Source organism: Pteronotus mesoamericanus, unplaced genomic scaffold, assembly GCF_021234165.1.
Source record: "Pteronotus mesoamericanus isolate MK-2021 breed Mesoamerican mustached bat unplaced genomic scaffold, CSHL_Meso_final scaffold_507, whole genome shotgun sequence".
Lineage (NCBI taxonomy): Eukaryota > Metazoa > Chordata > Mammalia > Chiroptera > Mormoopidae > Pteronotus > Pteronotus mesoamericanus.
Genome location: NW_026555319.1, coordinates 6,156,726 through 6,296,195, shown reverse-complemented (window position 1 = coordinate 6,296,195; position 139,470 = coordinate 6,156,726). Strand labels below are relative to the sequence as shown.

Here is a 139,470-nt window from a genome sequence, read left to right as displayed (position 1 = left end):
CTCAAAATGCTGGAGATGCAAGGATGAGTCAGATCCCCAGGAGCTCAGGGGTGACAGAATATAAAGAAATACAGGAACACAAATGCAGAGAAAGTCAGACCCATGCCCTCTGAAGTCCCCCTCACATTCCCAGTCCCTTTGGTGGTTGTTCTTGTGGAGAAGTCAGCATAACATGGAATCTTAGGCCATTGGGTCCTTAGAGAGGAAAGGTCAAGAACTTGGGCTCTGGAGTCAGACGTCACCGAGTTCAAATCCTGGCTCCTGCGTTTATCATTTGGGTGAATTCAGAAAAATGATCTTATCTCTTTGAGTCTTGGTTCCTCTTCTGTAGAATGGGGGTAATAACAGTTCCTACCGTCCCTGCCATGGAGTAGCAAGGAGATAAAATGAGGTCAAGTGAAAAGAACTCAGCACAGCACTTGGCATCTACTAAGCACTCATTGAGTGCCGACGTCCACTCCACCATCTCGTTCGGCAGATGGGGAGGGGGACGTGTCATGGGTCACACCGATCTGTGACTAGATCTGGTCTCCTGGCTCCCAAGCCATCCTTTTCTTCAGATTTCCCAGGTCCAGGCCACCTCTGGCAGTTGGAAAACCTACGGAATTTCAGGAAGGGGAGCCACGCAGTCTTCTCAGACCCTCTCTGCTAGTACTCAGTCTGGACCACAGTTGCTGGATTAGACCAAGGCAGCCCTTTCATCCTTTCTGGCAAAGTCGGTGTTGCCTGATTCCTGCTTGGCAGAAGGGTACTCTTTCCTCTGGCACCTCCAGGCCTCCTTCCTTCCAGGCAAAACTTCAGGTGCCTTGGGTCATCCAGACTGGCTGTCACTACCCACAGAAACAACGGCCATCAGAGCACAAAGGGTTTCCTTCCCTTCCCCCAAAACACCTCTCAAACATGGGTCTCTTTCATGAGGTAGCTCTCTCAGTACTGATGTGGGCAGATAATGGAAAACAAATCAAGGGAAAAATGGGAGAAAACCACCTACTCCACTTAGCCTAATCCCACTTTAAAAAATATTCACGTAGCCTTGATGGTGTGGCTCAGTGGATTAAGCATCAGCCCATGAACTAAGAGGTTGCCAGTTCGATTCCTGGTCAGGGAATGTGGCTGGGCTGGGGGCCAGGTCCCCCATTGGGGGCATAAGAGAGGTAACCGATTGATGTTTCCCTCGCACATTGATGTTTCCTTCCCTCCCCCCTCTCTAAAAATAAATTAATAAAATCTGTTTAAAAAATACATACACCTAAAAGTGAAAAAAGCTGCAGGATATTAACCAAAAGCATTCCTGTTGGTATGTCTGAGGATGGGATTACGGTGAATGTTCTATATTACATGTTGCCATGGACTTCTCATTTAGGCATCACTTTTTAAATTGGGACTAATAGAGCATTTGCAAGGGGTAAGGGGTTCTTTGGGTCTTGGCCAGAATGGGAGGTCAAAAGGGCAGGGAGAGTTTTAGAAAAGTTCTTTCTGGGGCCAGAGAGACCACCTGCCCGGGCTGGGGAAATCCACACTTTGATCAAGGGCCATGTCCTCCGGAAGCAGGAAGAAAGACTGGGTGATGCTACAGACACCCCTGCATTATCTCTGTCCTTACAAGTGCACGTCTGTTTCTGAATTCCTAATCTGATGCTGTCTCTAGAAACGTCCACAGGAACAGGTGCTACCTTTTCTCTCCAGGAAGGGGAGCCAGGTGGCTGGGGATGGTGAGAACTGAGGTGGCAGCTTCACCTTATACCTTTTTCAGTACCTTTGGAGTTATAAACCATATGAATGCATTACCTACTCAAAAAAAAGAAGAAAACCACAAATAAAACTTAAACGTTAAAATGAAGTCCTTTCCAAATAGCGCTGTTCAATCAGTGTACAATATATTGAATGTGTATTCAGATGGGTGGACAAACACAGCCATTTGAAAACAATGAATTCATCTTAATATGCTCCTTAAGAAGCATTTGGAAAACACAAAAAAAGAGGAAAAATAAATATATTTTACCTAGAGTCCCACCACTCAAAGACAACCACTATTAATACTATAGCTTATTTCTTTTTCTTTGCCATGCAGGTTTTATTTTGTTTTGCAGTGTTGTGGTTTGGACCGCTCTGTGTTAGAGTTTTAGAAATTGCTTTTTAAAGATCTAAACCTGGATAAATGCTTAAAATGGAGAGCACCGTGGTATAACTTTGAGCCAAGCATCCTGCCTCGTGGTGCAAAGCCCTGAGAACTCTCAGAAGCAAATTCTGTCCCCTCCTCCCCTCTGCAGCCAGGGGCGTGTGGCTTGTGGGGAGGGGTGTCAGGTGAGGAGAGGGGCTGTTTGTGTGGCTTCTGGGCTATTAACTGAGCTCTAAGCGCGTCCTGTAATCATCTCCAATCTCGGTTCTCCAAACGCCTCCCTCCCTATCAGGGAGGCTGCCTGGTGAATGCAGCTTGAGGGAGGCTGTTGGCTTTGATGGAGGTGGGGGAGGGCGGGGGGGGGCAGTGGAGGCCGAGCTGGGCAGCTCCCTGCTCTCCGGAGCAAGAGCAATGGAGGTGCAGGACTGGAGGAGGGAGCGGAAAAGAGGAAATGATGGATGGGAAGGAAGACAGCGGGAGACAGGAAAACTGTCAAGAACGGGTGGGGGGGGAATGCAGAGGGCCGTGCGCGCCTGCTCCCTCCTCCACCCCCAGGGAGGGTGCCTTTCTTGGGGAGAACCCACAGAGGAGCAAGAAGGAGCCAGAGCAACCCTTCCTCAAACCATTCCTGAAGACCTACTGTGTGCTGTGCCCCAGGCTCAGAGCTGGCCCAGAGGAAACTTCACTGTGCCCAAAGGGAGGCAGGGAGGCTCGCAGGGCAGGAGCTGGGTGTGCATCATGTCTGTTGGCGTTTGCGGCGCACGGGTGTGTGAGGAGCGGTGCTGGGCGGGGTGAGGCTGGAGAGCCACAGCCTCTAGTGGGGGGACACCTGTGTCGTATGGGGGAGGAAGAGGCATAAAGTGACTGTAAGGCATGGAGTGAGAGAGAGACAGACTGAGAGCCAGAAAATGGGCAAAGGCCGGGTCAGGGGGACAAAACAGACAAGAAGAGGCAGAAACCAAGGAAGGTGGGGGAGAGACTGAGAACCAGAGGGACAGGCAGATACAGACAGACACTGAAGAGAGAGATCACTGAGCAGGGACAGCAGAGCCGGGAGAAGAAGGGGGAGCAGGAGCGAGCTGGGGGAGGGGGCACCCGCCTGTCCGGTGGGGGAGGAGCCATGCACTGCCTGGCACCCAGAGGGAAGGCGACAGATTTAAAAAGGTAGACGGGCGAAATGGCACTTGAAATGAACAGGGGTATAGGGAGTGACGGGGACAGGGACACAGGGCGAGGGAGGACGGTGACAGTGGGCACAGAGGACTGACAGGGGTGCGGGGCAAGCGAGGGACAGTGACACGGCCCATGTGAAACCCCCAGCCCCACCGGGTGCCCCTGGTAACTGGGAGCCACCCTGGACGTGCCAAGGTCTACAGCTACGCGCTTCGGTAGGGCGGCCACCGGTCACAGGTGGTGCCTGAGACCTGCAAATGCGGCCCGTCTGATCGAGGGAGCGGTGAGCGTACGACACACACGAGGTTTGAAAGTCAGCATGAAAAAGAAAACGTACAATATCTCACGGGTAGTTTTAAGTGTTACTCTCTGTAGAAATAGTACTTTGGATACATGGGGTTAAATAAAGTAGACAAATACATTCAACCTCACCTATTCCTTTTTGCGTTTCAAAAAAGGGAGCTATTGGAAGATGTACAATGGCGTCTGTGGCTTGTGCTGCCTTTCTAGCCATGGGTTCCGGGCTAGGGCGCTGGGGGAAGAGGCCATCCGAGAAGCACTCGTCAGGGAGGCGGGGGGTGGTCGCTCCATGAGGCCGTCAACCGACAGCTCCTGGACGTGAGTTCAAGGTGAACCCCAGGCCCTGACCCCATGGAGCCTGCGGCTTAGAATGGAGCAACTGGGTGATTGAGGGGCGCTTGCAAGCGGGGAGAAGGGCTGTCAGGAGGAAGCAGAGGGCAATGACGAGCCAGACCTGCGGTGACGGTATAGACGCCTCCCCAAACAGCTGCAGGCCGACGTGGTCGAGAATGAGGCTGCTCATGTTGGCGGGCGCGGCGTCTGGCTGAGTGTGGGCTCCGTGCTGCCTCACTGACTCATCACCAGGGCAGCCCCACGGGTGGGGACTGACTAATATTAGCCCATCTTAGAGCTGAGGGGGCGGCTCAGAGAGGTGCAGTGGCTCTCTTGAGCTTGCACAGCCCGAGAGTGGCCCCTTGGGGATTTGAACTCAGAGCCCATGTGCTTAGCCATGGGGAGATCCCACTCTTCGTTGCTGGAGAAATGTGCGGCTGCTTAGTGGCATGCAGATTAATGGGTTCTGCGTTCTTTCTTCCTTGCCAGGGTGAACGTGGGCTGCCCAGTTCCTGCCTCCCCCAGACAACCTGGCTGGTGTCCTTAGGAAATTTGATTCTACCCAGCTCCAGCCCAAATTCCACTCCCATAGTCCCTTGGGGATGTTGGTCGGCTCTTGGAGTGGGGGTGGGGCTGCCAGCACCAGGGGACTTGCCCCTGTGGTCAGAGCGAAGTTGGAGCCTGAATCACCTCCACGCCTCTCTCCGCCTCTCCCCTCTTCCCTCCCTGCCACCCCCCTCCCCCGCAGTGGCCCCCGAGCCCCCTCAGCTTCAGCGCAATTTAATGTCTCACCGAGCTGTCCCCATTTGACAAACAGGTGATTTTGCTAATGAGGAATAAATGAGATCCACGGGATGAGAGAGTGTGTGCAGCAGCTGGCGTGAGGGCAAGATGTGCCGAGTTTATTAAAATAATATCTGGCCACATGCTCGGGGCTGAGGGTCCAGGCTGGAGGAACGTCTCGCTTCTGTCTCCACCACCTCCTGCTCCTCTGAGCCGCCGTCTTGTCCCTGTCCCCTTCCGACTTCCGGGAGGTGCCTGTTCCCAATCCAGGCTGGCAGTGCCCGTGCAGACCCTGGCACAGGTGCCCGCTCCCCTAGGAGGCGGGGGTGCGGGGGCCAGAAGGCTTTTAATTGGAAGATGATGTGGCTGATGGATGATCAGAGTGGGGAGTGGAAGCCGGCGCACGTGAACGTGACTGTGTGCGAATGCGTGTGTGGGATCGGAGTGGGAGAGGCACATTTCACCGAAAAGAGAGCAGGAGAGAGCGGGTGGAAGAGGTGGGGTTTGATGAGGAGTGTGGGGACGGGAGCGGGGGAGAGGGAGGGGGGAGGGGAAGAGGGGGAGGCAGAGTAGAAATTCACCGGGAGACAGTGAAACACACAAACATGGAGAAAGAGAGGAGACGCAACAAGAGACAAAGGCCACACGGAGAGCCGACCAGATTGGGACAGGGACAGAGCGTATCCAAAATACCATTTCCACATATAATAAAATATAAAACTGCTGGGGAGATATTTTACATTTTCTTTCTCATGCTGACTTGGAAAGCTAGCCCATGTCTTAGGCTTCCCACTTCCTCCGTCAGACGGGCCATAGTCGCAGCTCTCAGTCCCCCCCTGTGACCGGTGGCCCGCCTTCTGAAGCGCATGGCCTTAGACCTTGGCTGGTCGAGGTGAGTGCCGCCCTGGGGAGTCTCTTGGCACTGCAGAGTCTCATAAGTTAGCCCGGGCCTCCTAAAGCAAAGTCCGCCTTTCCCGCCCTCGTCATCCCGAGACGTGTGTGCATCCACGGGCAGTTGTAAGAGATCGTGCCGACGGGTCCCATGGACCTCCCCGCAGGTCGCCCCATGGTAGCACCTTGCCCGGCGCTAGATCAGCTCGCAGGCATGAAGCTGACCTACTCATCTCATTGGGATTTCACGGGCCTTACATCTCCACTTGGGGTTTTCCACGCGTGGTCTGTGTCTTTAGTGCTACGCGATTTTAGCATCACCACAGTCGAGGCGCAGAACATTCATCTCAAGGACCGCTTGTGCCACCCTGTCACAGCCTCAGCCGCCTCCTGGCCCCCTCGCCTCACGACCCCTAGAGGGTCGGCTTTTCACGCCAGTTCCCAGGTGACTCACGCGCACGTTCAAACCAAACTCTGGCAGAGTGAGTATCGCATCCATTTGCTTTCCATCCCTTGACTCACGTGAGAGAGAAAATAGTTTAAACCAACCATTTCTTTCTTCTCCTATGATGTAAGTTGCAGGTCTGCTGCAGGATAATTTGACATCTGCGCACACTGCACAGCGGTCCCCTCCAGAAGCCTGTCCCTCACCGTGCACGTGCCGCCCTTCACCGCTTTTGCTCACCCTCCCCCAACTCTCTTCCCCGCGGGGATATGTTTTCTGTCTCTAGGCATTTGCCTTCATTTTATTTTGTTTATTGTTTGGGGTTTTGTTTTGTTTTTTTTTGAGATTCTACATGAGTGCAATCATACGGTTTTCATTTTTCTCCTTTGGGCCTATTTCACTTCGCGTTATACCATCAAGCTCCACCCTTGTTACAAATGGCAAGATGTCGTTCTTTTTTATGGCTGAGTAGTACTCCATTGTATATATGCACATCTTCTTTATCCAGTCATCTATCAGTGGACACTTCGGCTGTTTCTATACCTTAGCTATTTTGTAAATAACACTGCAATGAATGTAGGGGTGCAAATATCTTTTCAAATTAGTGTATTTGTATCCTTCAGACAAATATCCAGAAGTAGGATCACACGGTGGTAGAACTAATATTTCTCTAACCCTTGTTAATTCCTTGAGGGCCTCTTGGTGGGAACTATAATGATATCTACCCACAGAGTTGCTAAGATGAGATGAGGCTATGACATGTTCTTACAGGGCTGAGCAAAACTGTAGCTGTCTGCCCGCCCCCGCCCCCACCCCCACCCCCAGCCCCCCTTCAGAAGGCCTGGCTTCACTGCAGCATTGCATGTTATTGGGAAGTCGGGGGGGAAACTTGACTTCCAACCAGAGAAAATGGTGTGATTCACGAGAGCACATCCGTGCAATGGAGCGTCCCGCTGTATGTAAAAATTCCTGTTCTGTGTCTATTAACCATCCACGAAGGGTCTTTGGGTCATTTTATTAGTTTTCACCATTAAAAAGAAATACATGGTTGATGTAAAAATTCAAACAGTTCAGAAGTGGGTACTATAAAGTTTCCGATCCCCTACTCCCACGGCTCCAATCTCAGAGGCAAACCCTGATCACCGCGCGGTTTGTGCCCTTCTGGACAGTTCCGATGCAGATACAAATATACCCCTGTGTGTTTGTGTGTGTCTGCATATGCCTGTGTGTGGGGTGTGTGTGTGTGTGTACACAAAGGGTGTCATGCTAGACATACCAATCAGCAGCTTGCTTTTCTCACCCAGCCATATATGTGCTAGGCTGTTAAGTGAGAAAAGCAAGTTTCATAAATGGCATGTTCAGTTGGATCCCAGTTTTGTAAATATCTGCATAGAAAAAGACCTGGAATGCCATATCTGAACAACATAAGTAACAAATCCTAGAAAGTGATTGGGTGGCAGAGGAGGCTGAGGGGGGGCGTGCTGACACCTGGTGTTCACCTTCCCCTGCCTCAGTTTCCACATCTGTAAAGCAGGATTTAATCAGTGGGTCTCAACCCGGAACAATGTCCTCTCTTCTGCAGGGGACACTGAGCAAGCTCTCTAGACAGTTTGTCCTACCGGGGTGGGGTTTAGTGCTGCCGTTTGGTGAGCAGAGGTCAGGGGCACTGCTAAACATGCTACAGTACACAGGACAGCCCCCACCACACGGAGTGATCCGATTAGAAATGTCAGTCATGCCCAGGATGGAGAACCCTGAATGTCCTAAGCCCCGTCCACGGCCCAGAGCCGCTGTGAGATTTAGGAGACGCTGGCTAACAGGAAGCTGTTATCACCATCACCATCATTATTATCCTTGCGGTGGTTATTCCAGTCACAACGAGGGGGACGAGCTGAATAGTTTTTAAACCTGGAAGATGCAGTCAGTTGTCCGAGCCCGAGCTCAGGGAAGCCACTGGGCTGATTCGGCTCCAGGTGAGCACACGACCGTCACAGCATTTGCTCCAGGAACCAAGCCACAGGGTGGTTTGCCTTCCTGTTCCTTGCCTGAAGCCAGAGGCAGCGGGGCGAGGTGGGTGCGTGGGCTGGCTGGCCGGCCGGCCGGGGCATCCACAAGCCTGGCATAAAGCCCCGGCCGGCGGCTGACCAGCTGGCCGAGCCCCCGAGTGGGGGCCCAGCTGCCCAGCCTGGGCCCGGGCCCCTCTCCTCTCTCCCTTCCCAGGGAGCAGGAATTAACACGAAGGCGTCCTTTGCACCTCCCGAGCTCATTAGCTCCCGGGCTCATTCTCCGCTGAAAGCTGGAGTTCTGCTTGTAGCATCACGCTCTACTGCTGGGCCTGTGATTGTGGCCGGCCGGCCTCCCGCGATCCCACCGGGGGCCACTCCTTCCCATCTGCCTCCCCGCTCCCGAGCCTTCCCCCTTTGTCTTCCCTCCACCACCGCCCGCTGCCCCTCTTGACTCCGTGTCCTCGCTGGTGCCTCCTCAGCTTTCTTCTCCGTGCGGCTTTCCTGGCAGCGGCTCTTGAATCAGGCCCTGAACCCGGAGCCCCACCTCCCCCTTCCCTAGAAAGAGAAGCCTCAAAAGAAGATTCACAGACCTGAAAACCTGACATTGGTCATGGTCGTTCTACAGTTATGGAAACTGAGGCCCAGAGACCTGAGGTTGAAGAGGGAGCCAGTCATCTGTGCATTCGTTTGCTAAGTATTTATGGAGTCGTCTTTGCAGGGTGAGACACTGTTGGAGACCTTGGGGACACAGGAGTGAGCAAGACACCAGAGAGGGGCACCGCAGAAGGCATGCAGCCCAGGGCCTGGGCTGGGCAAAGAGCTGCCTGCTGGCAAGGGTGGGGCTCACTTCCCAGGCTCCCCCTATGGCCCCCAGCCTGCTCCAGCACCCCGCTGCCCCCTTCCCCCCCAATCCAAGTCTCAAGCACTGTTCCTACCCTGGTGGGACCTAGGAGCTGACAAACTTCTCTGCAAATGGCCCCAGAGTAAATATGTCTGGCCTTGCAGACCACACTGTCTCTGTTGCAACTACTCTGCCAGTTGTTAGGTGAGGACAATACAAATGGACATCACTGTGTTCCAATAAACCTTTATTTACCAAAACAGGCCATGGGCTGAATTTGGCCCATGGGCATTGAACCCCTGGTCTAGGGGTTTCTTGCTTCTTAGGTTTCTCCTGGCTGGCAGCCCCACTGATTTCCTTTTGCTTAATTATGTGGGATTGTCTTTAGAAGACAAAGGGAATTTCTACCTTCACATTCCCCCACCCAAGGAATGGCCGGGGCCAGGGTTGACCAGAAGGCCCACCCCTGGGAGGCCAGGAGATAGAGGCCAGCTTTAAACAGGTAGGTGTGTTTGATCAGGGGGCCAGCCTGGGCACCCCCAGCCTGCGTCTGCCAGTGAGTCCTGGCTATGGGTCCTCATTCAGTGTGTTGCCTGCAGAGCAGGTCTCCCTTTCAGACTGGGCTTTTCCAGCTCTGCTGCACAGCCTCCTCCAGTCCTGGGGCCCAGGAAGGTGGCCTCAGGCTGGGATCCAGGGGCAAGCTGGACTCTCGGACTTGGTGCCTCCGTTTCCCCAATATGAACCCTGGAGGTCCTTGTCTGCCTCAAGAGTAGGAGCCAGGTGCATCGAGAAACGTCCTCCCAAATCATTCATCCCAGGGGAGGTGGGAGATCTTGCCTCTCCCACCGGCACAGCACCCATCACCTACTCTGGGGTGAGAGAGGACAGCGCAGTGGGTGGGAGGTGGACTCTGAAGCCCAGCCGTGCCCCTTCAGAGCTGAGAGACCTCGGGCAAATCGCTGCCCCTCGCTGAGCCTCTGTCCCCCTCTGCAAGAGAGGAGCCCCCGCAGCTCCCAGCTCCCAGTTGGGATGAGGACAAGAAGAGCTCTCTGTGTCACTGGTGGCTGCGTGGGGAGTCCTTAGGGGCCCCTGGCGTGTAGCGCACAGCGCACGTGCTGCGCCAGCCGCCATCATGTTACCATCATGTCATTTGATCGCAATACTCTGGGAAGAACAAACAACTCTTGTTCTCATGCTGCAGGTGAAGAGACAGAGGAGAGCCGTTTGCCCCGGGGAACGGATGCTGGGGATGCCGTCCAGACCCCCAGACGGAGCCTTGGGCCCCAGGTGCTGGCTGTGGGTCCCAGCTGCCAGCCCCCCCGAGGCCTGCCCCGGGCTGCAGGACCTGCCCTGGGTACCCAAGCCGGGCCCCTGCCCTCCCGGAGCAGCTCATATGCCACGCCCGCTGTGATGCAGCGAGTACAAAGGCCAGCCGCCTTTGGTTCCACTTGGGGCACCTCTGAAAGGCCACCCCAGCTCCCAAGCTCCCCTGGCATGGGCGGAGGTCACCATTGCCATATCACAGCCTGACTTGTCCTCTTACTTGTCCTGCTGGCCTCCCTTCCTCACAGGTGATCAGACAAGGGCCCCGTAAACCACCAACCGGCATGCCCACCCCCGTCTCCAGGGCTCTGTCCAGGACCACCTGCCCTGAGCCCCCTTGTTAGTGAGTGGCGGAGCCCAGCCCAGACCCCGAGCCCGCCCTGCCTTTCCTTCGGAGAGAACAGAAATATGAGCCGGTGGCTCTGCTGTCCTAGTTGGCCGTGAGCTTCTGTGGCTGGAGAGAAACAACATGAGGGAGTAATAATAACAATGGGAGTGATGCTTCAGCACTTCTGGGCTAGCGTGGTGCCTGCGTGCACCCAGATCACCTGGAGTGGGCCCGGTTGCTGAAACAGGGGACTGGGCCCCGCCCCCAACATTTAGGAGAGCTGAGAACTTGCATTTCTAACAGGTTTCCGGGGGAGGCTGATACACTTTGAGAACCACTGGCTGAGTGGATAAAGGTCCAGATTTGAAGAGTCCTGCACCGGAGTCCTGACACCACCATTTGCATGCTGTGTGACCTTGGTCAAGGTACCTAACCTCTCTGAATCTCCATTTTTTTGTGCAAGAAATGGACATGGAGGGACCCACTCGGCAGGGTCAACTGGAAAATCCCAAAGATCATGAACATAAAAACGTCCAGCAAAAAGCAAGTGCCCAGAACGTGAAATCCGTCATTGTTACGCCGAGCACTACGCTAGCCCCTGCAATGCGTTAGCTTATCATTGTCACCGCGGTAGCCATTGGCCCATTACCTTCGACTCCCAAGGCCGCCGCCTCCTGCCTGCCTCCCTCTCTTTGCCGGGGGCCTCTTCCCACTTCTGAGAAGAGCAAACTGAGGCGGTGGCCTGCTGAGGGTCAGAGGCCCAGCTGGGACTCACTGGCTTGCGCTGTCTCCTCACCTCTGTCCCCTTCCCCGGGCCCGGCTGGGCTCCTCGGCCGCGAAGTCTTCCCAAACAAGGAGAGAATAAAGAGCTTTCTGTCCACACCAGAAGAAAAACAAACCCCCACCGCCCTCCATTCCCCGCTAAGGAAATGATGGATTTCTGTTATTGTTGTTGTTGAAATCACTACCAGGAGAAATAGATCAAGGGACATTTTGCCGGCGAGAGAGCTCGCTGCATCACAGAGGAAAAGAATACACGGCTCGGCCGCCCTGCCTCGCCTTTCTTTTTACACGCTCCTTTTCTTCTCCCCAGACTTGGGGTGGGGGCAGGACTGGATTTGGAGGGGCCAGCGGCTGGGGCCCTGGATGGAGGAGAGCAGATGAGGCCATGGCTAGGGGTTGGGGGACAGTCTTTAACCGTGTCCCTCCTTCCTCCTCCTCTGCACCCCTATTTCTCTCCCTCCCAGATGTATGTATGGGAGGGAAGCGGTAAACCAGTTGAACTTCCGAGCTGGGCTTTCGCCCTTGCGTGTGTGATGATGGAGAGGGAATGAATGGTTATCACATGTGAGGGGATGCAGAAAGTATTGTGTACAGCGGCGGTCCCCAACGTTTTTGGTACCAGGGACCGGTTTCTCCCTGGATGGAGGGGAGGGGCAGGGGGTCAGGAGGCAGAGCTGGCAGGGGCGGGGGCGGGGCATCAGGAGAGCAGCTCACCTCCCGCTGTGGACTGGGGTGGGGGGGAAGCAGGGGGAGGAGGGCGGGGGTTCAGGGACAGGTGGCAGAGCTCAGGCGAGCTTCCCTGTGGCCCAGTTCCTAACAGGCCATGGACAAGTAGGGGTCCACGACCCGGGGGGTTGGGGGCCCCTGGTGTACAGAGGAAAATTCCTCTGTGTACCAGGGACCCCTCCTCCCATGAGATGCTCTGAAGTAGAGAAAACAGATCCTGTGGTCCAATCACGTGGGAAATACCAGATACTCCTTTCGCGATACCCAGGACAGGGCGTAGTAAAGGCTCTGGTGAGCCCTGCAGGAGAGAAGTAGGTTTCACTTTGTTTAACTCAGGGTTTGTCCCACACAGTTATCCTCCAAGGCCCAAATCCTGTGCAGCAAGACTGGAGAGCCAGGTCCCTAGCACCTGAGCCCTTCTGAGCTGGAGCAGGATCACGCGCAGCTCTGTGCACTCGGACCCTCTGCGGCCATGGGCTCTTCTGTCCCCCGGCCATCCAATGCGGCAGCCGCACGGGGCTCTTGAGGACTTGGGATGTGGCTCCTGTGGCAGAGGAAAAGATTATTTTTAATTTAAATTACTTTGACCTTAAGCCACCATGCGTAGCTAGTAGCTACCTCATCAGACAGCATAACTTCAGTGTCTAATTTTTGTCCGATGCTTGGGTTTCCGGATGGGACTGGACCAGCTGGGCATGGTGACTGGCACGGAGTGAACTCTCCGTAAATCACAGTCTCCTCCCGTCTATTGAGCACCTACTGTATGCCAGGCACCACACCAAAAGCTTGACTTAATCCTCCAACGACCCAGGGAGGTGGGCGCTCTCTCCCTCAAACCCACTTTCCACAGGAAAAAACAGACCAGAGGGCATCGAGCGACTTCTTCAAGCTCCCACGACTAAAAAGTGACAGAGCCAGGATTTGGGCCTGGCTCTGCCTGACTCTTGATTCTTTAACAGGTGTTCTTAAGTCGGACTGGCTTCTAGAACAACCTCAGAACCAGTCCCAGGATGGGGCAGGGGGACGCTTGCGCCGCTCCTTCCGCCAAGAGACCCGGCTAGGCCAAGCAGGTATTCGCTCCTCCGCTAAATGCCTGCTGACCGCGCGCTGAGCATCAGGCTGGAACCTAAGGAGCCGGGGAGGCAGGGAGCTCACCTAATGGGGGGCAGCAGGCGAGGAGGCTGTGAGATAAGAGCCCAGAGGAGAACAACCTCCTCACCCCCTCCCGTGCCCAGCCCCCAGCCTCACAAAGCCGCCCGGGGGCCCCGCCCGGCCCTCGCCCCCACCCACACCAGTGTGCTGTGCCCAGCAAGCCAGGGCACATGATCTCATACCTTTCATCCCTTGCCGAGTTCAGATAAATCTCCCCCCTCCTCTCCCTCTACAGCTGAAAGTCGTCAGGTCTAGCTAGGGTTTCTCCCACTTATGCGGCTCATGAATATTTAACAGCATCTGCCGTGGAGGCGATAAAGCCCTACCAATCCTTGACAAATATGGCCTAATCTTTTCAATTTCGGGGTGCAAATATGCCTTCTGAGTCCTGTTTGTCACCTAGATTAATGGCCCAGGGTCCCATAATCCTTTGGTGCTAATTCAAGTGGTGGCTGGCCGGCGTGTGCCTGCCAGGGGGATGCTGGGATAGACACACGCGCACACGCGCACACACACGCACACGCCAAGGAGTGATTAGTCATGTGAGGATTACTTGTAACGTGTGCGTGTGTGTGAATGTGGCTGTTATGTGTGCGGCTCCTGTTTATATATGTCTGTGCAGCCTGTGCCTTTGTGTCAATGAAATGAGGTCAACTGACCGAAGTACCATGGCCAGTGGGGGGTGCTGCCAGGATCTGACCCCAGGAAGTCTGACTGTGGCTAATAATCTAACCACTAGGATGCACAGCCGCCGGGCCAGGCGTGAGTGGCCGCTCTCTGAGCACCACCCTGAGGATGTTTCACACCAAGAGCTGTCTTCTGGCCACATGTCACCTAATGTCTGGTGGCTCCTCTTGGGTTACATGTGTATCTGGAACACTTTTCCAGGACAGTCAACTCCTGCCCCAACCCCGCAACACACAGTAAGTGCTCAGAAACTTTAGGTTAGGTTGACTTGTAAGGCGATTCACACGTCCCCGCTCCCGTTCCTGCCGGTTGCCCCCTTTGGTCATCACCAAAACTCAAAGGGGCGGCAGGACAAGCAGAAAAGCCCTCACCAAGCTGATGAGGAACATCAGCCGGGATCACAGAACGAGCGAATGGCCAAAAGGATGCACACGGGCGGCCCCAACAAAGGGAAGACAGGTGACTGGGCGCGCAGTCTGTGCGCAGGGTGCAGCCCACAGTCTCTCAATCTTGGCATATTGGGGGCCAGCCCACTCTTGTTGTGGGAGGTTGTCTCGTGAGTTGTAGGGTGTTTTGCAGCACCCCTGGGCTCTGTCCCCTAGATTTCAGAGGTACCATGCCTCCCCATTTTGGAGACAACCAAAAATATCTCCAGATCTTGTCAAATGTACCCTGGGACCAAAATTATCCCCAGCTGGGGACCCTAGTGCAGCCTTCTTAAGTATCAAAGAAAGGCAAATGAAAAGTCAGAGATGCTGTTTGCAAATCCTACACTCTTTAAAAAACTGCAACAGCCAGTGCTCACGATACTGCTGATAAATGGCGTGAGCAAGCCTCACTTACAGCAGGACCCGTTGGTACAGGGCTGTGGGAACCCACTCACAGAAGTGACCGTGGACACGCTAATGTCACCCGGTGTGGTAGATCCATGTATCAGCCCAGACCTTAGAAACAGAGTTCAACTCCAGATGGTTCAAAGAAAAAGATTTTAACGAGAGGACTGCCTACGGAGGGTTAGGAGATCCCACAGGGAAGGGACCCCAAGACCTGCAGGAGTGGGGCGCTGTCCCCCGCTCCAGTGCTGAAGGGGAGGCACCAGGGCTGAAAAGCACCGTGAGGGTTTGAGGAGGGATCACAGAAGCTGTCGTCCAGCAGGACAACCAGGGCCCAAGACACAACACAAAAGCAGGGAGGAGGCCAGGACGAAGCACCCCAGCCTTTCTCTCCTCCAGCTCCCAGCCTCCTGCTGGAGCCTCCCGTTGGCTGAGCCCTCAGAGGCCAGAAAGCAAGGAAGCCCAGGGCATCTTCAGTAGGGATCAGCCTCCCAGCGCCCAGAGTCCGGCAGAGGAAGTTGGAGGATAAATGAGTCAATAGGGAATAGCCAGCACCTGCTCAATGCATTAAACCCTCCGTTGTAAATTATCCTAAGAGAAGCAATTCCTCAGAAGCCAAAGGAAAGATTCACAAAGATGTTTATGCAGTGTTATCTATAATGGAAACAAAACCCTAATCCAGTGCTCTTTCTGGAGCCACACAGAAGCTCCCCCTGCCCCCAGCGTGCCTCGGCTCCAGAAAGAGGCTCCATCCTTGTCCCGCTGGCCCCTGGGATTCCTGAGACCTGGGAGGAAAGGGGACACCTTTTCATTCTGATCCCTAAGCTTTGTCTCTGGGATGTTTTCCCAAGACTGGTGCATAGAGACCAAGGCTACCCATGCTTCCCAAGGGCTGGGAAACTTCCCGAGGAATAATCTCCTGTTGAACGGTTGCCAGCACCCAGCAAGGAGGAGAAGAGGACCAAAGCCAGGGCCCCGGGTCCCCTTCAGCCTCTCCAGGACACCCATCGAGTGGGGACAAAGCAGACAAATTGCCTCAGCTTCATGGTGCCAAATCTGCCTTAGCTTTGGGACGAGGGGAGTCGTCTCTTCCTCCTGCAGAATGCCGCGCCCCGGGCTACAAAACAGTGGCCACGCCCCCAGCAGTTCCTGAGCTGATCCTGTGCGCCTACCGCCTGTGCGCTGCCTCCTTAAGCCTCACCCCAGCCGTGCAAGGCCTGTCCTTACACCTGCTTTAGGGATGAGGGAATGAGGCTCAGAGAGGTTAAGTAACATCCCAAGGACACACAGCTAGAGAGTGGGAGAGCTGGGGCCCTGCGCGTCTAACCTCTGAGGCCTCCAGGCCCCGCTCGGACCTTCCTCACCCTTCCCTGCCCCACTGACCACTGGCCTGCCCCACCCATCCAGGCTTGGGCTGGCAGAGAGAAGGAACTAATTACTCAGTGTGCCCCAACTCCATGGCAAACACTGGCATCGATCCCCAAATCGCCCCGTTGACCCTGTGACCTGTGGTCACCTCCCAAACCTCAATCTCCCTTACGGCAGATAGTCTCTCCCATAAAAAGCAGGGAATAGCCAAAACCTTCACTGCTCCCCTTTATATCCTTAATGATTCTATAAATATAAGAACAGCATTGTTTATAAAGCTGTTTGCTTCTTGCTACAGATTATTCCGTTGGGAAATATTTATGGAGCACCCTCTGTGTATGAGGCTCTGTGGAAACTAAGACAAAGTCTCTAATGTCATGAGTGGACGGTAAGTCAGGGTCGGGGGCAAATCGGCAATAAATACATCATGATGAAATACACCCTGCCGGCAGGAGCGGAACAGGTGCTTTAATTGATAATAATAGAAGAGGCTTAGTTAGAGAGAGTGGTCAGGGGGACTCGCTGAGAAGCTGACATTTTAGAATTAATCAGCTTTTTTCAAGAGCCACAGGAAGAGATTCAGAGGCAAGGAAACAGGAAGTGCAAAGGCCCTGAGGCAGGAAACAGCTTCACAGGCCTAAAAGAATTGAGAGAAGGCCAAGGTGGCTGGAGTGGTCAAGCTTAGACCCTTTTCCTTTTGCACCTTCCTTGTCCTTCTGGATTATCCTAATCAGAGGGCCCCATCTCTTCCCTCTTGGGACCCTATTGGGACCCTGCTGGGACACATGTACACGCTCCAGTTTGCCTCAGTTCCCACCACTCCCTATTGCCCTGAGGGGACCCGACCAGCCCCCTACATGCACGGAATGTGTTACCTGCCTGGTCGCTGTGTTCAGTCAGCGTGCGGCTCCTCAACTCTCTAAGCACTAAATCCTGAGACCCACAGGGACTCCTGCCCAACTGACGAAGCCAGAAGAGACTCCTGAATGAGGGGAGACTGGGGAATGGGCGGGATTGGCAAAGAAGAAGATGGCGGTCGCCCCCGATGAAGGTGTAGACCTCCCCTCCCAGGGTCGATGCCCGCATAGGGCCCGACCAGCTCGACCCAGACCAGCAGGGGCTGAGGGGTGGCCCTGACTGCGCCCCTCCTCCGTGTGCCAGGGCCGCCTCTGGGGCTGGGCAAGGAGCAGGGCTCGGTCCGGGAGGCGGGGCTGCTGGGAGCCCGCTGCTGCCTCCACCCCGCCCCTGCCACCACCGCTCCCTGTAGCACTTGCACAGGTCCACCAAGTGGGGGGCCCTGATTGGGAAAACAAATAAACAGAGAGGCTGGCGGCTCCCCAAGGCCCCTCCTCCCCTCCCCCTGCCTGGCGCCCCTCCCTCAAAGCTCACTCCAGGCCGCCTTCGCTAACAGAATTCTCTCCGGACACTTCTTAGGTTTTCTTGCATCTGCCTGGTCTCTCTCCCTCTCCCTTCCTTGTCCCGTCTCTGCTTCCCCCCCCCCGCACCCCCCCCCACGGCCTCCTTCTGCACACTTCTGTCTCCTCTCTTACTCACCCCTGCCTCCTCATCACACCCACCTCCCTCCACCACTCTCATTCTCTCTCACCTTCTTCAGCAATCTCTCCCTGGGGCCTTTCATCCCCTCTTTCTTCTCTCGCCTCTTTTCTCCCCTCTTCCTCGCCACCCTCCTCCTCCTCCTCCTCTGTTCCCTCCTCCCATCCGGCCTCTCAGCCCCCACCCCATCCATCTTCCCCTCTTCCTCCCCCCCCCCCCCCCCCCCCCAGCCGGGCCGCCCTCGCTTCCTGACAGGAAGCGGTTGGAGAAAGATGGATGGAAATGACACGCCGGCTCTGGCGTGACTGCCACCCGGTGATGCATTGGGAGCCGTGGCTGGCTTTCTGCGGGAGCCATACAGATGAGAGGGTGACCCCAGACTGTGCAGGGTCAAGGACACTGGAAGGGCAGAGGGCTGGGGCCTGGGGACAGAGGCTGGGCTTTCTCCTCCTTCTGGGCCTCTTCTTCCCGGGTCCTGGCAGCAAGTAAAGGACCCAGGAAGCCCCCCTCTGTGTCCCTAGAAGGAATACAATACTACAGAGGAAAAGCCAGGAGCACACTGTGGGCCCAGCCTTAGACCCGAGTGATCAAAACACTCTGTGCCTCAGTTTCCCCAGGTGCACAGTGGGAACCGTAGCTCCCAGCCTATTGGGTTGTTGGAAGGGGCCAATGAATTGATTCATGCACGGAGCTCAGCCCCCGATGCCCGGCACAGGGCGAGGGCTTGGTAGCGTGTGTCAGCATTTTCAGGAACAGTATTGCTGTCACCGAAGGTTGTCTGCAAAAGGACCGCCCACGGCTCCTAAAGGGGCCACACGTGTTACCCGAGAAATGCACGGCTCAGTGCCAGGACAGAGGGACGAGAAGAAGCACTAACATAGCCTGGTGCTAGCACCCGCTGGGTGTGTTCCAAGTGCCCCCTGAGCACCAGCCCACGCGATCCCCTTCCCTAATGACCCCATGATGTGACGACTCTCTTCCCCATTGTCCAGAGAAGGACAGTGAGGCCCAGAGTGGTTAATATTATTATGAGCTAATGAGGGATAAAATGTGACGTCCTGTTCACCAGACATCAATTGACACCAACTCTTCGTGCAAAAGCAGTGTCCTGAGATGGTTACTTGCGTGAGTCACGTGTGGGCCCCGGTAGAGCACCGTTCCGTCGAACGGCCAGGGTCTGGGCTGCTCCGGTCTCCTGAGTGTCCTGCCTCACGACGCGGCCACGCCTCCTGGGGCCCGGCAGAGGGCCCGGGATGAAGAGCTCAACCCCTTGCCTGTCGGATGCTCCTGCAGAGGGACCCGAGTACACACAGCTCAGCTCTCTCTAGGGGCGAGCAGAGCAAGGAGGAAGACCCCAGCCAAGGGCACCGCCCCAACTCTGGGCCCCCAACCCCTAACCGCCTTCCCAGGAAAAGAGGCTGACAGCCTGCAAAGTAGACTCAGCCACAAAACAAGCAAGTGCAGAAATTCTCGGAAAGAAATCGTGTGGGCTTGTGAAGGGGTGTTTTTCTCTCGCCTTCTGCCTGCTGTTTACATGCTGCTTATAAAAGTAGAGGCTGTCTGGAGTTGGAGAAAAACCTGGGGCTTGGACATCTGATGACCTGCCATTGACCGGCCACGGACCTTGCTCAGGCACAGACCTCTCTGAGCCTCAGTTTCCTTATCTGCAAAATGGGGATAATCATAGTACCCACCTGCTGGGCTGGGTGAGAATTTAGTTTACTCACTCATTTCTTCAATCATTCAACAAATATTTATTGAACATCTACTATATACTAGGCACTGTTCAAGGTACTGGGGATACTGCAATGAAAATGTTAGGAATCCCTGCCCTTCTCAAGCTTATGAGCTAGTGGGAGGAGAGGGACAATAAGAACACGTAGGCACACACGCTGCCAGGTCACGTGGTCTCCTCTCCAGCCTCTGGCCCAGACTGTCCTAAGCCACCCCAGATAGAGTCATATAAGTTCCCAAAACTTCCCAGAGGGGAGGAAGCCCACACCCCAACAGGCCCCCATCACCCATCCTGGACTCTCCTCACGTGCTCACTGCTCCTTATTAAGCACCTATTGTGTGTGGAGCACGGCACTACGTAAAACAGCTAATTGATGCGGAAGAGGGCTGGCTCCTGCCCCCTGAGCTTGCAAGTCATTTCCCTGCCCTGCCTCCTCCTGAATTTAACATGCGTCCTTTCTTCTTTCTTCTCCCCAAGACCTAAAGCTGGCCTCTTCCACGATTCCCTCTGAGACCACCTCCTCTAGCTCCTGCACCTTTCAGAATCAAACAGGGTGATGCTCGCCTTCTTGAGGTCTCCTCTGATATTTTCTTGTCATTGTCAATGGTCTCTCTCCATCCAGGCTGCAGGCCAGTGGGCGGTTGTGGCCGATTGCTTCACTGGCCCCACTTCTTCCTCTTTCTCCACTCTATCCACGCCCTTTGTCACTTGACTTAGCAGTTTCTCTTACCAAGATGGAGCAGCCACATGACTCATTGTGGCTAACAGAACACAGCAGAAATGATGGTGGTCAGGTCTAAGCATAAGGCTTGAATGTTTCCACTTGCTCTCTTGCACATTTGTCACCACCATGAGAAGGACATGACCACTGGCTAAGGGGCCCCAGTCAAACTCAGCCTCGTGGGATCCTTTCAACCCTCAGCAGCACGAGCAAACACAGCCGGGATGAGCTAAATTCCAGCCAACCCACTGAGAAGTGAAATTGAATACTTGATTTGGGGAAGTTTGTTATGCAGCGTTAGCTGACTGATACAGTGGTCCTGGAAAGGGCATTAGACTCTAACTGAAGCCCTGCCACAGACTCACTATGTGAACCTAGGCAAATTACTTAACCTCCCTGGGCTTCATTGTTCTCTGTAAAGTGGGTATGACAGTGCCTGCCTCACAGAGTTGTCATGAGGACTGCATGAAGAGAAAGCTCCTGAATCTGAGTAAGCATCCACGGGATGGTGGCTGTTATGATGATCAGTAGAGCTGTTAGCGAGGGCTAAAACAGGACTTGCTCTTCTCTCTGGATAAGAAGGGGCTTTGCTTCTCCGTGTTTCATAAATATTCACTGGTCTGTTCAGGGAAGTTGCCCCCACGTCTGTGACCGTGAGACCTCTGACACCCGGGTCGGAGACACAGTGGAAAGGGAATTGGGTCAAGTTAGAAATCTGGTCTCAAATCTCAACTTTGCCACTTCAATGCCAGTCTCTTCCAAAAATCCCGGGGTGTGAACCAGGCAAGAGACAACTTCTAAGAGCTTCAGATTCTCCTGTGAATCTGAACCTATGAAATGGGAGTCATTGGATCCGTTGGGACCCCTGGTGTCCTCTTGCTGACCGTAATGAGTGGACTTCCTGGTGTGGCGTCAGCCCCACGGCACCTGCTTGTGGAAGGTTCATTCTTCCTCTCTCCCCAGGAACAGCCGCCATCTTCAGGGCTGAAGTCCCTTTGGTAACCCTCCCCCTGCTTTGGGGGAGCTGGTTTCTCTCCCCCTGGGCTCTGGAGTCAGACTTAGCCCACGGATCCTCCCTGGGCATCTGTGCAAACAACGTTTAACACTCTGAACCTCCGTTTTGTGTCTGTAAAATGGGGAGTATAAAATGAATCTATAGGGTTTTTGTGAGGGCTTATATTAATGTGCCACACACACACACACACACACACACAAATATGCTCAATAGGATTGAGAGTGAAAGAGAGCAGAAGGGAGGGAAAGACAGAGAGAAAAGAAGGAAGACCACATGCCCCGGGGCCCGCGGAATCCTTGTGCTGAAACCCCTACCCTTTGAATGACTCACTCCTTCTCATAGGTCAGCGCGTTGCCCCGTGTCACCTCCGAGGGGCTGTCCCTGAGTCTCCGTGTCCGAAGCAGCCCCTCAGCCACCCTTTCCCAACCCCTGTTTTATATTCTTCAGAGAAGGCCTAACAATGGAAACCTGACTTGTTCATTCATTCGATTGTTTACTGAGTGTCCCTCCCACAAGAATCGAGGCCCCGCGGGACACAGACGGTGTCTGTCTCAGGCCTTGGTGCGTCCACAGCACCCGGCTCCGTGCGTGGCACATAGTACGTGCTCAGTAAGTTATTTGCTGCCTGAATGAATGGAAATAACAGACAAAGGCTGGGATGCCTGCGCCCCGTGGCCCCCCACACACGGTCGTCCATCTCAGCCTTCATCCCCACGTGCCTCCCTCTCCAGGCAACGCCGCCAAGTCCCGTTCCCTCTCAGAAGGGTCTCTGGCTGCCTTGTTTCCTAATCAGTCACCTCATCTCCCCTCCACACCGGTGTCACACTTGTTAGAAAGGCTACGAGTCCCCACAGCGTGTTTACCGCCGATTTGAAATTATCTATCACTCAGCCTGCCTCCTTCGTCTGCCCATCAATCTTATCACCTGTGGAAGGAGCCGGCCTGGGGGCCAGCCTCCCGCTCTCCTTTGTCTCCTGCAGGCATCAATTTTCCTCACTCCTGGCTCGCAAAGCCCCTCCTGGATCGAGCTGCCTGGCCCCTTCTTCTGCATTGATGGATGTTTCTGGATGGATGGGCCCCGCACCCCCGCCTCCCACCTTCCTTGCATCCCTCCAGCAGCGCCCCCATCGCCCACCCCCACCCCAGCTGGATCCAACTCAGGGATAGGCTGTGGCCAGTTCCGGGCCCAAGGGCCTCAGCACAAGCAACCTCTCCCACTTCCTGCCTCCCGTCTGCAGGAGATGCCGTTGCCCTAAAAAAGAAGAGGAAGCCACACATTCTGGGTCCAAAGCTCTTTAAATGCACGATCTGATTTCGGTGCTGCCACAGGCACTGTTCCAATTACTCTCGCCTTCCTGCGGAGAAGGCCGGCGCTCAGAGAGTCCACAGCCGGGCCTGGCGCCACCCAGCAAGACGGCGGCAGAGCCCGGCCGGGACTGCTGGTGCGCTGACTCCGAGGCCCACATGGTCGCCGCCCTCGCAACGTGGTGACATTTCAGGCCAAAACCGCAGTGCTTCTTGCTGAGTTCACGTGCTCCTTTCTGTTAGTTCTGAGCAAAACTAAAAGGACTCTTAAAAAATCGTCTGGATGGAGGGAGACTTGACAAGGGTGGTACACACACAATACAACACACAGAAGATGTATTTCAGATGATGCTATACAGGTGCTGTATCTGAGGAACCTATATGATTCTGTTCACCCACGGAACCCCAAGAAATTCAACAAAATAGCAAAAAATTCAATAAAATAGCAAAAAAAAAAAAAAAATCGTCTACAGCCGTCATTCCCAAGCAGGAGTGATTTTTGTCTCCCCCTGCCCCAAGGGGACAGTGGGCACTGTCTGCAGACATTTTGGTTGTCACCCCTGGGGAGGGGTGCTACCGGCACCCAGCGGGCAGAGGCTGGGACGCTGCTCCCCTGACAAAGGATTATCCAATCTGAGACATCGACAGTGTCAAGGCCAAGAACCTCGCCCCTGACCAGCGATGTCAATGAACTCTCTGTGGCTGTGGGAACATCCTGCGCCCGCCCCGTCCGGCAGAACGGCCCCCAGCCACGCGTGACTGCAGAGCACCCGAAAAGTGGCTAATGCGACTAAGGAACGGAACTTTGAATTTCACTTGATTTGAATGAGCTTAAGATTCAACAGCCACGTGTGGCTGGGGGCTATCGAGGTGGACAGAGCTGCTTTAGGCCATTTTTAGCTAGATTGACCTTTTATGTTCTCTCTTTTTTTTTTTTTTAAGATTTTATTTATTTTCAGAGAGACGGAAAGGAAAGGAGAAAGAAGGAGAGAAACATCCACGTGGGAGAGAAACATCGATTGGTTGCCTCTTGCATGTAAACCCGCAAACCAGGCACGTGCCCTGACCGGGAATCCAACTTGCGACCTTGCGCTTTGCAGGACGACACCCAACCCACTGAACCGCACTGGTCAGGGCAATGTTTTACGTTCTTAAAGACAGTTTTTAAGAACTGGATTGAGGCGGGAAAATAAAGAGAACGTGGAACATGAGCTCTTTGAAAGCGCCGATAATGGCTGTTTTGACTTGCACACCTGAGAGAGGAAGAGACAGAGGACAGGAAGGAAGACAGGGCCGTGACGTTAACCGACAGGCACACAGCGGTGGCCGGGCATCAGGCCTCGCCCACACTCCTGGCCTCTCTGAGCCTCGGTTTGCCAGGCGGCAAGCCGGGATGGCTGTACGTACCCCCCAGCCGTTCTGTGCTTTGTGGAAGCTGTGCCCACAGCTGGCAGCCTCTGAGAGGACAGGCAAGTACCCCAAGGCACAGAGAGAGAGGCAGCGGTGCCCAGGCTTTGCCCTTCCTTCCAACACCTTCCGTTGGCCAAACCCAATGGAAGGAGGGCCTGGGTTAGGCCATCTGTGGGAGTGTCACAGAAGACAGGGGGCAGGGAGGGCAGCTGAGGGCCAGGGGCCCAGGACAGGCAGGATGAACCCCGTTATGCAGAACGGGACACTGTGCCGCAGAAAGATTGAGCAACTTGCCTGAGGTCACATGGCTGCTCTTCACGCACTTGGAGTGTCCGCTCGTTGCCCCTACACCATGCTGCCTCTCCCACGACGGGGCGATGGTCGCCTTTATCAGTGCCAGCAGGGTGACGCCAAAGTGACTTCTGAGCCTGACCTCTGAGGGACAGGATCAGGATCGGGCCCGCAGGGAGGACATCAGGCCGGAGAGGGAGAGCAGGCTGCAGCCCCGAAGGTGGCGGAAGGGCTGGGGTTTGCCCTGGGGGAGGACTCTGCCCGGGAGAGGAGACAGCCACCTTCTCCAGAACCTGCGAGAGCAGCGCTTTCCTGAGGTGACGGGGACAGGACTCGCCCGCGCTGGTGTCGCCCATTTGTAATCGCAAAGCAAGCATTTTTCCACCCCTTAATGGGGGACCCAACCAATCCGTGAGACACCCTATTTCTCTTTGTCTTTCCCCTGCCAAGTCAGCAGGCTGACTGATCTCCCCCGGGTGATTAATTTTCCCCTTGACACCCTGGGGAATGAGACGTTTGTCCCAAGGGTAGAGAGACAAAGAGGCAGGACTGAAGTGCACGCGAGCAGTGGGGCATCGCAGGCCTGGCCCTCCGTGCAGAGCACCTGCGCCCGGGAGGCCTGGGCAAGGGCGCGGGCTCAGGGCGGGGTTTGCAGGGTCCCAGGGAGGGTTTGCAAAAGGGTAGAGTGGAAGGGCCGGGAGAGCTGATCCGCGGATGCCAAAGCCCCGCAAGGCGAGGAAGGGGATTCTTGCTGGACTCAGCTCAGACCTGGTTTTCACAGCATCCGGGGCATTTTTACGCCCTGGGGCACTAAGATTCTGGAGCAAACTAACTAGAGGAATAGCCCCCGTGGGGTCATGAGGCAGGGAGCATGTTGAACATTCACCATCTCTGGGTGTCCCTTGTTCCTCTTCTGGGGTGACAGTCTAGTGGCTGCATGCAGGACCTAAGAGCCAAACTCCACGGGTTCAAGTCCTGCCCTGGCCACCTGCTAGCTGTAAAGTTTGGAGCAACGTGCTTTGCCTCTCCGAGCCTCAATTTCCTCATCTGCTAAGTGGGCTAATGATTTTTATATACCCCATAGAGTTATTGGGGGGGCCTCCGTTTTAGATAGCGAAAACCTTAGAAATGTGCCCAGCCTATAGTGGGTGTCTATAAATTAGTTCTTACTGTTTACATTTAGGGGCTGGAGACAGGGACAGTCTCTTGAACGGGAGTCCTTTTTGAATGCCCGAAGCGTGATTCCTGCCAGATGTGCGTAGTGCTCCTCACATGATTTACTGGACATGTTTATTTAAATCAATTCTGTTTTTACTTAAATTTATTTTCGAAGAAAACTTTTCATCCTGACCTTAAAAGGGAAATTGCTGAAATATCGTAAGATAAGCAGAAAAACAAATACCATAGAAAGAAAATATGATTATTAAATTCCAGCTAGTCCCTGCTCTCTGTGAAGGGAGCCCGGCGTGGGCCTGCACTCTCTTGTTAAAATGGAGATTGGCTGGACAGTGTTACAGACCAAGCATTTCAACAGCAGCAAGCGGCTTTCCCCTGGATGGAACAGAAAGGATGGAAAGGTGGCGGGGAGGGAGAAACTCTTTCACCATGAGGTCCTGCACACACAGCAATGAACACCCTCACTGGAAGTCCCAGGGTTCACATCCCACGCCGCGGGTCATTTCATGTCACGTCACGTCATGGCATTCTGGGGACGCTCTAGCCCTGACTCTGGCCGGTTGGGACCGCAGGGTCTTGGGGTGAGTGAGCCCAGCCCACTGCCAAGGTTGACAAGCAGCCGTGGTTTTCCCAGATTCATGAAATGTGAATATTCAGCCAAGAATTAACCAGGGCTTGTGTTCAGCTCCGAGCTTCCTTTCTGCTTCCGTCTTGGTTTCCTGTCCTTTTCTACCCATCAAACCAGATGGTCTTGTGGCCACTGAAATTGAGAGTCCAGTGCATTGCCTTTAATCAGCTCATGTTTGCGGGGGGCGACTGGTTGGGTCACCAATTGGTTAAGACCCCACCAGAATAATAAGGAAGAAGCCGAGTTGCTAGCTTGTTGGGGCCTCCGGATCTGAGGGAGAGAAGGGAAGCAGTGAGGCAGCAGGGCACATGCAGCGGGAGCTAACACCGATTTATTTATGTTCTCTTTCTCACCTCTACCAGCTCCCCACTCCTCCAGCCAAGCGTCTTGCAGGGGATCATGCCATCTCCACTTGAACACCTCAGGAAACCTGCGTGTGGTTGTCAGGAATGTTCAACAGGGGCTTTGGAACTCCCATGTGAAATCTCATGTGAAAGACACGGACGTTTATTGAGCACCTACTATACGCCTTGTTGACCTCGTCTTTGAACTCTCCCTCTCCTCCTAGCACAGAGCCTGGCATGCAGACAGCTGGATGTTTGTTAAAGGAATCGATAAATGGCCAAAGGAAATGACTTGTTTTGGTGGATGGGTGGATGGGTGGATGGGAAGGGTGAGGGATTCAGGAAGGGGAAGAAAGGAAGATCACAAAAGGCTGGTAGAAGATCTACGGATGGAAGAGGAAGAAAGGAAGGAAGGGAGAATGGAAGGAAGGAGAGTGGATTGATAAATAGATGAATAGGTATTTGGATGCATGATTAATAAAGAAAAAAGAGGGTGGATGGATAGAAGGATGGACATATGGAAGGAAGGAGGAAGGAAGGAAGGAAGGAAGGGAGGGAGGGAGGGAGGAAGGAAGGGAGGGAGGGAGGGAAGGGGGGAGGGAGGTGAGAGGGTGCTGAGGAGCAAACCCGCCACCAGGAGGTTCAAATACCAAAGCAGATGCTGGTCGCTGAGGGGTCGTCTGGGAAGGACACCATGAGAAGGACACAAGCCAGCTCACAGAATCAGGGCCACCTTTATTTTCGGTTTCCCCTGGCAATGACCCTCCACTCCAGGGGACTTACCTCCCTCTGTCCCGGCATACACCGCGACTTTCCCGCCACTGTGTTCACGTGGTTCCCCTCACCTGCTCTCTGCTCCCTCTTCATCCAAATCCTGCCCATCTTCTGGCCTGGTTCAAGGCCACCTCACCCAGGTGACACCAGGCTCCCTCCTTGTTCTGACCGGAGGGTTGCAGGGAATACAGCGTGAGCTTATTTGTGTTCTAAAGGGGAGAGCGTACTTGCAAACTGAAAGTACTCCTCAAGGGCCAGTTTAGGAGATGGTGGCAGGGGTAGGGGGTGTTACTGTTACTGTTACTGTGGCTAACGATGACATCAAAGTTCGCCGAGTCTCACGATGTGCCGGGCGCTGTGCTAAGCTCCTCCAAACGCTATGCGCGAGTGAGTCATCACAACAGCCCCCAGCTTACCGATGAAAAGAGAAAGCTCAGAGAAGTTCAGTAACTTGCTTGGGGTTGAACAGCTGCCGAGTAACAGGGCTGGGACTGGAACGCAGTTCAAGCGTCTCTCTAACACTTGTGAAATTGACAACTCACAGGGCTGGCTGGCTCCAACCTTTCTGTGCCGGGCCAGCCCTGACTCCCTCCCTCATGAGGCCTGGGCAGGCAGGAAGTGGGAGCCACATTCTCTGTGGGTCCTGCTCCCAGGCCAACGCCCCTCCTCCGTGAGCCATCAAAGCAAATCGCTCATGGTTCCTAAGAAAGTTTCCATCCGCTTGAATGCTCTGCTTCTTCCAGGTACACGTTGGAGATCTCTCCCCTGTGCAACGCACGGCTTTGGGCCACACCCCGCAAACCTCAAACACACAGTCAGTGATCCTACCCCTGATGCACAGTTGTCTCTGCATCTACCATTCCCTTCCCCCCGAATGTTGCACCCCGCCCCGTCTCTGTTGCATAAGTGACTCATACATGTGGGTAAGAAGTAACGTTTATAAAACACGTTTGCAACAAAAGCATAAAGAAGAAATTAGTCCCCTATTTTATGGATGAGTTTCTGGGGTGTAGGGGCTGCCTCGAGTTCACAAGCAATGGCGGCTGCAAATGTGAAGTCTTTCCCAGCCTCTGGGCAGTGGAAAGAGCCGGAAACCAGGGCTCGGCGATGCACAAGCCTTTCTAATCCAAAGCAAACAAATAAAGCCAGGGAAGAGAGACCAGGTAGCAGGCCCGCCCACACGCCAATGCCCACCACCAGTTCAGGGGCTTCCAATCACCTTAGGAACCACCTGGTGTCCATTTAGCAGCAAACTGCCCCCTTTGCTTGGCGCAGTGGTGGGGGGAGGGGGGCCGCAAAGGGACGTCAGGTGCTTCTTGGCTGGGAGCAGAGAGGAGCCTGGGACTTGTGTCTGCAGCCAGCCTGGGCTCCCGCCACCATGGGGTGGACCAAGCGGGCCAGACAGGAGGCTCCTTTCCCGCTGGATAGACGGGGGTTCGCTCGCCACATTGATGGGGTTTTGTTTTCTTCCTCCTGCTCCTGGCAGGAGAGGCTGGCAGAGTTGGCTGCAGGCCCTCTCCCCGGAATTTGCCATCTCAATTAGGACCCAGGATGAGTGAAACGCCTGACAGGGAGAGGAGGGGAGACCCTCTGCGCAGCGCCTCGGGGAAGCAGAGACCCAGAGAAGGGGGAAGCAGAGGGAACCCTGAACGCTGCAGCCTCGTCGGCCTGGGGCAGAGGAGGGAAAGGGAGGGGCGGCCCAAGGAGATGCAGCCGCGGGCCTGGACCGCTTTCTCTCTCTCCGCAGCATTACTAGTAACCCTCCAGTGAACACCTACTATGTGCCAGGTTGGGTGCTATTTTATGTACGCTATTTACATCTTCCTGGCAACCCCTGCAAGATACACATTCATTCGTTCATTCCTACAGTGTTTCTTCAACACATACATCTTGAGGATTTAGGGATGATCTTTCTGGAGAGACACAGAAAGAGGGCTCCTCTGCCCTCATGGAGCTTGCAGTCTAGTTTGGGGAGAGAGGCAACAAGAGAATAACTCAATTACGTAGTATTGTGGAAGGCAACCAGGAAGTCTTCTGGGGAGGCAGGTGGTCTTTGAGTAGGAACTTGAATGAAATGAGGGCGGAGGTCATGCGGAGGAGGAGGACCAATTCCAGGTGGCAGCAAGAGCAGGTGCAAAGGCCCCGGGGTGGGAATGAGCCTGTGGGTTTGAGTGGCAGCCCAAGGCCCAGTATGGCTGACACAGACTGAGCAAGCAGGGTGTGACGAGAGGTAAGGCAGGAAAGCTCGGTGAGTCCGAGGAGGGGCCTGGGAAGCCATGGGAAGAAAGGAGCCTGTGGAGGGCTTGATGTGTTGATAATTTATGAAGATCCCTCTGTAGGTAGCCAAATAGGCATGGCTGGGTGCCAATAAAACTTTATTTACAAAAACAGGCTCTTGACCTACAATGACCCAGGAAGACTTTCAGAAAAAAATGGGTAGCAACGAACCATTTAAAGCAGCAAAAATAACCTTATTAACTGATTTAGGTTAATGGGACAGAACTTCAGCGCCTTGGGAAAATAAAAATGCCCACAGCAAAGAAACATTTGACTTGAGCTAGAAAACTTCCAACTCCACTAAGGAGCCCTGCCTTATGCCTCAAGCTTGGTAGGGGGAGGGTAGAGCAGGAGTCCCCGCCATCAGCTGGAGGTATCTGTCCAGCTGATGACAAGACCTGAAGAGATGGGGGATTGCAACCGTCCCCAAGCCATCGACGTGGCAGATGTGTGGGCTGGCAACACCTCCAGACCATTGGCACTCTGCAACGGTCCCAGGAGAGAAAGGACACAGATGCTATTCCTGAGCATGAAATGGGTTGGAGGAAATGGAGACATCGCCGGGGGACAGAAAACACCCCTCGGGGTCCCCGTCAACTGTATGAAGAAAGAGCTGGCACCGTCAGCAAAGCAGCGGTTGCTGTCTTGTTTGCGTTTCCACACGTGTCTGTTTGGAGGGTGTGAATTGTTCCTTCACGTTTGTTATTTGGTTTCACAAAGGCATGTCAGCCATACCTGCTTTGTGCTGGGCCCATCACTTGGCGGGAGGCTTTCATTGAAACATCGGGGCCGTCTGAGCCTCAGCTCCCTTCTCTGTGGGTCAGGAAATAACCCAGCGCGCAGGGCGTCTCTCTGGGTTCGTGCAGCAGCTCAGCCTTGACGGGGCATCAGAGTCGCCGGGGGAACTGTGGAATCGCCCCGATGCCCAGGGGTCCTCCCCTGCGACGCCGGCCGACTCATGGGTCCAGGGGGCAGCTTGGCCATCATCGGTTTAGACGTTGCCCTTTTGGGGTGATTCTTGGGTGCAGCCAGGATTGAGACTCACTAGGCTACACGTATATCAGGAAGTGGTTCTCAAATTGCATGACGCTTTGGCCCGCAGGGGACACTTGACAGTTATGGAGCTATTTGGGACTGTCACAGCTGGGGGGGCGGGTGATGGTGGCACCCCTAGTGGGTGGAGGCCAGAGATGCTGCTACACATTTCACCCTGCACAGGACTGCATGCCCGCCCCCCGGCAAACAAAGAAGCGCCCGCAGACGGAGCGCCAGGGGTGAGCTGGGCGGAGCTCAGGGTGGCGCCAAACAGGACACCTTGACGGCAAGGGCTCCGCGGGCTCCTCTGTGACGCCAGCCCGGGTTCCTGCCAGGGCGGGGGCTGCCCCTCCCCAGGCTCCCACGGCTCCGGGCATGTCCGCGGACTCCAGCGGGGACTCGGAAGCCGCCTGAGGTATTCACATCAGGGGAAACCATGCCAGGAATTGGGGGCATCCTCAAAGAGGCGCTGCGATGAAGCACTTCCTCATCCGGAGCCATTGGGACAAACCTAAAACTCTCCACAGAGGGAAATTGGGATCTGGTCCCTATCCCTCTCCTTGCATCCTAGGGTGCCCCCCTGCAAAAGTGAGAATCACTGAGTCATAAAAGACAGGAGATGCTCAGAGCACTCAGAAAATGCCACTAAGCCTTAGATTATATGACAAATAATGAAAAATACAGATAATGTTTATTGAGCACTCGTGTGTGCCAGGCACTGAACCAAGAGTGTTACACATATTAATCCACTCAACAATGATAATTAACCAATTATAATGTATGCTATACAATATATACTATTGTTAAATATTAGATATAATAGCTGTCGTATTACATAACTATAACAACCTACAGGGCAGGACCTCAGTTTTACCATGAGAAGCCTGAGGCACAGAGAGGTTAAGTAACTGGCCTGTAGTAACACAGCACGTTAAGTGGTACAGCTGGGATTTGAATCCTTGTAGCCCAGCTCCCATGCCAGCAATTTTAACTTCTCTGTGATGTTGCTCAGGTGCTTCTCCTTTGCTTTGCAAATATAAAATTACATCATGCTATTAAATAGGCTTTTTCAAACCACACCCTCCCCACCCACTTCCCCCCGCCGAGACTCAGATCCAACTCCTATTGATTTATGCAGTGGAGTTGCGTTGAACACCTACTATGTGGAAGGTTCCTTACTGGGCACTCGGGGTGGCCGCCAGCCCCATGCCCTGGCAGAGGGAAGTGGAGAGGGAGCTCTGGGGAGGAGAGGGACTGGGGCAGAAGTCTGGGGTGTGAATGGCAACAGGGACAGGCCAGAGGGGTGGGAGGTGGGGGGCGCAGTCAGAAGGGGCACTGGGAAGGACTTGGAAGCCAGGCAGTGTTTGGGCGTCTCACCGCCTCACCCACGGCCCCGCCCCCGAGCAGCCAAGAGCACGTGGGCAGAGCATGTAAAAGCCCTTCTCGGATTCTGTCCCAAGGCCTTGGTTCAATGCCACCCACTCTCTCCAAGTTACTCCTTCATTCAACAAAACTGCGCTGAGCGCTACTACGAACTCGACGGACAGACCCCCACCGTATGGGAGACAAGTGTCAGAGGGTCGTGTAAATCAAGCAAATGAGCCGGGGATCACAAAGAGATGCGGAGAGGAGGCTGAACAGGCCCAGAGACAATACAAGGTGACCTGCCCCAACCCCACGGGAGGAGGTGGCCTTTGGGCGTAGAATCGGTGAGCTCGGCCCTTCTCAGCCCTCCCAGGTTAAAAATCACCTGGGGAGATTTTTAAAAGATGCCTCCCGGGAGCCGCCCCGAGAGAATCTGCTTCGATTGGCCTGCAGCGGGGCTCAGGGCTGGTGGGCTCTAGGAGGCAGCCTGGGAATTCTGACATGAGGCAAAGCTGGGGAGCATGGGATGGACAAAGAAGGAAAAGAACTTTCCCAGCAGGGAGATCAGCTCGAGCAACGGCCTGGGAGCCGGAGAAAGCCAGCCGCTCCGAGGACCGGACCGGAGGGAGGGAGAGTGACAGGCAGGCCCCGCAGGGCCACCGGCGGGCAGAAGACCTGTCCTCTGGGCCATGAAGGGAACTGGATTTTCAGCAGAAAAGGGAAATGTTCCAGTGTGTGTGTTTTCAAGACATTTTGTCTCATCCCCTTGGAAGAGAAAACGAAGAAGTTAGTTCCTCCACTTGGCTGCAAATTTCCTTTCCCAAAGGCAAAGAGCTTTCTAGAATCTGAGCGTTGGACAGACCTTCTTTCCTTCAAATGCCTTTTCTCTCCGATGAGTGTCACGCCCCAGCTTCAAGTCCCAGCGCTGTCCCTCCACCATCTGCGCCGCTCTGCCACATCTCTGAGCCTCAGTTTTCCCGTCTGTCCAATGGGGCAAAGTTTTTCCGATTCCCACTAGGGGTGCTTGCCAACTCGCCTTCCTTGGGTGCCTACTCCGAGCCAGACACTGTGCTGGGCATGGGGGACACGGCCATGAACAATCCACTGTCACGGCCCTCAAACGCTAGTGGAGAAAATGAAGGTGACAGAAATTCTGTCACCGGAGAGGAGGCCAGGGCCAGGCTGGTGCTGCGGCAGGGTCCTCCCTGGGATGCCTCCTCCAGCGGGACCGTGGGCCATCAGAGGTCAGGGTGGGGCGGGCAGGTGTGGGGTGGACAGCGAGGCCCAGGGGATGGGGACCGGGGCCGGGGCGGGTGCCAGGGGGACGGGCCCCTTGCTTTTGGGATCCTGGAGGAGGCCGGCCCAGAAGGAAGTCAACCGCACAAAGAAAGCCAGGAGACAGCCGGTGGGGGGCGGGGGGGGGGTCTAATGCAACCTTTTAAAAAACAATAAATAATAGAGCTTGTGATAAGTACCTCCCCCCATCTGAATGGCGGCTGGAGAACTGGCCCCTTCTTTCTAATCACTTAATGACCCCCAAGAGGGCGGAGGGGTCTCACTCAGGGCCCCCCTCCTCCTTCCCTTCTCTGCGCAGAGGTCTATAAAGAGAAACTCGCTCCTTTAAAGAGGGTCATTTACAAACTCTCCTTAATGGAGGGCAGCAGAGCTCCCGGGTGACACCCTTCTGGTCCTGGACAAGGGTCATGAAAAAGGAATTGGCTTCGGAGGCCCCGACACATGAGCTCGCCCGGCCCCGAGCGGCCCCCTCGCCGGCCCCCACGCCTCTCTAGCCAGGAGCCCCGCGGCTGGCACGCTCCGATGTATGTATTATTTTCCCCCCATTGTCTGGGCCGCCCCCTCCCCGGCCGCCCCTCTGGTCCGCCCTCCGCCTGCACCCGGCCTCTCTCATAATAGCATCCTTTTCACCGAGACAAATTGTCTGGCCTCAGGATGCACCTGAGGACTTTCGCCCCTTAACAAATGGTCTTTTAATTTTCTACCAGAAGGGCAGAGGGAAGGGGGGCCGAATCAATCCCACATCCATCTTCATCATTGCTGCACAGGGACTCTTTTTGCTGGCTGGCTGCCCCTGGGGATGATGGGGTGAAAAAGAGGAAGGGGGGCGCCATGGGGGAGGGGCAGCTGCCAGGAAGCCACTCGGAGAAGCCCCTCTCCGCCTCTCCGAGGGAGATGCCCCACCGGGCACACCTCACCTTTCCAGTCTGACTTGGGCGGAACCAGTACTACCCGGGGAACCAGGGGCTGCTGTTTTGGCAAATGGGGAAACTGAGGCCCGCACCGCCGGTGGTCTCACGGAAAGCAGCACATGACTCTTTGCCGCTTCTGGCAAAGTCTTTGGCGTCAGGTAGACTGGCTTTCCAATTCTTTAAGAGAAACTCTCTCCTCAAAGAGGGTCGCCTACTAACTGCATTCTGGTGGAGGTACCGTTCAGTACACGCCTCCAGCTTTTCATCTGTAAATGGTGTAATACCAGCGCCTGCCTTCTGAGGGTGTTACGGGGACTAAGTGAGATAACCCACAGGGAAGGCTTAGCCAGAGTGAGCACTGGGCCCCTCACAGCGGTGTCCCTGGGGGTTCCCAGTCCAGGTTGCAAGCGGCCCCCACATTACACCATCCTTTAAAAAAAAAAGTGGTGCCTCTTCTTCGAAATTTAGTATCCCTAGAACCTGGGAAGCTGGCCTCTACTCTCAGGCTTGGTGTGTTCCTGCCTCAGGGCCTTTGCGTGGGCTGCTCCTTCTGCCTGCTTCCCTTATATCACCCTCCGCCTCCTCTGTCTTCTGAGTGAGTCCTTCCTTCAACATCCCACATAATATCAGAACTCTTCCCCCAGTCTCTTACTCTTCAGGACAGTTATCACTATCTAACGCACTACTTGCATTTCTCATTTATCTAACACATACTTGTATAGCATTATCCATGGGCCAGGCACTGTTCTAAGCATATTTCAGATCCTGGCTCATCTAATCGTCATACAATCTAGGAGGTAGGGACAACTGTACCCCGTTCAACAGATGGAGAAACTGAAGCACCAGCTGGGTGTGCTCAAAGAGCATGCATGCAACAGCAGCCCAGGAGCAGTGAGCACCCTGGAGCCCAGATCATGACTTCTACATACCATCCATTCTCCACTAAAAGGAACCTCGGCTCCTGGAGGAAGGGCTGATTCCAGGTCTGAAGCATGGGATGTACAAAGTGGGTCTGAAATATCTGCCAGTGCAACGCAGTAAGGAAGTGTTTAAAGAATGAGGAGGACACATCCAAAGGGCACAGGAGCCAGCTGGAAGGGCTCCCATTGGCCAAATCTAGAGCACCAAAATAAATAGTGATTGCAAAGGATTCTTGCCCATTGAGCAAAATAAGAATCCAGAAGCCCATGCTGACCTAGTGAATGAATGAATGAATGAAGAATTCTCTCCTTTTTTTTTTTAAAGAATTTTTTATTTACTTATTTATTTTTAGAGAGAGGGGAAGGAAGGGAGAAAGAGAGGGAGAGAAACATCGATGTGTGGTTGCCTCTCATGTGCCCCTCACTAGGGACTGGGCCTGCAACCCAGACATGTGCCCTGACTGGGAATCGAACCGGCGACCCTTTGGTTTGCAGGCCAGTGCTCAGTCCACTGAGCCACACCAGCCAGGGAGGTATTCTCTTCTTTATAGTAAAAAGCCAACTAATAAATGTAAAGGGAAGACTGGAGTTAGAAAATCTCATTGAGAAATAGCCTCATCACAGTTGATTTAGGCAAAAATCATCACACAATGCTCAAGCTAGTCAGTCAAAGCCTGAGGAATAACCCAATACTTACCTCATCTCAAAGAATCTCCCCACAATGACTTCCTTGTTACAGAGGGAAAATAGTGTTCGGTGGGGAGACCTGGCAGGCGCACTGGAAACAAGCGGTCAAAGTCAACACCACCAGTAACGGGGCAAATCAACATCCTGTGCCTCCTGGCACGAGGTGCTGGGAAGAGCACAGCACCATCCAAATAGAATTCTTGCCAAAATGTGCAACCTGAATCAAATCCTGAAGAAACACGAGGTGCACTCACACTGAAGGACATCTTACAGGGTTTATGAGTGGATCGTACGTCTGGATGCTTCAAGAACATCCTGCCTTGAACCTGAAGACTAGGGAACTGATTCTAGATTTAAGGAGGCTAAAAGAGACAAGACACTGAGTGCAACAGCGTGGTCTCAGAACTCCTTGTGCTACAAAGGATGCTATCAGAACAAATGGGGAGCTCTAAGTAAGGTCTTCGATTAGATGATAGTATTGTATTAATGTTAATTTCCTGATTTTGATCGTTGTTCTGGGGTTCTATAAAAGAACATCTCTTTCTAGGAACACTTAGGGGTAAAGGGTACCATGACTGACCCTTACCCTCAAAAAGTTTCAGAAAAGCATAAAGACAGAGAGAGAGAGAGACAGAGAGAAAAGTAAACCAGCAGAAGTTAACATTTAAGGTTAGTCTTGTACTGTTTTCTCAGAGTTTATATTCAGATCTTCAAAGAAAAGAAAAAGAAGGGAAACTGAGCACAGAGAGACTGCCAAACTTGAACAGGGCCACACAGCTAGCAAGCGGAAGCACTGAGGCTGGACCCTGGCGGTTTGTGCGGTCAGGCTCGATGTCACCGCCCGCTTCCTTCCACCTGCCTTCCTGCCAGCCATCACCCTCCGAGCCCCAGGAAGTCAGAATTTTTCTTTTTTTTTAATCTGTTTTGTTCTCTACTGTGTTCCCATCACCTAGAACAATGCCTGTACACAGTAAGACCTCAGTCACTATTTGTTGAGTGAATGGATGAGGTGTAGACAGGTGATGTAAGTGCCCAGGGTCACACAGGGGGGGGGGGGCGGGGGTACAGTTTGGGCTTGGGCGGGCGGGTGGGGGGGCGTAGTAGCTCCAAACATGCAGCTCGTTCACCTGCTGCATCTGAGGACTCCTGGCTCTGTGCCCAGGGGACGCAAAGGTCTGGGGGCTCTCACGGGGAGCAGGCTTTGCAACGGGCCCTGCCCCCACCAAAGAGGAAAACAAAACAAAACCAAAAACCTCAAACTCTCCGTTTCCCCTGATTGGAGGGCCCCACCCCCCACCCTGGTGAGTAAGGTGGCCCTGCCTGGTGTGCCGGGCCTATTAAAAAGGAATGCAGATCTCAGATCCGCCCAAGGCGCTGAGACACTAACTCTGCTGGAGGTTTAGCTCAGCCTCTACCCTGAGGGGAGCTGGTAAAAAAAAAAAAAAAAGAAAAAGAAAAGAAAAGAAAATGCCTGGCTCCCTCTCCCTCCCTCCCCGCCTCCCCTCCTCTCCCCTTCCCCCAAATCCATCCCTGGAGGAAAGGCTGGGAGCCCAGGGAAGGCTGCCTCCCTCTCAGAGGGGGGAACCCAGGGAGAAGGTTAATTAGATGTTTGCATCCAATTTACGTCTTGTTTGTGAAAGCACCCGTTCAGCTGCAGCCCAGGCGGCCCGTGCCCTCCATCCGTCTCACAGTCCCTTCCCAGCTCTGAACTGGTTAGCCCGGGTCAAAATGCATCCATTATCACTCTATCACTGCCTCTTCCTCTGTAATTAGGCAGCTCTGCTTCCCCGATCCACGTTCCTGCTGTCTCAGTCCCCTCTCTCCCTCCCGCAGGGTCCCCTCTTTGGGAGAGGTGGGCCTTAGGAAGGTCCGTGGGAGTCCATACCCACCTTCCTCACACCCACCTTCCTGGACTAGGCTCTGAGCTAAGCACCCTGGGGAGATGCCCAAGGGCATGGGGCACCCCTCAGCTAGAAGGCTCCCACACCAGCTGGCTGCCTGGCCGGGAATTAGAGGCTCCGTGCAAACTCAGATGCCAGGTAGGTAAAGCAGGAGAACCACGTCAGGGTTGCGGAGAGTGTGGAACAATAGGGAATGGGGGAGACTGAGGCCAATGAGAACACAGCCTGGCCTACAGGGGCCCCATTCCTCCGCTCAGGCCAATGGATAACTTCATTGGCAGGTTGACCAATCTCGTCTTTTGCGGGCAGGGACAGTATGTGTGGACAGGAAGACAAGATGATCCAGGATAAACAAACAGCCCAACACTGGGAACTACCCCAAAACCCAGCAGCAATAGAACAGAGAAATCAAACATGGCTCATTCAGACAATGGAGTGTCACCCAGCAGTGAGGGAAACCCACAACAGCTACACAGGACCCTAGTAGATCCCACAGTCTTAATGCTGAGCAAAAGAATCCACAAAAGAACACACGTCGCACCTCTGGGGAGTCACTAGAATGTCAGCCTTTTCATTTCTCCTGTCCCAGATGAGTTCCCAGGGCTTCATCCAACACCCAGCACATAGCAGATGCTCAATACGTGTTTATTGAATGAATGAATTTGTGAATAAATGAATGAATAAATGAATGAGAAGGAGGCCTGGAAGAGTGTGTTCCAAGACTCAGTTCTAAAAGTACATTTCCAGAGCCCCTCCCCTGCAGTGTGGCCATACTGCAGCCTTTGACCTGCTCAAGCCGCCTCTCTCCACCGCCAGCTCCACCCGATAGCCAGCCTCCTCTGATGCGGGGTCCCTGGCCAGACCTGCTGTGACCGGTCCATCTCCGTTCTGCAGGCCAGCCCCACGGGAGCCCCCCAAACTGGGCAGCCCCCCGGAGGAGGCGGCCTCAGAGGAGAAGTGGCCAGTGGGTTTGTTAATCCCTTCACTCCTGACAAGCTCCATCCGGGGAGGGGTGGGCTTTGGGACGCAAAATCAAGGAAGGCCAAGGATGGCTGGCCAGCCCCGGAAGCCGGAAGAGCCGAGGAAGGTTTCTGCCCCACAGGTTTCAGAGAAAGCAGGGCCCTGCCAACACCTTGACTTTGGACTGCCAGCCTCCGGAAGTGTGAGGCAACACATTTCCATTGTTCTAAGCCGCCCGGGGTTGGGGTGCTTTGCTAGAGCAGTCCCAGGAGGCTAGCACGACAACCGTCCCTGATCCCAGGGGGACACAAGGGCCCGGGCCAGGCTCCAGAGCAAGGATGCCCGCATGCAGCCCCTTCCTAACTGGATCGCCTCGGGCAAAAGGCGGCATCACCTCTCCAAGCCTCAGTTTCCTCATCTGTGACCTGGGGCGATGCCCACAGCACTTCTCCCCTAAGGTTATTGGGAAGCCAGAAATGACAGAGACCACGATAGGGACGAGGAATCGTGCACGTGCTGAGAAGCTGGCCCCAGACTGGGGGTTTCCGGAAACCCACCCAGAATGGACCGGGCAGGGTAAACGCAGGAGGGAGGGGGGATGGAGGGAGGAGAAGAGCTCTTGCTGCCATCAACCGAGGGGCATGAGGTTGCAATGGCGAAACACACACACCGCTTGGGTTCAAATCCCAGCTCCTCCCCTGACGGGCGGTGTGCCCTCGGGCGAGTTACCTCACCTTCCTGGGCCTCCATCTCTGCATCGGGAAATGAGACCGGATTGCTCGAAACTTATAATGCTGGGAAAATGAAATAAGTTAATACATGGACAGCACTTAACACACAGTGCCTGGCACCAAGGGAGTGTGAAATAAGTGCACCCAGCATCCCTGGTAGCCTCTGCCGGCAGCCCCTCCCCCGCTGAGGCCTGATGGCAGCCGGCCTCCCGAGCAGAAGCTGCCCGCTCCCCCGGGCCATGAGCACAGTGACACCAGAACCGGCTTGAGTCGTGCTGTCAGAAGGACGGTCTCCGCACACTCAGGTGAGGGCACATTCCACCACCCTCGGGAAACGGAGCCACGGAGAGCTTTTGCTTGGAGGAACCGGGGTTTAGAGCTTCACCGGCCTGGCACCCTGCTGCTGACCTCCCCAAGCCAAGGGACAGATGGTGACAAAAGATCTGGCGAAGTTATCGGGGCCCTGACACAAAGTGCTTTCAGAAAGTAACAGGTTGGAGGTCAATGGGGAGGGGGAGGGGAGTTGTTTAAAAATAGCTTCATGGGGAAGGGATGAAGTGGGGCAGCAGCGAGGTCTGGGCCAAAGGGAAGCCCTCCGGCCCGGGGGTTAGGAGGCGGCTCGCAGGCCCCGTGCAGGCCCTGGTCGGGCTGCGAGGCGCCTGTGTCCATGGGCTGTAACGCGCTGACCCTATTGTGGGTGATAAAAATGCAGCCGTGAACAAGCCATTCAAAGGCCTGCTCTCCCAGGGCTCCTGTTCCAGGGAGGGCAACGGGCAACGAACAAGTGAACAGCCTTGAGTAAAATCACGGACAGGAATGACCTGGATGAGGCACGGGGCTATTGACACAGGGCGGCCGGGGAAGGCCGGGCAGGGCCACCTGAGCAGACACCGGAAGCGGGAGAGGGGGCGCACGTCGGGTGGGCCGCCCCAGGAACAGCAAACGGGAGAGGGAACAGCAGGAGCAAACACTCCACGCCTGGGGAGTTTGAGGGACAGCAGCAAGGCTGTGGCTTGAGAAGACAGAGGTGCAGCGTGAGGACAGAGAGCGCTGGGGGCCACAGCTGGGATGGGGGGTGGCCCGCAGGTCTGTGACAGAGGGGTCATGAGACCTCACTTATGCTCCAAAACTGCTCTGGCTGTTGGGTGCCGAATGAACCAAGTGCCAAGGGCAGAAGCAGGGAGACCAGGGAGCAACCTGCCGCAATGATCAGCCAGGAGGTGATGGGGCCCAGGACCGGGGTCGGCCGTGGAGCGGGTGGGAGGCGGTCGGATCCCGGATAAATGTTGAAGGTCGCGCTGACAGGATTGTCTGACGGGTGCCACCTGACCCAGGCCTGGCTTTCCGTCACCTCCGCAGCAGCCCCCACCCACCCCACGGCAGGGAAAACAGCTGTCAAGACTTCTTTCTTTCAGAGAATGAAAAAAAAAAAAGCCAACAATCTATTAACTCATCGATACAGAACCCCGCCAATCTGTCCATCACCCGGGCTCCCGTCGATAACTTCATCTCAGGGCTGACAAGGCAGGCGAGGAGAGGGGAAAATGAAATATTTATAATTTCTTAAGGGATGGAGCCCTTCCCCAAGGTGATGTTCTCAGGTTCAAGCACATTACGGTTTCCATCACAGAGCAGCCTCCCTGACTCTGGCCGCTGTCCCGGGAGGGCAGAGACGCCCAATAGAAGGGAACAAACTAAGAGACCTCGAGAAGCAAAGTTCTTTCATTTTGGACCTAGGCTCTGGGGCCAGACTCACAGATTTCCATCACCTGTTAGCTGCATGGCCAAGGGCAAATGACTTAGCCTCCCTGGCCTCACATCTGCAGAATGGGGACCTCAGTAGCTCCTACCTCATAAGGTTCTCAGGAAGAGAAAATGAGATGATATATGGGAGGCACTGGGCACAGTGTATGGAAAGGAGGAAGGTCCTATCGCAAACATTTCCTGAGTACCTGTTTGGTCTGAGGCTTGAAGGGTAAATAGGATTCAGCCACGTATCAGGCAGGAGGAAGTGCCTGGCAAAGGCTCTGCTGAGAAGTGGAGGTGCCCTGCAGATAGAGAGGGAGTTTGTGAATGGATGGGTCGGTTTCTTCTTAACCTCGGGTGTTGAAATTAAAGGGAATATTCTCGACTCCCAGAGTATGTTACCGCCATTTGTTCAGCCAAGGCTTCCCTTTGGGTTTTTATATTTACTTTTCCCTTTATGCATGTGTTAGTCAGCTAATACTTCCATAATGCTGCGTAACAACCTCATAACCTCAGAGGGTTACAACAACAAAGTTACCATTTTCTTTCACACGTGTGGGTACCCAGGTTGGCTGGGGTTTGTTCGATCTGGGCTGGGCCCAGCCGAGTCAGGTCAGCTCCAGGCTTCCTCAAAACGCAGGTTTGCTCCACGGGACCCAGACAGAAAGGGCAGCCGCTGCCCAGGGCATGAGCTCATCACGGCAGATCATAAAGGGGCAAAAGAGGAGGGCAAACCCCTTTTGCACATTTAAAGGCTTTGCTTGTGTCACATCCTTTCACGTCCCATAGCCCAAGTCACATAACCAAGTTCAAAGTGAAGGCCAGAGAAGTTTACTCCACCATGCTGAAGACGTGGCCGAGGCGGAGGGAGTGAGGAATTGGGAGCAATGATCCAATCTACCACAATTCCCCATTCACAATTACCATGAAAATTTTGACACATTCTCTCTTTGATTTTACGTGTTATTATTTACAATACAATACTGTTTTAAATAAACTTTATTGTGGGTAATTTGCATTCAATAAAAGCATGGGCCTGTCTTAAATGTCTAGTCTGACAAATTTTGATCGGTGTATACATTCACGTAACCTCCACGATCAAGACGCGGCACGTTTCCATCACTGCAGGAAGAGTCCCCTTGAATCCCTTCAGAGTCAACTCCTCCACCCCTGCCCCCAACTTTGTACCCCCATAGGTTATATTTACCTGTTCTCCACGTTCACATAAATGGATTCCTCTACGCATACCCTTTTGTGCGTGGCCTCTTTCCCTGAGCAGGAGGCTTTTGAGATTCACACGTGTTGTGGCCTGAGTCAGCAGCCCATCCCTTCTCCTTGCTGAGTGGTTCTCCACTGCATACATGCACCACTGTTTATTAATCCATTCAACTAGCGAGAGACCATAGTATCGTTTCCAATATGATTCTACACTTCTTACTCTGTTTCTTACGTTTTCACGTAATATGTTATCATGGGCATCGTTTTGCTCTGTGTAACTCTGTTTGCTTTCCTGGCTGCTGTGTGACCTTCGATGCCTTCCTGCACCTCCTTCTCTCTGTCCATGCACCGCAGGAGGGACGGTCGGTGTGCGCCCATCGGCCGTCGCTCACGGAGCCGCCGTGGGCAGCGCCGTGGACGTTTCCTTATGTATCTGAGGAAGGGGTTCTCTGGGGCTTATACCAAGAACCAGATTTCTGGGGCATGACATGCACATATTTAACATCATAAAATATTGACAAACTGCTCCTCAAACCTGCTGCCCACCAGTGGGCCTTAGGGCTTTCTTTCCTTTGCCTACATGCTCGCTGGCTCTTACGGTCCTGACTTTCTGGTCTTTACTAATGAGATGGGAATATGCTTCCTATCATTGAAAGTTCAGCATGCATTTCTGAGGTCACTGCTGGTCCTTTGCCAGCTCTCCCATCCAGCCTTGCTGTCAAGGCTGTGAGTCAGGCAGCCTTCCTTCCTTCTTTCTTTAGTTTCTTTGTTTTTTCCCTGGAACAACTCATATAATACAAGAATTACCTGCTTTTTTTATTTGCTTTTTTTTTTTTTTTTTAAGGCAGAAGCCAGGCACCAGGGAGACACGTGGGGGCCCCTCGAAGGCCTCTGGGCTCCAAAGGCTCCTGGTCGTGCTTGGGGTGGGGAGCCTTTCAAAGAGACACCGCCCCGCCCAGCCTGGGGGCCGAGCAGCCTGCAGAGGTGGGTCAGGTGTGGCCCATCTTCTCGACGCGTTTCACCTGCTCACCCAGGACGCGGCTCTGCAGGAAGTCCCAGAGCTGAGGGTCTGTGCGGGCTGAACCCAGGGCAGGCAGGTCCGAACGGGCCTGGGTCAGGTTCTTCTCCAGGACCGTGGCGGCTTCCGCGTGTCCTGAGTGTCACCCCGCTCATCCTGGGAAGGCTTCGGCACCTCCTGGAGGAGAACGCGCACCGCACTGGTTTTGCGTCTTTAAGAGGCGCTCGGCGCCCACGGCGTCTCCTCAGCCCCCTCGGGGAACAGGGGCCCACGGCCTGCAGAGCCACGTGGTCACGGTCGAGACAGAAGCCCACAGAGAGGTAGGCGTGGGAGGCCTGCAGATGCTGGGTGGCCGGGCAGTCGGCGGCTGCCCCCGCCGAGGTGGAGTTATTCTGACGAATTTGGGGCCTTGCAGTTGTTCAGCAGAGGAGCTAAGGTCAAAAACCCGGGCTGGCTGGTCTCAGAGGCTGAGGATGGCTGAGGCGGTTCCGAAGGTGGAGACTGGAAAAGAGGTTGGCAGGTGGTTGGAGGCTGGAAGAAGGGGCGTTGTTGGGCCTGTTCCGTCCAAACACTGTTGAAGCAGGAGACACGCCCCAGGGACCGCCGGGGGCGCTATCTGCTTCTCGTATTTACAGAACTCACCTGTAAGCCTACCTGGGTGCAGTAACTTATTTCTTATGGCCGGGAGAGGCGTAAACACCTTGGTCTCATATTTTGCTCTTTCTGGGACGCCTGGGTGTCTTTGATGCAGCCTGTCAGATACACATAGGCCAGAAGAAAGGCTGTTGCAACCAGGATGAGGAAGGGACAAGGGAAGGGGGAAACCAGGGCTGGGACAGTCACCGCGCCTGGGATGCAGAGATGCAACAGCGGTGTGACAGACAGGACGCAGGCTTTGTTCAGGTTAGAAGTGACAAGGGAGAGAAAGGGACGGGACTCCGAAGGCGCGTGCTCTCCGCGGCCTGCACGTCTGCGTGGGTTGTGTGTGCACCTGGTGACTCTCGGCGCACCTGGTCCCACATTGTGTGTCTACCCATGTGCATTACCCCCAGTGTCTACTTGCAGAGACCTCACACATGGCACACATATGTTTCCATGTGTGTGCATACTTGTCCTTTCCCCCAGGGCCTATTTGTATAAGCTCTGTGATGTGTGTGTGCGCATTTCACAGTTGATTATTTGTCATTTGTGTAACTGAATATCACTAAGTTCAGTGCATTTGTATTTACATGTTATTGGTGAAGACTGCACCAGATATAGGTGTGTGTGTGTGTGTGTGTGTGTGCGCGCGCGAGATGGGAGGCTATTACACAGAATGCGCATTATCACATAGCCTGAGAATCTCATTATATGGGTTTATTTGTTAAACAAAACCCATGCGTCGATTTTGTTTGTGCCCACACACACATGTGTGTAGGAGGGTGTTACTCCTGTGTCTCTTTCCACAGACCACACACTGCATTTGCATGTTGGTGTCTGTCTGTTGCACCCACGCAGCCTCCCCTGCCCCCTCCCCACGCCTGTTTGTAAAGACACCCAGCAGAATGTGGATGCGTCTGTGAATGTGTGTGTGTGTTTGCCTTTTATTTTGTTCACTGTTCTGTGACAACAGAATGCTTCCCCCCGCTTACCTCCTCTTCCACATTGCAATCCTTTGGGGGATATCAAGGGCAAGCCAGAGAAGGGTTACCTGGAGAAAAGGGTTGCTAAGCAACCAAACACCCACCACCCCCGAGCACCACCAACCCAAAACTCCGCTCCAGGCCTGCAACCAGATTAGCATATTAATGAGGCTGTAATTTCCCCCGAATTGTCTGCTCGCACACACTCAACTCACAGCACACTGGCCCAGGAGTTTGCTATGCAAATAAACTGGTTTTACAGACTGCGACTTAATTAACTCATCAAGTTCATCCTCCTAACAGAAAAGGCAGACGAACTACAGATTAATGAACCTGTGTTTGCTCGCCCCTCGCGCCTGCCGCGGCAAGCCGCCTTTCTCTCTTTATGGCCTGTTTCTTTTCCGTCTCTTCCTGAACCTGGCAGCTCCCCCCGACACCCACCTGGGGTTTTTCTCCACCGCCCTCTCACGTTTCCCACCCCAGTCCTGGTGTCCCCCGCCCCTTGAGTCCTTTTCCTTTTTCATCCCTTCCTGGAGCCCCCAGAACCCACACCCAGCTCCAGGGATCAGAGAACTGAAAATAGGGACGCTGTTCCTTTAACGAGAGGAGAGCGCAGGCTTTATTTTTGACACACAATTCATAGTTTCGCCCCAGCCCTGATATTCAATCAGCTGAATACAGACTCTGGAAGAAGAGGCATTCTCCCTGCCTGCGTGTTAATTAGAAATGCCACTCCTGGCTACCACCCGCACTAATCAACTTTCTCCACGTCTTGATGGAAGACGCATACCCAGAAGGGGTCTCGGGAACTCTTGGCGGAGAAGTTCTCAGTGCCCTGGATGCAGGAAGCCCCCTAGGAGGAGGCAACTTTGAACACTGGACTACTCCTTACATCTTCTTTTCTCCCTGGGATTACCTCTCACTGAGGTCTGGGGGAAGCATCACCTCCTCCAGGAAGCCTTCCCTGGTTTGGTGAAATTCATTGGATAGATCTAAACCTGGAAGAGGGTCCTGTGTTGGAAAATCAAGGCACCTGCCCCTCCTCCCCACCGAACTCTATATAAGGAAGGACCTTCCGCAACTTCTCCAGAGCCATGGATGAGCTATGTAATGACTTTCTGCCCCCTCCCCAGACTTTCCAGTTCAAGTTCAGGCCTTATTATTTCTCACAAGGATTATTGCACCCTTGTGCTGTGTCCGTTCTCCCTGCCTGCTGTCTTATTTCCTTCCGCCCAGCCTTCACTGTGACACCGGGGAAATGAACCAAGTCCCTCCCTCGCTCACACACCCTTGATGGCTCCCTAGGACCCACAGAACAAAGTTCGGATGTCAGGTAACATTCAAGGCCACCCGTGAGCTGGTACTACCTAACCTCCCCCAGGTTTTCTCAGGACCCCAAATGTCTATAACTTTGAAATATAAGTGATTATAAGAATTACCTGACGCCTTTGTCAAAAATATAGGTTCCTGGGCCCCCTCCCTTCGAGATTCTGCCCCTGTAGGTCTGGGGTGGGCCCAGACAGCTGCGTGTTTAACCTGTATCCCAGATGACGAGGAGAAGCGCCATCCTTGGACCACCCTGTGAGAGGGAAGACCCTTTGCTCCTCACCCTGTGAGTCGGAATTCCCTCCCAGCCGCTCCCACGTAGCCTCAGCTCTCGCTCAGGGCTGACTTCTCCTGCCAGCGCTCCTCCCAGCGTCCCCTGTTCAGAGAACCGCCCGGACAGTAGTAAGTGCAGGCTCTTCCCCAAGACGCCCCGGCCCCCCGGTCCCCTCACTTGTCCTGGCCGTAAGCAGCGGGCAAGTGTGCAGCCCTTGGGGTCCCAACCCCCCGGGCCATGGGCCGGTACCCATCGGGCCTGTTAGGAGGCGGGCCACACAGCAGGAGGCGAGCTTGAGTGTAATGCGCTTAAATTGCCCCAAAACTATTCCCCCCACCCTTCTACCCCCAGTCCATGGGAAAATTGTCTTTCACGAAACCAGCCCCTGGTGCCAAAAACGTTGGGGATCACTGACTTAATAGGCTGGTTCAAGGGTATTTTCTTTAACTGTCCTTCAAAACCCAGAGACATTTGGAAATTTGGAATAAAACAAATTCTACCAAATGGTTGCTCTTATTGTCAATCAATAAAAATCTCGAGTGAGGCGGTGGGAGAGGGAATGGTGGGGGGCGGTCAGTGGTGATGGTAAGAGACTTGACTTGGGGTGGTGAACACACAACACAACATACAGATGATGTATTATAGCATGGTACACCTGAAACCTATATTATTTTATTAACCAATGTCACCCCAATAAATTCAGTTTGAAAAAATCTTGAGTGAGAATAAAAAAGGAACGTGAAGTTCTGAAGTCCTGGGTTTGACCACCCCTCGTCTCACCACCCGCTTGCTGTGTGACCTTGGGCAGGTGACCGTCCCTCTCTGGGCCCCCGCTTCCTCCCTCTGTGCCTCAGCTTTCCCATAGGCGAAGTGGGAAGGGCTATCACCCAGGTCGCAGGAGTGGAAGCGTAACTTTAAAACATCCACAGGAAGGATCTGAGGCGCCCAGTCGGTGGTCAGTTACGCGGCCGCTGTGGTAACGATTCATCATTCACCTGCCGGTCAGAATCCAGGGGTGCTGCCAGTTCTCTGCCAACCAGGTGGTTTGGTTTGGGTTTGGGTTTTATTCTGAGATGACCCCCTGCCTCGAGTACAACTTCTGACACACAGTAGGTGCTCAGCCAGTGAGTGTTTCATTAAAATGGAAAGCGAGCAGCTCAGGGACGCAGAGACACCTCCTCCCTGCCTCCAGGCTACTCCTACCCTCACGCACGCACAGGCAGACAGACGCCCAGAGACAGACGTGCTCAGACATGCACAGATATAGATGAGCACTCACACACAGAGACACACAGACACACAAAGAAGACAGGCACAGGCAAACACATAGACACGCACATGCACACGCAGATGAACCCACACACTCTCTCCCAGGCACACACACACACAATGCCAGTCCATTTTGTTCCCGTGTGCCCGCATCAGAGGCAGCAGCGCGGCAGCAGCTGCCTCCCCAGCTCTGTAACAAGCCTGCGTTTGTGTGGAGAGTGTCGGGAGGTCATTCCTCACTAAATAGTGTCATTCCCATCCTTTGTGTCTCCACCCAGGACCCATCCCGCCACCCATTCATCGCGCCCGTGCCTCCAGCCGCAGGGCCTCCCACGGCCCCGCTGCGGGCCCCTCGTGCACAGAGGGCCCGCCACAGCCACACTGCGCAGTGGTGACTGCCCAGGCGCAGATGAGAAGGCGGAGGTGCAGAGAGGGGACCTGCTTTGGTGCGTTCGTTCATTTGCGTTCAGGCTAAGCCACGTGGAATTGCCATTTGTGAGAGGTTAACAATGGTCAAATATCAGGGGATCCAGGGACTGACCTGAGGCTGGCAGCCTAGCGGGTGAGACAGAGACTATACACGGAAAGGAACACATAAGCGACAGACTTGTAGGTGACAGCGAGCACTGAGAACAGGGCGAAGGGGGCATGTCCTGGCAGTGGGGAGGGTGCTGTTCCAGGAAGGGGTGGCGGGGAGGACCTCTCCGGCAAGGGACACGTGAGCCAAGGACTGAGTGAAGCCAGGGGCTAAGCCCCTTGGGTGTCTGGGGCCAAAGCGTTTGCAAACGGAGGGAAGGACCAGTGCAAAGGCCCAGTGTGGGGAGCACGCGGCGTGTGAAGGGCGCGGGGAGGCCCGGCCGGCAGGAGCTGAGGCGTAGGGGACAAGGGTGGCGTGTCATGCGGGCAGCTTAGGTTTATTCGTATGTGATGGGAGCCACCAGCACTGGCCACCGCAAGCTCGCAGGAGGGAAGCAGTGAGACAGGATTATGATTTTAAAAAATCACTCCTTGCTGGGTATGGGCACGGAAGAATTGAACACAGAGACTCAGACCCTCGACTGTGAATGTGCATTGCAGTCAGAAGGTGGAAGCAACCTCGATGTCCGTCGGCGCTCAGATAAACAGGTGGGGTCGACCCAGGCAGCAGAACAGTGTGCAGCCACGCAAAGGCAAGAAGGACTGACACATGCTATGCCAGGGACGAACCTCTGAGACGTGATGCTCAGTGAAAGACACAAAAGGACAAACATCATCTGGTCCCATGGACATGAAATCTCTGGAATGGCCCCAACCACAGAGACAGATAGTACACTAGAGGTCGCCAGGAGCTGAGGGGGCAGGACGGAATGGTGAGTTATTGTCAAGAGAATCAGAGCTCCTGTTTGAAGCGATGAAGAAGTTTCAGAAATAGTAGTGAACATTTGCACAACGTTGTGAATGTATCTAATGACATTGAACTGTACGTTGGAAAGTGGTTAGCGTGGCAAGTTTTGGTGTTTTTTTTTTAAGATTTTATTTATTTTTAGAGAGGCAGAAAGGGAGGGAGAGAAACATCATTATGTGGTTGCCTCTTGCTCCACACTGGGGACCTGGCCTGCAACCCAGGCCTGTGCCCGGACCGGGAATCGAACTGGCTGCCCTTTGGTTCGCAGGCCGACACTCAGGCCACTGAGCCACACCGGCCGAGGGTAACGTGGCAAGTTTTAATAATGACACCACCACCACCACCACCAAACCACCGCTGAACAGAGAATGGAGGGGCAAGGACAGCAGCTGCGGGGTCAGTGCAAAGGCCACGCGAGAAACCCAGGGAGTCTCAGTGACACTGTCAGAACCGACCTTGGTTCGGTGACCTAACCTGCCTGGGTCTCGTCTCGTCTGCTGAGTGGGAAGCATTACACAGCTGCCCCGGTGCCTGGGAGCAGGACGCCACGAATGCCGCTCAGCCGCGCTCCCTGCTCAGCCCCGGCACCCCTCCTCCCTCCTCCCCTCCGCTCCACCTCTCTCTGGCCCCCTTCCCTTCTTCTTTTCCCATTTTCTCCTCCTCCTCTTTCCCTCTCCAGGACGACTTCCCAGACACGCAACCTGTGACGTCCCACAGGTTTCAGGCTCTGCTGTTGCCATTGTGAACTTCTCAGTAATCGTTGGGCAAGGGGCCCTTTGTTTTTATCCTGTACCAGCCAGTCCTGCCGCCCTCCCTCCCCCCCCCCTCCCGTCCAGACAAAGAAAACCACTTTGCCCATTTCTGGTTTGTAGGGAAGTATTTCTAGAACTCCCAGCCAGAAGGAGCCGGACCCAGCAAGTCGCCACAAGCCCTGTGCATTTCTAACTTTGTGACCCATCCCCTATTTTAAAAATCTTCCCTGGAAAAATAGCAAAGGCGAACAGAGGGGATGAGAAGATGACAAGGACAAAGCTGCAGAGGCCTTCCGCTTGGCCCAGGGACCGTGAGATGCTGTGGGGTACAGGGCTGGCGAGGAAGAGAAAGGCAGCCTGCCTCTGGTCTGCAGACTCTGAGCGGCCACGGATCCGTCGCCAGCAAGCAGGTTGGAAAAGTGGGTTCTCTGCTTCCTCCCCACCCTCCTGGGGTTTCTGATGACTCCATTGCAGGTAGAGAAAGTCCAGCCTCCCCACAGGAGCCCTCCCCTTCCCGACCTCGGGTGCTCCCTAACGCACCAGCCGTCAACCCCCACTGACCGGAGCGCGCCAGCTCTGCCGTCTCTTCCATCAGGAACTCCCCCTCCCTGGCTCTCCCCGTGGCTGGCTCCTTGGTCTCAGCTTAAATGTCACCTCATGAGGCCTAAATCTAAAGCAGGTCCCCAGCCCCTGTTGCTGTCCATCAATCACCTGGGTTGGTTAATTTTGAAGCGGTGATCCCAGCATAACTCATTTATGTCTTATTACCTGTCCCCAACTAGAACGTGAGCTACGGGAGAGCCTGGACCTCATCTGTCCCGCCACCACGGTGACCTCACTGTTGAGCCCAGGGCCTGGCATATAGTAAGTACTCAATAAACACCAACTACGTATGTGATTCAATTGTGTTTCAGCAAGTGCCCCGGTGACATCGATGCATCCGGTCCAAGGTGTGTGGGAACCAGTGGTCTATCTGCTTGGCTCCCTGTTGGAACACCCTGTACGTCCCATCTACCTTTTCTTGAACACCCTCTGTGACGGGAGCCTCATCCGTTTTGCAATAGCCCTAATAGTTGGCAAGATGGACCATCTACGGACGCTCAATCTGCCTCCCCACAGCTTCTCCCTGCTGGCCCTTATTCCGCATTCAAGACCCCACTGAACAGCCTTAATTCCTCCATCAAACGGCAGCGTCTCAAAAACCTTCAGGCCTTTCAGGCCCCAGCTCCCCGGGCCCCTCCACAATCCCTTTTCCTAAACTCCACTTCTCCTCAGGGAGAATGAGTCTGTCACTGAAGCAAGCCTGTTCTGGATTAGACACCTCCCATTCATTATTCGTTGACATCTGGTTTGTCTCCAAAATGTTCCACCACGAACTTGGAATTCTTCCATAATCAGAGGGAAGAGTATTTAAGAAGCAACCCTCTTTAGCCATTTCTGGGAGATCTGCCTCCTCCTACATCCCACCCTCACCCCCAAACAAAGGAAAACAAGTTTCTTTATGGTCTAGAAACATATTAAGTAATGAGGACTGAAAGTCACAGAAAATGCAGAAATGAAAGGACGGTTCTTCAAGATGCTAATAGTCTGGTTCCAAAGAAAAGCAAATCTACGTCCTGGCTCGCGGGGTCGACCTGGGGGTCCCCGGCCCTGAGGGACTGCCTTTGTAACACAGTTCAGACTGGCCTGACTAATCGCACGTGTAGTTCTGTAAAAGGCAAGCGAGAGATAGTTGCTTTCCATTCGGGATTTTTCGGCACCACGTCCTGGCTGTGTTGTTGGAAGAAGCGTATCGATCGAAACAGTAGTGGGTATCAACTGGAATTTGTTCCTGTGGGCGGGGCTAGAACCTCGGCCCCCCAAAACTCTGAAGACCCGGTTCCTCCGCAGGAGGGCCTTGGGGTAAGTCAGGCCCCTTTGCGGAGGTCACACAAAGGTCTCCTGGGAGGCCACGAGTGTCCAGTGTCACCTGAGGAGACTCCCAGAATGCTCACAGGCAAGGACTCCAGAAAACAGCCTGTCTCTACCCCAGGCCATTTGCGGGTGCATTTCACCCAGTCTTTAAGAGAAGAGAATCAGCTTTGGTCAATACACCCAGAGAAGCTCCTAGCATGGTGGCTTGTCAGGAAGTAGAGAGGGTCACTTGCAGGAGCTCCAGGGAGGGGACCAGAGGAGGAGCTACCTGGCCTCCCTCTGACCTCCCACCAGGCATCCCAATGGCCAAACCCAACCGGAAGTCAGCGGGCAGGGAGTCTCCTGCATGCAGTCCCTGTCCCTGTATAACAGGTGAGCTTCTGGAACGTGGAGTGCAGAGGAGGGTGGAGGGTGAATCCAGGGCAGCCGCAAGACCCCCCGCCCCACATTCTAGCCCTACTCTTAGCCCAGTGCCTAGCACACAGTTGGAGCTCAACGAACATTTGATGAATGAATGAGGGAGAGACCCTCAATCCAGCTTGGCCTGGTGACATTTTTCTGCCTTCGAATTTTTCCCTCTGCTGGCCTCCTCTCCCTAGAATACTCTCTAAATCACACCCCGCCCTTCCTGGCACAGCTCAAAGCCAAACCCCTGCTTTATGCTGAATGTAAGGAGACCCACCCAAAAGAAGGTACACGGTATGATTCCATTTATAGAAAGTTGTAGAAAACACAGATGTGTCCACAGTGGCCAACAGCAGATCCATGGTTTCCTAGGGATTGGATGTGTTCACTGTCTTGATTGTAATGATGGTTTCACAGGTGTATACATCCATCAAAATTCACCAATGGTACACTTTAAATACATGCAGTTTATTTCACATCAATTATATTTAAATAAATCTTGGCCAAAAAAAACCCTAATTCTGCACAAAATCTTCGGATTCCCCACCTCCTACAAATGCGTGATCAGTGCTGTCAGCGACCCTGTGATCGTTCATTCAGTGACTCTTTTTCAGCATCGACGGTGAGCAGCACCCCGGGCTGAGTGCTGGGGACAAGCCCCAGCCTGTGATCATCTCTGAGCCCATGGGGAAGTAGACCAGGGACTGGGGGTGTGTGGGAGGTTTCCTGAAGGAAACGTGTCTAGGAGGAGACCTGAATGAAGGTCAAGGTGGGCAGGTGCAGGTGGGGGAGAAAGAACAGTCCAGATAAAAGGCTCAGAAGGGAGAGAGCATGTTGGCAAATGCAGTCACAGCTCAGGGTAGTTGGACTGTGAGGAAGTAAGAGATGAAGTAAGAGAGGGAGACAGGGGACTGGAAACCAACTAAGAGGCTCAGGTGTTGCCCTGTCCCAGTGGGGAGCACCCGGGAGATTTTAAGCATGAGAGTAACCTAGTCACTGTTGTTCTATAACAAAATTGCTCTGGCTGGGACATGGACTATGAATGGGGGCAAGGATGAGAGTGTCCTGGCGATCGATGGCTCTGGCCTGAACTAACACTTGGCCAAGGGCAGGTGACAGACTTGAAAGGGAGAGTCAACAGGATTTGGGGGGATTCGAGTGGAGAGGGAGAGGAGGGATCCATGTGGCTGCTGGCGCCAACGGCTGGGCGAATGGAGGCGCCGGAGCAGCAGCCGGCGGAGGAGGAAGAGGAAGGGGGATGATGTCGCACTGATCAGGCTGAGTTTGAGGGGTCTCTAGGCCCCCTGGGAATCTGTTCGGTGAGGAGCTGTGCGGTGGAGCCAACTCTCAGATGCCAGGTCTTGGGGTCCTCTCCTTAAGCCGCAAGATCCTGGACGATCTTTGCATCCACAGCAAACTGCGCTCAAGGCCTGACACACATCTTTCTCCCAATAGAAGTTTGCTGATTGACTCATGGCTGAGCTCTGCCCCCAGGCTTGTACACAGAAGCTCAGGGGACATCTGTGTGTTTGTTGGCGAGGTTCTCATATCTCCTTGGTCCAAGCCCCGGGTGAAGGCAGCGGCAGAGCACGCTCTGCAAGCCCCGTGGGTCAGCTCCACCAAGCCCCCCCCCATGGCCCGACCTGAGCCCCCCATCCCTGGGGAAGAGCAGGTCTCTGATTGGCTTCCCCGCTTCCTGATCAGTTTGCCTTCAGAAGGGCTGAAGTCTCTGTCTGCCCAATATTAACCATTACACCCCAGATAGTCCCAACATAATTCTCCATGAAGCTCTGGCCGATGTAAATGAGGCCAGGGACTCTCACTTCCCAATTCAAAGGCTGAGGGATGCAACAGAAAGGTTCAGTAACCTTCCCAAGGCCACACAGCAAATCCAGATGCAGCACCAGGGCTCCCGCGGCCAAGTGCGGCTTGTTCCCAGCACCAGCCAGTCTTCCCTCTGCCCACACTCTCCAAAGTTTGTTTGATGGCCCTGAGGGTCTCCGATTAGCAAACCCATGAAGGATGCAGAAGGGTAAAGCTAGGGAGAGGGCAGGGTGTTCTTCCACTGGAGTGGGCACCGGAAATCCCCCTCTTCCCCCACTTCTCGATTCTCCAGGGAACATGTACAATCAGCAGCCACTCTATTTATCTACACCGATGAGCCTGGTCACCGCACACACTTTTTTCCCGGGGCGTTTCGTATCTGTTCCTGGTTTCCTGTTTAATCTTCTCCATGGAACTCCTGGGCAAGAACGGGGTCTGATTCATCTTCCTGTTCCCCGGCCCCTCCCCAAGCGCCTCAATCACAGAGGTAGCTCAATAAACGTCTGCTGATTCATTTTGATCCTTCCATGAGGTGGAAAAGAGAAATCGCCGGGGGAGGGGAGCAGCAAGCCATTGGCTGAATAATGCCCATGGCCCTGGCTCGCCCTTCGGGAATCTGGGCTTCTGTTCCTGCCCTCTCTGCCACCACGTGGGAAATACCAAGGCTGCCATCTGCTCCGGGCCCCAGATGTCTGTAAGATGGACGTAACGATAGGAGAAAGGGCTTGAGATTTAGGCAATCAGAATTCACATGAAAAGAATCACGCTTGTCAAGTAAGAGGGGGTGGGGCATGAGGCTGCTTTCTCCTCTCTCCTCTCTGAACGTTGTTGAGATCAGAGCCAGAAAGGGCTGCCTCTGTCTTCAGTGCAGAATGATCGCTTCACAGAAACACACCCCGGTCAGGTCTATTCGGGGGCAGGGTAGCCGATCCGCCAGCTCCACTTCACACACTCATGCTCAGAGAGGTAGAGTGACTTCCCCAAGCTCACACAGCAAGAGAGCGGCAGAGTTAGGCCACTTGAGGTTAGTCAGATGAAAGCATCCCTGTTGGAAAAATGTGCCGGTGAGGCAGCTTGGGACAGCTCCAGAGTGCAACGCGGCTTTGCAAGTTACAGCTTGGAAAACCCCGCAGCGGTCCAACACCTGCTTACCAGCTGTAAAAAACGAAGGAGGGCACTTCGCAGGTGAGTTCTGTATGAACACCACCCCCAGCCCCAGCACAGGCCCTGTCCCACAGTAGGTCTCCACGTTCTAGTGCTTTGTTCACGGCAGACCTGTCGCTAGGTCCGTGGTTCTCAAGCAGGGATGATTTTGGATCCCGGGGGCCGCTTGGCAACAACTAGAGATATTTTGGGTTGTCACAGCTGGGGTGAGGGCTTTGCTACTGGCTTAGCGGGTAGAGGCTGGGGATGTGGCTAAACATCCAGAGGCTGCTCTAGAGCCCTGGCTAGTATGTGGCTCAGTGGATTGAGTGCTGGCCTGCAAACCAAAAGGTCGCCGGTTCAATTCCCAGTCAGGGCATGTGCCTGGGTTGTGGGCTGAGTCCCCAGTTGGGGCTGTGCAATCAATGTTCCTCTCCCTGTCTTTCTTCCTCCCTTCCCCTCTCTCTAAAAATAAGTAAGGTCTTTAAAAAACAAAAACACATCCCCCTAACACTGGACAGTTCTCCCCACAAACAATTACCCAGCCCAAAACGTCAATAGTGCCAAAGTGGAAACACCCTACAATAGATGAGTTACAATCAAGGGCTGTTATAGCTGCCCGGTGACAAAGTGCTATAGGGTCCCCTGGCTGTTCATTGACTCATTCAAAACACCCGTATCAAAATCTTCTGCTGTAAGAAAATTGCGAGAAGGGCTGGGTAAGGGAGAGACAGAGATAAACTCCGTGTAGCCCCAGCCTGCCAAGCTCACAGGCTCAGTCAGGACAGGCAGCCCCAGGCCACTGGGTGGGGGATGATGCGGGCAGGCCGCCAAGCAGGGGAGAACCCAGGGTCAGAAAAGGGAGACACCTCCCCCCTCCGTTTCTTCACGTAGGGATCTTTTCAGCCTCGTGTCTGTGAGAAGCACCAGGATTGAGGAAAGTGTGGCCCTCAGGGGCTGGGCCCTGTTTGAAGTGTGTGTCTCTGCTCACAACTAACACGTGCGCATCGCCGTACAGAAGGCGTTCAGAGACTGCCCACGCCGTGGCAGCGCCTGTTTACAGTCACAAGGGGAAGTGGACACCAGCATCGTGGTCAGGAATTCAGACCGAGGCCGCAGACCCAGGTTTAAATCTGGACGGGCTCTGACAGTTACCAGCTGTGTGACTTCCTCTCCCTCAGTTTCTTCATCTGTAAAATGGGGCCAATGACAGTAACGAGCGGTGTTTTGCACGATTCATGTCACTGCCTAGCGCAGTGTCGGGCGCCTAAAAAGACTCTGCGGCTTTGTTTAAAAACTCTTATGGATTAGGGGCATGATCATTACCGTCGCAGAAGGGTCTGCCAAGAAAATCACCCCAACGTCACACTTCAGGAGTGCGTTTAACACGTGGTGGCGTTGGCCATGATGGGATGGAGCACTCCTACTGGGCAAAGGATGGTTTCCCCAAGGGGTGACCGTGACCACGGTGCCCCAGAGGAGACCTCTGGGAACCAGTTTTGTCTGAGGTTGGACCAGCCCAGCCCAGAGACTGGCTGTCGGAAGGCTCTTCAATGACACCAATCACGTAGTCATTTACCGCTTTCTCCAGAAGAAAAACCTCCCTTTCCTACTCTGTCTACCCCATGGTCCAACAAAATAGATTCACTCACTTCCACCTGCTTAAAGAGGCACTTCTCTTTGTAAAGAGTGAAGAAAGTACTACCTGCTCCCCACCCCCCAGCCAGGCCCAGTAACGGCAGCTAACAACGGGAAAGCAGGGTGCTTCCTAGTTTCCCAACCACCATCTCCCTGAACGCTCCAGGCAGTCACGCGAGGCAGGCGCAGGTGCTGCCCCATTTTCCAGATAAAGAGACTGATGCTCCGAGAACCCAAGCGTTCGTTCCTCCCTGGTACATCTGAGCTAGGACTCTGAGGCCGGCCCTTGGACTGCAGAGCCCTCTTCCGCCTTGCGGGTAAGAGAAGAGCTCTTGAAGGAGAAAATGAGGTCTTAAAAGGTGAGTCTCATCTTTTTCTCTTTGCGTCCCTGTCCCTTAGCACCCTTGCCTCTCCCACCCACCCCCTATCACACTCTGCTCCCTGTTTCCCTTCCTATACCAAGCTCTGACCCCAATAAAAAAGGCTAAAACAATCCCTCATGGCCACTCTATAGGGCAGGTTTACTGCTTTCACGCCTAGTCCATGGATGAGGAAACTGAGGATCAGAGAGGCTAAGTGACTTGCCCTATATCACACAGCCGGTAAGTCGTGAAACCAGATTCCAGCATGGGGGAACTGGGCTCCAGAGTCTGAACTGACAAAACCTCACTGCATTACGTTCCCTAGAAGTAATACTGGCTAGATTTCTACCCCCCCCCATTGTGATTTAGATGCCTTACTGATTTGCTGTGGTTTTCCATTATCACCCCTTTATTTGGAAGCCTATGAAGGTTTCTGACCCAACAAGAACAATAAAAATGACTCTCCGAGGCATGGACTCACTCATGTCTCCATCCCAGTTTGATTCTGAATCCCGTTTGCAGACCCCACCTAAAGACTGCATCTTCTGGGGGCTCTGAGGCAGACTTTCCTCTCTTCCTTTTACCACACTGGGATCCCACCCTGCCACCTGCTCCATCCACGTGCAGGGCCCGGAAGATAGACAAATAAAGTTCGGTCCCTGCTCAGCCTCGCCATCCATCTCCGTTCACTCCTGCAGCTCTCTCGCCGTCTGTGTTTCATTCATTAGGCATTCAGTCAACAAATATGTATTGCACAGGTATGTTCCAGGTACTGAGCTAGGCACTGGGGACTCAGCAGTGAGCAAGACACACACAGCCTCCACCCTCATGGAACTGATGTTTTCTTAGGGAAGACAGACAATACACACCTATAAACACATAAACCAGGTAATTCTAGATATTGATAAAGGCTCCAGGGAAAATAGAGATGTGGACTCTGGAGTGCCTGGGGTTGGGGTGCTTAGATAAGGTGTCAGGAAAGGCTTCTTTGAGGAGCTGACATTTGAGCTGAGGTCTAAGTGACAAAAGGAAGCCAGTTTTGTAAGGATCTGAAGGCGGAGGGGCAAGCCGAGCACAAAGGTCTTGAGGTGAGAAAAACTAGGAGAGCGTTGCGCCCAGCAGGCAGCCATTGAAGGGGGAGCGTGTGTTACATCCATCTGTGGTCAAGAGCCATCACCGAGGGCCCCACAGCGCAGGGTGAGGAGTATGGATTTTATTCTAAGTGCATTGGGGAGTTGTCGGAGAGTTGACAAGATCTGATTTATGATTCAGAAATATAACTTTAGTCGTGGTGTAGGAAACATTGCAGGGGAGAAGAAGCCAAGACAGCAGTCAGGAGGCTACTGCTATAAAACAGAGGAAGCCATGGTGGCTTAGACCAGCGTGATCACGGAGGAGAGCATGAGGCATAGATGTGTCGGAATATATCTGGGAGGCCGAGCTCAGTCAACTTGCTGATGGGTTGGATACCAGGCGGGAAAGAAAGGGAGGATTAAGGGTGACTCCCAGGCGTGGGTCTAGGACGTGGTCCAGGACCCTTTATACACTGAATTGGTCCCTTTCTGTGAAACACCACCCAGGCCGCATGAAGGGAGGGTTCTCTGCCCTCTCATTCTTGCTTTCAAATGTAGGGCTTAACCCGGCTTCCAAGTCCAGAGAGCCAGCCATGATGGCCTGGAAATGCAAAAGGATTATGCTAAAAACAACCAGCAGCCTACCACCGGAATACCCTCAGGATAACCATCGCTGTGGCCCCCCAGAAAAACATGGGATATTAGAGCAAGCACAGGCTCCAGTACCAATGAGAACTGGATTAGAATCACAAGCTCTTACCATGGAACTATAAGCAACTTCATGAATATCTCTGAAGCTCAATTTCCTCATCTGTAAAACGGAGCCATAATAAATACCTACTACTTTTCCAAATTGCAGTGAAGACCCAGGAATCAAATGCACATAATGGCCACTCAATAAATGGCTTTTTAACACACTTCTCCTTCACCCACCCACAGTCAGGGTTTCTCTCCTGGCACTCTGAGGCGCAAAGGGATGTGACCTAAAAGGATGGCTGTTTTGGCCTTAAGGAAAGATCTCATGGTGTCCTGGTGCAAAGACAACAGGTAGGGTCTGGAGGAACTGGGGTGCCATTACCCCAACCCAAAGATGCAACCCCTCACTACAAAGCACTCTGGTTTGAGAATTCTAATTCCTCTGCCTTTTATAGGCAGATTAGCTCTAGAACGGCCAGGTGGGGTGTGAACTCACAGAGAGCCCTCTCAGGATGCATTGGTAATGCGGACAACTGAGGTTAGCTGACACCCCTGTGGTGGGAAGGTTTGGAGGGCACTGAGAAAACCAAATGAAGAGGCGACCCCAGGACACCTGAGCTCCCTGGGAGGCAATGTATCTATGAGATGCCAGAGAGAATATGTGCAAATCTATGAGCACCAACATGGGTGCGTCCCCCACCCCGGGAAGGAATATGTGATTTTTTTTTCCTCCCCTGCACAAACTTCTTTAGGTAAATCTTGAATACTACATGCAAGTGTGAGCAGAAGACCTGATGCTTGATCATACCCCATGTCAGATGTCTAGATAGCACCATGCCCATTTAGAAAATAAAGCATCAGATTAACCCTTTGCTACCCCAACTTTCAAAAGGAATCACTCCCCTCTTAATAACTCTGAAGGTCATTATCCTTGCAAATCTCCTCCCTGCCTCAAAGGGTTAAGTCAACCTAATGTCCATTGCTTTTACCCTAGCAAGCCATTTATCCACTTGTAGACAAGAGCCTTAGTCTGTTCGCCTTCAGATTTGATACCAATCCTCCCTGGCTTTTATATTTTTTCCACCCAAGGAGTTAAGATGCCAAGAATATGATATTTCTGAAACTAAAATTTCTAAAGCCCTTGCCTGCTCTTCAGAACAAATCAAGGGCAGATGCATGGTGTTCGTTATTGTTTCGTTCTATTGTTTGAAGTGTGGATTTCGACCTCTTTTAGGAGTTAGGGATAGCACTTGTCTGTCTTTCAGAGTATATGGGAAATAAGCCTTTTTTGTATTATTTATTCTATTTGGGAAGAAAGGAGAAGATATCGTTTTTAATCAATCGTTTTGTTCTTTGAGATCTATATACACACACAAACACACATACCTGTGTACGTGACACAGGTTCTAAGGAAAGACAAAAGGAGGAAATAAATGCAGAAGAGGGCGAGAATCACGGAGAGACGATCGAAGGAGAGGGTGTAGGGGGAGAGGGCAGGTTGCCGAGCCCGTTCGCTCCAGCGGCGGCTTGGCGGGTTCAGCACCGCGGACAGCTCCCGTCTTTGTCTGGGTCCAAACTCCGGCGCCCGCGCACTGCCGAGCAGCGACCGCCGGCGCGATGCTGCCTTCTCCGCCAGGCCTGCTTGGAGACCTGCTTCGGAAAGAAAAAGAGGGAGACCAGAGAGGGAAGGCAGAGGTTTCCCCGTCCTCTCCCCGCATTGTCCGAATTCGGCCCTGATCCCATCGCACGGCATCACGGCGGCAGATTTTAACTTGATTTCATGAGGCACCTCGCTTCTGTCCACAGAGCGTTGAAGCCAGGGACTCTCCGAGGCGAGCTCAGACTAGGTTTGGAATTCGTTTCGTGGTCACTGCCCTAGGCCCCAGCCGCCCGGGATCTGTCCCCAGACCACGTCTAGCCTAGCCTTCCAGCAAAGGAAGAGGGAGGAGGGGGTGTCAAACACTTCGCGGGTGCGCGTCCTGGGCTGTGGACACGCAAGGACGCCCAGACTAGCTGAGGTTTGCCCCAAGGCCGGAACATCAAATCCAAGGGAGAGGAAAGCCGAAACTCAGAGAGGAGAGCCAGGAGGATGAGAAAGTGTTTCTTCCGATGCCATAGAGGCCCAGCAAAAAGCAGGGACTCCTTCCTCTTCTCGTCCGCTGCTGTACATCCAGCCGCACAATTTCCGCAGCGTTTTTTTTTTGGTTTTTGTTTTTTCTCCCTTTCGCAAGGAAAATCGTCTGGCTCCGAATTCAACAAGCTTCACCCACAGAAGCTGGTCAAAATGTATTTTCTTCTGGGCCCTTTCGTAGGATCCAGAATAAAAAGAATTTCTTCTCACGTTCTCCTCTGCCTGAAACCTTGCTTCCTCGAGGATGTAAGAAACGCGCGCGTGAAGCTCATTCTCCAGGTCCTACACACACACACACACACACACGCACACACATGCACGCACCCCCCCCCCCAAGGTCAGTAAAGTTATGTGCTTTCACCAAGCTTCAGAGGAGTCGCCAAGCCAAGCTACGATCTGTCCTCACGGAATTCGTTCCCCCAGTGAAGGGTGCGGGTAGACACGGAAAGTGAGTTTAGGAATGAGCCTCCGCGCGGCGAAGCCTCTCCCTCCGGCAGTCTGCGAGTCTGTCGGGAGGAAAGACAGAGGATCCTTGCAGGCCCCCTAAAGCCTGGGGCCCCTGCGCGGCCTCCAGGGCGCAGGCACATTGCCACGAACCAACCAGCCAGGAGACCCGGAGCCCAGCCCAGCCGCCGCAGACTGATGGGTATTCGCCTCCAAAATAAATAAGATACCGGACTACCCCATTCAAAAAAAAAAAAAAATCTCTGGAATTTTTTTCCCGAAACAGCCTTCTGCCCTTCTTCTCCTCCCCCAAGGAACCCGGAGGAGAAAGGCCACCGCGCGCTGTAGGGCGGCTCAGAGGAGTTTTAGAGAAAGCGCGATCCCCGCTGTGGTCCCCGCGGAGCAGAAGGGCGCAGAGCGGGGTAAACATACTCGCCTTGGGTGGAAGGAGCTGGGGGTCGGCTTCCCTGGGCCCCTCCCCCCTCCCGGGTCCGTGGCGGTGGGCGCCTGGGGGAGTGGGCGGGGCCCCAGCCCGCTGGGCGCTTGTTCTGCCAGGCTGCAGTGTAAACCGCCGCTTTCCGACGCAGATTTCCCTTTTAACACCTTCTAAACAAAGGCTAATGAGGCCACTGCATTACTTTATCAACACACAATCATTAGCAGCCGAGAATTACACGCGCAAGCGCGCGCGCGCACACACACACAGGCACACAGAGCGCAGGGAGCGCGCGCAGGCTGCCAAAGTCGGCCGAATTTTCTAAAGGAACACACATTAGCCTAACAAAAAGGAGGTGGGATGTGGAAGGGCAGGGAGAGGAGGTGGAAAGAAATGGAAAGGAAAGGGAGAGACAGAGAGAAATGCCATCGAAACGGGGGGCGGGGGGAACCAAGAGAAAAGAAAGGAAGGAGATGCAAGGTACAGACTCAAACGCAGACTCACTGGTTGGAGACAGTGTAGTCAGAAAGTATGGGGAGGTCCTTAATTCGGAGGTTAGGGTCCCTGGAAAGCTCTCCCTATTTGGGCTTCGGAGATGGAGCCGGCGTGCAGGCCTGTTCTCAGGAACAGTCCCCGGGATGGCCCCCGTCAGATACTCTCCGCGGGGCTGCAGGGGCGCCCCCGCACTGCTGCGCCGCAACTGCGAAGGGCTGCGGCCCGCCTCCGGGCCCAGCCCCCGGGCCGAGGCTGAGGAGCGCCCCAGCGGTTCTCAGCTCTCACCCTCCGCTGGTCCGGCTGCCCGGGATCTGCGCTTCACTGGCCGCTTCGCCCGGCAGCCGTAGCTCTGCCCGCCTGCAGTACGGAGTTTTCCCCTCTCTGAACAAAAGCATCAGCGCTTTCCCTCAGGAGCTGGAGGACCTGCACTTTTGCTTCTGTCCTCCCCGAGCTCCCTGTAGGTCCCAGGGATCAGCCCCGGCCAGCACCCTCCCAGAGACTGGAGCCCGAGTTTAGCCCCAGTCGCAGCACCAAGCGCGGGGGAGTGCAGCCTGCAGGGCCCGCCGGGCACCCTGGCGGGACGGGTGAGGGCTGGAAGGGGCATTGCTGCAGAGGGGCTGGCAGGGACGGGACAGGGCTCCCCACTCTGCCTCCCGCAGGCCACCGCGGGCCAGGGCTCTAAGCCGGCGAGCACTCCCAAGCGCACGCACTCACTTTGGGCCGGATCTCCCCAAACTGTAAAGTGCAGTCCAGTTGCTGCCCTCCCCACCTGCTCCCCCCCAGAGATGACATGCAGGCCCCTGATGGCTCCTAGGGCTGCCCCTCGGTCCCCCACCAGCCCCTGACACCCGGCCTGTGGGAAGCTGACAGCCGCCTTCTGGCCCCGGATCGCCTCCCAAAGCCACCTGACTCAGGGGTCTTGCTGGACCCCTGCCCACCCGTGCCCCACGGACCCCGTAAAGTCCCAGCCCAGACATTAGACTGGAGTTGAGTTCAGACCCAAAGTCCCTCTTCCCACCTCTTGGAGGGGGGAGTTGGGAGGGAGGAAGCTTTGCCATTGTTGAATGGAGGGAGGGAGGGAGGGAGGGAGGGAGGGAGGGAGGAAGGAAGGAAGGAAGGAAGGAAGGAAGGAAGGAAGGAAGGAAGGAAGGAAGTTGGGAGGCAGGGAGGGAAGAAATGGAGGGATTCCCTGCCTTTTTGATTAAACGTTCCAGGTCGGGCCTGCCCAGTTAACAGAGACAGTTAATTAAGCAGTGGGCAATTCAACTGACAGGAAGGCCCTGCGCCCCGCAGAGATGTTCTACAAACCCGGCGGCCCACAGCAGAGCGTGAGCGGACACAGCGTCCTCCTTGCCCCTGCCTCCCAGCACCCAGGGCCAGGGGTTCTGCCTGTGCCCTGGCGCTCCTGGGGACGCCTAAGTCCGGACGCTCTCCGTGCCCAGACTCGGGGCTGCCCCCAACCCCGCCCTCCGCCACCACTTCGGCATCTCTGCGCGGATGCCTAGGCCTGAGCCCCGGGGTCCACCCGAGCCAGCTTGCGCGCGGGGATCTGGAGTCCTCGAGCAAAGCCGAACAGCCTAGGGCAGGGGCTGGGGACCGGGCCTCACGGCTCGGCTCTCGGGGTCCAGGTCATGCCAAAGGAGCCGCTCTTCTCCGGCCTCGGGGCGGCAGCCTCCACGCCCGTTCCTCCTCGGAGCGGATCCTGGCGGCGGCGGGCAGGGCGCGGCAGCGCGGCGGGACGCTGAGTGTGTGTGCGCGGCGCGGCCTATATTTACACCCCAAACAAAATAATTACACTTTTGTCGGAGGGAGAAAGCCAGTGATTAGGCGCGGGCTCTTTGCGGCAAAACAGTTTCTCAGTGGTACACCAGTATAATTTTTCACGGCTGGCTGAAATCAAAGAGGGGAGGTAATGAATCCGGCGAGCAATTTAAATTTACAATTTGTAACGCCGCCGCCGCCGCCGCACAGACCCGGCCGAGAGCGCAGCTCAGAGGCGCTCGCTGCGTTTGTTTAATGTTAAAGCCGCGCTGGCTCTTAGGGGGTGGGGGGAGGGGTTGCAGAGTATGTGTGCTGGGGGGAGGGGGGCGGGCAATAATAATCGAAGTCAGTGTAGGACCTGCTGAGCTGCCCAAGATACCACGGGGAGAAGAGGACGGGGCACGCCTCCCAGTTTCCCCTTCCCACCACCCCCACTTCGATGCGCACCTTCCCTAAGAAAGCAGGCTGCTCAGGGGGTGCCTTCGAGAGGGGACAGGAGAACTATTCTGACCTCCGGAAAAGCCCGCGTTTCTGCTTGGCTTCGGCAGCCCCTGGGCAGGAGCGTTTCCGGGGCGGCGTAGGGAGACGCGACTGAAACGTCCTCTTCAACCGCGAGAAGGTCAGCTCCGAACGCCCGCAAGAGTCCCCACTCTGGCCTCTGCCCAGTGCCCCGAGAAATCTCGAGAAAGGCGCCCCCCAATCCCCAGCTCAACGCGCCTCGAACACCCCCACCCCCGCCCGCCCCCGGTGGATGTGTGCCTCCTCGCCGGTAATTAATTACCGAACTCAAGGGGGAATATGCAAACCGCGTATTACTACTAACTCTACAGGGCTTAAGTGATTGGAAACAGATTATTATCTTGTTTGTCTTTTGTCTGTTTTACTTATCCCGCCGCCGTCTGTCGAGTTGTAATGTTGATACTCTTTATTCTAGGAGGAAGATTTTTATATAGTAAATTCCATCAACATCTTGTATAAGTGACATTGTGTCTCCATGCATTACCCTGTTAAGACACAAGCGGTTTATTAGTTACATATAGGAGGGGATTTCGCTGCCTGGTCGCCATCTGTTAGCACTGTTAGGGCGGGATGATTCGTCTAATAGTTGGTCTGCTGGCGTTTTTCGGATGCTGTGCGCCCTAGAAGGTGGAGGGCAAGGGAAGGCCAGGCAGGCTCCCCTGCAACTGGGCCGGGGCGAGGGATCTTCTGGATTGGGGCTGGGCTGTGCTGAGGACCCCAGCGGGGCAAGGGCGGGGGGGGGGCAGCTGTGATCTGGACAAGCTAGGTAAATTCAGAAGGTCAGACCAGGGCTTCCGTAAGAGGAGCCCACCCTCACCTCCGGCCACGGGACACTCGGCCCGGGTGACTCACGCCATCCAGCTGGGCTCTGAGCCTGCCCCTATTTCTGTTACCTTCCTAGCCTGGCACCACAGCCGCGGGCGCTGTGCGGGGCCTGGCTGTGCGTTGGCATTTAAGCTCACCCAGGAGGTGAGCGCAGGTGGGTTTGTCTGTGGTGGAGCCAGCATGCAGGCAGTGGGCAGCCGGCAGGGCAGACAAAGCGGGGGCTGGGAAGAAGGGGCAGGCCAGCTCTCCAGGCTCCCGGTGGGGGGCTGGGAACCATGGGCTCAGTGTGCCTAGTCTAGAGGCCATCAGATGGAGGCATCTCATGACCGTGTGTGTCGTTCCCCCGTGCACCCCAAAATCTGTACAGGGCATGATGAGAACTGTTACTTGCAACAAACTGGAGGCTGGACGGGGACGTCCAGCGGAAAGGCAGAGAGAGGAAAATAAAACCAGAGCACAGTCGAGGAAAAAAAGTCACGGAGAAACAGAGGGAAAAGGAAACAGAAAGAGAACAGGGGCTGAACCTAAGAGGAAAGGAAAACATATGTGAGAGAACCCGGGAGAGAGAGGGAAACCCCGGCGAGACAAAGACGGAGTAGACAGGGCGATTCGCCCCCACGGCAGGCGCGCCTGGCTCCTCTCTCCTTTCCTCTCTGGTCCTTGTTTCTCTCAAGGGCCCTTCATGCCCCAGGAGGCAGGGCCAGGCACTGCCAGACACGGCAATTTCCTGTGGGGCCCCTGGACCTCTACCAGCTGAGCCTGGTGACCAGGCAGGATCCACCCCTCTTGCTCCTGGCCAAGCGTGGCTGGAAGCAGCCACGCTGCTGTGCTACATGGAGACCTGTGCCTCGGAAGGAAGGAGGACGGAGGAGTAGCACCGCCAGGCAGACGCTGCTGGTCTGGGGACTCCCTTGCGGAGGTCCCGCTCAGGGCGCCAGTGCCCCACCCGGCACCCGCATCTGTCGGTTCCCTGCACCCAGCGGGACGACCTCCCTGAGAGCCCGGGGGACAGCGCCAGGCCTGGACAGGGACGGGGAAAGAGGGTCTCTGTGCTCCTACCCATGGAGGCATCCACAACCCGGCCCCCCTGTAAATCCACAAATGCACAGTGCTGCCAGGAGCATACACACAAATCTTACCCCCCCCCAAAAAAATCCTACAGGAGTCTCAAAACAAAAATACTGCTATACACACCAGTACCCGCCCGTGTGGCACACATGGAGGTGGCCCACAACCCAGATCCGCAAAATTCTGCTCTTACAAACACACCCAGCCTGACTCAGCCACACACACACACACTTACCTACACCCAAACACACACATTCAGATTTTTAAAAGTCTTTTTTCACATTGATGTTAGCACACGTGTACACAAAGAACCTTCCACAAACGCAGTCACACACACCAGCACCCCACACATTCATGTGGCCGCAGGTAAGCATATACACAGATCAACACAAACGAGTGCATAGACTGATACACACAACCATGAGCAGAACCATACACAGATATCAACACGAGTGCAGACAAAAACACACATACCCAACTGCGCTCACATGCTGGATTACTATCAACAGAGGCAACAACGCGATTCTCAAGTATACATTCACAAACTCGGTAAATGCCCCTGAACACACGTGCACAGCCAAGTCTGCGCAAACACACTCCTCTGGCTCCGGCCATTGGGCCCAAGGCCTACCTTCCCCGGCAGCCGGCAGCCGGCAACCGGCTTCCAAGAGCGAGCAGGATGGAAAATCCCCGCCGGCCTTCCGGGCCTTCCTAAATTGGAGCGCCTAGCCGCCGGTTCGCCCCTTGGAAAAGAGGCCTGACCCTCTCTCCCTTCTTCCCCCTGCGACCCCCACTCACACGCTGCTCCACACACACCTGAGGGAACCCCACACACTCCCCCAGACCCTTGGCTCCTTGCCAGCGTTTCTTCCCCATGCCCTGTGAGAGCTCAAACTTGCACACCCATCTTGCACACCCATCTCACACGCCCCGCATGTGCAAGCAGCGTCCACTCAATTGCTAGCATTCCCCGCCTCCTTGGTGAGGTGGCCCGGACCGGCTGACCCGGGATCTTGAAAGTGCAGCAAGGAAAAGAGAGACATGGTGATGCCACCTGAGCTGGCGTGGGGAAGACCCCTCAGCCCTGTACCCCCACCCCCCATCTCTTCCGGAGCCCCGTGGGCAACGGACTCAGACCTGAAATTCCAGGGTCCTGGACCAGGACAGACAACATGCCCCGCACCCTCCATCCCCGCCCCCGACATTCCCACCCCCACCAACCTAGACCTGGGCCTGTTTAGGGGGAAAGATATGAAAGCCTAATGACCTCCATTCATATTCTCTCTCTCCCTCCCTCTCTCTCTCCCCCCTTCCCCGCCCCCCAAGGCCGCCTGGGCCCTAGCCCCACGTATGACAAAAGAAGCTAGCCCAGCGCTGGGAGCCCCTTGAACTGCTCTGTCGCAGCTCCAAGGCGCAGACCCCAGGGACGCTCGGGGCACCGGGACTCTAATCTGCGCGGGCTGGGCTGGGAAAAGAGAAAGCGGGTGTAGAGCACGCTGCGGCCCTCGGCCCTCGGGCAACTTCTTCAAGTTCCCGGGATGGCGAAGGGGGTAGGGGTCCCTCCCCCACTAGGCCCAGGAATCCTGGCCCCCAAATACTTGTGAGGGGAGAGAGAGAGAGGAAAAGAGAAGCAGTTTTCAGATCAGGCGGCCCTCAGCCCCCAGCCCCCAACTGTAAGGTAAATACTTACTTCGCCTCCGAACCAGGTACAAGCTAATACTCAACAATACGGATGCCTTGTTTTTTTTGCTCTGTCCGGACCGCAACGCTGTAGCCAATTTAGATATGCTATAAATTTAAGAGGTTGCCATGGCCACCGCGCACCCATTGGCCGGCGGGCCCCCTACGTGCCGCGCCACGTCACCAAATCTGAATAAGGATGCGCGAATTAGGCGGCGGCCAGACAAAGATGAGGATCTGGACCGCTTGAAAGTGGGGGAAAGTGCCGGCGCCTCCGCCACCGGGGAAAGCCGCTCAGCAGCGCCGAGGCCAGCAGCCACCCAAGATACCTGGGGAAGCTCGTACCAAGCGCTGGGGCGCGCGGCCCGGGGCATGAGGCTGTGAACGCCACCACTCCCCACCCCACCCCGGGCGGCCCAGCGCCAGGCCAGCGATCACCCAAGGACTTGACCGGCTGAGTCTAGGTCCGGACCGGACTCGCCCGGCAGCGGCCCAGAGGAGAGGCGGAGCGCAGCGGCGGGCCCGGGGGCCCGAGGGCCAGGGGCCCAGAGGGAGGGCAAGGCGGCCCGAGCCGCCGGGGCGCGGGGCTATGATGGTGCACTGTGCCGGCTGCGAGCGGCCCATCCTCGACCGCTTTCTGCTGAACGTGCTGGACCGCGCGTGGCACATCAAATGCGTTCAGTGCTGCGAGTGCAAGACCAACCTCTCGGAGAAGTGCTTCTCGCGTGAGGGCAAGCTCTACTGCAAAAATGACTTCTTCAGGTAAGAAGAGGCCGTGCAGCCTGTGCGCCCGACTCGCGCACGCTCCGCTGGGGCGCGGGGGAAGGGGAAACCACGAACCCATCCCAGCCTCCCGGGCGCACCAGCTCAAAATGGGAGTGGGACAGCGCACTGCTCTCCCCTGTCCTTGGGCAAGGAAAGGGCCCGAGCCCAGGCGGAGCAAAAAGGAAGCTGCTGCTCCGCCTCCCGGCTGCTCCTCCAGGCCGGCTTGGATCGGAGGTGCGGGGGAGGGGGGCGAGCCCTGACAAACTTGTTCCCCACCCGCTTCTGCCCCTCCGCCGCGGCCGCAATTCCAGGGTGCCAGCTTCAAGCCCGATTCTGAGAGAGGAAAGATTTTTGCAAAGTTAGGGGTGACTGGAGGCTTCTCCCACCAGGAGAGTGCATTTCCCCGGAGGTGGCCCTTCTGGCAGGGCAAGCCAGGTTCTCAGATCCCTCCTGAACAAACACAAACTTCCCCGCTCCAGAAGGGGCTCAGCCAGGACGGTTTCTTCTGATGTTGGGGGGAGGGAACCTTTACCTCCTCTTGCCCTCACCCCAGCTCTTTAAATATTTTCTCCCATGTTGAAAAGTAGCCACGAAATCCAAGCGGAGAATTAGGACCCTGAGGGTCTAGCCTGGGCTGTGTCACCTCCCCTTGCTGCCCACAGGAGGCAGGCCAGGGATGGTCACTTCTCCGAGCCTCAGTTTCCCCGGATGCCGAAATGTGACCTGGGAGACTATGGGGTTTTCGGCAGCTCAGCCCTGCGGGCTTCCACCCAGCGCCAGCCAGCGGGCTTTGTGAGTGCGAATTCCGGCGCCTGGGAAGGGGGGCGTGATAACACCCAGGGGCAAGGCAGCTCGCCCGCCCCGGCGGCTCGGCACTGGCGGATTTGAATAGGAGAAAATGTCAGCGGCGCCTCAACACGTGTAAACTCCCCGGCCCAGGGAACCAAGGTCCCTAATGTGGCAATGCTTGCAAAGCGCCTAATGATTTTTGATAAGGTACATATGGCCAATTATGCTTGCCGGATAAGGCCAAAAGTGACTTATGGCTTCTAATGCCCTCACTACATCAACGTCACCCAAATTCACCCTGTTTAGAGACCTGGGTGTGAGAAGAGGTGGGACCCCAAAGTCCTGGGTGCTCTCCCTCCCCCAGCCTGCACCTCACCCCATCAGTGCTCGCCCGCACCACCCACCCTGAGCAGCCTGGCCTTCTCCCTGCGCTTGAGGGGAAAAAAAGAAAAGGATTTAGACCAGGAACATGGGGGAGGGAGGATGTGAGCGGTCCGCACGCTGGTCTTGCAGGGGCAGGACTGGCTTCTGGTCCCGTTTGCCCGCTGCCTGCTAGGGCCAGAGGTTTTGGGGAGGGCCGGAGGCTCGGTCTGGTCCCTACTTCTCAGAGTCCACTGTTCCGGGGCCCTGCTGTCCACAGGCTCCTGACTAGCTCTGGTGTGTCCCAAAGTGGGGACTGAAAGCCTCCAGCGCTGGTGGTGCTGGGAAGCAGCAGAAGGCTCCCTCCTCTCTGCTCAGGGCCAGGCCAGGAGAGGGGCTCCCTGCCCCGTCTCTGGAACCTGCCAGTTAGGCCGATTGGTCCTTCCTGGGCCCCAGCGAACTGGAAAGGATCCAGGAAGCCAAGCCAAGCAGTGGTCCAAACCCTGCCTGGCCGGCTTAAAAGCCTGCGTGCCCTGGAGAGGCAAGTTCGCCTTGAGCATCCCCGATGGACATGGGGGCTCGAGGAGCACGTAAGAGGGCTCTAAGCCCAGCGGGGTCCAAAGAAAGCTGAAGGAGGCCTGCCGGGCCCAGTCCCAGGAACAGCCGAGGACATTTGTCTCACTTGCGCTCAGCCAGGGAGCTCCAGATTGGAGTCTCATCGGACAGATGTGGATATGGAGACTTCTTGGAAGCTAGGGAGAGTGGGAGAGGTGAGGGGCTGGAGAGCATGGGACCGCAGGCTGCCCGGTGACAGGCTGTGCTGTGTCTGCAGGCGCTTCGGCACGAAGTGTGCGGGCTGTGCACAAGGCATCTCGCCCAGCGACCTGGTGCGCAAGGCCCGCAGCAAAGTCTTCCACCTCAACTGCTTCACCTGCATGGTGTGCAACAAGCAGCTGTCCACGGGCGAGGAGCTCTACGTCATCGACGAGAACAAGTTCGTATGCAAGGACGACTACCTGAGCTCGTCCAGCCTCAAGGAGGGAAGCCTCAACTCAGGTAGGGGGGCCTCTGCTCCTCCTGCCTGGCCCAGCCTGGCGCTCTCTGCTGTGCCCCCCGTGCGTTTCCTGTGCCCATGCAGAGCTCTCCACTCCCGGTCACCCACCAGGCGGGTCTAGGGCAAGACCGGGGCTTGGTGCGAGGGGAGAGACACGGCGCCCCAGCCGGTCCCACCGGACACCAGAACACCAGCTCTTCCCTGCCCTCCTCCAATTCAGGGGCCTTTCCAAGTTGCTGCCTTGCCCAATTTGGAACTGCGCTATTTCCCTTTCCTCTTTTGAGCTCCTGGTCATTTCTACCTGTGCTGGGAGGACACTAATTGGAAGGAGAGAAGGGAAAGGAAGATCGGAGGCCTGGAGGGCATCTCTACCCTCCTTTGGTCCCCTCTCCCCTTCCAAGAAGGCCTGGCTCTCCAGACAGCGCGCCTCCGTCACCCAGGCGATAGGAGAAAAGGGCTGAGAAGGGCCCCTCCAAAGGCCCCGCCTGCCTGAGAGAGTGGGCGGCTCCGGGCCCCTGGGGGAGGGGCTGTCGCCTGGTTTGGGAGCGAACCCTGCTGCCCGGCGGTGGCCTGGGCCAGCCAGACCGGCTCCCCGATCGGAGTGGGCTGGGGCTCCCCGCTCACGCTGCTGCCCCCTTCCCATTCCGTCCGCCTGCAGTGTCATCCTGTACAGACCGCAGTTTGTCCCCGGACCTCCAGGACCCGCTCCAGGACGACCCCAAGGAGACCGACAACTCCACGTCATCGGACAAGGAGACAGCCAACAATGAGAACGAGGAGCAGAACTCGGGCACCAAGCGGCGCGGCCCGCGCACCACCATCAAAGCCAAGCAGCTGGAGACGCTCAAGGCCGCCTTCGCCGCCACACCCAAGCCCACGCGCCACATCCGCGAGCAGCTGGCGCAGGAGACCGGTCTCAACATGCGTGTCATCCAGGTGCGGCCCAGCCCGGGTCACCACGCCCCCTGCCCGGCCCCACAGTGTCCTGGCGCCGGGAAGCTCGGAGAAGCATCGCTCCCCGCTTTGTGCCGATTTCGATTTCGGGTCAAGGGACAGATGGTGCACTCTAGGTCGGGGCCAGCTCGTCAAACTCTTAGCCAAAATCACTAGTCCCTTCGCCTCTCTGAATCTCTTCCCTGACCATTCGCAGGGTTTTAAGCCTTGCTGGGGGACAGACCGCTCCATTCCTCTCATCCACTGAGCAGAGAGGGAGGCGGTGTTCCTCACGTGCCTCCTCCCTGCTCCAGTGCTGGGGCAGACAGACAGACAACCGGCCAGAATCTGGCTGGGAAGCCAAGGGGCCCAATCCAGAGCCAGGCCGGGCGGGAGGCCTTTATAAAGCCATCAGGCCGAGGGCGGGTGAGGACCAGGAAGCCCAAGTCTTTATGAGTCGCCCCAAGGGTCCGCGAAATCCTTCACCCTTGGCTGGTTCACCGAGGCCCCTCTCCACCCCTCTGGCCTAATCCGGCCACCCCCCCCCCGCCCCCCGCCCTGCCCGTGGGGCAGTCTTGGAGGAAGAAGGCACTAGGACCCAGAGGGGAAGCCCAGGCAGGGAGAGGACACCCCCAACAGAGCTCACAGCCCCCTCCTCTGTCCCAGGTGTGGTTCCAGAACCGCCGGTCCAAGGAACGCAGGATGAAGCAGCTGAGCGCACTGGGGGCCCGGAGACACGCCTTCTTCCGGAGTCCGAGGCGCATGCGTCCGCTGGGTGGCCGCTTAGACGAGTCTGAAATGTTGGGGTCCACTCCATACACCTACTATGGAGGTAAGGGGCCTCGGGATGCTGTGCCCTACACTGAGGCCCTCACGGTTTCTGGGGGCCGAGGGTGCAGAACCAATCCCCAGCCCTCAGCTGCCGGGGGACCCCCTCCCTCCCTCCTCTCTGGATGTGCAGGACAATAATGGACACACCTTAACACACACCCCCCACGGATACTTCCTGGATGCAAAACCAAACACATGGGTTCACTCGCCCATACAGTAATACACACTATCAGCACCTCTGACAAGCTGTGATACACACCCACACAGAACAGGGGGCCCCTCCCTCGCACACACACCGGAGTTCAAAGACCTCAGGGATGCAAATCTAGGCACAGGATCACACATGACTACACACAGGTATACTCTACCCTGGATACACTAACTGACAAATACACCCGGAGAGATCCACAGGCGTACACACTCCCCCCCATCATACCAAGGTGGGCACTCACAAATCCACAAGCGTGCTGCCCCAGGCAGACACGCAGCCTCCCTCCTGCCCCCGCCGAGCCTGGTGTGCTTGACACTAGCAGGAACTCTGGCCCGGGAGGGCAGTGCTGGGGGCGAGGGGTGGGGGGAGAAGGTAGCGGGGCGGGTGGGGGGGGCGGAGGGATCAGGATGTATCCCCCTCAGCCCGCTTCCTAGCATCCAAGGCGCGCACTCGGGTTCCACGGCTGCGGGGCCTGTGCACACGGCATCTGGCGCTGGTAACCCAGACGCGGGCAGCTGCTCTGGGGAGGACTCAAGCGCACTCTCGAGCCCCAAGCAGACCAGTGTTTCGTGGGGGCTGCGGGCTCAAGGGTTGGGCCAACCCAGCTACTCAGTTATCCACCGACCGTCTTTGGGGCTGTGGGCACAGGTAGTGGGAGTTTGCAAAGAGCAACTCTGTGACTGAGGTTCTCCGGCTCAGGCCGCGGTGAACTTTCCTCTTCCCTCCCTCCATCCCTCTTCCCTCCTCCTTTCCTTCCCACCCCCTCATTTCCTCCCACTTGCTTGGCAAAGACCCATTCCAGGTCCCCCCCCCCGCGCCCCCCCCCTGCCAAGGCTTTTGAAGACTCCCCCCTTGCAACCTTGGCCCACCACCCTCCGCTTCCCAGACTCCTGGGCTCAAGGAAGGCACCACCCGCTCTGTTCCTGTGCCTCTGAATTTGGGGAACCCCCAGGAGCGCTCATGACGGACAGGGGTGTCTTCTTTGAGTTGCCCAGCGCCGAGGCCTGCGGGGGTTGGGGGGCTAGTAGTTCAGGTTGGGGAAAAGGCGTCTACTGTTAGAGACGTGGGTTTGATGGCAATGCGGCAGGGGGCGAGGGCCGCGCGCCGGGCGCACAGGCAGACGCAGCGAAGTAGGTACCGGCTTTCATACATTCACAGACCTGGGAGGCTAGACCTTCCGGTCTGGCCAGGGTCCCCAGTTGTGGACCAAATCCGTGGCTGTGCCTTGGGGGAGAGACTCTGCGATATCAGGGCCCAGGCTGGGGGGCTACAGACGCCCAGGACAGCTCGGATGGTGGACCGTCCTGGCCTCCCCACTCAGGGACCCTCCCCACCTAACTTTGTCTCCTTCCGCACAAAATCTCGGCAGGTGCAGGGAGGTGGTGGGGCGGGACCAGTCGGGAATTTTCCCCCGCCTGGATAATTAGCCAAGGCTTCCCGAGGACAGGGAGCCCCCGCCCATCCCGCCGCCTCCCTTGACCGGGCGTCTGCTGGCTGGGGTGGGGACCTGGACATGCCGGGCCCCTCTTCCCTCGGAATGGGGGACAGGACCCCCCAGCCCCAGTGAGGCGGCCCCGCCTAATCCGCGCTGGGAGATCCCGACGGCGGCGGCCGGCAGCGGGCGAGAAAGGGGCTGGGCGGCGGGCCGGCGGCTCCCCGTGGGAGCGCGGACAAAGCCCCAGCTGCGGCTTTTGTGCCCTTTTCAGACGGCGTTTGTTCCAATTACCTCCGGCCCGGCCGCCATATGGGCGGAGGCGGCGCGCTCCGCGCGGGGGCCGCAGTCCTCGCCGGCTGACCGGCTCGCTGCGGGTCCGCCCGGCCCCCATCCCAGTCCCTTAGGGGCCCCATATTCACGCTTCCAACCTTTTGCTTCAGATTCTGCGAGAATGGAATGAGTGGTTCTGAAAAAGTAATTGGCGGCCGTTTTTAGCTGTTTCCTAAATCATGTCCAAGCCTCACCTCTAGACACCTCCATTTGGACTGATTTCAGGGTTTGGTGAGGGGAGGGGGCGTCAGAGAGCAGCCGGAACTCGCAGGGGCACTGAGACCCCAAGACTAGGCAGGGGTTGTGGGCTTGCTAAGCAGACTCCAGCCACCGGGTGCGCTGGTTTTCCCGCCGTACAAAGCGGGTTATTGTCGCCAGTATGGGGCTACAAGGTGCTCCTTTCATGGGGTGCCACACCCCAATCTTTCAGGGGCTGGCCTGGGTGGAGGGGAGGACCTGGGGGAGGAGGCCTTGAGGGACGATCAGAAACAATTTGTTGAGAATGGGCAGGCTTGTAAGCTGGAGCCCCCGTGTCTCCTGAGTTTGTGGGCAAAACGCACATTTGTGCATTTTTCTGGAGAGCCCAGAACTATCACCAGATTCTCCCAAATGCTTCAGAACTTGGGGGTCCTGGCCAACCCACCCCAGAGGGAGTCTGGAGCACCCAGCCTTTATCCCAGCGCTTCCCTGGAACTCTAGACATAACCCAGAGAATACTCCAGTCCTTCCTGGTCTCCCAAGTCGCTGGGGCTCAGCTTTCTGGGTTCCAGGCCAGGCGCCATGGGTGCAAACGGCCGCACAATGGCATCCGCCTGGGCGGACACAGGGTTGGGGTGCAGAGGCAGACGGCCGGCCTGCTGAGCCCGCCCCTTCCCGCTCCGCCAGATGCCGGGCTCCTGCTTCTCCCCGGCCTGGTTGCCGCTGCTGGGTCTCAACCATTTCGCACTCTGGTCTGCGGTGGCCCTGCACCCCCACCTTGCTCCTCTCCCCGCCTCTCAACCTCCGTGTCTCGGGCTTTCTCTGGACACATCTCCCCGTCTCTGGGCGCATCTGTCTCTCCTGACCTCTCACCTTGTTCTGGGTTTCCGCGTGTGCTCTAACCACAACCCTCTCGCCGTTTTCTCTTGGCATGTCCTAGATTGTCCATCTTACTCGACCCCCAGTCTGTCCGCAGCCCTGTCTCTGGGTCTCTTGCCTTGCACCCTGTCTTTCTGACTCTGGGGGCTCGCCGCTCGGTCCCCTCTGCAGTCCCCTTTCACTCTGTCCTCTGCTGATCTCTCACCGTCCCTGGCTCTCGCAGGTTCCGCATCTCTCGCTCCGTGCATCTCTCTCACCAACTCTGACCCTGTCCCTGCGTCTCAGCGGCCACATCCCTTTCCATCTCCATGAGTCAGGGACCGTCAGACTGAAGTCCTCATCTCTCTGACTGTGTCTCCCCTAAGTTTAAGTCTCTCCCTTTTCGTTGTCTGTCACTGCCTCTCTCCCCAGTTTGACCCCTGGATCTGCGGCTCCGCGGCTTCTGGGGGCTTCCCTCTCTGTTGGTCTCCGCAGACCTTTCCGCGGGTCTCTAACCTCGAGGCAGTGTCCCGCATTAAAGTCCTCTCCATGAGGCTCCAACCAGGCTTGCCCGTCCCTGGCAATCGTCTCCGGGGTCCCAGTCCCCAGTCCTGCCAGTCCCTCCCGACGCCCCCTATTTCTCACCTGTCCCTGTCTCCTCCCGCCCCCTCCGCAGACTACCAAGGCGACTACTACGCGCCAGGAGGCAACTACGACTTCTTCGCGCACGGTCCGCCGTCGCAGGCGCAGTCCCCGGCCGACTCGAGTTTCCTGGCCGCCTCGGGGCCCGGCTCGACGCCGCTGGGCGCCCTGGAGCCGCCGCTGGCCGGGCCGCACGCCGCTGATAACCCCAGGTTCACCGACATGATCTCGCACCCGGACACGCCGAGCCCCGAGCCGGGCCTGCCGGGTGCGCTGCACCCCCTGCCTGGCGAAGTGTTCAGCGGGGGACCCAGCCCGCCCTTCCCCATGAGCGGCGCCAGCGGCTACAGCGGACCCCTGTCGCACCCCAACCCCGAGCTCAACGAGGCCGCTGTGTGGTAAGGCCACCGGGCCGGGCCGCGCACCCAAGGACGCAGCCTCCCCAAACCAAAACGCCCGACGCGGCCCGCGGCCTGGGGCTCCCGCAGGGGTTCTCTCACGGGGCCGCACTCGACCGGCGGCTGCTCGGCTGCGCAGCGGAGGGGGGACGACCCCTACCGCCACCCCGCGGGCTCTCGGGGACCCTCAGCCCTCCGCCAGCGCTCTCCTGGCCGCCGCGAGCCATGTCTTGGGACCAAAGTCAGTCCTGCAGAGGGTCAAGAGATCTCAAGCGCGCTCTAAACTTCCCGCGACCCCCACCCACCACCTTTTTGGACCAAGAGGGGGTCGAGGCCCAGGGGCGGAGACGAATCCCCCCACCCCCTGCAATCCGAGTGGCATTTTTGTCATCTTATTTCTCACTCTGCTTTCCCCGTCTTTCAAACGAGATGGTAAAGAAAAGAGAAAGATTAGAGGGAGAGAGAGGAAAGGGAGCAAAAGGAGGAAGAGAGGAGAGATGGAGAGAGCGCCCGCCCGAGAAGATGGAGAGAGAGCGAGCGATAAACGCGCTTGAACGGGGGTGTCGCGGGAGGAAGACAGCGCCACCTGCACGCGGGCGCCCCCTGGTGGCCAATCTTGAGGCTCAAGGTCAGCTTTGCCAGGAAGGTGGGGCGGTCTGAACATTGGGCGGCCCCGGGCCAGGCCAGCCCCTCCTTCCTCCCGTTGACTTTGATTTGGAGCGCGGAGGCCCAGGCCAGCCTCGAACACTCACCCGTCCTGCTCTCCCCTTGGGCAAGGCGCCCAGATTTCTGGGCTCCGGCCCGCAGACCCGGGGCCTGGAGGCTGGATCGTCAGGATGTACAGTATTATACTTTTTTGGAAGTTGGACGCTTCTAGTTTCCTTATTTTGTATAAAGAAGAAACAAATAAAGTATGTTTTTGTGTTTACTGTTTATTTATTGTACTCTAGTTATCTGGGGCTGAACATTTTTATATTTTTAAGAGGAGGGCGGGCAGAGTGAGGGAGGGGAAGCAGAAAGAGGTTTACCTAAAAAAAAATCACAAAAAAACAAAAAATCAACTTTTCTAAAAAGAAAGATTAATAAAAAAATTCTTTTTTCCCTCAGTGCCGCGTGATTTTCTCTTCTTTCCTTTTTTTTTTTTTTTTTTTTTTTCCGTCTGTCTTCATAGCTGCTCAGCGTGAATGGGAACCATTCTTTTCTCTAGTTCTTGTTTCTAACACAAAACAGACTTGACTGGCGCAAAGACCTCCCCTTGTGGAAGTGAGGAGCTCCTTTGCAAACCCTCAGGCAATGAAGGTGGCTGCCGTTGTTTTTTTTTTGACAGCTACCGTGGGCCGGCCCAACCTCCCCAGCTTTCTGTACCCCGCCGATCTGTCACAGAACTGCCTGGCACGTTGTAAGCCTTCAAAATATTTGATGAATGAATGGATGTGCGATGTGTTTGTCTCCCGCGTGTCAAAAAACAAAAAAAAAAATTCGAGCTTCACTCTTAATTATGCCCCATGCAATTCGAGGTGGCAAAAATAAATAAAATAAAAATTAGAGAAAAGAAGAAACAGCAGGCTGGTAAGAGGCTCGTTACCTGCAAGGCTGTATGAGGACGGACGTGCCCCAGGGAACGGGGCGCGGCCGCTCTGCTGTTCCGCAGTGAGCGCTCTCGCTTCGGTGAGTCAGCTTGACAGAAAGGGTACTAGGTGGGCGTGAGGGGCCCAGGGCCACTTCCTAAAGGCAAGTCCCTCCCTCTCTGCCTCAGTTTCCCTACTCACAAAAGGGATGAGAAAGAGCACTCCCCACATTCCCTTCTCACTCAGTGCGGATGAAGGTGATAAAACTAAGTGGGCGTGTGCCCTGCGTTTGGATCCCTTTCACCCCCGCTTGGGGTGGGGGTCTTGCCCACTTTAGTGGCAGCAGTGAAAGGAAGGGGGTCGGGAGACCGGGAGAGGAGGGCCCCCATGGAACGCGCACACGCCAAGAGCCCTGCTCTTCTGTTTTCTTTCACATGGTCTTGCAGGAAGAACGCAAGGTGGCCTGGCTTTCTCGTTTCTTTCCTCATTGTGCCTTCATCTGTATCCAACAAATGCTACTTGCTCATTGTGGAAAATTTAGAAATCTCAGATAAACAAAAGGAAGGAAATGGAATCACCCCAGGTCTCAAGCGCTGTGGTAATGAAGCTGATGCTTTTCCTTCCCGACTGCGATTTTGTGGGGGTTTTTTTTTCTGTTTTTTCATTTTAAAACAAGAGGTGGTGCACCCACAGACACTGAGCACGCAGTGCCTGTCACACGCCCCAGCTTCAGTCTGGGAGAAATGAGAGGGGAGAGGCCCACTCTCCTGTCAGGGGACACTTGAATGACCCTGGGGGCGGGGGCATAAAGCCTCAGAGGGTGGCTCCAGAAGCCAGATTTCAGGAGGGAGGCTCAGGTCTGGGGTCATGATCGGTATGTGGGGCCAACTCCCCATGGGCCCTTCGTCTGGGCACTCACAAGGGTCAGGGGTTGGGAGCAGAAGTCACCTGGGAGGAGGACGGTGGCAGGGACTTGGGGTCCTGGAGACCATCTAGCTGGTGGCATCATCACCTTTCCGAGCCTTGGTTCGCTCCGCTGTGGAACGGGCTCATGGCGGCCTTTCACCCATCATTGAACCTGCAGCCAAGGTTCAGGAAATCAAGGCCGGGGGTCCCATCCCCACTCCCACCCTCACCCAGGCAGGTGTGCGCACGCACACACCCCAGTTTCCTTGAAGGATGACAAGCGAAGAGAGGGGGCCCCTTGTCCAAATCAGCTCAAAGTCGCCCCCACTCCTGGGAGCTCATCTCATCTTCCCAAGTGCCTGCTGGGCCCAGGGGCTCGGGAAGGAGACGTCCCACCCACCCCGCCCATGGCAGCTGTCAGTCAGGACACTGAGAGCACTTAGTTAGGGAGGCAGTTCCTAAGGAAGGGTGAGTGGGGAAGGGGGAGCGTCAGGAGGGGATCTCAGTCCCTGGACGCCCACAGCCATCTCTCGAAGTGCAGTTAGAGGGGGTGCTTGTGAAGCGTGCCGACGCCCGGGCCTGCAGCCCACGGCTGCAGTCGCTGTCTGCTGTGCGACCAAGAGGCTTCACGTGGGCCAAGCTCCCCAGGTGATTCCGATGCCTCCAGACCTGCGGGGCCACTGCCCCGCCGCTTTGTCCAGAGTCCAGTTCAGCCCTCACAACGCCCCTTCAGGAGGAGTGACGTCATTCCCAACTTGCAGATGAGCAGACTGAGGCCCAAGAAGTGAAGTGAGCTCCCTGGGGCCACGGAGCCGGGGAGGAGCAGAGCCAGGTGTTAAATCAAGACCACGTGCTTCCAGGGCCCGCGTTGCCCCTGGTCCCAGGACAGAGCCTGACACAGGTAAAGCCTCTTTCTGTGTCCAGTCACTGCATAGATGGATGAATGAATGAATCAATGAGTGAATCAATGAATGAATGAAATGAATGCTCTCCAGCTGCCATGGAAAGAGATCATTTAGGAAAGGGTCTAATGAAGGCTAATTCTGACTGCCAGCACCCTCTCTGGATTGTGTTTAAACCACCCTCCTGGGTTAAACAAAGCCAGCCAGAAGGGCAAAGAGCCTAATGAAAATTGCCAAGGTCAAAAGACAGAAGGACTTCCCCTTCTCCGTGCTCGCCCTTGTTTCTTTCTCCCTCCCTCCCTCCTCATCCCTTTCCTCCTCCATTAATGTATCTGTTCATCTCTATCGCTTCATCACCTGTATTTATTATCATTTAAAAATAAAAGATTTCTGAGAGGAAAAAAAAATTCGAAGGATGCAGGTAAGGAGGCTAACCAGCCCCTGGCTGTGACCTCCAGCTCTGGGGACAAGGGGACGTTGCCTCCCCCTCCCCGCCCCTAGGCTGTAATTCTGACCAGCACTGGACAGTGAAACCACGTGGGTTCTGCCCACCCCACCCCCCGTCATCCACTCCATCCCCGTCCCCATGCCTGTCCTCCTGTCCTGAAATAAACACCCCGCAGAGCATGAGAGCTGACCCACTGTGCTTAGGACTAATATTTAAAATGCAGAATGGCTGCGGAGGGCTCCCGCTCCCAAGCCTTGTCGTGCAGTAAAAAGATATAAACAGAATAAATTACCTCTCCAGCTCGGATTATGAGAATACCCATCTCCTGACCAGAATTTTAAGTCCTGCCTCCCTCGTAGCTCCACACACGGCTGATTTATGGAAACCCGAGCTCTTCTCTGCATATTTCTTCTGTTCAGCCAAGTGACCGAGTTTACCCTTCCTATGCCATTAGCGTTATTAACACCTGGGCAACCGATCATTGCAAATGGGCCATTTCTGTGATGAACGGGAGCCTCTCCCGCCGCTTCTCTCAGGCCGAGCCACGGCCGGCCTCCTCTTTCTGCATTTTGTGCCAGGGCTTGGGACGACCTCTGCTTCCCCCAGCACCTGCCCGTGGGCTCCCGGGAGCTTTGGGAGCAAATCCCTCAGCCCGGCAGATGCCTGTGGCTCTCTGACATGCACACAGAAAATGACAACTTTGCTCCTGTTTTTTATTCTTCGGAGAATGTTCCAGATGGAAGGCAATGCCCCCATTTTCCAAGGAAAGAAACTGAGTCTCAGGGAGGGCAAGAGACTGGTCTAAGGGGCCACAGAGAGTTCGCCGCGGCGTTGGGATCAGAATTCATATCTTTTAGCCCCTCGATACCCGCAAGTGTGGTTTGCAGATGAGCGGTGGCGGCAGCAGCGGGAAGGGGGGCAGAAACGCGCACGCCCGGGCCCCGCCCAGAGCTTCAGAACCAGGGTGTGCGTGGCCCCCAGGGGCTGGCATGCCCGCTCAGTTTCTGACGCGTTGGTTTAAAAACACACCCAAAGTCTCAACCGTCCCTTTTTCCACTGAAGGAAAACCGTGTGGTGCAAATTCTCATTGCTCAGCGGCAGCAGGGACCCCAAGTCCATGCTCGACCTAAATGATGATGAAGCAGCCGGCCAAGCTTGTGGTGCCGGCCTGGGCACCTGCCTCACTCCATCCGCTGCCTCCTCCTCCATAACATCTCAGCCCACGTTGGGTCTTTGTCTCTGTCTCCAAGCTGCGGGCAACCTCTCTGAGCCTCAGCTTTACCTTCTACAAAAAGGGCACAATAATATCTAATGGCAGAGGTCACTGTCAGGATTAAATAAGGCCACGTACAGCGGTGTCATAGTTCTAAGTACCATGCTCTGCACGGAGCAGGCTGTTGAGTAATCAACACTGAATGAAATAGTAATAATAATAACAACAGCAACAACAATAGTAATATAGTAATGATAGCAATGGCTATTTATTGGAGGCTGTAATTATTGTTATTATCCTATTTTCTTCTTTAAATCATTTTTTAAACGAGGGCCAACTTCACAGCCTATTTAGACAGAAACACAGCTCATTACCTTTCAGAGCATATATTCAAATATCCAGATTGTCCAATGGAAAATTACCTGTGAAGATAAGAAGGGGTCTGGCATAGGGCAGGGAGGTCAAGGCCGAATGAAGAACATTTCGCCAATTTGTTTAGATAGAAATGCGCCATCAATGAATAAGTACATAAACAAAATGCGGTACATCTATGCAATGGAATACTATTCGGCCCTAAAAAGGAAAGAAGGGCTGATACATGCTAAGAGGCAGCTGCCTATCAAAAACATGATACTAAGTGAAAGAAACCAGCCACAAGAAAACCACGTACTGTGTGATTCCATGTACTGAATGTGTGAAATGTCCAGAACAGGTCCATCCCTAGAGAGAGAGAGCAGATCGGTGGCTGTGGGGGCCAGGAGGCGGGAGAATGCAGAGACCTGCGTAATGGGAACAGGGTCTCCTTCCAGGGTGGTGAGAGTGGATTGGGGCTGGATGGAGGAGACGGTTGAGTAACATTATCAAGGTACTAAATGCCTCTGAATTGTTCACTAAAATGATTAATTTTGTTATGTTTCACCTCACTAAAAGAAATATGAATTTAAAAAATGCAATTTTATGGTAATCAGGGACCTCCAGGACTCCCAAACCTAGCTAAAAAATACACCCCCGGCGCCCAGCGGGGTGTCGGTGCAAGGGGCTGTGGCTTCAGCCTCCCCAGCGCCCCCTGACCCCGCCCCTGGCAGATGTGGCTGGAGGAGGGAGGGGCCCGCCTTGCACACTTTTGTGGAAGTCAAAGTCAGGCACTGCCTTTGTGAGGCACTGCCAAGCCATCATGTAACCAAGGCAGGGATTCCCGCGGCGTGGGACGGGGGCCCCTGGCAGGCTGGGTGATTTCACAGGTGCCCGATGTCTCACGAGGACGCCAGTCTTTTTAGTTCTCTTTCAGCTCTTCTGCTTGCATTAGGAAGAGTCTCTGTTTGGTGCTTGTGCATCTTAAATGCCCCTCTAACCCTCGCAGATCAAACACACAACAGGCAGGCTGGCAGACTCGGCCCCGCAGAAGCTATAGCTGCCACGGAACGGCGTCATTTCGCTCGTTCCTGTGCTATATTTATCACTACACCTATTATCTAATTCTGGGAAGTGGTACTGTCTCTCCATTTAGAGCGGTGATAACATTTTCCTCCTCAAAGGCAGTTAAGGCTTCAAGAAGCATATGAATTCGGTCAGTGTAAAGACGGAGCATGAACCTAGAACCGCCCGAAGGGGCAATGAGTTTGGGGATGATACTTCAGGAACGTGTGCACGCTCTGAGCCCCCTCCAGAGACTTCTTGGTGCCGGAAACACAACCTCACGGCAGTTTCAGTTTGAGACGGCCTTTGCTGTGGCTGTGCTGTGTGGCTTTGACTAGGCTACTCACCCTCTCTGGGACTCAGCCTCCTCAGCTGAAAAATGGGAGTGGGGGTAGACTGAGGAGCCTGCAGCCAAGCTGTACGGACTTCTACCCGACTTTCTGAATCTCCATTCATTCATTCAGTAAATATTGGTTGAAGGTCTAGTGTGCGCCGGGCACTTTTCTGGGTTCTGGGTTACCGACGTGAATAGACTCGACTGGATGCCAGCCCTCAGAGGGTTAATACCTTACTAGGGGGGCCGCTCGCCCAGGGAGGAAATGATGCTACTTTCTGTGAGTGGTAGGACAAGAGGGTCAGGAGGCGGGCGTCCCTGGACCATGAGAGAGACCGGCGGCCGGGCCGGGGGAGGGCGAGGGCGAGGGTGAGGCGAGAGCGAGGCGCTCACCGCGAGTGCACAAAGTAGGGGGAGAGGAGCGTGTAAAAAACTCAGTAATCAAGATTAATACACTTTCATATAGTATTTTGGAAAATCACAATTAATTCAAAATATTCTATAATGAACAAAATGACAACTTTTTTTTTTAAGAGAGAATCTGACGGGTCTGGGATTCAGGGGTGGGGGAGGCACGCAAGGGCCGGGTGCGATCTTATCTGTCTTTAAAATGTCAGCATGTTATTCACCATGAATTCCTTCTGTGTTCATTTTAATTAAAAATATTTGTATTACAATACTATTTACCTTGGTTCCTGCGTTGCTGGGCAGCCCTTCCCCTTGGCTCCCACGGCCAGTCCCTGTCCCGCCTCCCCCTGGCCCCGGCCCCGACAGGCAGACCGTGAGCCGGTGGGGGGGTCTTGGGAGGAGGCGACATGTAGCCAGGGCCTGACCGAGGAGTCCTTGCCGCTCTGCTGGGAGGTCGGGGAAGAGTGTGCTAGGCAAAGGGAACGGCCCACACAACGGCCCTGAGGCGGAATAAAGCCCAGTGAGTCCCTCCAGGAGGGGAAGGGGGCTGGTGCGGCCTCAATCCAGGGAGTCTGGGCAGAGAGAAGGAACCGAGGCCTGAAAGGCGGGCAGAAACCAGAGGGTACAGGGCCCTGTCGGCCAAGGTGAGGGCCAGGGAAGATTTAGGTGGGGGATGGGAGACAAGGACCTACCTCAGGCTTCTTCAAGGGTGCCCGGGCTGCTGAGCGCCCAGCAGGTTGGGGTGGCCGTAGGGGCAGCCCCCGGACCAGCAGCAAGGGCGCCAGCGGGGAGGCTGCTCGGCGTTCAGGCAAGGGGCGTGCCCAGCTTATGTCCCCTGAGTTGGCTAGTGTCTGTCTTCTCCCAGGAAGCCTCCGAGGGGTGCTTTTACCCCTCATTTTGCAGGAGAGGGAACCAAGGCTCAGAAAGGCGAGTTCACCTGTTCCGTGTTCCAGCTAGAAAGAAGCAGAGGTGGGGTTTGAACTCGGGTCTTGAAATACCCAACTGGGCCCCTTCTCTGCCCACCTGTCTCAGGGGAAAGGGCTTAGATCCTGTAACCTCAGGCGAGCCTCAGTTTCCCTCATCTGTAAGACGGGATGAATTGCAGCTCTGGAGTCCAGGAGTCAATGAAACTAAATACGCCCAACACAGGCTGAGCGCACTGAAATTTTACCTTAAAAGAAAGAAAAAAAAGGACCCTTGTCCACCCACTTCTCCTTCTGCTGGTTCTCCCCTAAAAAGAGAAACTTTGGTATTTGTTCTGCAAACATTTATTTTATTCTTTAGGGGTTTTGTTTTGTTTTGTTTTTGTTTTTGTTTTGGAAGGGGGAGGATTGGTGAAGGTAATCAGTTTTCAGCCTTAAGATAAAAAATCGCAGCAAAGGGTCGACCTGACTCTTTATAATTAATGGGGCGGCTTGTAATAGGATTCTCCTGCCCCCGGTGCTCTCGGGGAACACCTCTTTACATAAGATATTGCCCACGCCGGAGTGGCAGCGGGGTGATTTATGGGGCTCCTTGCTCCAGAAAACCTCTCCTGGGGTTGCCCAGCCAGCGGAATTTATCAGGGAGTTTGGAAGCAGGGCGAGAAACCCGCCCGTGACATTTTTGGTGGAGTTTAAAAAGGACAAACACTGGGGAAGGGAGAGGCCAATGGGAAGGGGAGATGGGGAGAGGGTCCACATGGGCCGGGCTTTCCACTCGCAGAGCCTGAGACAGGGAATCTTGGCCGGTGATTTCCTAAGACAGGATGCAGAGTCGAGGGGGAGGGGAGAATGGGATGGGGGGGGAGGGAGGGAGAAGTCTAGCCCAGCCTGGTCCCAGGGCGAGCTCTGGACTGTGGACGGCACCACAGAGCTGCACTGCCTCGAGGGTGCAAGGGGATCCGACTTTTATACCCCGCATCGTCAGTCACTGGCTGTGGGCCTCGTGAGGGGGTCAGGGCTGAGGGAGGCGGGCTGGGGGCATGCGGTCTGGTGCTCCACTCTCCCAGCGACCTGCCTCCAGCCCAGAACAAAAACGGAAGCCTAGACTGCAGGAATTCACAAGCCCCGCCTGGGCCGGTGCCCCCTCCCCGAACCCCACACTCTTTACCTCCCTGTTCGTCTTCTACCACCTTCTACCGTTCCCTCCCTCCCTGGCTCCCCTGCAGCCACAGGGGCCTCCGGCCTCCCCACCTCAGGCCCTTTGCATGTGCTGCCCCTGCTGCTCCTCCCCCACGAGCCCCACTCAGCTTGCTCCTTCCCTTCCTTCAGACCCAGCTCAAATTTCCCCTTTCCAAAAAGGCCTTCTTTGCCCATCCTTCCTCAACCAACCAATAGGTTAAGAGACTTAAGAATTAGACCAACCACAAGCCACATGAACACCTGGGCTCCTAAGTCCCTCAAACCAGATCTAACAAGACGTTGCTAAGACCACCTGGGAAAAGTTGGATACGGACTGGGTCCTAGATTACTATTAAGGAATTATTTCATTGTGATAGGTGGAAATGGTATTGTGCTTACATTAAAAATGTTGTTCCTTATCTGTTAGAAACCCATGCTGACGCGCTTCACAAGTAAAACAACAGGACACCCAGGATGCTTTAACAACAGGCTGCAACAAGTGCACGGGCCCCCCCCCCCCCCCACGCAGACGACTGGGGCGCCAGGCCGGCCTGAGCCGTCGCGTTCGGCAGCAGGAGAGTGAAGCCCCTCTGTGCAGGCGCTGGGGCCTATGCCCGTCCTGTGGGCTCTTGCCCACGCAGGGAGGGTGGAGCAGCGGAGGCATGACCCTGTCCCCTCCTCACACCCCACCTTGCCTGGGGGCAGCGCCGGGGTAGGAACGCTGCCTTTGCCAGCCAGGGGCTGGATTCCAAGCCTCTGCGTCACCCTGGCTTATGCGCGAGTACGGGCCTCGGGGGAAGTGAGGCGCTGGAGGCAGGGGTGTCAGAGTCAGCCCGGTGAGGGGACAGAGGAAGCTCAGCCCCTGGAACCCACAGGAAACCAACGGCGCTCGCGGCCCCAGGACAGGGGCCCCAGCCGGGGCGGAGCAGCTGCGGGCATCCCAGGCGGGTACACACGCCTGGCGGCCCAGGTTCGCTGCTCTGCACGCAGCCCCGACCCACACGAAAAAGTCCTGCTGCCAGCACCCTGCTCGGGGCCCCCCGTTTCCCCACGAGCAGCGGTCAGAGAGGGCAGGGGCGGAATGGTGTGTCTGCGCCCCGCGCCCCGCGCCCCCCGCCCCGTGCATCAAGGCCCGCCCCCACGGCCAGGCTTCAGTCATCTTTGCTCTCTCCCTGTGCCTCCCCCGCCCTTCGCTCTCACTCCTTGCGTGGCAACCAGGAAGGGCTGAACGGGCGGGCGGCCATCAATGTGTGTTATCTGGACAGAGTCAACAGGCCCCTCGGCTCCTTACCTCCTGCTTGCCCAGGTCAGGAGGGGAGCAAACAGCAGCTGACGAGTCTCCCAGGAGTGCAGCCAAGGGCAGAGGCCTGCCTGGGAGGCTGAGCACCTGGAGGGTGGTGAGCTCCGCCCCTCACCTGGAGGAGCGTGGGGCTGGGGAGACCACTGCTGGCTGAAGCAATCCCGGAAGGCTCCAGGGAGGAGGCTGCCCTGCACCGGGCTTTGAAGGATGTGTAGGAGTTAGGATCAGCTAGGGCATGGCAGGCAGGGGACGCAGCTTAAGCAAAGGAAAGGCGGGGTGAGGGCAGTAGCAGGTAGATGCTTGAGCCTCAGATGTAGACATAATAGGGCTTCCAGTCCAGCTGGGTAACTTGGATTAAGAAGCTCAGCAGTCTGTGCTTTAGTTTCTTCATTTGCAAAAAGGAAGATAATAGTAGTATCTATCCTGTGGGCAATCGTGGGATTAAATGAAACGACTGCTAAGGCCCAAAGCACACAGTAAGTGTCAACGTATAAATAAATGCTAGTCCCCCCTCCTCACCCCTCGTGGCTGGGGAAGAACACTCACGGGGTGGAAAGAAGTAACACTCATCGGAAGACGACTTACATTGGGTCCATAGTGACAACCCCCTTTATGGATTCGAACACCGAGGCACTGAAAGGGACGCTATCTGCTCAAAGCCACCACTAGCAAGTAGAAATAGAGTCCAGGTTCGAGTCTGGCTGAGTCCACCTCTGGGGCTCTCAGTGTCCCTTCTATGGTGAGGAGCTCACTCAGCGAGTCTCCAAGGGAACAGGGCTGGGTCCCGGTGGCCTTGGGGGCCGGGGCGGGGGTAGGGGCAGGGCACACCCCTGGCACAGTGTCTGCAGTCAAAGAGAGGACGAGACAGAGGCGGTCCGAGAAGCAGTGGGGTCCCTACCACTCTCACCGCCCCCCCTGGAGAGAAAGGAAGGGGCAGGGCGCGGGGGAGGGGCGTGGGCGAAGGAAAGGGGTTGGGAAGTGGCAGGTGGGCTCCCCCCAGTGCAGAGGTGCAGGATGGAGCCCAGAGAGGGGAGGGCGCTTGCCTGAGGTCACAAAGCCTTCACGAAGCAAGGGGGACCCAGAGGTGGATTCCGCCAGGGGCGGTGGTGCTGGGTGGACCCCACGTTCTCTGAGCCTTGTTTCCTGCAGGGCTGTGACGGGTTGAGTAGAGGTCCCCCTGCCAGATCCTCTGGGACCTCAGCAGCCTCCAGCTGGAGGGAAGGGCCCCAGGAGGATCAGAGCCAAGGAAGACCTGAGGGGCAGGGAGGCCATCCCTGCCCACACCCCACCCACTCTGGCCAGGAGTCCCCATTGGAGGCGCTTTGCTGCCCCCTGGTGGCTCCAAGGGATTCTAAGTTCCCCTCCCGTTTCCTAAGAGACCTTTCTCAAGAACCGAGGAGCCCAATTCCAGGACCACCAGCTACCCTTCTGTGACCCACAGGTGCGTCTGGAGGCCCTCCCTCCCTCCCCGATGTCTCACCAACCCCCACACAAAGAAGGCCAAGGTCCAAGAAATATAAAGTCTTACTGAAAACCACAGGTCTGAACCTGATTGGGCCGCATTCCAGCTGTGTGTCCTTGGGTGGGTTAGGTCACCTGCCTATGCCTCAGTTTCCCCACATGTAGAACAGGGAGAGTAATATTGTTTTTGTTTCATAGTACCGTTGTGAACATCAGAGAAGACAATGAGTAGAAAGTTCTTAGAGGAGTTCCTGGCACATCGCCAGCACCTAACAAAAACTGGATACTGTCCTCACCTGCCTGCCCAGAGAAGTGACAGAGCAGCCCCTCCCCTTCCTGTCCCCCAGGTGAGGGAAGCCCTGTTAGGAGCTCAGCATGGCCCAGATTCCCTTAAAGACTTGAGTTTTGAATCCTTGGCTTTGTTTCTCAAGCTGGAAGGAGCGGCTTCACCACGGAGCCAGGCTCGAGGCTGCTGCGAGCCTTCTAGGAGCTCAGGGGGGTAGAAAGATGGGACCCACCAGAGTTACTAGCTCAACTCAGAGAAGCTTTATTGGCCAGGGTTGCAGAGGAGCGTCAGGGAGCAGTTCAGGAGGGCTTCCTGCAGGAGGCGGCCAGCACAGAAGCACAGGGCAGCTCCCTCGGCCATCCATGAGCCCCCGGGGGATCGGTGGGACACGGCCGGCCCTCCCAGGCCGGGGGCCTCAGCTCTGGCCCACCTGGGCTTTCAGGGCCTGCAGCTCTCGGCTGTCGATGTTGTTGCCTCCACACACGATGACCACGACGGAGTCCAGGGAGGGGCTCAGGCGGCCCTCCGCCTGCAGCCTCCCCAGGAGGCCTGAGTAGATGGCAGCTAAGGCTGCCCCGCAGGCAGGCTCCACCAGCATGCGCTCGTCATCTGCCCGGAGCAGGGGGACAAAGGGGGGCGGGGGAGAGACGAGAAGGGGGAGACCAGTTAGCGCTCAGCAGGCTCGGGGCACTGCACACCCACGGAGCCGGCCAGCCCGTCTCGCAGCCGAGGTGTCTGACCCCTTGCCATCCATCAGTCTGACTGTCTCTCTCTCCGCCCACCCGCCTTTCATCTGCCTCTCCATCCATCCATTCCTCTATCCGTCACCAGGCTGTCTGTCCATCTATTAGTGTAGTCATCAGTCAACATATCCATCCACGCATCCATCCATCCATTCGCCCTTTCATCCCTTATCCATCATTTGACTGTCTGTCCATTCATCAATGTGTCCATCCATCTATTCATTTCTCTGTCATTCATCAGTCCATTGCACCATCAATCCATTCACCCATTCATCTGTCCATTATCTACCTTTTCACTTAGACATTCATTCATTCGACACACCTTTACGGAGGACCCACTCCCTGCCAGGCCTGTTCTAGCAAGACCCTGGGGACCCAACAGAGAGCAAGACACACCAGCCACTGCCCTCACTGAGTTCACAGTCTAGTGATGTAGACAGATAAGAATCAGGCAGAGATGAGATTAGGGGGATTGATGCGCAGGAAGTCTCCAACCCAGGCAGGATGGGGGCGAGAGATCAGAGGCGGCTTCCTGGAGGAGGAGTCATGATGGCTGAGTAGCCTTTAATCACTTGAAACTGATAGGGAGCAGGCCAAGGGTGGGCAGCCAGGCAGAAGGAGAGCATGAACAAAAGTCTGGAGGCTGGAGAGAGCACAACACACCCCTTCTTTACCCCCACCCCTTCCACCTACTCAGCACACGCCTACCACACAGTTACTGCCTACCCAGCCCTGTGATAGGCGCTGGAGATGTAGACGACACAATATGCTCTCGCTAGGGGACGCAGGGACCTTGCAGGTTTCTGAGCCCGGGTAGGGGGCAGGGCTTCCTCACCCAGGAACCGCTGCACAGCATCCACAGCCTCACGGTCCTCCACCAACTCCGAGAAGATCTCCACCTCCTGCGTGCACGCCAGGGCCCGTGCGGCCACTGTCTTGGCACCCAGGCACTTGGCCACACTGCAGGAGGGGACGGGGTGGGTGCAGGGGAGAGCTGATGAATCACGTGTCCCCCTCACACAGACCCAGGCCTCGCCCGCCCGAGCCCCCTCCCCTCCAGCAATAGGCCAGGACTCCGCGTTGCAAGCGTTTGCAGCAGTGCCCAGCAGAGGAGGGCCTCACTCTGTGTGTCCCGTGAGTGGCCAGTGAGGGCACAGCACACCTACTCGCTTACAGCCATGACTGTGCCGCTCCCTGCCCAGGCACCAGAAAGCCAAACATAGGAAAAGAGGTTTTTTAATTTTACTCATTATAGCCATTCATCACGTCTATGTTATAGCCAATATTTACGGAATGATTACAGGGTGCTGGATGCAGGGGTTTTCGGTTTTAATCTCCACAGACGCCCTTTGCGTAAGCTTACGAGCTCTGCACCTTGTTGTCACACACGTTGTATCCTAAGTCCCAGCACCCAATGGGCGATCAGTACATTGCAGGCAGTAATGGTATTGGTAGAGGGCTGAATGATAGCCCCTCCCCAAATCCACGCCCACCTAGAACCTCAGAATGCGACCTTATTTGGAAAAAGGCCGGGTTGGGGGAGGAGACAGAGGCAGGTGACGTGGCTGCAAACTGGGGAATGACAAGGGTTGCCAGCCATCACCAGAAGCTGGAAGAGGCAGGGAAGGGTCCTCGGGGCCTTTAGAGAGTCTACTGTGTTACGCCACCTGATTTGTGGTCATTTCTGTGGAAGGCCCTGGGGACTTACACCGCCCCTACGATGACAGGCGGTGGTAGCAGTGACGATGAAGAATATAAGATGAGATAGGGCCAGGGGGCTGGACCGCTCTCTGTTCATTAGTGAGTTTATAAGGACTTTCCCTCAGCTGAATTAAGATCAGTTACGAAGTGTGATGGGGACAAAGCTCTCTAATGATGTTGCCAAAAAACCAAACAAACAAAAAAACCATGTTTATGTCGTATAGTACGAATAGAAAAATAGAGGTTACAAAACTGCCTGAAGGCTATATATAATCTCAACTGTTATAAATATATAATTTATTTCACAAACTTTTGATGTGCACTTACTATGTGCTGGGCATATTTCACTTGTATGTAATGACACATGGACAGTGGGGGGCGGGGACAAAAATTGGGAAAAATGCAACCCAACCTGAGCAACGTCCATCTTTGGTTGGTAGAAATGAGGGTGACATTTGGTTTTCTGTTGCTTGTTGCTCGCCTACATTTTCAAACTGCAACACACTTAAACTGCTTTGGTAATGATGCAGACCAGTGAAGGCTTATTTTATTGACTGATGAGACTTAGATGAACCCGATCCTTCACCGGCTTTTCCAGCACTTCCTTCTAAGTTAGAGCTGCATTGCTGTGGTCAGAGCCCACGGCCACAGCGTCCCCCGCTCCCCGCACTGCGGCTGGGGGCCCCGGGGCAGCCACGTCCTCACCTCCCGGCCCCGCCAGGCACCCAGACACCCCGACGCCCCGCCCGGACCTACCTGGTGATGTTCGGCAGCGTGACGAGCCTGCCAGCCTTGATGGCTGCGTTGAAACAGTGTGCACCTCGGGTCTCCACAGCGACAATGGGCACGTGCTGCCAGCCTACCTCCACCAGGCCTGCCGACACCCCGACCAGGAGCCCCCCGCCCCCCACCGCCAGCACCAGGGCCCCCGGGGGCGTCCCAAGGGCTTCCTTCAGCTCCTTCACCAGGCTGATGTGGCCTTCCCTGGAGGAGGGGGGACGGGGGGAGGCAGGAGCCGGGTGAGGGAGGCCCCCAGCCTCAGAGGCTCCCATCTACAGACCCCCCCATCACACCCCCTCCCCATCCACTGCTGAGGGAGAGAGAGGAGACCCTCTAACACTTAGTTCACTCAGCTTTCATCATGAAATTCATTCACTCACTCATTCTCCTCCTTGCCCCCCGCCAACCAGCTCAACTCAGGTTCTGGGCCTGCCACCCAGTGTCTCTGCCGCTTACTAGCTGTGTGACCTCAGGCAAGTTGCTTGACCCCTGAGTGCCTCAGTTTCCTCAGCTGTAAAACGGGCAAAAAACACCTACCTCTAGGGCTCCAAGGAGAATTCAGTCGATTAAGTGTGTCCCAAAGCACACATTCAATAAAGAGGATTTATTATTATCACTTCTGTTTTACACATGTAGAAACTGAGGCACAAGGTAGTGAGATGTTTTATAGTCACATAACTTTCAGGTGGCAGAAGCGGGGTCTGAACCCCAGGGTGCCCAGATTCTATGCCTCTTCTACTCTCTGGACCTCAGTTTCCCCTTTTGTCCAATGGGAGGACCCCGACTCAGTGAGAGTTTCTCCTCTCTGAGCTGCGTGGGGGAGGGGCACCAGCCTTACCATACCAGGGGGTGGTCAAACGGCGGGACATTCACCCAGCCGTCCCTCTTGGCCAGCTCTTGTGCCCGCAGGTTGGCGTCGTCCCAGACCTGAAGAGACACGGAGCTCAGGGGCCCAGGACTCAGGCTGCTGTGGAGGTTGTCTCGGGAGCCGCTCCCAGGAGCCCAAACTAAGGCAGCATTTCAGAGGGACATTCCCCCGCCCAGCCAGTCTCCTCGCCGAAGGGGGAGAGGGTGACACAGGGGCCAGAAAGAACCCCTGCCCATCCTTCCGGCCGCGCGCAGTGCGTGCTCTGGGCCTAGCCTTGAGAGGACAGGGCAATGGTCTCTGTTGCGTGGAATCCCCCACCTAGCCGAAGAGACGGGCCTCGTTCTCTTGAATTGTTGAAACAAAAACAAGATTCGAAACTGTGCAGCCCTTGACGCCTCTCACCGGACGCCCACGGCAGCCCCCACCCCGGCCCCCCACCTCCGGGCCGTGCCCCGCCCGCGCCGCCGGAGGGGACTTCCAGCCACAGCCCTCCCTCGCCCCTCATCCCTTCCTGGCCCCCGTGGCCCCCAGGTTGAACTCTTGCCGGCCTCGCCCGCCCGCCACCCTGCCTGGTCCGCGCCGTGCCCCTCTGTGTCCTCAGCTCTCACCGCCGCCCCCCAGGAGGCCAGGCTGCAGGGGAATGCACCAGGCTCATGCCGTTTCCATGCCTGTGCCCTCCCTTTCCTCTGCCCGCCCTCCCGCTCTCCTGTTTCTCCCATGGGAGGACTCATAGTTCTCCTTCAAGGCCCAAGTCAGGGGACCCTCCTCCAGGAGCCTTTCTTGGGTCCCCAGCCCAAGTCCGAGCACAGCCCCATGGTAGTTCGGACCGTCACCCAGTTCTTCACCACCCCCCTCCCAGTATTAGAATCACACATCCACACCCTTGGCCACGTGACTTTGCTGCTTTTTGCACTAGAGTGAGTGGAGGGCCTTTCCTCACCCCACGCTGATGTTGGTCCCAGACATGTGACTTGCTTCGGCTTGTGGCGTGTGGCAGAAAGGACAGCATCACAGTTGTGAGCCAAAGCCTTAAGAGGCACTGTATGTTTCCTCTCACTCCTCTTGCCACTCACCTTGAGAAGGTGGCCCTTCTAGAAGGTCTAGAAGATGAGGGGTGCATGTGCAGACCATAATCCCGCCTACAGCCTGAAGCAGAATCGCCCGGCCCACTCACAAACCCAGGAGCAAGAGAGATCATGTTTCTCATAAGCCACTGACATTGGGGGCTGTTTGTTACACAGTGTTATCAAGCAGCAGTGCTGACTGAGACGGTATGCCTTCTCTGATCCTCCTCCGTGTCCTCTGCTTCCCGCATCACAGCACACATGACGTTCTGATCCCGTCACCTGGTCACCTGTGTGCCTCCTCAACAACACTTCGAGCTTCATAAGAGTTGGGGCCATGGCTTATTCTCTGTTTCCCTTACTCTGTCTAACATAATGCAGGCACATTGCATGTGCTGAACAAAAAGAGGGAGGGAGGAAGGGAAGGAAAAAGGGAAGAAAGAAGGAAAGAAACTGTATATACTAAATATTTGGAAACTAGTTGTGAGGTAGTATAATATGTCTTTTAATTGAAATTTTGATGTTTTTTAACAATTTGTTTAAGAGATGCATTTTTTTTTCATTCCCAGAGGGTAGAAAAATTACATGTTTGTTTTCTGGTTTTTTGTTTTGTTTTGTTTTGTTTTTGTTTTGGTAACCAGGTGACCCAGTGGTACCCTCATCAGCAGGCCTCTTTCTTCTCAGTGTGGTCTCAGAATGGGAAGGGAAGCCCTCATCTTTCTTTATACTTTTTGTCTCATGAAATGGCTATATATATATATAGTGGGTAAAATATATACATATATATGTATGTATGTATGTATGTATATAGTGGGAAATACCAAGTGTTAGTGAGGCAGTGGGGAGACGGGCTAATTCCTGTTGCTCACAGTTCCTGCAGGGAAAGTCTTCCCAGGGTGGGGCCATGCGAGGGGAGCGGTTCCTCAATACACATCACCCCTCATTTCCACCCCTCATCTCAGCCGCCCCAAGGGGAGACTGGGTCCCAGGTACAGGTCCCCAAAGGGGAAAGGAGACAATCCCTTGCGGGGGCGGGGGGGAACGAAGAGGGAACAGCACACTCCTGCCTCCCCTTCCGGGGCCCCTTACCTTTCCAGCCAGCTGTACCTCGGCCCCCTCCCCCTGCAACCTCCTCACCACCTGCGGGGAGGCGCCCTCCGGGAGCACAATGGTCGCAGGGATGCCCAGCTTCCGGGCGCAGTAGGCCGCCGAGATGCCCGCGTTGCCCCCTGTGGAGGCAGCAGAAGGGTGTGCAGTGCGCAATGGTGCATCCCCTCCCGCTCCATTTCCCTGTGGGAATCACCCCTTCCCCACATTCATAGGCCCTGAGACTGAGCCCTCTCCCCGGCCCCAGAGGTGGACACATGACCCAGGCTGAGCCAATCAGAGACCTCCATCCCCTGGCCCTTGATCGGCCCAGGGGTGAGCCCGTGACACCAAGCGCGTGGATGGAGGAGAGTGTAGAGAGGGGCGCTCCCTCTTTGCAGCGGTTGGGAGGGTGTGGGGTGCGAGCCCGGAACTGCTGAGGGCCAGCTTGCTCACCTGAGGCCTGCGCGAGAGTAAAGCTAGGACAGAGGAGAGCAAAGCCAAGAGCAAGGGGAGGTACAGATACAAGCTCCTAGACCCAGCTGTGCCTGAAAGCCATTGATTCCAAGAATTTTCAGTTCTTGGATCCTGTAGCTTACACCTGTATGACCTGGGACTCTGTCACTTCCTCTGCGGGTCCTGAATCATGGAAACAGGGCCGAGGGAGGACATAGAAAATGGCCATCTGACCCTGACCTTGACGAGGCTGGACCTTTAAGAGGAGGCGGAGCCCTGGACATTTGCTGCTGCTCCAGCCAATTCCTCCTCCCCCGCACCCAGCCCTGAGGACCCTCATGAAGCAGAAAGGGGTGGGGTCACCTGAGGAGCACACCAGGTGTCTGCAGCCCTTCTTGACCACCTGGGAAGAGAAGGATTGGGGTTGGGGGCTGACCCAGGCGGGCGCTGTGGAGCCCTGCGCGGGATGGAGTTCGAACCTTGCCATCCCTAGGACCCTCCTTGCCCCGTGCTGCCCACAGCTCTCTCTTCCCCTCTGTGCAACCTCACTTCTCCCCGCCTGCACTCGGCCCCTGCTGGCCGGCACCACCCCCACCCCCCGCCTCCTGCCAGTACCCCTCACCTCCTGGCAGAAGTGCCCGATGCCCCGGATCTTGAAGGAGCCCGTTGGCTGCACATTCTCACACTTGAGGAAGACAGTTGTGCCCGCCACCTGGGACAGCGCCCAGCTCTCCAGCAGAGGGGTAACCACGTGGAAGTGCTCACCCTTAGCACGCTCGGCCAGGGAGCTCTCCATTCCAGCAACCACCGAGCGGGCCTGCGCGAAGAGCGAACGTCAGGGCCCGGCAGCTCCAGGCCGGAGTCCCCCTGCCCGGGACGGGAGAAGGGGCAGTGGAGGAGCCCCTCAGCTTGGCTCCCTTAGCCGCCCCGCCCCCCGCCCCCACCGCCATCTGGCTGCCAATCTACGAGACTCCAGGCAAGTGTGTGCTCCTCTCTGGGCCTCGGTTTCCCCATCTGGACAAGGAGGCTTGAACTAGGGGTCCTTTCACTCTGGAACTGTGGCTGCCTACAGCGCCAGGGATGTCAGGCGCGGCCCACAGGAGGTGATGAGTGAATGGAAATGGGAGAATTCATTCGTTATTTTTTTAAAAAGCTTATCGAGCACCCACTACGTGCCAGGCGTGTCCATGTTCTGGGACCTGGGACTGGACAAGTCAGAGGGGACCCCTGCTTTGCCCGCTTACATCCTAGTGGGAGAAACAGTCACAGAGTTTCGAAAAGGAGCCGCAGAGGAAGGCGTTTGTAGCAAGAGTGGAGGGGAAAGATCTCTCTCAGGAGAAAAACCTTTGGAAACTTTTGTAACGGAAGCTTCAGACGCAGCTAATGTGTCAGAACTGTGTAAAGCGCCCCCCGTGCGGCCGCCTCTAAGAGCCCTCGGCCAGCAAACGGCCTCATCCTTACCTGCCCTGCTCCCCCTTTACTACTATTGTTATATTTTTTCCTCTGTGGTTTCCCATCTATAAACATTTCAACATGTACTCCTAAAGGTAAAGAGTTCTTTTTCTTCTGGCAAGATTTCCTTTATTGATCTTTCTAAATCTTTATTGAGTTATAATCGGCATGCAACGTTATATTAGTTTCAGGTGTACCACACAATGAGTCGCTATCTGTATATATTGCAACATAATCGCCACAATAAGTCTAGTTCACACCTGGCACCACGCATGGTCACAGAATGTTCTCGCGTGATGAGAACTCTTGAAACCTACTCTCTCAGCCACTTGCCGGCCCGTGGTACGGCATTATTACCTGCAGTCACCGCACTGTGCATCCCGTCCCCGGGACTTATTTATCTTATAACTGAACGTTTATATCTTTTGACCATAAAGCACTCTTTCGAAAAAAAATTTAAAACGAAGCCACATGATTTTCCACAACAGTGTATATTTTTCCCAAACTCCTTGAATTTTAGCTGAAAGTGGGCTCATTTTATTTTCTGTCAATTATACTTCAGTGATGCTACTTTTTAAAATGTAATCACACTTCAAATATTAATAGTTTCTTAATATCAAATACCTGTTCCAATTGCCACGTGTCTCATTAAATGCACTCAGTGGTGGGTTTTGTGGTGGGTGGTGGTGTGGGCTTTAGAATGGTTTGATTGGGTGCATTTTGGACCTGAGCATCGCGGCTGGCTGAGAGGTCCTTTCACTCATTTCTGATGTGCGGGTTCGCACAGAGGGAATTTTGCGAGGAATGAGAGGAAGACAGCGGAGGGAAGGGCGTTCCTGCTGCGTGGGGCTCGCGGTCCAGCCCAGAGGGCCAACTTGGGGCGTTGCTCTAATTCTCCTTGCAGTGGGAAGCAGCAGGGAGTGTTAAGCCAAGGCACGGGTGAATAAGCAGTGAATGAACCTGTGCGTGAGGGCGAGGTTGACGAGAGGGAGGAAAAACAAGATTTTTTTTTTTTTTTAAGGAACAAACTCAGCCCCATTTTTCCCTCTGAGGCAGAAAAGCAGTGGGCTGCCCCCTGCAGTTCCACTATTGGCCACTAGGAGGAGCACTGCAACCTCCCCCCGCCCACCCCAAGCCCAAACTCCTCGTCCCCCATAGCAAGTTCCAGGTCTACCGGTCCTGGAGTTGACTCAGGGGCCTCGGTTGGGATGGTCCGGGGATTCCCCAGGTGGGGCGAAGCCCAAGCCATCTCCACCCACTGCCACCCAGGGCACTGCTCGAGCTGCGCGTGTCAGCGGGGGAGAGCAGCCATGAGCCACCCAAACCCAGCATCCCCCTGCCGAGGCCTCACCTCAGCCCCAGAGCCCCAGAATGAGGCCAGTCAGAGAACAAAGTTAGAGACCAGCTATGACTTCCTGGCTGTGCAACCCAGACAAGTGTCTTAAACTCTCTGTGCCTTTTTTCCCCTTCTGTAAAATATGAATAACAACAGATCGCTAACTCACAGGTTATGGCGCATATTAATATAATTACAGCGACCTTTTGTTGAGTCCCTCTTCTGTGCCAGACTAGGAACTGGGGATGATAACGTGAGGAACCAAGCTGACATCTACTCTTGGAGCTGAGTGACTTATATTCTGGTGGGGAGACCAGCATTCAACAAATAACCATATAGACAAACTGCTAAGAGGGAAACATGCATATAGGGAGTCTTGAAGAGAAGAACAAGGGGACCCACTTTGGGTAGGGAGGTCAGGAAAGACTTCTTGGGGGAGGTGACCTTTACACCTGAAACTGAAAAGTGAGAATGAACTAACCGCAGGGCAAACGGGGAGGAGAGCTTGTGCACGCATGTTACAACAGCTAATAATTGTGTGGGGCTTCCTGTGAGCCAGGCGTCAGTCAAATGCACAAGCCCCAAGAATGCCAATGGCCTTGTCAAGCCCAGGCGTCCATGAAATCTGGGGCCAGCCCCAGGCCTTGGCCGAGGCGCACGTTGCTCCCACTGCGACTGCCGGGGGCGGGGTGGGGGGGTGGCGGAGGTGGGCACCCTGGGCCCTGTTTGCGGCGGAGCAATGCGGTGTGAAGCCCAGGGCTTGGGTTCCGGTCCCAGCAAGCATGACCTTGGCCACGTCACTTTCCTGCCCTGGGCCTCACCTGTTGTGTCCACAACTTGGGTAAAGACCAGCGACCTTTTCCACCTCCCTGTCCCTTCGGTTTCTCCCCAGAGACCTCAGCCAGATCCCTAGTGCCAGAGCTCAGGAACCTCAACCGGCCCCTGGCTGGCAGAATGCCCAGCCCTGCCCCTCTGGCAAGCAAAACATGTTCCCTTCCTTTCCGCAAGGCAGGCTGGGCCCATGGAACCCTGAGTTGAATCAATATTTCTGGGAAGGCTTGGGCCACGGTCACCCTCTCTCCCTTTCCATCCACTCAGCTGGGACTTGGCCCCAGGGGCCCGATCTGGGCCCCAGTCCCCCTTACCTTCCTGCCCAAGAGTCCCCAGGCCAACTTGACCACAGCCGGCTGCCCACCAGTCTAACTGGGCACCAGCTCTGCCCGGCTTCTGGCAGCCTCCTGTGGCCTTGGCCCCTCCTCCCGTGTTAAAGAGGCAGCACCAGCTGGAGAGCGAAAGAGGATGTGATCAATCCTCACTGCCCCGCTGGGGACTGTCCACAACACATGCATTACCTGGCCCCATTTGACAGATGAAAAAACTGAGGCTTGGAGAGGGAAATTCACTCGCCCAAGGCCACGCAGCCAGTGAGGAGCAGCCTTTACCTCTCACCCTGGACCACCTCTTTCATGACACAGACGTCTCCAAGCAGCTGCTTGGCCTGAGAGAACAAGAACAAAGAAACAATCGGTATCTGTCATGTGAGAAAGTCACATTTTTCTGAAGTACTTCACCATCTCTGCTATTTCCTACCCAACACAGGAGCACCACAGTTATTTACCTTTCAAATGAATGACTGGCAATCGATTCATTCATTCTACAAATATTTACTGGACACCTACTAGGTGTCACGTCCCGGGATCTTTAGCCTCAAACAAAACAACATGTTCCCTGCCCTCTTGGAGGCCCCAGGGGCCAGTGAAGAGCAGTTACAACCCATGCCACCAGGCATTGGCCGGGCTGCGGGTGCCCCGGCACCTCACTTGGCTCCAGAGGGCTGGGAGGGCTTCCTGGAGGAGGAGAAGGCTGAGCTCAGCTAGGAATCAGGAGCATGGAGTGCAAAGGTCTGGAACTGAAAAACATGGTGTGTTCCAGGAACAGAGAAGTGTCCAGGGGGCCTGGAACAGAGCAGGTGGGGGTGGGGCAGCAGCGGGCTTGGGGCTGCAGAGGTGGGCGGGGGCAGAGTCCGAGGGCTGGCCGTGCCAATCCCGAGTCGGGGCCTCCCCAGAGGCGCTGGGGAGCCATGGAAGGCAGCGAGCAGGGGAGCAGAACCAGATTCACCTCTGGTCTCTTCCCCATCTCACCAGGTGAACCTCGGCTAGGCGCATCCACCGGGGGCATCAGTTGCCCTCTACGTCAAATGGGAGGTGAGGTCCAGCAAGGACCTTGCATTTCAGGTGTTTCGTACCCTTCTTGGACCTTGGGTGACCTCCTCAGGTTTGATGATTAACCCCAAGCCACTTGTGGTCAAGTCGAGCTGCTGCGCCGTGATCCCCAACGAGGATGCTGACAGCTCCGTTCCCATGCACACATTACACATGCCCCATCGCCGGGTGTTCTGTCCTGACCTGGGCGCTACTAACAGGTGGTAAAGCCCAGTTCACGCCTTCAGGTGCGTCCTGGCCTGGAGGGGAGAGGACGACAGCCAATTCAGTGACAATTCTAACACCCCCTAGGAGGACAGAGAGCAGAAGGCCCCCACAGGACAGCTGCGGGGACAGCTGAGGGCAGGGTGGAATCAGGGAGGGCTTCCTAGAGGAGCAGGCCTTAGAGAAGCACAACTACTGCATTTATTGCATGCCTACTGCGTGCACGCCCTTTTGTGCTGACCAGCATATCCTAAAGGCTCTTTAATAGTTGAGTATTTATTTATGCATGCAGAAGGAAGTATGCCATAGGAGATAACACACCCATAATTTCACGGATATTATTGCTTAGGAAGAAGCTGGGCAGGTATTAGAGCTTAAAAATAGTCTGTTTTAAAAAGAAAACAAAAAAAACCTTGTGTAGTAGCAATAGGAGTTACTGGCATGAAGAGGCAGTATAGCTAGAACAGGCTCCAGAACAGACCGATTCCAGGTCTGCCCCTCCCCGGCTGCGTGCCCTGGGTAAGTCAGCCTCCCATCCTGTTTCCTCAACTGGAAAACAGGGATAACATACTTCCTGAGCGGAACTGATGGGGAGAGCAAATGAGTTACTGTATGTGAAACATTCAGAACAGTACTAAGGGCTTCCTGCTGTTGTTGTTATTGCTGTTGCTGTTACTATTACAGGAGAGCTGAGATTAACACTGTGACAAAGATGGCAGTGTCCGAAGTTTGGGAACGTGCTGTCATGATATCACAGAATGTTGACCATACCCTGGGGAGGTACGTACTGTAATGCACTCCACATCGTGGTATCAGACTTGGCTCAGACAGATGGAGCCACTTTCCTGACGTCACGCAGCAGCGGCCGGTCCGGGCTCACACGCAGAGCAGCCAAGCCCCAGAGCTCCTGGCTGGAAAGAGGACAGGGTGAGGAAAGCCATGGTGGCTGCGTCAGCTCAGGCCGGAGAGATGGGCAGGGTCGCTGACCTGTCCCCTCCCAGGGCCATCTTCGTCAGCCAGCCCCTGTCGCTGACACCTCAGGCTACCACGCACCCACCCTGGCCAGCCGCTGGGGTTATTTATTAAGCTTCATTTCATCATGCTTCCTCCCCCACGCCAGGTGGCCCTCTTGTTTGCTGGGCAACAAAACTACAGGGAGAGGAGTGATAGCGCTCGGACGCGGGCGATTGGCCCTCCGGGCTCGCAGGGTTAGCTCTGGTCTCAGGCCATGTATTTTCCAAGCCACGAGGCTCAGCTCCGTGAAGCAGGTGAGAGAACTGGGGTTCAGGCAGTCATGCCAGCAGCCCAGCTAGTGGGTAACCCGGATGAGATCTGGACCCGGGCCTCCCAACGCCCAGCGCACGCTAGGGAACTTCTCAGACCTTTGCCAAAATGAGAAACCGCTCTAGAGCAGAGAGGGTTTCAAAGTAAGGGGCCACACTTCTTTCTTGTTTGTTGGTTTTTTTAAAGACTTTATTTATTTATTTTTAGAGAGAGGGGAAGGGAGGGAGAAAAACATCGATGCGAGAGAGAACGTCCATCAGTTGTGTCTCATACACGCACCCAGCTGGGGACCGAACTCGAAACCCAGGCATGCACCCTGACCAGGAGCTGAACCAGCAACCTTTTGTTTTGCAGGATGATGCCCAACCCACTGAGCCACACCGGTCAGGACTAGGGGAACACGTTTCTGCTGGCTGGAGCTGATTCACTCTGTCCTCTGCAGAGGGACATGGCTCTCCACTTGCCACTGTCCCTCCCTCTTCCTATTGCAGTTCCAATGACGAACAGACCCCTGCCTGGCCCTGCAAATATTTGAGTGTGAGACCCTTGAACAGAGGAACCCTCCCTCTCTCCTCTTGCCCCCCAAAAGGAAAGGAGTCAGGTGTCAAGGGAGAAGCTGAGGCACAGAAATGTTAAGTAACTTGCCCCAGGTTGCCCAGCAAATAGGCCATGGAGCCAGTCATTGTGGGAACCTGCATGCAACTTGGAAGCTCCTGTCCCCGGAGACTTACACACCCAGTCACGGTGTCTGAGCTGAAAGAGCCATCAAGGGCTGTATAATGCACCCTTTTCATGGGTGGGGAAACTGAGGCCCAAAGGAATAAAGGAGACGTTTTAACGTCTATCCTCAAGGCCAAGGAAAAATCTGGCCCATGTGAACCAGGCTTTCAGAATTAAGCCATTCATTTATTCATTCAACAAACACTACCCCAAACTACCCAAATTGAGGCCCTGTGGAAGGGGAGGGGGCGACAAATAAGATACATTCCTGGCCCTCAAGGGGCTTACGGCCCACATGGCAGGCAGTGGATGCAATAAAGCATTACAGGTGCAGCAACAGAAAAATGCAAATTGGGGCAACCGTAAAATGCCATTTTTTAGGTTGGCCAAAAAATTTTAAAAAGCATAAAAGCACTAACAGCCAGGGCTGGTAAATATGGAGAGAAATAGGCATCTTGTTATGTTGCTGGTGCAACCAGGAATTGCAATATTCTTTTGGGAAACAAATCAGTCAATATCTATTACAATTTGATAAATATGCATTCCTTTAACCTAGAAACCTTAGTTTGGGGAATTTATTCTCCAAAAAAAAAAAAAAGTACCAGAGGGTAAGAATAGGGGTATGAGAGTGCCTATTAAACTACTGTTTAGAATAGCAGAAATGAATGGACCAACAAACAAAACCACCGAAGCTGGGACGCTCCTGAAGTGGAAAATGGCTGAGTAATCATAACCTCACTATGAATTTATGCAGCATCACCAAGAATCAATTAGATCTAAACCTATTATCCAAAGCAATGTTCACAATGCATTTTAAGTGAGAAAAGGGGGAAGAAATATGTATAGTGTGTAATGACTTTTATTTACAAAGAACAGTGAGCAGAAGTGGCTGACACACCAGACTTTGACGGTGCACACGCCTCCACAGGGCGTGATAACCTGGGTTACCCCGGGGTGAGGACCGGGGAAGGTGGGGTGACAGGGGAGGGGGCCGGGGGGCGGGGCGCTATGATGAGAATGCTTCCCAGTCTGGGGGCTTCAGTGTGGCCGCCCCTCCCCCAAACCCCCCCCAGCTCCCGAGCCCTGAGACTGAGGGACTGAACTGTACATTTTATTTAATTTTTATCAATTTAAATAGCCACAGGTGGCCAGTGGCTACGTATGAGGCTGATCAAGAGGATCTGTCTGGGAGACCGTGTGGGTCACGTGAGACCCACCGGAAGAGGGAAAGCGTAAGTGAATCTTTGGCTTTGTGTAACGCTTTCCCCGTTCCATGCAGATAGATCCGAACGACACGTAGACAGGAAGGCAATTACCAAACAGGGACAGTAAATACCCGGAGTAAATAGTGGGTCCACGCGGTGCACAGAGGGATGCAACCTTAAAACAGTCCACGCCCAGAAATAAAGAGGGACTCAGCAGTGGGGCCCCCCTGACAGACCCCCCCGGGCCAGGCGAGCAAGGCCCGCACCGACGGCCGTGAGCCATGCTGGCGGCTGACAGGGACTTGACCTGCCGTGATGACAGCGGCCTTTCACTTCCAGGGTCTTCTCCTCCCCAAGCCCTGTGACCTCCGTGCACTCATGGGAGAAACATAAAATCCGTGACCAGTGCCGTTCAAGACGGTCAAGGTCACTGAAAACGAGGAGAGTCTGAGACACTGTCGCAGCCGGGAGGAGCCCAAGGAGACGTGTCCGCTAAATGACACGCAGTGTCCTGGGTGGGATCCTGGGACAGAAAAAGGACATGTAGTAAAAACTAAAGAAATCCGAATAAAGAGTGAACTTCGGGGAAATAATGATGTATTAACATTGGTTCAATAATTGTGACCAGGGTGCCATATTAATGAACCTGTTAATAACAAGGGAACGGGGCTGGGGGTGCACGGTGACATTCCGTACTGTCTATGCAAGTTTCAGGTTTCCATTGCTGTAAATCTGTAACTATTCTAAAATTAAAAGTGTTTTGCATCCCTACACCCAAGCATGTAAAAGTAACGGGAAATAAAAATACTTCTTATAATTCTTTGCTCTGCAGAAAAGTTCTCCTCGGAGAGTGCTTAGATAATGAAGTTTTTGTCATGCTCATTAAAATAGAACTAAGTTGACCAAAGTCCTATTTTTTTAAATGGAGAGAGAAACAGGCCCGCTTCTTGGACATAGATGTTGAGAAGCTAGCAGACGACAGAAAAAGCTGGAAAAGAAATAGTCTGCAGCCATTAGATAAAGAAGGAACAATGTGCGAGGCCCATCCTGGGATCGCTGGATACAGTTTTTCCCCTTCGCCACCGTTGGTTGCCAGCATAGTCGGAGGGAGAATGCCCAGGTGAGGCATGCGATGGGGCAAGAGTACTCTGAGAATTAATTTATCACTCCCTCCCCCCTTACTTCCCTTCTGAGAAAGAGAGAGACAGAGAGGAGAGAGGGAGGGGCGGAAGGAGGGAGGACGAGTTTTAGCACTTGCTGATCTTCCTGATGTCTGCATTCCCACGGTGGACAGTTTCAAACTGCCAAAGGCTTAACAACTAGCTCCCAAACCTCCTGCAAATGTACCAGCTGATAGGAGTCCACGGCAGGCCTCCCCTGCTGGGGACCTGGGGGGTTTCCTACAAGTGGGGAGTGCTCTTTGCTTCAGGGAAGGGAGGAGACAGCAGAATAAGAGAATTTATGGAAGTGGCCAAAGCTTTGGAATGGCTGCCGTGTGCCCAGACTAGAGGACAAGGACCCACGTGGCTGGGAATGCAGAAAGCCTCCCGGGCAAGCTGGCGCGGGGGCCGGGCACCAACCACGGAGGGCCAGACAACACCCCCTCCAACCCCATCCGTGGTGACCGGGCCCTTGACTGTCCCTGCCACCCCTGGAGGGAAGAGGAAAACCTCATTGCCTCCAATAATTATCTGCTTGAAATAAAAATTAAACCGAGTTAGGGGAAAGCAAAGAAGTCTTCATGCGCTGCACAGTGAGTCTGTGGTCTGAGATTCAATCCTGTGGCAAAAAGCTTGATGTTTCCAATGAACTTGGGACAAAAATCTCTCATAGGCCGTTCGGGCCTCATCGAATGTGGACCGATGGGTGATGGTAACCCGCAGGGGGAGACCCAGAGTGGCCTGGGGTCCTGACCTTGACCATGACCAGCTTCAGGCATAAAGGCCCACCGGGAAGTTGGAGGCATCACTACAAACAGCACCATCAGATCATCCGAGGGGCTTCCACGAGGTCCCAGCCCGAAGGGGCGATGGCCGAAGCCAGGGGAGTGAACACGCGGAGGTCTAGCCACCAAGTTCCAGGGTGAGAGCCACAAAAGCCAGCGACATTAAGTCCAAGACCGTGGAGGCCTGATTCATTTGCATTAATTTCACCAGCAAGAAATTCTATTCACTTCTCTGGGGAGTGATCGAATAGCAGTTGGACACAGAGCGGCAGATTATTAGACAGAGCACCTTTTGTCCACAACGGGTTAAGTTCTGGCCGGTCTCGGCGCTCCTGACATTTGGGGCCGGATAATTCTTTGTGGCGAGGGGCTGTCCTGTGCGTGGTAGGACATAGAATGGATGGAGGAAAGAGAGGGGGGCCCTGCGGCGACACGGTCTGTGCAGATCTGCCTGAGGCCGCTCACGGCCCCCCGGGGGAGGCTCCTGGGGCTGCCAGGCTGCAGAACCCCAAAGAGGCTGGGACCCAGACTTGCTGGGGAGGACACATGAATGAGGAACTGGGTCCGGAGGGGAGGACTCAGGAAGAAGGAACCGGACGAGGTGGGGAAATCATGGATGGTAGTGATAATAAGACCAAAGATAGTCAGGAAGGCAGGTCCTAGTCCCTGAGCCCTTACCCAGCACAGGTCTGCCAGCCTCCCTAGGCCTGCAGTCCCCAGGAGCTACCAATGTCCCCACTTCTCAGGGTGGGAAACTGAAGCTAAGGGAGGTCAGGCGGCGACCCTGAGGCTACACAGCTGGGTGTCAGTTGCAGCCTGGGAGGGAGGTGCAGGGGGCGGCTGCGGACCGTCGAACTCAGGAGCTGGAGACCGTAACTAACCAGGAATTCTGGGCTGGCTTCTCCAGCCAGCAGGGCAAACAGAGGTGAGAGCAGTCCGTTCTTCACCAGGCTGTGAAAACAACCGTCAGAATCCCCACCTCCCGCAGCCAAGGACACTCTGACCAGGCCATCCTCGGGGACACCTCCCGCGAGGGTGTGATGTAACAGCACTATCTACACTTGTCATCTGGAGACAGACAAACCTCAGGTGCCAGTCCCAGGCATGAAAGGAACCCCCCCCCCCCCCCGCCGGCGGTTTGCACAGTGACGGCGGCCAGTCTCCCCCTGAGACCCTGGAGCAGGTGACCAGTCAGAACGTGCCCGACACATCGAGATTCCACCTGGTTTTGCTCCATTTCCTCCCCAGGGTGACCTTGGGCGAGGCCCCTGCCCTGTTAGGGTCTCAGGCTCCTACCCACGGGATGGGACGCAGGACCGCATGTGCACCCACATGCGTACATATTTTTTTATGTATCTGAAAATGAAGCTACACCTAGAAGACAAACATTTATCAGTGGATGAATAGAGCAACAAAATACAGCCTGTCCATACAATGGGATACTATGTAGCCATAAAGGAGGACGAGGTGCCAACATGTTACAAAGTGGATGAATCTTAAAAATAGGAAACCAAGTGAGAGAAGCCAGACACAAAATGTCACATGTAGTTTGATTCCATTTATATAAAATGTCCAGAATAAGTAAATTCATAGACCCAGAAAGCGGATAAGTGACTGCCAGGGGCTGGGAGGGGGTGGGATGGGGTGACTGGTAATGGGTATAGAGTTTCTTTTCAGGGTGAGGAAAATGTTCTAAAAGTGACCCTTGGTAAACAGGTGAGTTGTATGCTAGGCAAACTACATCTCGGTAAAGTCATTACTTTACAAAGGAAATGCTCAGCCCCGGCCGGTGTGGCTCAGAGGGGAGGACCACATCCCGCAAACCCAAAGGTCACCGGTTCCATTCCCCGTCAGCCTGTGCCTGGGTTGCGGGCCAGGCCCCCGATTAGGGGCGCGTGGGAGGCACCCAAGCCATGTTTTTCTCTCTTTCTCCCTCCCTTCCCCTCTCTCTAAAAAAAAATAAAATAAAATCTTTAAAATTAAAAATAAAAAATGTAAAGATTTTTTTTTAACCAGCGAGCGGTTATGTCCCAACAGGACTTCAACAACAGCGATAGAAATTTTGTCTTTTCTGCTCTTTTTGGATCTTTTATGATTGATTTTAATTTGGTGTTTTTTCAAATCACGGCAGCAACACACCCTTATTGGAACAGAGGGAACAACAGAGAGAGGTCTGCGGAAGCAGCGATTTCTGGGGCTTGCAGCCCTCACAGCCGCCGCCGCCGCCGCCTGACGGGGCGGGGGGGCAGAGCACAGACCCTTCAGCAGTGTCCTTCATGCCCACCTCGCTGACTGCGCGGGTAACCTCAAGTCCCATGCCTACGCCGGAGACCTCTAGGGCGACTCCTCGCAGCCCTCTCGGTCAGGGGCTTTCCGCCCCTGCCATCTGGGTGACGCGATTTTACTCTACCTCTGAGCCTGTTCCTACACCTGGGAGGTGGGACTCAAAATGCCCACTCACCTCATTGTTTGAGGATTATCGACACCCCACGGGGGAATCACGTGGCATCAGAGCAGGCCCCAGCAGGCCTAGGGCCGCGTGAGAGCCGGCCGTCTACTCCCCAGGCACACAGGGAGGCTGTGCCCAACGGTGAGCGAGCAGCCCCGCTTGGCTCCAGCCCCGCCCCCTGTAGGCCCAGCGCTCTTCCCACCGGGGCGGGGGCTTGGGCCTGCGCCTGCGGAAGGCCGGTGCTCGGCAAGAGGGGACAGCTTGCCCCGCGGAGAGGGACGGCTGTGCAGGCCGTTTGAGCCCTCGTTGCCCTCTGTCTCATCGATATTCTCGTCCCAGCCGACAAGACAAGAGAGCTTTGTTGAGGGGCCAGGGAGAGAGCAGGCCAGGGCTGGGCCAGGGCTGCGTGTGTGCAAGTGTGCGTGCGTGTGTGCCACCTGTGCACAGCCAGACCCCTGCCTCAGACAGGGAGAGGCAGGAGGCTTGGCGTGGGGAGGGGAGGGAGCTCGGTGCAAGGCCCTGCGGTTCTGTGATGACAACGACGAAGGTGCAATGGCTGCCGACACTGAACACTGAGTCCCGGGCCCCTTGCACACACACTTGTGCATTATCATGTCACCTGCTCCTCGGAGAGCAGTACTATTACCGTTCCCATTTTACAGATGAGCAAAGGGGGGCTCCAGGAGGCAGAGTGACTGCCGAGGGCCCCACAGCTGGCGCATGGCGGTCAGGATGTGAACCCCGCTCTGTCTGGTCTTACCCATAATGCCTTCTGCCCCTTTATAACAAAGGAGCCCTAAAAGAATGGCAGCGAAGAAGGCGATCAAGACCGTGTTCGGGTTGCACGGGTGGGAGTCAGACTCTGCGTTCACATGCCCGGAGACTGTCCGTGCCTCAGGTTCCCTTTCTGTAAGTCGGGATAACTATAGTGCCCGTTCCTTTTGGGGTTTGTCTCTTGGGTGCCTGCGAGGTACCAAGCACATGCTAGTGACTTTATGAGCATTTTCTCACACCATCCTCCTCCAGCCTCCCAGTCTTCTGTAGGAAGTGGGAATGGTCCTCGTTGCAAATGAAGACGCTGAGGATGGGGAAGGGGAGGGGGCAGGAGGGGAGCCGAGAAGGGTGGGGAGAGGCAGGAGGAAGCTGCCGCGGGGAGGAGCTGCGGGCCTCCCCTTCCCCTCGAGGCCGCAGGCCGCAGGCCAGGGGGCGTGTCCTGGCGGGGGTGTGGCCGGCCCTGCGGCCCTATTGGCTGCCCAGAGATGCCCAGGGAATAAAGCCGGGGACCTGGTAGCCCTGGGACAATTCAGAAGACCGGCTCCCTGTCATCTACCCTCTATCTGTCCGTGGACTGTCCACCCATCCATCCAGCTAGACCATCTCCAGCCTGCCCCTCGCTCTCCTGGTCCAGCCAGACTCCCGGCTCCCTCACCTCCGCCCTTCCTCCTTCCCACCAATGGCGGCCCGAGAGCCTCTGCACGTGAAGACCCCCGTCCGAGACAGCATGGCCCTGTCCAAAGTGGCCGGCACCAGCGTCTATCTCAAGATGGACAGTGCCCAGCCCTCAGGCTCCTTCAAGATCCGGGGCATCGGACACCTCTGCCAGACGGTACAGGACGGCTCTAGGCGAGGGTGGCAGGTCCTCTTTCCTCGAGGGGCAGGGCCAGTGCCATGTGAAACCCGAGGCGCTCCAGGCCAGGCCCTGCGGACGCCCCACAGGGGCAGGGCGCCCACCATTAGCGCTTCCTCTGGATAAGGGGTGCCCGTCATGAGGGTCCCCTGTGGGCTGACCCCAGAGCCATCCGCTGCCAGCCTCTCTGTCGCCCTTCTCTGAAGCAGGCTCTTTGGGGAGGAAAGATGGCATTTGACAGGCTAGGGCCGTACAAGCACCACGTGAAGGAAGGGGAGTTCAGTGAGAATCCCCGGGAGGGAAGAGCCCAGAAGGGCCTGACCCCTCCCCGCTTGTCTCCACAGTGGGCTGAGCAAGGCTGTAAACACTTCGTCTGCTCCTCAGGTAAGTGGTCTGCAGGCCTTCCCCGGCCCGCCCCCACCCCCCGCCCCCGTGTGGCCCCGGGCCAGGCGCTCCGCCTCTCTGGGCCCGGCTTCCCCAGCCCTGAGCTGCTGCAAACATTCGCAGCAGGCCCAATTCGGAACTCCAGCGCGGGAGGCCTCAGGTCCCCCGGGGGGTTCAGGGACCGGAAGCTGGCCCCCGGGCCCTGCCGCCCTGACACACTCTCCACCCCTCGCCCGGCAGCGGGCAACGCGGGCATGGCGGCCGCCTATGCTGCCAGGAAGCTGGGCATCCCTGCCACCATCGTCGTGCCCAGCACCACCCCCGCCCTCACCATCGAGCGGCTCAAGGCCGAGGGCTCCACGGTAAAGGTGGTGGGTGAGGTGAGTACCCACCTGGGGCCATGGGGGGCGCTGGCGGCAGAGGAGGGTCTCCCGGGCCCTCACCCACTCCCGCCTCCCCTGTGGCCTTGCAGATGCTGGATGAGGCTGTTGAGCTGGCCAAGGCCCTGGCGAAGAACAACCCAGGCTGGGTCTATATCCCGCCCTTTGACGACCCCCTCATCTGGTACGTGGGGCCCCGGGTTGCCTGGTGTGGGCAGCACCCCCGCCCCCGCACACACACTACCGGGTGGGCGCCTGCACAGCAGCTGCACACAGGTGCGCACACAGCATCACACGCAGGGGCCCAGCTCCCTGCTCCCATGCCCGTTCTCCACGGCCACAAGCGAACAGGCAAGCTCCCACGCATGGGTGTCGGCATTGCAGGCGCCCAGAGGCAGATCCCAAGACTAGGATTTCAGGGGAAGCATTTGCTTGGGAGGTGGTTCATTAGAGGAGTGGGGACGAGAGATAAGGGAGGAAAGGAGCCACTACGTGGGCCGCTCACAGGCAGGCTATTGCTGCGGGCAGCCAGCGCTTCATTTTGGGGGGCCCCTGGGAGCCAGCGAGGAACACAAACCAGGAGCACCCACGGGCAGGAGTGTTTAGACACCAACACCCCTAATTCTTAATTCCCACGGCCACTGGGTGAGGGGTGTGCTCAGCGGTGTCGCGGGCTGGCTCTGTCGGCCGCCGCCTTCCCAGGCAGCCGCAGGGCCAGCGGGAGCCTTCAGGCAGGGACAAGGTGCCGGCAGCTGGAGTCAGGGGGGGTCGGGGAGGAGGAGACGGGTGAGAGGGCCCCTGCCCCGTGTCTCCAGCAAGTCTGACCCTGACCTGCCCCCCACCCCGCAGGGAAGGCCACACGTCCATCGTGAAGGAGCTGAAGGAGACGCTGAGAGCCAAGCCGGGCGCCATCGCGCTGTCCGTTGGTGGCGGTGGCCTGCTGTGCGGCGTGGTCCAGGGGCTGCAGGAGGTGGGCTGGGGGGATGTGCCCGTCATCGCCCTGGAGACCCTGGGAGCCCACAGTTTCCACACCGCCACCTCCGCCGGCAAGCTCGTCTCTCTGCCCCAGCTCACAAGGTGAGCAGTGGGGGCGCCTCCATCCAGGACTCGGCCAGCCTGGGGGACTCCCCCTCAGTGCCGGCGGCCGGGTGGGTCCTGGTGTGCCATTGTACGGGTGGGGAAACTGAGGCTTTCTTCACGCACCCAGAATTGCAGAGCCCGTGAGGGGTACTGCAGGGATGGAGCCCAAGTCTGTGTGAGTCTGCACCAGGAACGTCACAATTCCTCATGCAAAAAGTCTAACATTGATCACCTATTGAGTTCTCTGTGGCAAGGTTTTGTGCTCTTCATTAACTTGCCAGCCATTCAACTGAGCCCCTCATATGGGGTAGCAACTGGCTGATCCTGGGGACAGAGGGGCAGGTGAACACACCTCCTGCTGTTAAGGAGCTCATATCCCCGCCCCAACCCTTTGGCACATGGTGTTTAATTAGAATTAGGTTTGGCTGCTTGATACAGGAATCCAAAAAAGCAGTGACTTAAACAAAATTGAATTTTATTTCCTTATTTAAAAAAAAAAAAAAAAAGCCTAGAGGTACACAATCAAGGGCAGCTCCATGAAGCCAGGAGCCCAGATTCCCTGAGTTTGCTCTCCATCATCCTTATTTCGTACTTTCATGGGCCAAAACAGCTGCACAAGTGCCAACTATCACACCCACATTCCATCTGGCAGGGAGGAGGAAGCAGGGCCAAAGTGATGTCCCTTCCCTTTAAAGAAGATGCAATACTTCCACTTACCTCTCATTAGCCAGAACTTAGTCACATGGCCACACCTGCTGCAAGGCCCTGGGACTTTTCTGTGCTTTACACAGGGCACTCTGGTCCCCATGCCCACGGACCCCAGCTCCTCCTCCCACTCATATCCGACTTTCTCTTTCTCTCCCTCTCCACCCTGGTCTCCGTCTCCTTCCTCTCTTCTGCCTCTGTCTCCCCCATTCCTATTGTCCATGCCCTGCCCCAGTGTTGCCAAGGCCCTGTGTGTGAAGACTGTGGGGGCTCAGGCCCTGAAGCTGTTTCGGGAACACCCCATTTTCTCAGAAGTTATCTCAGACCAGGAGGCTGTGGCTGCCATTGAGAAGTTTGTGGGTATGTGCCAAGTCCTTGCAAAACCTTACTTGTTGGTTCAGGAGCTAAGGGGTTGTCCTAGCCTCTTGCTATGCCAACAGATCCCACTGCTGCAAGTTTAAGTTCTGTCCCCCGTCCATTTCTAGTAATTTCCTATTGAAGATGATACAGTGCAGCAGTAAAAATAGAAAGGCAAAGGCACAAATTAAGAAGTAAGCCTGATAGATAGCCATGACAACATAAAACAATTACTGAGTATTTAAAAATAAATATTAATTCTGAGCTTCCTGGCAGCCAAGGTGAAAAAGGAAAGTCTAGGCCTCAGTGATGGATTCAGAAGTGGGTCTGTAACTAGGTTGGACATTTTTTGGGCTCAGCCAAGGACAAGAATGGCACACACATTCACACACATGCATGCACACACACACACACACTAGCATTTAGGCTTAATTCTCCTGTACCATCAGTCCGGCTAATCGACCATGGCACTTTTGTTTGGATATTGTCTCAGAATCCTTCTCAATACACTGCTCAGACCATTACAATCATTTTATCAGTGGTAGCACCAGTGATGGGACCTAGCCCTGGCTCAGGGCTTGGAAGGTCAATCTAGGATAATGATGGAAGGACCCGAGTCTGTGGCCAGGGCTGACCGCAGATTGGCTTTTAACCCCCAAGCTTCACCCGCAGCCCCACAGTTCCCTCGCAGCCGGCGGAACTCGGGCCCTTCCTCACCACCCTCTCCTCTGGCAGACGATGAGAAGATCCTGGTGGAGCCCGCCTGCGGGGCAGCCCTGGCCGCTGTGTACAGCCACGTGGTTCAGAAGCTGCAAGGGGAGGGGAAGCTCCGCATGCCCCTGTCCTCCCTCGTGGTCATTGTCTGCGGCGGCAGCAACATCAGTCTGGCCCAGCTGCAGGCCCTCAAGAAACAGCTGGGCATGAAGGACGAGCTGCCCAACTGAGAACGGCCTCCACTTGCATCCCTCCCCGACCTGGGAGTCCCTTGGAGGTGCTGGAGTTTTATCCAGTGCCTCGCTGTACATACTATTCTGGTGTCTGGTTGGGAGCCTGCAGCCGGGCCAACCATGCCTTCCTGTGCCCACGAACCCACTGTGCAGAGGGGCCAACGCTCCGAGACGGAGGCAGGACGTCAGCTGCCAGCAAGGCTGCGGATTGGACCCCTGCTATCCGTGTGACTGCTCTGTGACCATCCTTAGCCACGCTGGCCAGGGCGACCACTGCCCACATGTAACATATCAGATCCCCAGAGCAAGGTGGGTGGGAGGGACCGAGACCTCAGTAGAATGCTCCTCCTCAGAGCAAGGTGTCCCCACCCCAGGCTTTCAACCTGGGCAGGGGACAAGGTCACTGTCCAGGGTTGAGGAACCATCTTGTTTTTCCTCCCAGGAAGCCCAACCCCGCCCTTACTCATTTTTCTAATGTGCAAACATTTTCATTGAAAAAGAAAAATAGCTATTTATGAAGCAAAGATCCTTTGCGTTTTTCCATCATCGCTGTCTTCCTCCCTCCCCTCCACCCACCCGGTCAGGCCTGCTCCCAGCCCCGCTCTCAGCAGTGAGCACGCCCACCTTCAACCCCCATCCCCAGGCACCCTGGGGCCCCACATGGAACTCAAGACCCCCACCCCTGCTGAGCGTGCATGCCAGGAGGCGGGACGCTGGTGAGGGAAGTGGTACTGAGCAAGAGGGGCTCGGGGACAAGGGCTGCCTCCAGTTAAGGCAGATTTTATCACAGAACCGCTAGGAGTGGAGTAGTGAGCCCCCCGTCCCTGGGGGTAATGTGACACCAAACAATCATCTCAGGAACAGGGAAAGAGTGGACATGAAGTCAGTGTCAGACAGACCCTCTAATAACAGGAAACCCTTTCCCAAAGTGTGCTGAAGGCAGCACGTAGAACAGAGGAGCTTCAAGGTCTGGGAGGGGACCGCCCACCCCCACAGGAACGGCCCCATCCCACCGACAGCAGCCACTGGGCATCCTATTGGATCTCCAAGTCCAAAGCAAAGTTTGCGACCACTCCTGCCTCTCAGGGCACCACAAAACGAGCCCGGGTGGCAGAGGCCCCACCCACCCCAACAAAGGGCAGAGGCTGTGAGATTTCAGCAGGGGAGTAACACACATGCCACAAGCCCATGTGGGCCACCAGCCTGCCTACTGATTGCCACATGCAAACTCCCCAGGGACGGGCACCAAGGCAGGGCTGGCAGGGACAGGAAATCATCAGCTCCACGGCTCCAGAACTGTGCTTGGAGACAGAGTGGAACTGAAACGGCACCTGCTCAGAATAGGATTGCTTCCAGCTCCCACCGTCCCACCTGGATTGGGCAGGAAACCCCTCAGGAGGCAAGGCAGACACCACTGCCGCCAGCAGAGGGGCCAAGGCACTGTGGGCCGGGCCGACCAGCTGGCAGGGCCCTTGTCCATCAGAGAAGGCCAGAGCCACCAGTGAGCCAGCCGGTGTTATTCTGAAGATGAGGATTATGGGAAATTCCTGGTGCCCAGGCCCTGAAGGATGCTGCCTTTCTGGCAGCCTCTGCAAAGGTGGGTCCTGCTCAGCGGGGTCAGCTGGAGCCCCACTGGGCGACCACCTGCATGACGCCCATGCTCTTCAGAATCATCCTGGCTACATGGCTTCCCCACCTCCCAGAAAGCAGAAGGGGCCAGAATCGTCCTGGGGAACAGGCCGGCGTCGCCCCTTCCTGCAGAGTGGCCCTGGAGGAGTTCCATCACCGCCTGGGGCCTCCCACCCTTGATTTCCTCCAGGCCATTTCTCAGCATCTTACGTACCTAGTTCCCTTACTCTGTTGGCTACCTCGCCAATGTAACCTTCCTAAGAGCAAGGACATTTTTTTGCACCTTTGGTCATAAGGTAGCCACAGGGCCTCATCCCAGTGCCTGGTCTGTGCTGAGTGTTCAGTAACACTCGCTACTCAAGGAAGGTTGAGTGTGTGAGGCCTTACAGAGGCTGCATCACAGCCGCCGTCCCCCGCCCCCTGCCCCAGGGGAAGTGTTGCTCACACCATCATCCCATTTTACAGATGTGGCAACCAAGGGTCAGGCAGGTCAGCGTCCATTGCCAGTAGTGACACTGACCTGCCTGAGCCTTGTCAGCGTACCTGACAAGTACCTGAGTAGTGTCAGGTAGTGATGGGACTCGAACCCAGGTCTCTGACCCCAGGGCTTTGTGCTGTCCTCCCCGCAAGCACCTAGCATTGGGCGAGTCTTATCTCCGATGCAGGTTTTTGGGTATGAACAGACAGGGCGAGACTCTGTTTTGTGTTGCTCTGTACCCTGCGGTAGGACTTGGGAAGGTCCTGCGGTGAACAGGGTGCCAGAACAGCACCCAGAACAAAGTAGGAGTTCAGTAAACATACAGACGGCTAGACAAATGAATGGACAGAAGGACGGACAGGAAGGTGCATGGGAGGGCAGGGCAGATCCCAATCTTGAGAGGAGGAGGCCCCAGGCTTCCCCGCTGCCCCAAGGAGCACAGAACAGCAGCCCGGCCTCTCCCATTTAATGATGTCACAGCCTGCGATTTGGTGCCTGCAGCAGGGGAGCTGAGAGCACCGCCCGGAGGCCAGGGGCGCGCCCAGGTTGGGCGGGGACGTGAGGCTGGTGCCTGGGGCTGGCACGCCTGCCCCCGCAGCGAGGACACTCAGGTCCCTCCAGCCGCAAGTCGCCGGAAACTTTGGTTTTTGTTTTCCAGTTTCTGTCCTTGAAAAAGCTGTCCAGAGGGTCAACAGGGGCGGCTTCCTAAAGGGGCAGAGGAGCTGGGCCTGGAGGAGCAACACCAACCAGAGGCAACGCCCAGGTCTCGGGGCTGAAACCCCACCAGCTGCAGAGCCCCGCAGCAGGCCCCGAACAGGCCCCTCCAGCACCACCGGCCGGGGGCTCAGACCCTGAGGCCTCAGGGGGGCAGCCTGAAGGTGGGGTCCCAGGGTGGGGGAGAGAGAGAAGCAGAGAGAACAGAGAGAAAGAGAAGAAGAAAGAGATGCAGAGGCAGAGGGAGACAGAAAGGGCACTCACCCGCTTCAGAGGGGAGGAGTCAGCTCGGGCCTACCTGGTCCCACGACCCACCCAGGAGGAAACGCCCAGGTGAGGGTGAACCTGGCAGACCCAGGTCCCAGCTCTGCACACAGCAGGGGGCAAAGGCCACAGAGAGGATGAGCAGGAGGTCAAGGCGGCGCCTGCAGAGGTCAGCAGGGGCAGAAGGCAGCGGGCAGAGCCAGCGCCTCAGTCCCACCAGACCTCGGTGGGCGAGAACTTCCAGAGGTCAGGCTGGCCCATGTGCAGCAGGTTGTTGAAGGGCGAGGTGCTCCACTGGAATGGGGGCACCTGGTCCCACGTGGGGCCGCTGGCTGCCACAAGGCGCAGGGCCTTGGCCAGGGCCATGCTGGTCACCTGGGGGCAGAGCAGGTCGCTGAGTGTCAGCCCGGGCTGGGCTCCGACCTGGGCTCCGAGTTGACCCCTTGGGGGCCCTGGCGCCCACCCTACCTTGCACCCCAACCACAGCCCGATTCTGCCCTGACTCCTGCCCGGCCCCTGCCCGGCCCCTAGCCTCCTCCCCGTGCTCTCCCAGCGCGGCCGGCCGCACCTTGACGTCGATGCCGCCATGGGAGCGCTGCTGCAGAGCCCGGAACGGGTAGGAGCCGTTGACCGGGTTGAGGTCGGAGCGGGCGGAGATGGCGTTCTCCCCGTTGGGCTGGGGGCTGCAGGCTTTGCACAGTGACAGGGGGTCGTGCAGGAAGTCGTTGTACCTGTATGTGCGGAGGGGAGGGACCATCAGTCGTGCTGGGAAGGAGAGGCCAAGCAGGGGACCACACTCCGCCTAGAGCAGCCCCATAACGCGCCCGCTGCCTCGCCCGCTGCCTCGTGAGCCCGTGTCCCTCCCACCGCCGGGTCCCTCGCTCCCTCCCCCTCGTCATCCCATGGTCATTCTGACCTCAGCTCAGGCCCCCGTCCTCTGGGGATGCCTCTGGGCTCTATCCCAAGTCAGGCTAGGGACCCCACGTTGGCCCTCTGTAGCGCTTCTGGGGACTCGGACAGTCCTGGTTACACCCCCGCGTCCCTGTGAGTGCCTCATGCGTGCGTTTCTCCACCTCCACGGGGCGGGGGCCCGAGGATGGGGGGCGGGGGGCAGGGGGACATGCCCTGCACCTGTGCCTCCAGCACCAAGCACGGTGCCCGGCACAGGGTGGTCACTCAGCAGCACTTCGGTGTCCCCACCTGTACCAGGACTCACACTGGGCAGGGCCACAGCGCTGCTGGATTGGCTATGACACACTGTCACCCTGCCAGTCCCCGGGCTAGTTTCAAGGTTTAAATAAGCGACGAAGATCACAGAGCACTCACTGTCCGCCACGCACCTCATCAGCTGGATCATGGAGGCCACGTCGTGCACCAGCGACTGGTTCCGCTGGAAGATCTGGGCCCGGGGGTTCTTGTCATAGGAGAACCAGTCCCCATACTGAGCCACCAGGGCCTGCAGCCCACTGGCGTTGAACACAGTCTCGAAGTACCTGCCGGGGGGTAAGGACGGTCACTCCTGGCTCCCACTGACCTCGCTGGCCGTGGCCGCGGAGGTGGAGGGGCAGTCATGCTAGAAGATTAGTTCTGACAACCGCGACTGTCAGGAGAGCAATAAAAGTAGCTTTTGTTTGTGCTGGGAGGTGGCTTGGTAGGGCGGCCAAGCTTGGGCTCTGGGGATCCAAGAGTCATGGCTTCAAACCCTGGCTTCCTCACTGACCAGCTATGGAGCCTTGGAAAGTTAGGCACTCTCTCAGGGCCTCAGTTTCACCGCCTGTGAAATGGGAACAGGAGCAGTGGTGGGCATGTTGCAAGGATCAAGCCACATAACCCAGGGAAAGCACAGTAAGCGTCGGGAGGGGACGGTGGAGCAGCCCGGTTAGAGCAGATCCAGCCGGCGGCCACGGCCAGGCCAGCACCCCGCGGACTGGGAAGTCACATGTGCTGACCTAAGCCCCACGGCTGTGCCCCGAAACGGCCAGGGCCTTCCTGGCCGAGGAGCGGGCTGGGTGGGTTTCCTGGCTCCTTGGATTTGAAGAATCACTTGGGAAGGGCCCCTCACCAGCACAGGGAGCTGGGGCGGGGCGGGGCAGGGCAGGCAGGAACACCTACGGGATGTTGTAGCTGGCCCAGTAGGTCCTCTGGTAGAGCTCCGAGGTCTTGTCGGCCACCACCACCATGCCGCTGGAACCAAGAGGAGCAGGGCAGGAGTGGCGAGGAAAGGGGCTCCTGCAGGCTGGCCTGCTCAAGGACCCCCCGCCCTGCTCAAGGATCCCCCGCCCTGCTCAGGGACCCCCGGTGGCTCCCCGCTGCCAGGAGGTAGATTACGCCCTGAATCTTCAGCTCCAGTTGGGGCTGCCCTCCCTTCCGACCCTGACCTTGCCTTCCTTAGATTTCACTTCCCACGCCTATGGGCCTTGGCCTGAGCAGCAACCCTCTGCCTGGGGTGCCCTGCCCATCCCCCAGGGGACTCACGGGATCTGCTCCAGGACGGTGAGCACCCGGCTCCCAGGGCTGGGCCCACCGGGAACGAATGCCTTGTAGTCCACGATCATCCACTGGTTGTTGTACCTGCCGAGCCCATGGAGGGAGGACTGAACGGCCCCGGGGGGGTCACGGCCCCAGCCTTCCCCGCCCCCAGCACTCCACGCAGCCAGGCATCATAGGGCCCGGGTGGTCTGGGGGTGTCTGGCCGTCTGACCATGACTCTCTATCTGCTGCTGGACTGGGCGTGTGCAAACTCTTCTCTCCGCACGCTCCTTGCCTGCTCCAGAGGAGCCTGCGGCTCCCCCGGGCTTGCTGGGACAAAGGTCAGTTCTGCCCCACACTCTAAGACCTCAACCATCCAGGTCCAGTGCCTCTGGTTCACAGGGCCTCCTCCACCTCCACCCATGTCCACCTCCTCGGACGGCCCTCCCCACTGTCCCCAGGCTCTCGAGTTCCAGATTCTCTTCCTGTCCTTCCACTGGGGGCCCTTCCCTGGGGAGAGAAGCCTGCAAGCGATGGGCAAACGCCTTCCCTCTGTGAGCCTGTTTCCTCGGGTATCGAACAGGGGAGGCGGCCCTGATGAGAATCCGTGAAAGGGCTCTGCAGAGGGTGAGGGGATGGGGCTCCGGTGCCCCAGTAGGTCCCCTAGGGTCTGCGTGTTAGGGGGGAGGCCGGTCCATTGCTCGGGCGGGGAGGCCACAGTGCCAGAAGCCCACTCACGTGCCACTGTTGAACCTCTTGAAGACATCCGCCCAGCTGTCGCCATCCAGGGCCAAGCGGTTGGCCACGACGTTGCGCACCCACTCCATCACACAGTCCTTGGGATGCACGTATTTCCACAGGGCCGGGTTCCTGTTGCCAATGGTGGTCTCCATTGCCACCTGTGGGAGAGCCGAGGGGGCGCTGCCTGAGGGACCACTGGACTTACAACTGGGGCACGCTGCCACCAAGGGGCGGTGCTACGTCTAGTTCACATATTGACTAACAGCTTTACAGCCTCACGACCTGGCTCAGGCGCACGGTGCTCACTGGTTCCCTGGATGAGCACTGAGGGGGCTCACACTCCCGGAGCCGGCCCTGCCCTGGGGAAGGCCCCTGAAGAGCCCAGGCGCTGCTCCTGTGCACTCACCCGACGAAGTCGGTCCACTCCTTCCCCAGAGAGACAGCAGCCCTTTCCTACCCCTTCCCTGCAGTTTTGCAGGGAAAGCTGGGTGGCTTGAGCCCGTCCACCCAGCAGACTACCACGATCTCCATGGACTCCCGGCCACCTGGGAAAAACATAGCGCAGGTATTGATGCGCCTTCTAGCCACAGGATAAACTGAGGGCCATGGAAGCTAGAAGACTTGCCAAAGGTCATGGCTGGTAAGGGGCTGGGCCAAGATTTGATCCCCAAACTTCCAGCTCCTAAATCAGTGCTTGTTCCCCGCTATGGCAGCAGGAGATTAGCAAGCGTCTCCCTTTTTCACACAAAGCTGGAAAGCAGCTAAAACAGCCGTGGCTGCAAAAGGAGCGTTTTAAAGGAGGGATCTGCAAAGCAAGCCTGCGCAGCCCTGCCCAGGCAGGGGCGGCTCCTCCCCCTCCCTCCACCCTGCTGCACTAAAGATCCAAAGCCACGGACGGACGGACGGACCAGACAGGCTGGCCCCCAAGCCCCGGGGGGCGGGGACAGTCCCTTCCTCTACAGCAGGGGTGTTCTTCCTGGGGCAGGGGAGTCGTAATACTCAGGGACTCTGCAGACTTGGGTAGGAAAACATTACATTTTAACTTCCGCTAACGTCAAACTGCAATTCAGCATCTCCTCCACTGTTAACAAGGGTGACATACCACAGAGGTATCAGTGGCACCTGAGACTGTCACCGACAGAAATCACAGTTTCCCACCATGTGATGGGGTGCACATATCTCAAAATATCATTGACGTTCCTCCTTACTTCTAAACAACGGTAGGGAGCACCTGCTACGCCATCTTGTTATTTTACGCACTAACAAAGCAGCACATATATTTCAAGCCAACTTAGACACTATTTTGATAACACGATTTAATATAATGGGTCTTCTTTCTAATCCTACACATTTTGGTTTACGCACTTAAAAACATTATTTTGGGATGGGGTTCATAGCTCCCCAGCCAGCCACAGGGGTCTGCGGCATAAAACCAGGTAAGAACCCAGGTGGCAGGTGAATACCGCACTGGACAATTTCCAGGTGTCTGGAGTCAACTAGTTTGATTGTTCTTCCCCAGTCCCTTCCTGGGACGGCAGCAAGGGGGTCCCCTCACCCGCTGCCTGACTTTCTCATGCCTCTTTCAACTTAAGGGGACTAAATCCCACGCTTCCCTCAAAAACTGACAGAAAAGAGCTCCCCCCCATCAGGGAACTGGCATCTTCTGTGCGAGCGTTTTTAAAGCCGTGTTTTTCCTCCTCCGCAGCGTTGCCCTGGCGACTACAGGGCTCGCTGCTGGGGCGAGGGGAGCCAGGGACAGACTTCTAAATGAGTTTGGACCCCAGCCAGGAAAACCGATAAAAACAACACACTGTAAACAACATTTCTTCAGAAAACCTGGCCAGGTTAGAGAGGTTTTGTGGAGGGCAAGAGAGAAGGCGGTATTTCACAGCAAGGCCGCGGGGGGAGGGACGGCTCCTCCTAAACACTTAAGAACAGAACGAGGTCCTTGAGGACAAGGATATTGCATAAGGGCCCTAAGACTGGCGGTTTCTGAGGAGCTGTGTTAAGTGCAGAGTCCCAGGCCGGCCGCAGGCCCTGGAGGTCCAGGAGGGGCCCAGGAATCTGCATTTAAAACGCCCACCCCATGTAGGGTACTGGATAGATACTAGGTTTATCGGGTGATCCCTCTGTGAGTCATATAAATATCTAATCACTCTGTTGTACACCTGCAACTAATATAATAGTGTATGTCACATGTAAACACTTTTTTAAAAAATAAGCCCCACCCAGCAGCCCAAGTACTGGGAGAGGAGGACGCGCCTCAGCCCAGGCCTGGCTGCTGGGTGAGGAGCAGCCCGGGGCGAACGGGGACGTGGTGGGGACTCACCAGCCCGCTGCCCAGGATGTAGAAGTCGTCACAGGAGAAGATGGTGCCGGGGTAGGACGAGAACACCAGCTTGTTGCCAGGCGCCAGGGGAGAGTTCTCTGCAAGGGGACAGCGTGCCAGGGGCTGGAGGGGTGCTGGGCAGACAAGCCCGTGGGGGCGCCCTGCACCCCCGCCCGACACTTGGGGGTCCCCAGGTGGGGAGCAGCAGGCCTGGGAGGAAGCCCCCAAGCCTTCTTCTCTTCGTTTAGCAAACCAGGCATTTGATGTGTATGTGTGTGTGAAAGCTAGTAGCAAAATATATATATTTTTGTTTGTTTACTAGTACTTTTTTTGGCTTTCCTTTTTTCTTTCTTTTTTTTAAACTACAAAGACCTATTGTACAAAATACAATTCAGAGGGCAATACCCAGAAATCTGAGAGCACGGGCTTTGTTTGGGGGGGGAATTCTTTTATGGAGATAATTGACAAAAATTGTCGCTATTTAAGATATTCAATGTGATGATTTGATACATTGTGAAATGACTATAACCCGGCTAATTAACACGTCAGTCACTTCACACAGCTCCCTCTTTATATGTGTGGTGAGAGCAGCTAAGATCTACTCTCCTAGCAGATTTCCAGGATACTACACAGCACTGTGAAATACAGTCACCACGCGGGACCTGGGGTCCCCAGAACTTACTCATGTTCTCGCTGGCAGCTTGTCCTCCCTGGCCAGCATCTCCCCCTCCCCCACCCCAGCCCCTGGCAACCACCACGGCTGAGACTTGTTTAGATTCTACATATAAATGGCATCGTGCAGTATTTGTCTTTTCGTGCATGTGTGAGATAGTTTCTTTATCCATTTATTTCCCCACTGATGGACGTTCAGGCTGCTTCCACATCGGAGCTGCCGTGAATAGCGCTGCAATGAACAGGGGAGCGAGCGCAGGTACCAACTTGAGATCCTGATTTCATTCCTTTTGAATAAGTACCTGGAAGTGGGATTTCTGGGTCATAGAAGAGCATGTGCTTTGGAGGAAGGAGACCTGCCAGCTCGGTCTCTCGTTAACTGTCAGGCCCAGAGCAAGCTCCTGGCCCTTCCGAGCCTCAGTGTCCTTATCTGGGGCAGAGGGCACTTTCTCAGGTGAGGGAAAAGCTCTCTATCTTTATTGAATGGCAGTTACAAGACTGCCTATGTCTGTCCAAACCCACCACACTATCCACTCTAAAGTGTGTAAGTTATCCATCAATAAAATTAATTAAAAAAAAAAAACCCAAACCCAAACTTGGTCTCAAATGTCATTTATCAACCATTAAAATGGCCAAAAAAAAAAAGACCCTGGCTGGTGTGGCTCAGTAGATTGAGTGCTGGACTGTGAAGCAAAGGGTCACGAGTTCAATACCCAGTTGGGGCACATGCCTGGGTTGCAGGCCAGGTCCCCAGTAGGGGGTGAACGAGGGGCAACCACACATTGATGTTTCTCTCTCTCTCTCTTTCTTCCTCCTTTCCCCTCTCTCTAAAAATAAAAATAAAATCTTTTAAAAAAAAATGTTTAAAAAAATGGCAAAAATTGAAATGAACCATCACACCCAGTGCTGGCAAACTTGTGGTGAAAGTCAACACCCTCAGAGACTGGTGGCGGAAGCGTAAACTGGCCCACCCAATTCTGGAGGCAACTTGGCTGTATTTATCTGGACACTAAAATTTTCATTGTGCCCATCTTCTAACCTAGCGTTTCCACTAGGAGGCATCTCTGGGGGCTCAGGGGGCTGCAGCGTTGTTTCCAACAGCAAAGCCCTGGAAACGGCCCAAATCCTCAACCAGGGACAGATCAGGGTTAGCGTGCAGCTGTTAAAATGTAGGCCGAAGGGTATCAAGGGAGATGTATCTCTTCACCTGTGTGGCTGGAATGTGTGGCAGCAAGTATGGATTCACATATCACTAGCATAATCAAAATAAATGAAAACAAATGGAAAATCGAGGTACATTTTTTAAAAGCCTAACAAAAAACATAACCAAATGCTCAGAGAAATGATCTCTTGCGGGTTGCAGGGCATTCGAGTGATTTTTATCACATGTGTATGTTTTGCTGTAACTTCCTATCACATACCTGTATGCCTTATGTGGCGTTTTTTTTTAAGATATTGAAATGTTAATGGGCATAAAACAATGCGAATGATCAATCTATGGCTACATGTGGATGACTCTCGCAGACATCCTGCAGGGCACGGATACAAACAAGCACATTCTGTGTGCTCCCCATACACAGAACAGTCACAATCAGGCTAACCTGCTCTGTGCTGTAAGGAGTCAGGACAGACAGTATGCTGGGCTGGCAACAGCACCTGGGAGGGGACAGGAGAGAAGCTTCTGGAGGCGGAGAATGTTCTGTCTCTCAGTCTGGGTGCCACACACAAGCGTGTGTTCGCCGTGCACAAATTCCGGCTTCACCCTGAGGGCGTGCACGCTTTCCGGTACACACGTCAGTTTGGAAGTTTACTTAGATTTAAATCAGTGGGCATCAGGTTGTTGTCTTCAAGCCGCCACTGCAGGGGACATCGTTGTACACGCTCCCTGTGCAGAAATCGCCATGTTTCTGTACAGACAGATCTGAGCCAGAGAGCTGCTGATCACAGGAGTGACAGCTTTCAAATTGTATTAGGTGCCGGCTGGGTTCCTCTTCAGAGTGGCTGTGCCAAGTCCCAGTCCCATCAGTGCTGAGTGAGGGTGCACCTGTCCCTACCCTCTCACCACCTCCTGACAACAGTCAGTTTTTAAGTTTGGCCAAGAGGGAGGTGCTACAAACATCCCGCAGGGACCACCTCTGCGGCTGCACCTGGGGCTTGGGAAGGGGGAGGCACCATGGGGTAGTGGGCCTCCGCTGCCAAGTTGTCACCTTTGACAGGAAGAGTGCATTCGGGCCTTCCTCCTGTGGTTTGCAAGACTGGCTGTAGTTCTTCCCACGCTTCCAACCACACCATTGCTGTGTGACTCTGTGGTTCCTTACATCAAACGACGGGGCCTAGTCCCCCGCCTCTCGAATCTGAGCTGGTCACCTGACTTGCTTTGAGCATCAGGGTGCTATGCCAGTGTTTCGTGAGCCCTCAGGAGGCTTTCCGCACCTCCTTGCCCAGAGGTCACATGCACAAGCCTGATCCAGCCTGCTGAACTAGCCATGAAGCTCAGCTACCCCATCATGCCAGCTGACAGCCAACCCCCAGGCCCAGGAATGAGGCCATGCTAGGTTAGTCAGGTGACCCCAGGTGACTCTAGAAGCATCAGTGAGACCGGCAAGATCAGCCAGGTCGGACCCAGGACAACAAAACCACCCAACCAACCTATCAACATGTGATGAAAACAAATGGTTGTTTTAAGCTTCTATTGTTTTAAATGTGGGGGTGATTTGTTATGCAGCACTAGCTAACAGATACACCTTGTGAAATAAAAACCTAGAGGAAATTAACATGTTAAAAATAAGATGAGCTCTCAGAATGGCCCTACAGTGACCACAGTGTGTCCAGAGCCAAGGCCCGCATCTCCTAGCAGCCCCCACCCCGCCCAGCATGCCCATCCCCACGTTCACACACAGATACATCACATCCACCCACCTTGGGGGCCTTCCTGGAACTGGAACCAGTACTTCTTGATGATGCGCAGCATGTTCTGGTAGGAGCTCCAGGTATTGTGGGCGACCAGGAGGTCACTGTGGCCAGGCAGCAGCTTGATGAGGGCAGAGCAGGAGCCAGAGCCCAAAGTGTGCCTGGTCTTGGTCTTATTCAGGGCTGGCTCCAAGTCTTCCAGGTCCCCAGAGAGCTGCAGCAGGCTGCGGAGGCCAGGGTGCCACAGGGTTACCACGCCTGCCCCCAGGGCTCTTACAGACCCACAGCACAGAGGAGGGCACTCGGCCTCTGGAGGGCTAGGTGGCCGGTCTGAGACCACGCAGCCAGGAAGTGGCAGGGCCAGTACCGGAACCCAGATCTGTCTGACTACCAGGTGTGCGGCCCTCTCCCCTGCCCTGTCCACTCTGGGGGTGGCACTTACAGGAACCCCAAGGGCTTGATGGTGAACTTCCCAGTTGGAAAGGTCACACTGCCTTCATAGCTGTCCTCTAGGCCTTTCAGCTGCAGGAGGGTCAGCCGCACCTGGGGAGGGGCAGAGGGCAGGGGGGACAGGGAGGGTGAGGCCTCGCCCCAGGCTCACACCTTCTCCTGCAGCGGGAAGGGCTCTGGCCTGGGGGTCCAGACAGAGCAGGGGAGGCCTAGACGCACCTCCAGGCTCCAGCCAGCCCTGACACCCCCTTAACCACCACCTACGCCTCCATGCCAAGCACCTTCCTGCCTTCAGTCAATTAACTGTATGCCTCTGCCCTGTGCCACCTCCCAAAGCACGCCCACGTCAGAGTCCAGCTCAAAGCCGCCTCCTCCAGGAAGCCTCCCAGGCCGTTCTGAGTTTAGCTACTGGCTGCACTGCTGTGTCAGGGCACCTGTCACATGTGGCCAGCTTCCCCCCATCGTGACTGCCATTGTTCTGCAACCCTGGAGTATCATCACTGTGTCCCCACAGGGCCTTGACCTGTGCTGGGCATCTGCTGGGCCCTTAATAAGCATCTGCAAGATGGTTGGTGTGCGGATGAGGACAGATGGGTGTGTGGGTGGATAGGCGGGTAGGTGGGTAAACAGATGGGTGAATGGGGAAGTGGGTGAGGGTTTGAGTAGGTGGGTGGGTGGACAATGAGAAACTCTACTTAGTGACAGCTGCACACCTGGCCTAGGTGAGGTGGAGGTGCTCACGGACACTGACAGCCACTCTCTAGAGACTGCCTGTGGTGTGCACCTCACAGTTAAACTCGAGGTGGTCCACGGAACCCATAAATAAATGACCCCACTGAGGACCTGGCCAGTGGCCCCAGGGCAGAGCACCCGCCCTGGTCTCTTGGCTAACTGGCAGCTCACTTACGCAGAGGAAACATCACTTCCTGGGTTTTCCAGTTTTCCCCTCTCCCTTTCTTTTTCATAAAGATTGTTTTCTTATGTAATCAATTGATCAAGCCACCTCCCCTGTGTGCCAGGAAAACAGCGTGCTGACCATGAACTACAGTGATTCTTTGACAGAAGAGGCAGAGGCGCTGGGGAGACAGGCAGGCCAGGGTGGGCAGCTGGACCTCCCTCAGGAGGGCGGATGGATGGGTGGAAGGAAGGGCAGGTGCAGGCTAAACAGATGGGTGATTGGCAGGTCAGCTAGGAGGGATGGAGACAATGATGGACACATCAAAGGGCTTGGCCAAGAGGGACGGGACACAGATGAGTCACCAGCTGGAAGAGCCACAGTGGCGCAGTGGCGGCAGGTCCCCGAAGTGGACCCAACCCTCCTCCCCATCCCACTGAGCACTGCGGCCACACCCACCTGGTGCCAGTAGGCGGAGTCCTTGTTCAGCTCCATCTCCTCCTGCATCCACTCCAGGTTGGTCTCCAGGAAGCTCTTGAGCTTCTCGCAGTAACCAACTTCATACTCGAAGGGGCCGCAGTAATTCACCACCGTGTTCATCCAGTGCATATAGATGAGCTGTGGGGTGGGTGGGTGGGCAAGGCAGGGCAGCTGGGCTGCTCTCTTCCCTGAGGACCCCACCAGCTCCCAACTCGGGCGGAGAGTCCTCACCCGCTTCCAGGTCTCCAAAGACCCGGGAGCCCTGCTGAGGCCACCTCTCGCCTTCGTTCGCGCTGGTCCCTCCCCCGAAGGCCCTTCTCACCCAGCCAGCGCGTACCCCACAGGGCCCGACGCTGGTGGACATGCCCCGCCTCTGAGAGCCGCTAGCATTTGAAGTCTGTCCTAGGTCACACCTCCTCTGTTACTGGGGACCCCAATCTATCTATGTATTCACTGTAGTCAACATGGCATAGGCCTGGCCCAGAGCCTGGCCGCCTCCCCAGCCATCGAGGCACTGTAACTGCCACCCCCAGGGGGTGGCAGAGTGAGGAGTGTGGGTTTTATAAAAGGCTGTCACACTGTGTGCTGTCCTCTGTGACGTGCTCTTTCCCTCTCGCCCTCACGCGTCTCAGATTCACCCATGGTGCTCGTTCCTGTTCACTCTTCTGTCGTGCTGTACCGTGTGACCGTACGGTGCCTGGTTACCCATTCACCAGCTGGCGGCATCTGGGGGCTCCCGCCTGAGGGCTGCTTGGAACACTCCATGCACATCCTCGGGTCACCACTGGGGACTAGGGCATGTACGTGTCTGACTCTACAAGTCGATGCCAAATCATTTCCCAAAGTGGGCGTCGCCCAGTGTGGGCACGTGACTGTCCTACCACAGCCCCACCCACTTCTGCTGCCAACTTCTGAAATGCGTGATCATCACTTTCATATAGTTCCAAGTCAAGTATAGCAAAAAAATATGCCATTTAAGGATTCATCGCATGTTGTGAAACTAGCTTAACAAAAGCTCGGTAGTGGAAATAGCGCAAACGTCCACCCACAGGTGAATGGAGAAATTAAATAGCACACCCCCACCAGGGACTATTATTTGCCCATAAAAAGGAATGAAGAACTGACACCTACAACATGGATGAGACTTGTAAACACAATGCTCAGTGAAAGAAGCCAGTCACTAAAGACCAGATATTGTAGGATTCCATTCATTTAAGGTGACGAGAATGTTCTGGAATTAAATAGTGGTAATGGCTGTACAACCTTATAAAGATATTTTTAAAACTATTGAATTGGACAGTTTAAAATAGTTTTATGGCATATGAATTGTATCTCAATATAAATGACTGAATGAATGGGAACAGGCAACCACCACATTTAGGGTGGGGAGGCCTCTGGGGGAAAGGGAAACGGGGGGCGGGGGTTTGGAAGGGGCACTCCAATAATATTAGTAATGTTCTATGTTTTACTTTGGGTACTCACTGTATTATTATGCTTTGTAACTGGGAATGTGTTATGGGCTTGTTCTCCCCACCTAGATGGAGCGCTGGGAGGGGCGGCAGCCCCCTCTGCGCAGAGCTCAGCCCTGCGGAGCCCCCTGCAGAGCCCGGTTCCCCGCCTGGCCCTTACCTCCTCGGACACTGCCGCCTCCACCACCCCTGCCGCGTAGGCCTGCAGGCTGTCATTGTAGCGGCCACTCGTGTGCAGCTCCAGAAAGGCCCACCTGGAGAGGGAGGAGGGGGCTGCTCAGTCAGCACAGGGACAGGTACGAAGCCGGCCCCTAGCTCAGCACATGGCCATTCCCAGTGTGAAACCATCATAAACAAGAGTGATGGACAGCCTTTTACGGGAATGTCTGTCTGTCTGTCTGCCTTTGTGTCCTTATCAGGCTAAATCCCTAAAAGAGGAAATGCTGGGTCGGAGGAACAGGTATCTTTAATTTTAATGGCTACCGACAAGTATCCTCTCCCCAAAGCTGCACTAACCTTCACCCACTCCCACCACGGCACCAGCTAATAATGTCTCTCGAGGCCTCCCTCTGTGCCAGGCGCTGTGCTGGTCACTCACACGCCCATCGACTCTTGAATCCTCATGACAACTCTACAGAGTTGGCACTGTTACGTGCCCATCATACAGAACAGGAGGAAATTAAAGCACAGAGCTTCCTAACTGCTGTGGTGGAAGGCACTGCTGTCCCCTCTGCCCACATCCGTGCTCCTTGCTGGGCCACTTTGCAGTCAGTCCTTACTGTGGGTGACCAGGTGTCCTTCCCCGCCCCTTCACTTTGGGCTCGGTCATGCCGTGTGACTTTAGCCATATGGAGTCATGAACGTGGGTGGAAGTGACTGTGCCGGTTATAACATTAGCCTTCAAGAGGAGGCCTGTGCTTCCACCTGACCTCTTGTGCCTCTGCGATCGCCATACAAAGTACACGCTCTGGCCAGCCCCTGGTCCCAGGAAGATGAGAGACACATGGAGCCGACCAGGTCTGCGGACCTACAGCACAAAGCAGAGGTGCCCGCACTGCCCCATGGACCCATAAGAGTGAACAGTTGCTGCTTTAAGCCACCAGGCTCGGGTGGTGGTTTGTTACCCAGCACGGTTGCCCAATACTAGCTGATACGCTTGCCCAACATCAGGGAGCTAGCAAAGCACAGAGCCAGGATGCAATTCTAGATGAGCTGGTCCCCACTCCTCCTGTGAAGTGGCACTTCCCATACTCTAATGTGCATGCAGGCCACTGGAAGACCTTGTGAGGAAGCCGATGCTGCTCAGGACGCTGGGGTAAAGCCCGAAATGCTGTCTTTCTACCTGCCGGTCCCGGAACCACACTCGGGTACACACGGCCTTTCTGCAACGTACAAATCCCTGTCTGCCCGCTCCCTTGCTTAAAATGACTCTTGTCAATCACGTTCATCTTTGCTAAGGTAACAGTTAAAAAATTCAATCATGTTTTAATTGGAGTCCCTTAATTAGTTGTTAATATATATTTTCTTGTTTTTATTGGTCATTTATAATCCCTTGGTTCGGTCTTCTGTCCCATTCTAGGTGAAGAGAAGAGTCAAATGCCCGACCTCCCCTCTTCACACACTGAGACGGTCACCCACAGGCCAGGGGCTCTGCTGAGCGGGGGTCAGCAAGCCCAGATGTCTTTCTTTCGCCTCCCCCCTGAGTTCTCCAGGGGGCGTCTTTGAGGGCCTCAGTGGCCCAGACTATAAAATGGAGCTTCCAATGCCATTTTCCCTACATCATAGCCCCAGCTGCTGTCAGACTCAGAGGGAAAGGGGCCTGCGAGTCTAAGAGGAGGGAAGGGGAGACCGGACAGAAAAGATGGGGGAATGGCGAAGTGAGAGCGAGATGGGTGGAAGAAACCTGGGCTCACACCTCAGCCTCAGCTCCCCCATCTGTAAAATGGGGGCAGAGGAGACCAGCTCCTTTCTCTTTTGCTCACTCCTTCCTGCAGTAAATAAACGGAGGTGCTTTCTGTGATCTCACTCACTTTCCCTTGAAGCCAGGCCTTCAGGTGAAGAGACAGGCTCCCAGCGGTGCAGTGATCTGCCCAAGGGCACAGAGCGCAGGTGCTGGGCCTGCGAGAGCCTTCCATCCGGCACCATCAGGGAGGCCCTCCTCGCACTTCTGTTTTCCATAACTGAGAGCAAGGCAGCCCAGGGGGCCCTCCTGGGACCAAAGCCCCCTCCCCAGCCGGGCTCCCCTCTGTGCGTGCCCCTCTAGCGCGTGTCCAGCCAGAGATGTGTCGTGCCCTCCTGGCTTGGCTAAGCAGGGCCAACGACGGGTGTGAGTCAGCAGAGAACAGGTCACCAGATACCAGAGTCACGGAGCCAGAGCTCCACTTCCCTCCACAGATGCCAGCCAACCCTGTGGCCTCCTCTCCCTGGGAGCCTTCCCAAATTAGCTCCACCCGGCTCCTGTGTCTGCGGCAAATCCATCCCCCCAAATTTCCCTTCTATCTGATATCCACCCAAGTGCCACAAAGCCCCAGAATGAGGATGACCCAGATCTCCCCAACACCTGCAGGGAGCAGTGCCTGCCAGCGAACTGGAGGTGGGCGGCAGTGGCCCTGCCTGCCGGAGGGGCAGGTAGTTTAAGCTCTGGGATTAGGCCAGGATGCGATGGGACGCGGCTTAGGGGCCGAGCTCCCTCACACCCCCAGCAAAGCCTGGATCCAGGGCCTGGGCCCTCCTGACAAGGCTTGAGGCAGACTTCCACACTCCCACGGGCTCGGGATGCCCCTCTGGAACTGTCTCCCCCATTGAATGGGGAACCCCCACCCCGGTTGCTCAGTTCTGTGTCCCCCAAGGCCAAGGCTACCAGGTGAGTGAGTGAATGAACGAATGAATGATTGGGCCCAAGCCCTGGTACAAGGCCCAAGAGGGGTACCACCCAACCTCCCAGCCAGAGCACATCCTCAAAATCTAGGCCACAGGAGGGGAAATGGCAGCCCAGACAGGCAAAGGAGTTAGAAGAGAGTAACACAACCGAATGACAGTTCCAACAAGAAGGACAGTGACCATGACTGCCAAGGACAGAGCACGGGTCTCCATACTACACATCTGGCCAAGCGACTTTCCCGGGGACCAGGAGGGAAGGAAGGGAAGGAAGGGAGGAGCCAGCCCAGGCAGTGACACTCTCGGGGTCTCAGTGAATTTAGGGACCCTCTGTGTTCTGCCTGGACTGTAACCCGGGCTCAGGGCTGCTGCCCTGGCTCTGAGACAGAAGCCAGCCGCTGGTGCCCACCAGGTAAAGTACAACCAAGAAAGTGTAAATCAGTTTCCTGGAAAGCTCACCGCCTTGCAGGCCGAGGGGGTGAGGAAGTGAGACCTGGGCAAGGGGGGCTGGCCTCCGTGGGAACAGAAGTTACTGAATCACCCACCAGCCCTGGACCCGGCCCCGAGCGGGGTACCCCGGCCCTGACGACAAGGAACTGGTCTCCAGGGGGACAGAGGCACTGGCGCACCAGGCTAGAGGCAAGGAAGCGGTCCCCATGAGTCGAGAGATGCTGCATCAGCTCCCACCCAACCAGGGACCCGGCCCAGAGGGCGGTGCTGCGCCCTCCGAGGCGGGAAACTGACCGCTAGGGAGACAAGGGCACTGTCGCCGGCAAGAGGCTGGGCCCGGGGGCAGGCGAGGCCCGGCGCCCCCGCCGCCCCGGCTGGCGCCGCTCGGAGTCGGGTGGGCCCTTACCCGGTCTCGTGAATGGCGTTGGTGAGGTTGGCCCAGGCCACGGCGTCCGGGTGGCGGCCATCCACCAGACGCAGCTGGCCCGTCCCGGCGTCCAAGAGCACCGAGCGGCTGCGGGAGGCGGGAGGGACCGGCCCGCCAGGCCCCCAGGGGGCCTTCGGGGTCGGGATTGCGCCCGTCAGGCCGCTCAGGAACAGCACGACCAGCAGGGCCAGCGCCCGCGTCCGCGCCAGGGCCAGGCGGCCGCCGGGCGTGACGCACCTCGGGGCCGCCATCGCCGCGCGAAGCCGGGCACCGCAGCCCGGCCGACGTGACTGCACTCCGCCGCGCGGGGCGGAGAGAGGGCGGCCGCGGACGGAGGCGGGCCTTGGGCCGAGCTCTTCCGGGTGGGCGGGGCCGGAGTGGGACGCAAGGGGCGGGGCCCATCTTAAAGAGCCCGGCACCCGTCCTCCTTCGAAAACCCTGCCTGACGCACTTCCCCCCAACTTATTTTTCAAAATTTCGAACATCGAGCAAAGTTGCAAGGAGGAGAGTAAATATCCATACGTTTGCCATCAATTGCTAATATCTTGTGGCATTTAATCAATTTCTCTTTATATATATTTTTTGCTCAACCATTTGAGAGTTCATTGAAGGCATCATGACTTGTCAACCCAAAATGCAGCAGATAGATGCAGAGTATCTCATGAGAAAAGACATCACCCTACTTAACCCCAATATACCACTGTAACAGTCAGGAAATTTACCTTTCATCTAATACCATTATCTAATACAGGGCTTTCTGCAAACTTTTCCAATGGTCTCAAAAATGTTCTCTATTTCATTTCTTTTGGTCCAGGATCCACTCCTCATACAATACACAAGAATAAACGTCTAAGTGATGAGAATCTAAATGTAAAAGTGAAACTGTAGTGCTAGAAGAAAATATGGGTGGTAACTTATGACTCAAAATCCAGATGCAATAAAAAAATGAACACATTTGACTACATAAAATTTTCTTTAACTTCCTCATGTCCAAAACACCACAAGCAAAGGCAAAAGACAACTGACAAATGGGGAGAAAATATTTACAACATATCCAGAAATTGCTAATATTACTTATCTATGAAGAACACTTTAAATCTGAGGCAGGGGATCAAAAAGAACATAGAAAAATGGGCAAAAAATATAAACAGACAACTTGTAAAAAAAGATGTAAAAATGACTCTTAAACTTATGGAAAATAATCTCTTTGTTCAGTATAAGAGAAATGCAAATTATATCTACACTGAAGATGAAAGTTTGTAGAAAAATACACTGAAAACAAATGAGTGCATGTAAAAAACTGGTGAGATCTGAGTACGGTCTGTAATTTAGTTAAAAGTTATAACTGTATGGTGCCAGGTGGTTATTAGAAATACTGCAGGGAATATTCTGATCACCTAACCACTAAGCTGTATACCCAAAACCAAGACAAATAATGTTTAAACTGTAATTTAAAACAAAAATAAAAATTATATTATATTTGATTCTTTAATCCACTAAAATTTATTTTGGTATACAATAATAATAGAAATAAAAATAATAATGTAAAGCCCTGGCTGGTGTGGCTCAGTGGGTCGAGCACCGGCTTGTGAACCAAAATGTCATTCGTTTGATTCTTGGCCCACAACAGGCCTGGGCTGTGGGCCAGGTCTCCAGTTGGGATGTATGAGAGGGAGCCGATCAATGTTTCTCTTATACATCAATGTTTCTCTCTCTCTTCCCCCTCTCTAAAAAATAAATAAAGTCTTTAAAAATAATAATTTTTGAGTATTGTATGGATGTCAATTTCCTGATTTTGATCATTGTACGCTGGTTATATAGGATGTTGTCATTGGGTGCAACTGGGAAAAGGCTACACAGAAATTGTACTACTTTCAAAGAAAGTTTTCAAGAAAACCACACTGAAATATCACTTCTCACATATCACATCAGGAAAAAGTTAAAAGCTTGCCAATACACTCTCTTGATGAGCGTGGGGAAGTGGGCGCCCATGCCCCACGGGTCAGTGTGCAGACTGGAGGGGAGATGGGTAACCTCTAAGAAAACAGCATAAGATTTTGCTGTTTTCTTAGCAAAATAAGAAAAGGCCCTATTCTAAAGGCCACAAAGAGATAATTCACTAAATAACTGGGGAACCTCCACATTGTGCCGCTGTAAAAACTGAATTGAAGTGATTTTAAAAACCTGGTGTTAATTGGAAAAAAGAAATCCCCCCAAATTATGTATGGATGCTATCTTTTGTGTCAGAAAGAAGGGAAAATGAAACTCACTAAAATCTTCTAACTTCTGCAAAAGAAACACAAGAAGACAAGCCAGAAACTACTAAAATTGGTTCCCCAGGAAGACAGGTAAGAATGGAGTGGCAGAAGGCGGTGAAATGACGTGTCTCTGCACAATACATCTTTCTGCATTGTTTTGACTTTTGGAAATATGTTGATATTTTGCATAGTTTAAAAAACTCAAGTCAACAAGGATGGGGGAGACCCATAAAAATGAAGACACACAGAAGTAAAGAAACCTGACTTATTTTAAATAAATAATATAACCACACTGAATGGGTCTTCCACTCTATGTCACAAGTTAGTTCTTTCAAAGTGCTATGGGTGTAGCAATTCCGAAATGGTTCTGTGTGCATGGATTGTAGGGTTGAGCAAATACATAAACAGGATGTTGATTTCTTCTAGTACTGCAGTTTCATTCGGGTTTATCTCTATAGGGTATAAGCCTCAAAAGATCGTTGTGGTATTGGGCTGGAAATGAAGGTATCCATATGAACTCATGGTTTCTCATATTTATAGGTAGAAATCTGGAAACATACCAACATACATATGTATTTTCTAGCTCTGTCCACTGAAGAGGTCCCAGGAGCAGTGACGCCTCAGTGACAATGAGCACAGCAAACACTCAGATCCTGATTTCCACGAAAGGGAGCCGGAGCTCCCTGAAGGAAAGGCGGAGTCCAGAGCCAGAGCTGGGCCGTGCAAGACAAGCCTGGCACCTGCCGGTGCACCCCAGAGCACGGAGATACTCAGAGAAGAATGGACACGTGTCAAAAGGGCCAGGGGCTGGCTTGAAGGGGCTGCCACTAGGACACTGTGAGCCCCCAAGTAATAACAGTAATGCACTTAGTAATGCACGCTGAGTGAAATAAAAACCCATGAGCCACACTGAGAGCGCTGGCACCTTGATCTTGGCCTTCCCGCCTCCAGAACGGGGAGAAACAAATACCCGTTGTTTAAGGCCCCCAGTCTGTTGTGTCTTGATACGACAGCCAGAGAGGACTACTAAGTACCCCATGACCATGTTACAGGGTAATTCTTTATTTAGCATTTTGAGGAACTGCCAAACTGTCTTTCAAAACAGCTGCACCACTTTACATTCTCGCCATCGAATAAGGGTCCCGTTTTCTCCACATCCTCACCAACGCTTGTTACTATCTTTTTAAGTCACAGCCGCCCTCATGGGTGTGAAGTAGTATCTCCTGGGAGAAATGTCAGTTGAGATCCTTTGCCTGTTTTTTAATGGATTATTTTCCTATTTGTTATTGAGTTGCAGGAGTGACGGGGGAACCCAAGAGTTAAAGACTTGAGCTTCATTCGCTGTTGAGAGGCCTGAGCTGTGTGCAGCAGAAAGCTGTTCCTCCAGGGCCTGCCTGGAATGCTGACCTACCGGACCAGGAGGCAAACAAGCAATTCAACCATCCTGCCCCAGGGGGTTTGCAAGCCCTGGTGGAGAAGGCGGTTCAGCCTTTGTGTTCCAGGGAGGGAGTGTCCCTAAAGTGGTCAAGAATTTTTGATCAGCAGATAAAGAAACACTAGGAAAATCACCGGCTGGACTGCAACTCTTATCTGATTAGCCTTTTCCGAACCCCTTATCTGCCCTTTCCTTCTCCCTATAAAAAGATCAGCTTGTGATGGGATATTAATATGGTTTTTGAGGGTACGTAACCCGCCGTCTTCTCAGATCACGGGAGTCTGAATAAAGCGCCCATAACAATTTAATCCTTGTCTCTACTTATTATTGGTTCTGGTACTGACCGGCAGCACGAACAACTTTTCCAATTTCAGGAGGTTTTGGAGTTTTGTTTTTGTTTTTGTTGTTGTTGTTGTTTTTTACATAAGCTAGATACGAGCCTCTTATGAGATCAACGATTGGCAAAACATTTCCCCATGGGGGAGTCTTGAGCAGAGCAGGACACTATCTGACTTAGCACTGTGACAGGGTCCTGCTGGCCGCTGCGGCAATGACGAGGGCAGAAGCAAGCACAGGGCAAGGGTGTCCAGCGGCCACCTCGGCATCAGACCGGGGTGGCCGTAGGGGAGGAGGAACGCAGTCAGCCTGCAGACATGTCGCGTTTGTCATTCTCGGGGAGGGGTTCGCTGAGGGAAGGGCCAGAGGGGCGGACAGGGGACTCCAGGAGGACCCCAGGTCTCCTTGGCCTGAGCGCCTGGAGGGTGAGGTGGCCGTGGAGATGGGGAAAGCTGTGGGGGGGAGATGTTGGGGGGCAAGGGAGGTCACTGTGAGAGTCCAGAGTTCTAGTAAATGTGTCTGCGTGTCCTTGGGATGCTTCTAAGCCTATGAAAGCTGCCTACACTGGTTTCATCTCTTCCCCACCCAGCCCCGCACAGCCTCACATCCCAGAGCTGGTGAATCGCAGGGAACAGGAGGGCCGCAGGGGCAGGGGGCTGCCCCTTTCTCCTCTGAGGCCTGAAGAGATAACCGACTCCCTGGAAGGGACAAGGTCAGGGCCAAGTGCCAGCCAAGGTCAGGGCAAGGTCTGCACCCCAGAAAGGGATGGAGGGGCTTGGCCTTAGGGGAGGGGTCAGGTGGAGGCTGCTGGAAATGGTTAGGGATGCTGGGGAGTCACAGAGGACAGACTGCAACCTAAGGGCCCTTGAGGCAAGTCCAAGCACGCCCAGCTGGTGGCAGTGGCCGGCCAGGCAGCCCCAGCACCGAGGATATCCCTCAGGAAACACCCTTTCCAGGGTGAAAGAAAGGGTGTTTCCAGGGTGAAAGAAAGGGTGTTTCCAGGGTGGCTATTTAAAAAAAAATTAAAAAAATATATATATATAAACAAACAAACAAACAAACAAACCCCTATAAGTGCTGGCCAGGATGTGGAGAGAAGGGACCCCTTGCTCCCTGTTGGAGGGGGTGCACACTGGCGCAACCACTGTGGAAACAGTATGGAGGGCTCTCAGAAAATTAAGAGTAGAACTACCACGTGATCCAGCCATCCCCCTACTAGGTCTACATCCGAAGGAAAAGAAAACAGGGTCTTGAAGCGATTTCTGCCCTCCCCAGATTGTTATGGCCAAGGTATAGAAAACCCGAGGTCCCCCCTGAGGGAGGAGTGGAGGAAGAAGAGGTGGTGCACATGCGCAACAGAGTATCCTTTGGCCTTTGGGAAGAAGGAAACGCTGACGTTGGCGACACATGGAGGAACCTGGAGGACACTGTGCTAAGTGAAATCAGGCAGACACAGAAGGACAGATACTGCATAGGCTCAGTGACTGTGGGCTCTAAAGGAGTCGCCCGCAGAAGCAGAGAGCAGAATGTTTTCCAGGAGTTGAGGTGGGGGGCAAATGGGGAAGCGTGATCAACGGGTACAAAGTTGCAGTTATGCAAAATGAGTAACTCCTGGAGACCTCATGCCAGCATGGCGATTCTAGGTAACACTATTGCATACTTGATAGTTGCTAAGAGAGTTGATCTTAGGAGTTCTCACCCGGCGGGAGCAAGTGGCTGTGTAAGTTAGCTTGGTTGTGGTCAGCATTTCTCCTGGCTTCTGTAGATTGAAGCAGGCGCTACCCTATCGCAGCCAGTTTTTAAGGTCCCCACCACCCAAAGAAGCTGGCCAGCTTATGAGAACAGGGATCTTGGGCAGAGGGCTCCCAGGCCCGGCTCAGAGTGGCCTGGTCTG

General features: G+C 55.4%; 4 protein-coding genes and 1 long non-coding RNA gene across 7 annotated transcripts; 3 read left to right on the top strand and 2 right to left on the bottom strand.

Annotated features, from left to right (window-relative positions):
• Window positions 1-68,739: 68,739 nt before the first annotated feature.
• Window positions 68,740-76,958, top strand: LHX5 (LIM homeobox 5). The gene is made up of 5 exons (XM_054594052.1): window positions 68,740-68,912; window positions 70,897-71,120; window positions 71,777-72,054; window positions 72,718-72,883; window positions 76,591-76,958. Exons 1-5 carry the CDS (start codon window positions 68,740-68,742, stop codon window positions 76,956-76,958), a joined length of 1,209 nt encoding a protein of 402 aa, XP_054450027.1.
• A 12,604-nt stretch (window positions 76,959-89,562) lies between these two features.
• On the bottom strand, window positions 89,563-100,351 carry SDSL (serine dehydratase like). The gene is made up of 8 exons (XM_054594101.1): window positions 100,137-100,351; window positions 96,619-96,813; window positions 96,360-96,399; window positions 95,544-95,683; window positions 93,361-93,449; window positions 92,499-92,726; window positions 90,877-91,001; window positions 89,563-89,907 (listed from the first exon to the last, which is right to left on the bottom strand). Exons 2-8 carry the CDS (start codon window positions 96,790-96,792, stop codon window positions 89,714-89,716), a joined length of 990 nt encoding a protein of 329 aa, XP_054450076.1. The 5' UTR covers window positions 96,793-96,813; window positions 100,137-100,351; the 3' UTR covers window positions 89,563-89,713.
• Window positions 100,352-100,551: 200 nt separating this feature from the next.
• On the top strand, window positions 100,552-105,209 carry LOC129087285 (uncharacterized). 3 transcript variants are annotated; one of them, XR_008530889.1, is made up of 4 exons: window positions 100,552-100,685; window positions 101,895-101,990; window positions 102,849-103,031; window positions 104,759-105,209. It is a non-coding gene; the product is annotated as an uncharacterized LOC129087285 (long non-coding RNA). The 3 variants fall into 3 exon arrangements; XR_008530888.1 differs by lacking the exon at window positions 104,759-105,209 and adding an exon at window positions 104,353-104,652; XR_008530887.1 differs by lacking the exons at window positions 100,552-100,685; window positions 101,895-101,990; window positions 104,759-105,209 and adding exons at window positions 102,378-102,478; window positions 104,353-104,652.
• A 4,891-nt stretch (window positions 105,210-110,100) lies between these two features.
• On the top strand, window positions 110,101-114,362 carry SDS (serine dehydratase). Its single transcript, XM_054594073.1, has 7 exons — window positions 110,101-110,419; window positions 110,785-110,824; window positions 111,065-111,204; window positions 111,297-111,388; window positions 112,054-112,281; window positions 113,225-113,349; window positions 114,082-114,362. The coding sequence occupies exons 1-7, from the start codon at window positions 110,267-110,269 to the stop codon at window positions 114,288-114,290; spliced, it is 987 nt and encodes a 328-aa protein (XP_054450048.1). The 5' UTR covers window positions 110,101-110,266; the 3' UTR covers window positions 114,291-114,362.
• Window positions 114,363-115,955: 1,593 nt separating this feature from the next.
• PLBD2 (phospholipase B domain containing 2) lies at window positions 115,956-133,891 on the bottom strand. The gene is made up of 12 exons (XM_054594367.1): window positions 133,527-133,891; window positions 129,954-130,047; window positions 128,304-128,462; window positions 126,942-127,042; window positions 126,509-126,723; window positions 122,918-123,015; window positions 120,586-120,746; window positions 119,854-119,949; window positions 119,491-119,562; window positions 118,719-118,871; window positions 117,947-118,109; window positions 115,956-117,753 (listed from the first exon to the last, which is right to left on the bottom strand). Exons 1-12 carry the CDS (start codon window positions 133,796-133,798, stop codon window positions 117,586-117,588), a joined length of 1,752 nt encoding a protein of 583 aa, XP_054450342.1. The 5' UTR covers window positions 133,799-133,891; the 3' UTR covers window positions 115,956-117,585.
• Between the last annotated feature and the right edge of the window lie 5,579 nt (window positions 133,892-139,470).

Bases quoted from the DNA above. Each gene is read 5' to 3' on its own strand.
- SDS (XM_054594073.1), top strand. From the start codon at position 110,267: ATGGCGGCCCGAGAGCCTCTGCACGTGAAGACCCCCGTCCGAGACAGC. The intron at 110,825-111,064 runs GTAAGTGGTCTG...CTCGCCCGGCAG, and splicing joins ACACTTCGTCTGCTCCTCAG to CGGGCAACGCGGGCATGGCG. The intron at 111,389-112,053 runs GTACGTGGGGCC...CCCACCCCGCAG, and splicing joins TTTGACGACCCCCTCATCTG to GGAAGGCCACACGTCCATCG.
- SDSL (XM_054594101.1), bottom strand. From the start codon at position 96,792: ATGGAGAGCTCCCTGGCCGAGCGTGCTAAGGGTGAGCACTTCCACGTG. The intron at 93,450-95,543 runs GTAAGGGGCCCC...GTGTCTCTTCAG, and splicing joins AGGTACAGCTGGCTGGAAAG to GTCTGGGACGACGCCAACCT. The intron at 92,727-93,360 runs GTAAGGCTGGTG...CCCCTCCTCCAG, and splicing joins TTTGACCACCCCCTGGTATG to GGAAGGCCACATCAGCCTGG.
- LHX5 (XM_054594052.1), top strand. From the start codon at position 68,740: ATGATGGTGCACTGTGCCGGCTGCGAGCGGCCCATCCTCGACCGCTTT. The intron at 72,055-72,717 runs GTGCGGCCCAGC...CCTCTGTCCCAG, and splicing joins TCAACATGCGTGTCATCCAG to GTGTGGTTCCAGAACCGCCG. The intron at 72,884-76,590 runs GTAAGGGGCCTC...CCCCCTCCGCAG, and splicing joins TCCATACACCTACTATGGAG to ACTACCAAGGCGACTACTAC.
- PLBD2 (XM_054594367.1), bottom strand. From the start codon at position 133,798: ATGGCGGCCCCGAGGTGCGTCACGCCCGGCGGCCGCCTGGCCCTGGCG. The intron at 123,016-126,508 runs GTGGGTGGATGT...GTCCCCTTGCAG, and splicing joins GTTCCAGGAAGGCCCCCAAG to AGAACTCTCCCCTGGCGCCT. The intron at 119,950-120,585 runs GTGAGTGGGCTT...TGGGCTCGGCAG, and splicing joins AAGAGGTTCAACAGTGGCAC to GTACAACAACCAGTGGATGA.